Source organism: Macrotis lagotis, chromosome X (genome assembly GCF_037893015.1).
Source record: "Macrotis lagotis isolate mMagLag1 chromosome X, bilby.v1.9.chrom.fasta, whole genome shotgun sequence".
Lineage (NCBI taxonomy): Eukaryota > Metazoa > Chordata > Mammalia > Peramelemorphia > Peramelidae > Macrotis > Macrotis lagotis.
In genome coordinates, this window is record NC_133666.1 from 188,949,689 (window position 1) to 189,067,487 (window position 117,799).

General features: G+C 35.6%; 2 protein-coding genes across 3 annotated transcripts; one reads left to right on the forward strand and one right to left on the reverse strand.

Annotated features, from left to right (window-relative positions):
- Window positions 1–33,724: 33,724 nt before the first annotated feature.
- On the forward strand, window positions 33,725–39,189 carry ALDH1B1 (aldehyde dehydrogenase 1 family member B1). 2 transcript variants are annotated; one of them, XM_074203550.1, is made up of 2 exons: window positions 33,725–33,828; window positions 37,306–39,189. In XM_074203550.1, the coding sequence occupies exons 1-2, from the start codon at window positions 33,803–33,805 to the stop codon at window positions 38,864–38,866; spliced, it is 1,587 nt and encodes a 528-aa protein (XP_074059651.1). In that variant the 5' UTR covers window positions 33,725–33,802; the 3' UTR covers window positions 38,867–39,189. The 2 variants fall into 2 exon arrangements, with proteins under 2 accessions (XP_074059651.1, XP_074059652.1); XM_074203551.1 differs by having other exon boundaries at window positions 33,750–33,852.
- A 3,710-nt stretch (window positions 39,190–42,899) lies between these two features.
- On the reverse strand, window positions 42,900–104,036 carry IGFBPL1 (insulin like growth factor binding protein like 1). The gene is made up of 5 exons (XM_074199977.1): window positions 103,535–104,036; window positions 53,958–54,067; window positions 50,517–50,633; window positions 49,556–49,709; window positions 42,900–45,526 (listed from the first exon to the last, which is right to left on the reverse strand). The coding sequence occupies exons 1-4, from the start codon at window positions 104,034–104,036 to the stop codon at window positions 49,560–49,562; spliced, it is 879 nt and encodes a 292-aa protein (XP_074056078.1). The 3' UTR covers window positions 42,900–45,526; window positions 49,556–49,559.
- Between the last annotated feature and the right edge of the window lie 13,763 nt (window positions 104,037–117,799).

Sequence of the window (117,799 nt, forward strand, 5' to 3'; positions counted from 1 at the left end):
GCATATTTTAATTTTTATGTAATTAAATGTTCATTTTATCTTCTGTGACTCTTCCTATTTCTTGTTTGGTTTTGACTCTTTCCCTATTCATAGACCAGAAAGGTAATTCCTTCATTTTTTCCTTCTAATTGATTTTGTTGTTTGAACTTTTAAGTCTGTTATCATATGCTTTATGGAGTTTATCTTGGTGTGTGATGTGAGTGGTTAATCTAAATTTAATTTCTGCCATACTGAAGTTCAGTTCCCAGCAATTTTTTTTCAGTTGACAAAAAAGTAATTGTCAGTACAGTTTTTCCTCTCAAATATTCCTCTTTTGAGCTATTCATCAGTATGATACAATTGGCAACAACTTTAACTAGGACAGTGCCAACTTGCTCTGCTCTATTAGCACACTCCCCATTCCTCAGGCTCATCTGATACCACCAGAACCGCAATTCTTGCCAAGATATGGACTCCTTTTTCAGGTTGAGAGGGTCAGGGTTGGTGAATTCATTCCAGGGCATCCCTACCATTCACAAAGAAAAGAGTTTCTCCCAGATTGATAATGCTTTGTGGTGTTTTCCTGTCTCTGCCATTCTAGATCTGGGGATCTGAACCCTTTCAATCAGCCAAGGGCAATGGAAGCCATCTCCCTTCCCTTCAGAACAGCACTTAACTATCTCTCAGTACCAACTGGACTATTTTCAACAACTATTCACATGGAACCCTTCTCTACTTCAAGCCTTCAAAGTTCTTGTTTCAAATGAGAACTCTGTCTTGATACTCTCTGGTTAAAGTATTAAGACCATATTTATCTCATACAAGGAAAGTTGGTGCTATCATCACCATTGTGGGGGGTATTTTTTGTGAACACTGCGTAATATTAGAATTAATTGACTTTTGGCTATTTGCTAGAATTTACTTGTAAATTCATTTAGTCCTCCCCTCCTTCCCCCACCCCTCCATCCTCCCATGGACCCTTGGAATTATATGTGACTTGTTCAATTTCTTTTTTCTGAAACTGAGATGCTTAAATTCCCTATTTCTTGTTCTGTTATTCTAGGAGTTTTCTGGTTTTGTAAATATTTATTCATTCTATTTAAGTTCTCAGTTTTATTGACAGTTAAATAAATCATTTCTATTAATTACCTTTTCACTTTATGTTTACAACTTATTTTTCATCTTTTTAAAATCAGCTTTTCTAACACTTAACTATTTTGGTTTTTCTTGCTTTTTTATCAAGTTAGCTAATGGCTTATCTATTTTATTGGGGATTTCTTTAAGTATCTAATTTATTTATCAATTCAGTGAACTTTTGGCTATAAATTCTTTGAGTCACTTTTATGATTGTTAGGATTTCCAGTTTGATGCTTAATTGAGGTTTTTTAATTTAATGGTTTTCTAGGATTTTTTTTAAAGTTGCATACTCAGTTTAATAATCTGTTTCTTCTTTCTTTTGCTGTTGAAGATAAAAAAAAAAATTTCTCCTATAGGCAGTTTTGGTTGTGTCCTCAAATTTTTGATGTGTTGTTTCATTTTTGTAACTGTTTTCAATGAAATTATCTAACATTTATATTTATTCTTTAACTCATCAGTTCTTTAAGAAATACATTATTTAGCTTTCACTAAATTTTTAATCCTTTCTTCATCAGTTTTTTTAAAAAATATTTTATTTCATTGTGGTTGTTTAAAGGATGACTTTAGAGGCAACTAGGTGGTGAAGTGGATAGAACACTGGCCCTGGAGTCAGGAGTAGCTGAGCTCAATTCCTCAGGCACTTAATTACCTAGCTGTGTGGCATTGGGCAAGCCACTTAACCCCATTGCCTTGCAAAAAACTAAAAAAAACGATATCTTCAAAAATTTCTGTTTTTCCTGCACTTATTTATAAGAATATAGACATTTTTTAAAGTATCATGCATAGCTAAGAAAAAAATAAAATAGTTTATGTCTGTGTATAATGCATATATACTATGTAATTCCCATTCAATAATTGCCAGAAGTATAACTAAAATGTTCTAAAATTCTATTTAGTTTTTAACTGCCTTTTCTTTATTTTTGTTTAGATTTATATAATTCTAAAAAAAAGATGCATTGAGATTCCACCAGTGCTACAGTTTATTCTATTTCTCCCTAGAATTTGGTTAGTTTTTCTTTAGATTCTATGCTTTTTTGGTCCAAATCTATGAGGTAATAACAATTATTACCTGAAATGTCTTTCATAATAATGTAATTTCTATATTTATCTTTTTTTTAAATAAGGCATTTCTGCAATGCCTCATCAGAGATCATGAGTTGTGTTGGGTCTCATTAAAGCATAATAATAGATTTTACTTTGACCCTTTATTTTAACTCTGTGTTAATCTTTATGTTTCAAATGTGATTCTTGTAAATAATGTGTTGTTGGATTCTACTTTCTAACCCATTTTGATTTTCTCTTCCATTTTTATGGGTGAGCTCAGCTCATTCACATTCAATTATGATTCTTAATTGTATATTTCCTTATATTCAATTCTCTTATACTTTATTCTTCTCTTTGGTCGGTACCCTCTCCTTTTAAAAGATTATTATCATTTCATTTTAATTTCTCCTTTAATTTTTAGAATTTCTAATTTGATATTTAACTGGGGATTTTTAATTTGTTCTTTCTCTAATTTTTTAGTTGCATGTTTAGTTCATTGATTTCCTCTTCCTCTAATTTATTCATGTAAGCATTTAAAGATATATACCCTGAGAGGCTCTTTGAGTGAATCCCTATCCTTTTGTTTTAAACCCCTTTTCATGCTCTCCCTTTTGAGCTTAGAGTTTTTTATGCTTATGACTAATTCCCAAATCTATTCTTTTTTCTGCCTTTCTCTTGCCTCTGTTTTCTCCTGTCACTACATTCTTTGAGTATTGGCTGCTATATTCTTCGAGGACCACAAGAGTGGCTTTGGACAGAGAGTAATAAACTTTAAATGGACTGCATGTAATCTGACCAAGGACACATTCTGATAGCTTCCTTCCTGGGATCCATCTCTATACTCCCAACCTTAGTTTTGGTCTAGGCAAAAGAGTTGCGTATTTGGCCCTAGGCTGTCTTCTAGGAGTCAGTTGTAGAGTTCAACTTATTTGCAAGCAGCAGGTTCAGAGTGACAGAATTTCCTTCAAAGGCAGTTAGTTGGCACAGTAGCTAGCATGCTGGGTCTGGAGTTAGGAAGGCCTGAGTTCAAATCCAGCTGCCAAAACTCCCTAATTGCAGGACAGCTAGGTGGCACAGTGGATAGATCACCAGCCCTGGAGTCAGGAGGACCTGAGTTCAAATTTGGCCTCAAACACTTAATAATTGCCTAGCTGTGTGACCTTGGACAAGTCACTCTTAACTCCATTACCTTAAATAAATAAAATTTAAAAATAAAAAACTTCCTAGCATCATGATCCTGGTCAAGACAATGAACCTCTGTCTACCTCAAGTTTTCTCAACTGTTAAGTGGAGCTAATAATGAGACTTCACCAGGAAGATTAAATCAAATAATATTTATAAAGTGGTCCATAGGAAACACTTAATAAATGCATATTCCCTTCCCTTATCCCTGTCCTCTTTCTGGGTCAAAGGGGCACTATGACTTCTGCTCCCAGAGTCCAGCTCATAGATTCCTTTTCCTGGATTGGAGTCACACACTATGGCTCTGTTCTGTTCCTGGGGTTTGGTTCTGAGATCTACTCCTATGGGTTAATGAGATAGTACTACACCCCCAACTCCCCCACCACCACCCTGGGGATTTTGAGATCCACTTTCCTGGGGTAAACTTACCATGTCCCTGCACCCAGTGGTTAAACCTGAGATTAAATCCCCTTTCTGGAGATAGAAGTACAGAATGACAGCCATGTTCTACTCCTGGGAATTGGGTCCATGATTCCAAGTATGCTCCATGGCTCCTGCTCTGGTCACTTGCCTGTATATCAAAATTGTGATCTTGTTCTAGAAGTTCACCCACTCTGAATTCTTCTTAGATTTCAGAGAATTGCTTAGTCTGGTGCTTTTCTGAGATCTTCATGGGGGTAATTGTCAGAAGGACTGGGCTATAATGCTTCTTCTCACTAGTCATCTTGGCTTGTTCTACTAGTGGCTTTAGATTTTTTTTCAAATCTGTTACAATAATTACCTCTCTGTGCCAGTACAGTGGAACACATCACTAAATGTTATAGTTCCTGATATTGAGTCTATTTGTATTTCCCCTACCTGGCAAACTATAAAGGGAAAATTCTAGGTAATGTGTATAAAAAATTCAGATGTTATTACTAAGACTAACAGGGTCTGCCTTGGTATATAAGCAGCAGGAATGAAGAGATTTTTGATGATGATAATTAAGGAAGAATTGACGGACCTTGGCGATTCAATGAATATAATGATGAAGAAGAGAAATACAAAGAAGACAACATATAAGTTTGGATGATTGCAAGAATGGTGGTACCATTGACAAAGACAAGAAAATTAATAGGAAGAGATAGTTGTGTGGGAAATTTATGTTTTATTGGAATTTTTGAGCTCTGATGACAATGGAAAAACAAAGTGGAAATTTCAGTCAGAAGGCAGCTGAAGATGTAGAAGTCAAGTTCCAGTGAGAAATAACAACTGGGGATACTGATCTGGAAATAATAATCTTGGAAGTAATGATTGAAAACATCAGAATGCATAAGTGCTCTGAGACATGTCAGAGAATGAGATACATTGGCATAGAAAAAAAGAGATGAGAGTCAGAGAGAAGATGGAAGACAAGAAAAATGTCTAACTAACCCACTGATAATAGCTCAGTTTAGATAAACCAATAAATCTACTGATTTGCTATTGCACAACTCTACTTTAAGCTATTACCTCAAAGCCTACTCAAACTGACAGTTTTCCTGTCTCAAGAGTGGCTCAACAGCTGATGAATGATTTTCTAATATTAATGACATTCTTATTTCAAGAGAAATTCAATATGTCATTGATATCATCATTTCATTCATCTTCTACACTAGCTATTCTGAAATTGCCTCTTCCAGATTAATCATTTCATTTGACTGTCTTTAGAAAAGTAATGATATTCAACAAGGAGAACATTAATTTTCCAAGACTATGACATACAGCAAAAGGGAAATATAATACTGTAGAACTCACCTTGGCTCTAAAGATCATCACCATTATTTAGGAAATAGCTCCAATTTACCCCCTCCCTATTTCTCTATTATTTCATCCATAAAATGTTTTTTTAACATTTTATAAATGACAAGGAAAATTCATTGTTTCTTTAGTAATGAAATCAGGGTATGAGTCAAATATATTTGATTAATCTTTAATAACAGAATGAATTATATATTCATGCACATACACACACACACACACACACACACACACACACACACACACACACACATATATATATATATATATATATATACATATATACATACATATGTGCATGTATTTCCTACCTTGGGGTTCACTGACCCAACTTACCAATTGGATCACCAGATACTACTACTTTTATGATTCTATAGGTAGCTCAACTTCTAAAATGAGCTCATAGGTCACCTCCAGTGTGTTTCCCTCTAACAATCAGCTTTACATTTAAATATTTGTCTTTAACTATCCTTGACCTTCAAATTTTGTGGGTCTCCCTTTTATATGTATATCACAACAATCATCTAGATGAAAATTAAAAATTTAATCAATTGTTTAAATGTATCCAAATACCCTAATTTTGAGATCATATTAACCAAATGTACAGATATTTTAATATATTCTTGGTAAAGTGTGTCATTTGCCCCCATTTATTATGTATGTCTTTGCTTAGAGAGTGATTACTTTCATTGAGGCACTGTGCTAGATGGTCAAATACTTCAATTTATCCCAGGGATGGATAACAAATAAAATGAGAATGTAGCAAAGATTCAGAAAACCATATTTACTAGCTTTCCTCCTTTTTACAATCAAACTTATAGAAAGAATTATCTCTACTCACTATTTCCTTCCACTTCTGTTTTTTTGCATGGCAATGGGGTTAAGTGGCTTGCCCGAGGCCATTCAGCTAGGTAATTATTAAGTGTCCAAGCCAGATTTGAATTCAAGTGCTCCTGACTGCTCTATCCACTGCGCCACCTAGCCACCCCTTATCTTGTTGATTCTTAACAGTATCTCTTGCATCAATCCCTTCCTTCATCCACATTTCTGACATGCTAATTCAAGACTTCAACATCTCTCATTATTATAACCATAATAGATCTCCTTACTTCTAGTCTCTTCACTCTATAGGACCCTCTCTGTTCTATTCCCTCAATTTAGCACTCAAAGGTTTTCAGTTTGTATTCCTAAGGTGTTGACTACTCCCCTTGATTCTCAGATATAATCTATAGTGTACTTTACAACAATTGTCTGTTAAAAAATACAATTAGCCCTTTACAAAGAAATTTCCCAAGATGGGATAGTAGGAGCAGAAGCTACTAAACATTCCCACTCTAAACCTATGCATTCTTCCACAAATACATACAATAATATACGGAGGCAGTGAGACACATAAAAAAGGGAACAAATAGGAATCAGACTACTTAATCTTTCATTATGAATGAATCCTAAAGTATTTCATTCCTATGGAGTCCTCACAAAGCTTCCCTCTGGGTGTATCATCTCTGTTGAAAAGCAAGGTCTGCTCTTCTCTGAATTTCTGCTTCTGCTTATGAGGGCTAGCTTTCTCTCAAATTCTTAAACATTTATCTTTTTTTTTTTTTTTTTTTTTTTTTTTTTTTGCTGCTAGAAGCTATTTCCTGAAGTTGGTTTCTGTCCTTAAGTAACTATATTTTTGCATCTGGATCTAACTGAATTATATATATTTCTACTCCCTCAACAATGGCACAAATTCTCATGAGCTGACTGACTATCTAACTGCTGGCTATGGATTGTCTTCCTAATTGAGTAGTTTATATTGTTAAAGGCCCTAGTGGATTGGAAGAAAAGGGGATGGAGAGAGAAAACCATTCCAGCTTCAAGAAAGCTTCTCTCTCAGGAGTCATCTTCTTCCAAATGATTTCCAACATGGCCTCAAACTGGTGTATTTTTTAAGGATCATCTAGAAAAAAATTCTTTGCAAAGATAAAGGTCTGACTGATATCCAGGCTATTTAAATAATTGATAAACATTTAAGAATAAGATAATGGTAAACAATAAATAATGGTGAAAGGATATAAAGAGGCAAGGAAAAAATCTAAACTATCAATAATCATATAAAAATCCTCTGAATCATTAATAATAAGAAAAATGAAAATTAAAACAAATCTGAGATGCCAACTCACATCATTTAGTTTAACAAAGATAACAAATAAAGGAATAGCAATTATTGGAGAATCTGTGGGAAGAGAGGTTCATTAATCTACTATTAATAGAGTTGTGAATGAGACTAAACATTCTAGAAAGGATTCTGGGATTACTATATATATTCAGTCACTAATCCCAAACACATACTTTGATTCAGTGATAACACTATTAGACACCAAAAAAAAAATCAATGAAAGAAAGGATTCCTATAAATAAGAATGCTCCTAAGAACTTTTTCTTGCAGCAAAAAAATTAAAAACAAAGTAGATAGTCAACAATTGGGAAATGGCTGCACAAATTACAATCTGTGACTGTTGTTGTTGTTTGTCCTTCATTCTTGAAAAAGACCATGACATCAGGAAGGTGATGTCATGATATGAGCATGAATTGAATTTGAATAAGGGGGTGTAGTGCAAAGTCACCAGTGGTATTCAAAAAAAAACCTGTAAAGACTTTTATGAACTAATACAAAGTGAAGTGCGTAAAACCAGGAGCATTATTTATACAACCACAATATTATAAAGGGGAACAACTTTAAAAGACAAGAACCCTGAACAATGCAATGATCTATTATGACTCTAAAAGATTAATGATGAAACATGCTTCCCATCTCTTGGTGGAGTCATTTGATAGTAGGTATAGAATGAGAACATGACCATTCTGAGACAAATTCATTTTGCTTGATGTTAATTTTAAAGGAGTTTTATTTGAGAAGACAAAGTCAATGGGGAGAATTACAAACAGATTGTGATGGGAAACTAGGGAAGAGAAGGAAAAAAGAACATTAATGAAAAAAAATTAAAATACACAGAAAAATCAAGAGGGACAATTTCAGCAGGGGACACAAAGAAGCAGGGCAATACTAGTACTTTAATGCTAAATTTAATCAGTCAGTAAATACTTATTAAACACCTACAATAAGCAGGGTCATGGGAACCCTCTAAGAGCAGAAATTGCAAATAATTTGCACATTTACATGGATAAAGGATATTTCCTTATTTGTATATTTCCTATGACAATAAAAGCACATGCCTAATACATTGTTCTTAATAACAACTATTACAATACACATTTATATTAAACTTTAAGTTTCATAAAGCTACTAGACAGCAAGAAGGTGGAGTAAAAGGCTCTAACTAAATCTTTAAAAAATATGCCAAGTGAAGTAAAATAATGGTCTTCAAAATTTTAGAAATCAAATAAATTCCCACAAGGCAGGTTCTCTTATAATTTTTTTGAAAGTTTAAGTTGTACCATCAGCATCATTGTATGTCTGCCCTCCATCCAGGCCCCTCATTTCAGATTCATAATGAAGGTAAATCAAAGAAAAATTTTAATTATTTGAAGCTGGAGCAGACAACCACCAAGAGCCTCACTGCCCATACCAAAGTCTATCACAATTTTTGGTTTTCCAGTCCATATCCATGAGAAAAGCAAACACTGATTTTGTATTTAATTGAATTCTATAATTGATTTTGTCCTGTGACTGCCTAAGTCATGGTTCTTTCTCTCTGAACTGAGTTCAAAGCTTCGGCTGACCTATGTGGAGTTAAGTTTAGAAATCCATTTTTGCTAATCACTGCCCTAGTCTTGCAGCAAGGAAACCAGCTATCCTTGAGCAAAGTAGGTTAACACCAAGTATTGTATACCACTAATTGTGTTCTATAACCTGGTAGATAATCTCAAACAACGAACATTTCCTAGTCTCAGGAGGGTAGGAAGGAATTCTTGCTATCCCTTCAATCCCAACTTTCAACCACTCATATTGTTACCCAAGCCTCATCTATGTAACCAATCATGCTGTCCTCAACCCCATGACATAACCACCCTATATTCAATTATATTTTATCCTCACCTCCCCTGTTCTGTTTTTTGCTCTAATTCTATAAAAACAAAGGCTATACCTTGATCTAGATCTGAGACTGAGACAGATCCAACACTTATTTATTAAATTATTATCTTGCTTGGAGAAAATATGCCTCAGTCTACCTTTTAGAATTTCATTCACAGAACTAAAATTTTGGACTTCACTAAGCAGTAGCTGAGTCAAAAAAGTTTGAAATTACCTGAGACAATTAATAACACTCTAAATAAGTAACGTAAGGGTCTCCCCTCATCATCAATTCATCTGCCCCTCAACTGACAGAATACTCAAAGTTAATTCCCTAGCAGAGAGACTGATGGAAATGCCCAAGCAAAGATCTCCTAATACAATAAAGAACTGCTATGGGATAAGAAACTCCCAAAATAATTTTGAAATAACAATAACCAATAAAGTTGTTAGAAGACACAACCAAAAAACTGAAGAAAGCAACAAGAAAATTGAATTGATCCTCTAGAATAGAAGCTGGAAAACCTTGGCAAAGCAGGGGTTATTAAGTAAAATACATTAGCTTAAATGCTAAATTATCTAAATTCTGTTGAATTTTTATTTATTTTCTAAATATTTCATAATTAAATCTTAATCTGATTCTAACCCCAGGCAGAAGTGTTGCTGCTGCAAATGACACTCTATTGTAAGAAAAAAAAGCCAGAAAAGGTAAGAAAAGGCAAGGTTTTGAAGGGTTTTAAAAGTCAAATCTAATTTATTTTTTGGGGGGGGGTATTTGTTTTTATATTTGATCCTGAAAAGTACTAGGGAACTACTGGAGCTCAATCGAATAGGAACGGTCAGACCTAAACTTTAGGAAATGTCACTTTTAGTATCTGAGAGGAAGCTAAACTGGAATGAAGTTCAAGGAGTCAAACCAATAGGTAACTACAGGGTCTGCATTTCAGAGATAAGAGTCTGTATTGGGGTGATGGCTCTGTCAGATGGAGAAAAGGTGTGGAATACAATAGATGCTTCAAAAGAATGGCAACCATTTGGCTATATGAAGTGAGCAGGAGGAGTTGAGGATGTCACCTAGGTTGACTTAGACATTGCCCTAGACAGAAATAGGGGACTTGAGAAGAATGAAGAATTTAAGAGAATTTTTAAATCAAATGCAATTATTATCAAATTTTTTATCATAGATCTTTATCAGTAAAAATAATGTTTGAGGGTACATTTAAAATATGTATATATTTATTTGTAAATTATATATGTGCACTACTGAATTAGTAATGTATCATGCATGTGATAAAATATACAAAATTCAAGTTAAAAGGATGCAATGAATATAAAATAAACTTTCTTATTAATAGAACAAAAATCTGACATATGGACTGAGGAGGGATTTAAATGTCATCTACATATTAAATATTAGTAAATCTTAATTTATTACTTTTTTAAAAAAAGAAATAGAAATTGAAGTTCTAGTAGTCCACCCCCATCCCAATGGATCAATCTTATTTCACCCTACTCACAGTCCCCTCCACTTTGGAGATCACAGACCTAGGTGATACAAGCAATATTTTCTCAGTTTTACAAATGAGGAACCTGAGATCCAGAGAGTATCCATTTCTATTTTCATCCTCCCCTATTAAAATTCTGAGGCTGATATCAGTATTTTTTCCTTATTATCTGACTCTGAGACAGCTTTTTTGCCAAACCAATCTCTGAGGTAACTTAATAGGTGGCAAGAACCAAATGCCCACAGCTCTCTTAGCTATCTGTCACTACTGACCCCCAGCAACCCTTTTTCTGTGTAGGGACATCCTTACTGACAAAGATAAAATGAAGGTAGGAAAGCTTACTAGCATCTGGGTATGAATAATAAAATGATACTGTCACTTTAAATGTAAAGGTATGCATATTTAATTTTCAAGAAGTGTTCACAGTTTCAAAGAATTGAAACTGTAATTAGAGTAAAATGTCACCAGGTGGAGATGGCAGTTTCCTTGGAACAATAGGCTTAGCCTGAAATGAAATTTACTTGAAATGGCAATAAAAGCAAATTATTATTTTACAAAACCAGAATTCACTATTAAAGCAGATAAACCTCAACATTAAACAGTATTACCAAGCTTTAGATTTAAAATAGGATACTTAATAATACACTTTTAAAAATAAAATGAGCATTTACATGACAGTTACCTTTTTCATTAAGCCTTAAATGTTATCAGTTTATTTCAGCTGTTAATCTTATTCTCCAACCTTGGCTATTCAAGATCTTTTTTTAGTTTACCCCCTTTATCTTTATATGGAATGTAGTGTATGAGTTTCTTCATATCAGGGACTGTTAAATTTTTGCCTTTGTATACACAGCACTCAGCAAGATGTTTTGCCCATAATTGCTACTACATAAATAAATGTCATTTAAATTGAATTAGAGTGAAATCTTTTGTAGGATATGCATAACTCCAGTGCTTCTGTCCTCTCAACTGTTATCAAATTTTCTTCAACCTTTTTTTTTCTATAGAGAGAGGCTTTTAAACCTTTAGCAAGATATCAATTTTCTATCAGCTACTGACTTTCAAAGAAAGACCAATTTGCTTTTCTGACTTTCCAGTTCTTCATTCCAAATTTTTCTACTAATAGCAAAGTAAAATGTAATAGCTACCATTTATGTATCATCAACAGGTATTATCTAATTTAAATCTTACAAACAGCCTTTATTCCTTAATATTAGTATAAAATGAAGATGATGCCAGTACTACCTTACAAAGCTGATGTGAATATAAAAGATTATATTTTGAAAATGGTCAGGAAAATGCCTAGCATTTAATAGGTACTTTATAAATAATTTATTTTATTTCCTTCCCCTTTGCCTCTGAGACTATCTTCCATTTATTCTATCTAGATCTTTTTTGTTCATAATCGTTTGCATGCTGATTAGAACTCCTTTAGGGTAGAGACTATTTTTACATTTCTTTATATTCCCAGAGTTCAGCCCTTAGTAGGCACTTAATAAATGTCTATTGATTGATTCTTTGGGTCTATGACTCTAGATATCCCGACTTCCTAAGAATTTTGTTTCTAATACAAACGGTAGAAAAAAATCAATCATAGCTATTGATTTTCATCCCTGAAGTAAAAGCATTCTTAAAATCCCAGGGTAAGAACAAAAGTGAATTTTTGAACCTCTAGTTGGCTGAGAGAGGTTTTCAAAGGATTCTATGACTGTAGCCTGGGAACAAGAGCTTCTTGCTTTGACAATTTAGACTGTACTGTTCTGTTCAGCATCACACTTTCAACAAGTTGTTTCTCTATCTGAATCAGATGTGATGACTAGAGTTAGACTGGTAAAAAGTGGTCAACAGAACAGGAAGCAGCCTATGATTGGAATATTTTCAGAGCTTAAGAGAGGACCCCAATTCTTGCTCGCAAGTTTTCTGATGTGGCATGTTCCTAAAGTTTGAGTGATTTTTGTTAGTGTCTCTAAAGGTTGAGAAAGAATAGGGGTGGGACATCGAGAGGGAGAAAGGGTAACACTAAGAGGAAGTGTTTCATTTTGGTCAATTCTTAGATAATTTTAGTTAATAAAGATAATTAATATTGTCAATGTGATTTTTAGGAAAGGTAGCTCTGGTTGAAAAATTGTATCCATGATACCTATAGGGAAAGAATTGGAGAATAATAGGCACTAAAATCAGAAGAGATTGAGATTCAGATCATACCTCTATCATTTTCTAACTGGGGACTATGGTCAGATAATTTATAGTTTTCCTAGTGTTGAAATGTCCCTTATATTCACAACATAAATCCAACCTGGTCAATAAGGATTGATTTTTAAACATACTACTCTAGCGTCTTTCCAAATTTTTTTTTCAATAACCAATACTTAAATAAATAATACTCTATAAGTTAAATAACACTCTTTAATTTCTTTCTGACCATATTTGTCTTAAAGAATTTGGTGTTTTCTGTCTAATTTGCAAACAGTTTATAAAGAATAGGTATCATTTGTTCATCAAATTTTTATTAGGATTTACTTTTTTCTTTTTTTTTAGAGTGAGAGAAAATTGTATATTTTATTCATGAGCCTTGCAAGATATACCTTGCAAGATATGGATACCTCACCTTGGTGTGAGGCACAAAGTGGTCTTGGAACATCAAGTAATTTATAGTCTTCAGAAACTCTTTCCCCTCCCTCTTGGATTTTCATAGGCTCTCAGAGTTTGAGTTACAATGGGATTTATTTTTAAATCTATATAGACCAGGAATTTTATTTCAGTTTTCATTATATTTTATCCAATGTTTCTAGTGTCTTTAGAAATATTTTATAAAAGAATTGCAAAATATATCTAACTTTTTCAAAATAAATCATATTTTTATTATCATAAATATTTTATAAGAAAGGTTCCATAAGTATAGACATCTCTAGATAAATATATTGAAAAGAACTAAATGGTTTATAAATCTTTAAGTGCCTTTAACTTCTCATAACTTTTTTTCTCTAGTATGCTTCTTTACAAGTTTCCTTTTGTTCTCTCAGAGATCTAGTTATAATTTAACAAGAACAGCTTTTATAGGTCAGATCTCCCCAAGGAGCTCTCTATGTAAATGAGTTGTTGTTGCTTCTCTATGCTAAGCATGAAAATTATTCAGGCTATAGTGAGTGGAATGTTTCATTAGCTAATTATAAATCATTTATAAAATTATAATATCCTAACCTAATTTGAAAGAAAGCAACAAATTACTTCCCCATGTTCTTTCCTCCTAAAATAAAGCCAGACTCATTTAAAGTCCCTTGAGAGTATGTTCTACGTTTTATCTCACTTTGCATCCGTGGCACCTGCTACTAACACATGTTCAGTTGCATCTGATTCTCCATGATCCCATGCTGGGATTTTCTTGGCAATGTTAATGGAGTAGTTTACCATTTACTTCTCCAAATCATTTTACATTTGAGGAAACTGATTTAAACAGGATAAAGTGACTTGCCCATGTCCACACAATTAATAAATGTCTGGGGGTCAGATGTGATCTCACAAAGATGAGCCTTCTTGACTCCAGGCCTGGCCCTCTGTCTATTATAGCACTAGTAGACCTTTAATAAATATCTGTTGGAGTTCAGTGATCAAGGACATTCCTGAAAAACTTGTTATGAAAATGCCATTCACAATCAGAACAAAAACTATGGATTCTGAATGAAGAACAAAGCAGACTATATTCACTTTTTAAAAATAATTTTATATATTTAAGGCAATGGAGTCAAGTGATTTGCCTAAGGTCACAGAGTTACCATACTTCCCCATGTATAAGACATACCTTAGTTTTGGGGCCCCAAATTTGAAAAAAAAATATTAAATAAAGTTGTTTTTACAAAAAAATGTATTACATAAAGTTTATTCAGCATAAACTTCATACAACTCCACATCATTGTCAAAACACTCGTCCTCATTTGTCTTTGATGATGAATCCCTATCTTAGGAGAGGTTCTAATGCTCTCCTGCCTGTGCTCTGGTCTCTGGTTGACCACACGCACTCCCTGGGCAAGCCTGGGGTGTAGATGTATGCTCAGTCCATTCTGTTTCATGAACCCAAAGCACCAAGTGTGTCTTCCTTTGAAATCAGTCACTTCTTTTCCATCAGCAATTCTTCTGATCTCCTGATGAACCATGTTTGTGGACACAGGAATTCCAATTACCCTTTGTTCTTCAATCCATAGCTTCAATTTCCTCTCTCAGGCCATTCTGTTCTCTTGCTTCTCATGGTCTTCTTCTGCCAGGATGTTTTCAGTAGGGTTTCTTCTTCCAGTAGCCAGTCTGGGATTGTTTTTTCAGTTGGAGGAGGACCAAACTTACCTTCAGCAGCATGATTTCCATTCACTTTTGCAAACTGGATCACTTTGAACTTAAATTCAGGACTGTACAAAAATCTTTTCTGAGCCATTTCTGGGTAGAATGTGGCAAAATATAGCTTAATATACTGATAACAAATATGAAACAATGAGCTCAAAGACAAGTGCAAAAAAGTGGGAAATGCAAGTAAAAATATCTTTAACTACTGTATAAGGTGGTCCAAGTTTTTAGACCCAAAACATTTTGGAAAAAGGTGTTTGTTATACATGGGCAATTAGGGTAAACAATTATTAAGAGTCCTAGGTCTATTTGAACTCAGGTTCTCCTGACTCCAGGGCCCATGCTCTATCTACTGCAACATCTAGCTGCCCCTTATGATCACTTTTTAAAAATCCTTTTATGTTTTTCCTTTCTTTCTAATAATTGTTTTTCTCCTTAGTTCTAATTCCTCTTTCACAGTATACTAAAATGGAAACACATTAAACATGATTATTTAGGTATAACATATCATTTTACCCACTGTTCTGGGGAGGGGAATGGAAAAGGAGGGAAGTAGAAAAATGTGGAGCTCAAAAACTTGCAAAAGAATGAATGTTGAAAATTAACTTTGCATGCAGTTAGAAATAAGTAAATAAATATTTGCTGAATTGAAATAAAATTTTCAGTATTCACTTTGCCTACCTCATTACCTACCACTAAGCTTATCATGGGTTAATAAATTGGCAAAGATGCAGAGGGTGAGCTAGTGTTCACTCTGGCTTTTCAATATTAAGAATTCTAGGAATGAGTTGTTATAGATGCTAAACCAAGGGAGTAGCCAGAAACTGACTCGAAAACACTCAAGGAATGCCAAACCATACAGCAAGGAATGCCAAACCATACAGTAGACAAAATGAAGGCAATTAGGGATTAAAATGGAAAGAATTGTACTCTACTGCCATGGGAGTTTAGATAAGTCATTTCACATCTTTGGACCCCTGTCCTGGTCAGCTCTGATAACCTATGATTCTACAAATTCTCTTCTGCTTTCCATGGTATGCAGATCTTTTGAATTATATGAATAAACCCTCTTGCTTTGGGCATATGGAAGCCAAGATAGACTATTCATGACAAAGTACCATGACTTTTGTAGTTTCCTTTCCTTCTCTATGTGCTTAACTAAGTGAGAAGAACTATCTCAGGGGATGATCTTGAATATGTACTAGTCAGGTTTAGGAAAATTCTTATGAAAAGTGCATTTTCATATCAGTTCATCACATTTTACTCAGTAAGAGATGTAAGTTTGCTTACATTCTTGACAATTATTATTCTTAAGAATTTAGTTCATGGGGGGCAGCTAGGTGGCACAGGGGATCGAACATAGGCCTTGGAGTCAGGAGGACCTGAATTCAAATCCAGCCTCAGACACTGGATAATTACCTAGCTGTGTGACCTTGGGCATGTCACTTAACCCTATAGCCCTTCAAAAAAAATAAGAATTTAGCTCATGGGAGCAGCTAGGAGGTACTTTGATAGAGTACCAGCCATGGAGTCAGGAGGACCTGATTTTTCAGGGTTGAAAAAAGGATGCCCTATAATTATTCAATATTGCATTTTTTTTTGCTTTTTGCAAGGCATTAGGGTTACGTAATTTGCCCAAGGTCACACAGCTAGGCAATTATTAAGTATTTGATGCCAGGTAGGGGGTGCAGTGGATAGAGGACTGGTCTTGGAGTCAGGAAGGTGGAAGTTTGAATCCAGCCTCAGTCACTTACTAGCTGAGTGGCCTCAGACAAGTCACTTAACTCTGATTACTTCACATCCAGGGCCATCTCCAGTCATTCTGATTCATATCTGGCTACTGGACCCAGATGGATCTGTAGGAGAAAGTGAGACTGGTGATTTAGCAGTCCCCCCTCACTCAAATCCACTTCATGTGCTTGTCATGGCATCACCTCTCCTGATGCCATGGTCTTCTTCGAGAATGAATGTCAAGCATAATATTGCATTATAAATGTTAACTTTAGCAATAAGAGAAGAAAAAGAAATAAAAAGAATCTGAAAGGCAATGAGGAAACAAAACTATTCCTCTTTGTCGGTGATATAATAGTGTATTTAGAGAATCAACTAAATAACTACCTAAAATAATAACTTTAGCAAAGTTGCAGGCTATAAAACAAACCAATATAAATCATCAGCACTTCAATATATTTCCAACAAAACCCCAGCAGAAAGAAATCCTATTCAAAATGACTATAGACAATATAAAATATTTGGAAGTCTATGTATCAAGACAAACCCATAAACGACTAAATGAATACAATTACAAAACACTTTTCACACAAATAAGGCAGATCTCAATGATGTGGAAGGGATAACTGCATATAGGCATGATCATAGCCTTTACATAACCAGGACTAATTCAACTAACTTTTTAATGGCTCTAGAAAAGTCTCCAACAGATAAAATAATTTTAAACTTTTTTTTTTAATTTGTTACTCAACAGATTTATTCATTTGCATCATTTGCAAATTAGACATGACCATAAAGTCTTAGAAACCAAGCCTCAAAGTCAGTCCTTTGAAACCAATCTTATAGTGTGCAATAAAGAGTTGTAAAATGTACTTGAAAGGGATTCTGTTCATTGTTACAAAATAAATTCTGTTTCTCTTTTGGAGACACATAAAGGCAAAGTCCTTGGGAAGAGCTAACTGAATAATGTGATTTTGACCCAGTCAACTTTATGAATGGCATCAGGATTACAACCAGTTAAGCATTTGACATTCAGTGGAACCATTATAATTTGCAAGGCAGTTGCCCATATGCATTGATAGAAGAACTTTTTTCACCAGATACAATCCTGATATTAATGAACTCATCTAAACTTTTGATTGCATCAGGGGAGGGCGTTCTTGAAAAGGAACCATCTTCTACCAGTAAAGATCTTCATCTATTATTCAATGAGTTGCTTGGGACACTGAAAGGTTAAAGAGTTTTGCCTAAGGACACACAGCCAGTGCACATCAGAAACAGAACTTGACCCAGATAATTCTGGGACAGCTAGGTGAATAGAAAACCTGCCATGAAGTCAGGAGGTCCTGCATTCACCTCCAGCCTCAGACTGTTACTAGCTGTGTGACCTTGGGCAAGTCACTTAACCCATTGTCTTGCAAAATAAAAAATAAAATAAAATAAAATAAAATCTTAGCAAAGTGATTACAGCAAATTATCACTAGAATAATACACTATGACCTAGCAGGATTTATCCCAGAAATGCAGGATTGGTTCAATATTAGGAAAACTGTCAGTTTAACTGACTATATCAATAACAAATAACAGAAATCATATGATTAACTCAACAGATGCTGAAAATGCCTTTGACAAAATACAGTAACCATTTCTACTAAAAACATTAGCAAGAGTAGGAATTAATGGATTGTTCCCTAGAATAATAAGCATCATCTATCTGAAACCATCAACAAGCATTTTATGCAATGAGGATAAGCTAAAAGCATTCCCAATAATATCAGGGGTGAAACAATGATGCCTGTTATCACCATTGTTATTCAATATTGTATTTGAAATGTTAGCTTCAGGAATAACAAAAAGAAAAAGAAATTGAAGGAATTAGAATTGGGAAGGAAGTAACAAAACTCTCACTCTTTGCAGATGACATGATGGTATACCTAGAGAATCCTAAAAAATCATCTAAAAAACTACTAGAAACAATTAGCAACTTCAGCAAAGTCACAGGACATAAAATAAACCCACAGAAATCTTCAGCTTTTCTATATATTTCTAGCAAGATACAGCAGCAAGAGCTAGAAAGAAAAATCCCATTTAAAATGACTTCAGACAACTTAAAATACTTGGGAGTCTACCTGCCAAGGCAGACTCAGAAACTCTATGAAAATAACTATAAAACACAAATAAAATCAGATTTAAATAACTGGGCAAATATCAACTATTCATGAATAGGTCAAACAAACATAATTAAAATAACAATTCTACCTAAATTAAACCACTTATTTAGTGCCTTATCAATCATACTTCCAAAAAGTAATTTAATGAGATAGAAAAAACTAAATTCATATGAAGAAACAAAAAGTCAAAAATGTCAAAGGATTTAATGAAAAAAGTGCAAAAGAAGGTGGCTTAGCCTTACCAGATCTAAAATTATATTATAAAGCATCAGTCTTCAAAACTGTTTGGAACTGGCTAAGAAATAGAGTAATGGATCAGGGGAATAGACTAGGTGCAAAAGAGGCAGCAGGAAATGATTATAGTAATCTGCTGTTTGGTAAACCCAAAGAACTCAGCTTTTGGGATAAGAACTTTCTCTTCAATTAAAAACTGTTTGGGGGGGGCAGCTAGGTGGCATAATGGATAAAGCACCCACCTTGGAGTCAAGAGTACCTGGGTTCAAATCTGGTCTCAGACACTTAATAATTTCCTAGCTGTGTGGCCTTGGGCAAACCACTTAACCCCATTTGCCTTGCAAAAACCTAAAAAAAAACTGTGTGGAAAAATAAGAAGTTAGTATGGCAGAAACTTGGATTAGACCAACATTTCACACCCTATTCCAAGATAAGATCAAAATGGATGCAAGATTTAGACATAAAAGACAATATTATAAGCAAACTAGGAGAACAAGGAATAGTTTACCTGGCAGATCTATGGAAAGGGAAACAGTTTATGACCAAGGAAGAGATGGAGAACATCATTTAAAAACAAACTGGATAATTTTGATCACATTAAATTAAAAAGCTTTTGCACGGACAAAACCCCTGTATCCAAGATCAAAAGAAGTGTAGCAAATTGGGAAAAAATTTTTACAACTAGCATTTCTGACAAAGGACTCATTTCTAAAATATATAAAGAACTGAGTCAAATTTATTTTTAAAAAAAGCCATTCCCCAATTGACAAATTGTCAAAGGATATGCAAAGGCAATTTACAGATGAGGAAATCAAAGTGATCCATAGTCATTTGAAAAATTGCTCTAAATAATTGCTGATTAGAGAAATGCAAATTAAAGCATCTCTGAAGAACTACCTCACGCCTCTCAGATTGGCTAATATGTCCTGAAAGGACAATGATCAATGTTGAAAGGGATGTGGGAAATCTGGGACACTAAGGCATTGTTGGTGGAGCTGTGAATTGATTCAACATTTCTGGAGAGCAATTTGGAATTATGGCCAAAGGGCAATAAAAATGTGCATACCCTTTGATCCAGCAATACCACTACTTGGTCTATACCCTGAAGAGATCATAAAAAGGGTAAAAATATCACTTATACAAAAATATTCATAGCAGCTCTGTTTGTGGTGGCAAGGAATTGGAAATCAAGGGAATGTCCATCAATTGGGGAATGGCTGATCAAACTGTGGTATAAGGTTATGTTATGGAACACTATTGTTCTATTAGAATCAGGCAAGATGGGAATTGAGAGAAGACTGGAAAGACTTGCACATATTGATGTTGAGTGAAATGAGCAGAACCAGAAGAACATTATACACCCTAACAGCAAAAAGGGACAATTTTAGGGTATCTGTGATGGAGAATACCATCTGTATCCAGAGAAAAAACCGTGGAGTTTAAACAGACCAAAGACTATTACCTTCAATTTTTAAAAACATTATCTTACATATTACATAATTTTGTTATTGCTGATATTTTATTTTTTCCTCAAGGATATGTTTTTTCTCTCAACACATTCAATATTGATCAATGCATAACATGGAAACAATACAAAGATTATCAGATTGCCTTCTGTGGGGAAGGGGGGAGGGAAGGGAGGGGGAAGGGGAAAAAAAGTATAAAATTCAGCCCTTACCAAAAAATGATAGGTAGAAACTACTACTGTATATAATTGGAAAACAAAATATTTATATAATAAAAAAGGAAAGAAATATTCAAATGAAGAGAGGGGCTCAAAACTCTTTGACACTACCCCATGGAGAGAAACAAAGATCCTGGAACACAACATCCTACTTGGGGAGAGACTATACAGCATCATGTCATGTTGGGGAGACAGAAATATTGAGATGCCTTGCATAGAGAACTTTGGACATGTTCAGGTCACCTATTGGGGGGGGCAGAAACCTTATAGAACCATGTCATGTTGGGGAGACAGAAACACTGAGATGCCTTGCACAGAGAACTTTGGATATCTTCAGGTCAGAGCTAAAGCAGAATTATTAGGAAGAATAACTTTCTATTTTAACTAATTATTCTTACTAACTTGACATAAATTTCCATAGTTTCTATCCTCAAGAAACACTTTAAATGCTAGAAGTGTCCTCTAAATTTTGGGAACCCTAGTACAAAGGCTACATCACATCACCCTAGTTCCAGCTCTTTTACAAACATTCAGAAAGTAAAAAGAAAGTGATTTATCATTCCCAAATAGAAATTTATGTTTGTTTTCCATCAATCGCTTTGCTGAAAATGGGGCCTTGCTTTTTATTTCAATGTTTACCCTATCAGTGTCACATTCCCTAATAAACTCCTTCATAGATTAAGAGTATGAAAGAATATGAGAAAAGACAGAGAAGGTCTGAATTCAAATCTCACTTCCAAGTCTTATTGACTATTTTATCATGGGCAAAACACTTAACTTCTATGAGTCTCAAGCAATTAATAATAATAATAATATAAAGTTTCAAAATTTGCAAAATATTTTACTTACTTTATCTCATTTGATATTCACAACAATTCTGAGGGTTGCTATTACCATCCCCACTTTAGAGATGAGGAAACAGAAACCCAAAGTGATTGAGTGACTTGCCTAAGGTCACATACCTAACTCATGTCTGAGACTGGATTGTACAGATCTTTCTGACTCCAAGTACTATGACTTTGCACTGCACCATCCTTCTTTTCAGGGAATAATAACATCTAAAATTTTTATCTCACAGGATTATTATGGGGGGTGGGGAGAATCAAATGAAATATTAATAACTGTAGGGTATTCTATAAACCTCAAAACTGTCAATTATCATTATTAATTGAATTAAGATTTGATAAATTACATTTCCTAAATAACATATTTGCTCCCATTTTTTTAGGGTTTTTTTTTTGCAAGGGGTTAAGTGGCTTGCCCAAGGCCACAAGCTAGGTAATTATTAAGTGTCTGAAGCTGGATTTGAACCCAGGTACTCCTGACTCCAGGGCTGGTGCTTTATCCACTGCGCCACCTAGCTACCCCCCCCCGCTTCCATTTTTTAAGAAACATTTTATTCATTTTGAGTTTTACAATTTTTCCCCCACTCTTGCTTCCCTCCCCGCACCCCCCACAGAAGGCATTCTGTTAGTCTTTACTTCAGTTCAATGTTATACATTGATCTCAGTTGAATGTGATGACAGAGGAATCATATCCTTAAGGAAGAAAAATAAGGTATGAGATAGTAAAATTACATAATAATATAACTTTTTTTTCTAATTTGATGGTAATAGTCTTTGGTCTTTGTTCAAAGTCCATAATTCTTTCTCTGGATACAGATGGTATTCTCCATTTTAGATAGCCCAAAATTGTTCTTGTTTGTTGCACTGATGGAATGAGCAAGACCATCAAGGTTGATCATCACCCCCATGTTGCTGTTAGGGTGTATAATGTTTTTCTGGTTCTGCTCATCTTGCTCTTTTTCTGGTTCTGCTCATTTCGTTCGTTTGCTTCCTCTTTTAAACAAAAGATAAAATTGGTGGCATATAAGTTATTTTTTTTCATAGAGTGTACATCAAGGTTAGTGATAGAGAGACTTAACTGAGGGAAATTATCACATTTATCTTTTTCAAAAAAAATTCTTTATTAAAAAAACTAAGATGAATCCTTAATCAATATCATTGATCATTCTACTCAAAAACAAGGGACAAAATTAGATTAATACCTGATTACAAATATAAATTTTGGCACCTTAAGTATGTTTTTGTCAACCTTTATCTTTTGCCAATCATTGTTTGCTCTAACACTCCCTCTCCATGAATTTATTCCCATTCTCGAATAGAATTTGTTTCTCAACTGATCTTGACTTAGTAAAAAAGGAGTCAGAGATTTGAGTTCAAATCCCACCTGACATATATTATCAGTGTGACCTTGGGGGTCACACTTGACGGGCTTCAGTTTCTTATTTTGTAAAATGAGGAGTTTACATTAAATGATCTTCAAAATTCCTGCCCCTTCTAAATATATGTTCTACAATAGGGATTTTTCAACCCTTTTGTGACATGAATCCTTTTGACAGGAGGGTAAAGCCTATAGGACCCTTCTCAGAATAGCCTAAATATCTAGGATATCAAAGAAAACAAACAGTTTTTTTTAAGTTCAGAGACCCTATGTTAAGAACCCCCGATCCAGATTCATAAAGAAATGTGGCCCTATTCCTATATTCCACCATTCTGATAATTAAGACCCCTGACTTGGGTTTGCTTGAGAGAATTTTTTTTTAATTCAGTTTTATGTTTTTTGAACAACAGGAAGTCTTAGCCCTTTTTTGTGTCACAGATTCCTTTGGCAATCTGGTAAAACTATGGTCCCTTTCTCAGAGTAATGACTTAAATGAATAAAATAAAATAGACAGCATTACAAAGGAAATCAACCATTACCAAAACAAATGCTCAGTTAAGAACCTCTGATCCTAGATGCTAAGCCTAGCATTCAAAAATCCTTCCAGTTTCAAGAAAAATTCATTATTCAAAAAGATAATTAAAATTAAATTATCATTAACATTTTATCTATAAGATCATCTCCACCTCAAATCATAATGTAAATGATGGGAGAGGCATAGGAGTCACAAGCTAATCAGCAAATGTTCATTTATTATGATTCAGTCATAAAAGAACTCTTTCTTCAAATAGTCTATTACATGTAATTACATTTATCAGAAAGATTTTTTTTACCCAGAATATATAAAGTTAAACCCTTGTTAAAAATTAATCTGAAGTTATCTCAGTCTCATACAACATACAGAATTGTTTTCCCATTCCTCTCCCTTTGGGGCCTTTAGCTTGAAAACATAATTGAATCATGTACTAGGAAGAACAGGGGAGTGGTCTACAAGGTTAAAAGCATTTAGAAAACCTTTTTTTAAAAAAAGAAATGAATATGAAAATAAAAATCTGTTCCAAAGGAATCAACAATCACACTACTTGTTTCTATGGTGCACACTGAACCTTCTCCTTCTGTGGCACACAAGCCATGTAAGTGTACACAGCTCTGATGGCATTTTTCTCTTGTGCCTTCCATTTGTATTCAGGTTTACCCTAACTTACCCTCTATGCATGATTGGCTATCAAGGGAACATCATAGCAGAGTGAATGGAGAGCAGGATCTTGATGACACAAAGATCTAGGTTTAAATTCTACCTTAGATATTCACTGACTGGGTGACCATGGGCAAGTCACTCAACATTTCTAAGTCTCAGTTTCCTCATCCATAAATTAGGCTTTGTGGTATCTACTAAGGTTTTCTAAAGCACTCAAATGAGATGATATAAATAATTTGCTTTTCTTGTTTGAGTCATGCCTGACTCTTTATTAGTCCATTGTGGTTTTCTTGGCAAAGAAACTGGAGTGATTTACCATTTTCTTTTACATTTCATTGTACATTGAGGAAATTGAGGCAAACAGGGTTAAATACTTGCCCGGGGTCACACAACTAGTAAGTCAAATTTGCACTCAAGAAGAAAAGTCTTCCTGATCCCTGGCCCAGAACTCTATTCACTATGCCACCTACCTGCCTATTTTCATATTCATTTTCTCACTTTAGACCTTACAACAGCCCTGCAACAAATAGCAGATAATGAGAAGCTAGATGACTCTGTAAAGGGAGCACAAAACCTGGAGTCAAGAATAACTCAATTCAAACTCTGCTGCAGATATTTCCTAGCTGTGTGACCTGCTTCTTCCTCAGTTTCCTCATCTGTAAAATGGGAGTTAAAAAATCTATCCTCCAAGAGTTATAAGAATAAACTAATATAACATTTCTAAAATAATTTTTAAACCTTAGAATGCTATATACATTTGTGCAACTGGTAGTACTATCCTCATTTTTCCAGTTGATGAAATAGAGGTTAGATGACCTACTGAGATATAGTGATAAGAGATTGAACCAGAATTTGGAATGATGTATTCTAATTTCTAGTTATGTGATCTTTCTTCTATATCCCACTGCTTCTGTAGTTACTCAAGCATTATGAAACAAAATTGAGTAGCTTCTTCACGAATATAATAAGAAACATAAGAAAATCAGAATATTACCTTACAGAATGTATACTCAATATTATGTTTAATTTCAAAGATATCATCAGGCTTATTGAACATGTGAATTTGAGAAAGGAACCAAATAGAATGCATTGTTAGAAGGGACAAGTTTGAAAGGTTTTATTTCATTTGTACATAAGGAAGAATTTCACTAATGGGAGAATAATATGTTAAAATGGGTCACTAAGGAAAATTAATGAATCAACACCTCTATAAATCTTTAAGGAAAGGGGCAGCTAGGTGGCGCAGTGGATAGAGCACCAACCCTGGAGTCAGGAGTACCTGAGTTCAAATCTGACCTCAGACACTTAATGATTACCTAGTTGTGTGGCCTTGGGCAAGCCATTTAACCCCATTTGCCTTGCAAAAACCTCAAATAAATAAATAAATAAATCTTTAAGGAAAAAAAATGAAAAATCATCAGTTCTTGGAAGTCCTGATAACTTCATGAAGACTGTATGATATAATCTCGCAGGCTCTTCTTGAAGGCCTTATCCTCAAGGAAAGGTTTAAAAATCTTGAGATACAGTTTTTTCTGAGAATCTCAGATAAGTCCCAACATTCTCTTTTTAATGGAATTTAATCTAACTTTTGATGTTGCTCTAAATTACAAGTTGGCAATATCATCATCTCTGGTGAAATTAATTACCACCTCTGTGCAAATATCTCACAAATGCAGTCCTTCAACATCTAAATAGATTTTCCACAGATATCTAAATTCTACATTTCCAAATCTTTCCCCAAATCCATACTCTTCCTTTGAATTTCTCCCTGTAAAGGGCAGTACTAGTCATTTATTTATGTACCTTGGAGCTTCAACTATATACTCTCCTTGATCATACCCCCCCATATTCAATCATTTGACAAGTCTAATCAAGATCATCTTCAAAATATTTCTCATATTCATACCACCCTTTGCCTGGACTACCGATAGAATGTTCTAATTGGGTCTTACTGATTACAATTTCTACCCTCTTTGATCCATTTGAAACAGAATTTATGAAATAGTCTTCCTAAAATGCACATTCCACTGTTACATTTCAATTTAAGAGCCCTCAGTGACTCCCTATAACCTCTAAGCTAAAATGGAATCACTAGAACAAACTCTCCAGGATCATCCTAGTGCTTCATATTGCTGCTGTCTCATATCAGAGATGAAGCATTGCTGTCCAAAGATGTTTGGTGATTTTGTCTGTAATCACATAGGTAGTAAGAAGCAAATCACTTCCTAGCTGAGTGACCTTAAGGAAATTGTTTTCCTTATCTGTATCGCAATTTTGTTCCTAGTAAGATGTACATGATGATGATAATAATAATCTATAGTACTTACCTCATTGGGGTGGTGTAAAAAAAGATTTGAAAAATACTTTGCAAACTAAAAAGTCTTAGCCATTGTCACAAATACAAATATTCATTTTAATATTAAAAAAATCTTTGTTAATCAAAAAGTATTATCATTTCTAGGACATTCCAATGGATTATTCTCAGAAAAACAAGTTAGAAGTGATACATTTTCTGGTCTAGAAATTAAATATGTCCTCAGTCAATACTCTAACATCTAGTTTCATCACTGTCATTCAGCATATTAATTTTTCTAAATTTTTTAATCAGTATTTTCTTTTGTTTTTACATTGCCTATTTCCTAATGTTTCCCTACTCTTGTCCTCCCAGAGAATTATCCTTTATAACAAATGAGAGAGAGAGAGAGAGAGAGAGAGAGAGAGAGAGAGAGAGAGAGAGAGAGAGAGAGAGAAAGAGAGAGAGAGAAATGAAAGAGGGGAAGAGAAAAAATCCAAAAAAGTCAATCAATATATCAAAAAAAATCTGACACATGCAATGTTCTACACCTATGATCCTATCCACCTCCACCACCATTACCTCCTTCCCAGAAGTAGAGGAAATTGTCTTCTCATATCTCTTCTTTGGGGCCAAGTTCATTTTTATAATTTGTAACATTTATTTTACATTCTTTAGTGGTTTCTATCTTTCCATTTGGATTGTTGTAGTCATTATGTATATTGCTTTCCTGGTTCTATTCATTTCATTTTATAGCATTTTACAAGCTTCTCTGTATTCATTGTATTTGTTCATTCATAGAACACAGTAACATTCTATTGCAGTCATGTTTCACAAATTTTTTAGCCGAGAACTTTTTTATAGAAATACTTTAGAATTTTCCAAGAACTTTCATCTTCAATTCAATCCTTGAAAGATTTTTGAGATGACATTCTGTGATGTTATAATATATATATATATATATATCAGTATATATATATATATATATATATATATATATATATAGAGAGAGAGAGAGAGAGAGAGAGAGAGAGAGACTACCCTAGCCTCTCGATGTCTACAACCCAGAAATGTTACATTTCACTCTTCCTCCACACTTCTCCAGTACCTTTAAGAGAATTTGGGAGTTTTGATGGCTCAAATCCTCACTAATTGTGTTCCCCAGTTCTGAACACTGATTTCACTTAACCACTTAACAGATTGACTTTAACAAAGAAATACTTATTTCAAAGATATAGTGAGAATAAACATACAAAAAGGTCCCTCTCCAATACCTGGGAAAACATATTACCCACTTATACTACTTTGGTTCTATAGAGGGGAGGGGATATTAGATTCATAAGCTTAACTCAGTTTCTGTACAGCAAAAGTCTAACCAAATTCCAAGTCCAAAGTTTCCCTAGACCTGCATTCCCTAAGTTGGCAGCACATCAGGTCTGGAATTCTGACTTCAAGTTCTCCATGGCTCAAGTTCCAGGGTCCTAGGACTTTACCTGGATCTACAACTAAATAGAACCAACAAAACAGACCAAAACCTCAATCCTGTTCTCACAGGCCAATGTACTAGTACATGGTGTCCATGAGATGGGTGAACAAGCCAAGAGGAGAGCAGGGGCAAAGAGGGAAAAGATAAAGAAACAGAAGCAGAGAAAGTGAGGGACAGAGAGATAGGCAGAGACAGAGAGATACACACACACACACACACACACACACACACACGGACACAGACACAGAGAGACGAACACAGACACAGAGACACAGAGGCAGAAACAGAGAGACAGAGTCACAGAGGCAGAAACAGAGAGATAAAGAGGCAGAGACTGAGAAACAGAGAGACAGCCATACAGAGATAGAGACAGAAAGACAGTCAGAGAGACAAAGAGAGCAATAGAAATAGAGGGAGGCAGAGAGACAGAAAGACAGGCACAAAGGCAGAGAAACAAACAAAAAGAGAGAATTCCTATTTGGCAGTGTTAAAGAAGCAGCTCCCACTCGTGGTGATGGGGGTTGGGGAGACATAGTATGTTTTCTCCTACAAGAAGTAAATTCATCTCCCAGTCTTAACTAATTTGGGCCTGTGCAACAAAGTACCACAATTTTGAAAGAATGAGACTATCAGATGGGGATATCTGAAGGGGCATCATATAGAAAGTGACACTTGAAATGAGTTTTGGAAGAAACTAAAGATTTTAAGAGACAGAGTTGAGGAAGTGAGTTCATTCCATCACAGGGAGATAACCAGAGCAATGGCACAGAGATCAGAGGTAGAGTTCCAGATTTGAATAAAAGTAAGAAGGTCAATTTGGCTGAACCTGTAGTGTGCATAAAGGGGAATAGTATGTTAAACGCTTGAAAAGTTTGGAAAGGTAGCAAAGAGCTTTCAAGTCAAACAGTTTACATTTTATCCTAGTGACACTAGAGTTTATTGATTGATATGGTCAGATCTGTTCTTTAGGAAAATCATTTTGGCAACAGCATGAAATATGATTTGAAGAGGAAAGCCATCTGACATCATTTTGCTCCAAAGGTAGTGATGAGGTACTGAACTAGAGAGGTAACTGAGTGAAGTGAACATATAAAAGAAATATGGAGGGGCAGTTAGGTAGTGTTAGGGGATAGAGCATTGACCCTGGAGTCAGGAAGACATGAATTCAAATCTGACCTCAGACACTTAATACTTAGCCATATGACCCTGGTAAAGTCACAACCCCACTGCTTTGCAAAAATTAAAAAGAAAAAAGAAAAGAAAGAAATATGAAGGTTAAAATGAAATGTCAAGATTTGGCAAGTGAATGATTCACTGAGCTAAATGACAGAGAGGAGTACTCTAAATTGATGAAATCAGAAGTCGATAGCAAAAAAGAAATAAAAATACCTTGTTTCAGATCTATGAATGGGAAGTGATAAATTAAATTTCTGATCTTGAAAAACTGAGAATGAAATACTACTGTTAAGGTGGAAAAGCCAAGTAAAAGAGAAACCTAGTCTAAAGATACTACTAAAACTGTGATCTCACTGGCATTTGGAACTTTTAGACAAGGAAACCCAGTCTCTGAAACAGCCTTAAAGAATGACCTAGGGGGGCAGCTAGGTGGCACAGTGGATAGAACACCAGCCCTGGAGTCAGGAGTACCTGAGTTCAAATCCGGCCTCAGACACTTAATAATTACCTAGTGTGTGGCTTTGGGCAAGCCACTTAACCCCATTGTCTTGCAAAAAAAAAAAAAGAATGACCTAGAGTATGGGAGACTAAGTGATTTGACCAGGATTCAAGAGGCATGAACCAAGACCAGGTCTTCTTGGCTCTACAGAGAATTTCGTTTCTTCATTACCACATCATTGTTCTAAAATTGAACATGGTTCAACAGTTAACAATGGTTATGCTCTTTTCTTAGAAAAATCTTTGCAGTTGTGTTAACGGTGCAATGATTTAGATTTTTTTTTTTGAAAATGTGTTAAGTTAAATAATCTTCCTGCTCATTGATGACTGCTTTCATGAAGCAATCATCCATTGGCTGATAATGGTCTGGAAAAGTCAACTGATTTTGTTTGAAAAGAGCAGGCATCGAGAGGTCAAAACCCTATAGTTCCATGGTCTTTGCTAACCTTGCATGCTGTGAGCTTTGTTCCTATTTCCTTGGCAGTCATTCTCCTGTTTTCTTTAGATAAGGGACTGCTTCAAGGAAAATGATTAGGGTCATTAAAGAATATGACAGATAGTGACAAATAATAGACATTTGCTATTGGGAACTCTTAATAAAAGAGACTGCCCATTAGTTAAACAAAATCTATCTGAAAGAGAGACTATTTCAGAGTGTGACACCTTGAGCAAAGAAGATTCTGAGTTCTATAAGATAAAAGTCTTTTCTGGGGCTAATTCCAGTGTAGGAAAGGTATATGGTACAGTAGGTAGAGTATTGGGACTGGAATCAGGAAGAAGTGAGATCAAATCCAGTCAGCTGCAATTTGTGTGTTCTTAACCTCAGTTTTCTCATCAGTAAAATGGGAATAATAATAACACCTACCTCCCAGGGTTATTGTGAAAATCAAATGAGATAATATCTATAAAGCTTTTACCATGATGCTGAGAATATAATAAATGCTATTATTTTTTAGTTAGCTATTATTTTTTTCTGAGTAGACTGATACCTTTCCTACAACAGACTTCATTCTTTGAGATTCTTATGGCATAGGAGATCGTGATAAGTGTAATATGTGCTTTATCTGTAATTGTACAAGTCTAGTAATTTATCTATCAATTATTGTATGTCCTGAATTATTCTGATATTTGCTTTTATGTGTTTGTTTAAGTAACAGGGTCATGTAAGTACTGCAGCTATCATATTGCTATTCATTTACAAATATGTTCTTTATTTCACTGTCCATCAATGTCACATTGTGTTGATATCATCTTACTGTTATGCTTCTTTGCTGGTGGTTTATAGATATCCATGTAATGACATGTATATACATGTAATATGTACTTTAGATATGCAGCTACTGAAATAATCTGTCAAGTGACATTTTACATTGTGCTATGTTTTCTTGCTTTGATGCATACTTTCTGAGAATAGCATCCTGAGATGATTAACTTAGGAAACTCGGGAAATCATCATTATGTGGAAATGTCTAGCTTGCTGCTTCTGCTGTATATTTGTAAATGTTTACTCTGCCACTGCTGGTTTCAAAGGGACTGATAAATTTTCTAAAACAGGGAGAAATGAAAGGGCAGAGAAATTATTGAGAGGAAGTAGCCTTTATTTCCAAACAGGAGGAGGAGGTTAGATAATTGAGTAAAGGAGGAAGAGATCTGAGAGCCAAGATGGTAAAGAGCAGCTGCTGAGAGCTAAATTATGATAGAGTATAATAAGATCTAAACTAATACTGTTCTGTGATACTCCAGAGAAACAGAGGTATAACACCTGGGATCTGCAATCCTATAGTGATATGAGTCAACGCAAAGGGAAAGACAGACCCATATACCTTTTTTTCTTCCTGTGAATGGACTGGGTGTGGAAGCTCCTATATCTATTGATTTCAAATTAAATTTATTTTGCTTAAAATAAACCCTGCTGACCTAAAGAAATGCAAAGCTGTACTTATGTTTTATTTAAAGTTTTAAAATGGGGTGAGGGATGGAAAGCACATTCTTTATTCTAAGGAGCTGAAAGATTTGGTCAGCATTTGACATAAGAGTTAAGTAGCACAATGGATAGAGTGCCAGACCCGGAGTCAAGAAGACTCACCTTCTGGCCTCAATCACTTAGTAGCACTGTGACCCTGAGCAAGTCACTTAACCCTATTTGCCTCTGTTCCTCATCTGTAAAATGAGTTAGAGAAGAAAATGGCAAACCACTCCAATATTGCTCACAAGAAAACTCCAAATAGGATCATGGGAAGTGGAAGACGGAAAAATGCCTTAACAATAGCTGATATGAGAACTAGGAGCTATTGGTTATAGATAGTATAAACCTGGCATTTGAAAATGGAATTCAGATGTTCCTTGAAAGAAATCACAAATTAATCTGAGTAAGTTGTGTTTGTCATTTAAGAGAAACCATCCTTGGCAGTCTGAATGGGGGGGGGGGGAGTCACTCCTTTGAAGGAGAAAGAGATAAAAGAAAGACAAGGCTACTCAGAAAGATTTTTTTCATTCCCCAAGGGGCATCAGCGGCTAAACATCTTGCTCCAGACACCTTCTGCCTTCAATTGTGTTTTATCTTCCCAAAATGTTCTATCAAACATTTCATTCATTTAAACTGTCCTTTCTCCCAGTTTCTTCAAATTAACATTTGACAAAATATCAGCAAGATTCCAGAGGGACTATCCAGTTGAGAAAGGAAAAAAAAAAGATTTGTTCACAGATCACATGGAGGAAGATAAACTTTGAAGAATGAGAAATCAAATGAAAGTGAGGAATTATGGAATGCTAGGGATAGAAGTTTATTGAAAACTGTCTAGTCCAATCATCCCTTCCTTTTATGAAATTGAGGCAGGGAAAAGTTATACATCAAAAACTGAGACATGGAATTGCTAAGGAAGTTGCCTAAAGTCATTCAAAAAGCATAAGCATCAAGACCTAGAACAGCAGCTAGGTGATACAATGAACCCATTGTGTTTTCTGGCCCTGGAGTCAGGAAGACCTTGTTCAAAACCCACATCATACATTTATTAGCTTTTTACATATATATCTATATCTATATCTCTATATCGATATATTGATATATAGATATATATATATATATATATATATAACTGCCTTAGTTTTTTTCATCTGTAAAATGAGAATAAAAACCCCCTACCTCACAGAGCTGTGAGGGTTGAATGGGTTAATATAGATGAAGTGCTTTGCTAATATTAAAATACTATGTAAAGGGATGGCTAGGTGGCACAGTGGATAGAGCACTGGCCCTGGAGTCAGAAAGACCTTAGTTCAATTCCTGCCTCAGACACTTAATAATTACCTATCCTGGGCAAGTCACAACTTCAATGCCTTACAAAAAAACACACACAAAGATGCTACATAAATGATAGCTAGCATTAAAAAAAAATCCAAATGCTTCTGAAGCCCTCCAAAGTTAAGGTAACTTATCCAAGGTTATTCAGTTACACTGAATCAAAGGGAGAGATTGAATCCAACTTGTCCAGATTGAACCTCATTCCCCAACCTATCAAACCAGGGCCTCTATCCACTAAGCCATTCTATCTTAATAGTATATGATAGTAATTGTTAAATTGAATGGCTTTATAAGGAATTTGTTGTTTTATCTTAGAGAGAGTAGTAGTGGGAAAATGTTGAGACTAGAAAAAGTAGATTTGTTAAGAAATCATTCAACAGAATAAAGTTGAGAAATTAATTTTGCAAATTTTGCAAGTAATTAAATATAATTCATGAACAGGTTTCTAGAAGAATTTTTCAAAAGCAAACTCTTCCAAATTATGGAGTTCTCAAATGCAAGAATTGAGCTTATCAGTCGAAATTGGAATAAAAAGCAGACCAAAAATAGTAAAAGAGAAAGTCCATCCTCAACATCTTTTATCAGGAGCAAAATGCCAGGGAAGGGAGCAAAGGGCATGGATGTTTACGCTTTGGGCTCTCAGTTGCAGTTAGTAAAGTAACAACGCAACGCATCGTGGGGAAAGGTGAATAGGTCCTGCCTCCCAATAGAGTAGGAGGTTGGGGGTGTGCCAGATGGGGATCTCACCTAACACCAGGGCCAGAGGGTGGAGACGCCAAAGGCGCCTCTATAAATGAGCTGTGCTCCAGGAGGGGTTGAGCCTCGGAGCCCTGGATGTTGCTCACGAACTGGACCAGAAGGTAACGATCCAACCTGAACCCAAGGTAAAAACGCAGGCGCAATGCTGCTTGCTTCCCCACCCCACCCCCCACCGCCGGAGGTCTACAGTGGCACGATATCTAGGCTATTGCCCAAGAAGCCGAGGGGGCATTTGACAGGTTCTTTGGGTAACTTCCTGCTCATAAGGAAAGATTTGGATCTGCTCGAGGCTGGTGCGCTACAGACAGTTGTCTCCAAGTCTCAGGTGGTGGGGCAAGCATCTTCTAAGTCCTTCAGTGGGACCCCGCTCCATCAGTGCCCAGCTCTCTGGTCGCTAGCGTCCCAAAACATTGGATTGGGGATGGGGGTTCTATTTTAGGAGTTCACTTCAGATTCCAGATGGGCTTTGCCGCTTGACTGTGATTAGCAACTGCGATAGGCTCTCTGCTCCTAGCCCTGTGGGAGCATAGCTCCCTAGACCCAACAGCTGCTGCCTCCCAAGCTACTGAAGGCCCCTACAAGGAAGAGGCTTAGTTATAGATTCTTTTTTTTAAATAAATTTACTGGGGTGGCTAGGTGGCACAGTGGATAGAGCATCGGCCCTGAAGTCAGGAGAACCTGAGTTCAAATCTGCCCTCAGACACTTAATAATTACCTAGCTGTGTGGCCTTGGGCAAGCCACTTAACCCCATTTGCCTTGCAAAAACCTAAAAAAAAAATTAAGAGTTCCACCACTCTTATGCTCCTGAAATTTCCTTGCTACTCACAGTTTAAGGAGTGTTTTACACTAAATTACCCCATAGTGAAAGCTCCTTGAGAGAAAAGCTAATGAAACTCAAATATTGAACTCTTAGACGCTAGGGCATTCTAATTATTAAGCAGTCACTCTCTTTACTTTCCATAAAAATTTAATTAAGAATCAACTTAAATCTGAATAATCACAGGAGAAAGACTTTTCATAGTGTCCACTAAGTTAAATTGTAAATAATAGCATATCTACTGGGAGAAAGAGCAGTTCAAGAGATAGCAGTTAGGCTTTGCTGTCAAGAATTGATCAAGGGGTGGCTAGGTGGTGCAGTGGATAGAGCACCGGCCCTGGAGTCAGGAGTACCTGAGTTCACATTTGACTTCAGACACTTAATAATTACCTAGCTGTGTGGACTTGGCAAGCCACTTAACCCTCTAGCAAAAACCTAAAAAAAAATTGTTGCTCAGTCATGTCCAAGTTCTTTGTGACCACATTTGGAGTTTTCTTGACAAAGATACTGGAGTAGTTTGCCTCCTTCTCATTTCATAGGTGAGGAAACTGAGGCAAACAGGGTTAGTCCAGTGTCACACAGCTATCAAGTGCCTGAGGCTAGATTTGAACTAGGAAAGATGAGTCTTTCTGACTTCAGTTACATGTGCCACTTAACTGCCCGTGGGGGTCAGGAACCTAGGTTTAAATCCTTCAGAAACATAAAAATTCTGTGACAGTGGATAAATCACTTACTTCCGCAGAGTTGGAGTCAGATATTTCAAACTAGAAATTACAGATTAGTGGTTGTAGATTTGTGTCTAAGCACCCCTGAAATTTCCACTCCGATGAAATTATATATCAAAACTTTCCTATCCCCAAGATAGCTCTATTGAGTTCTTTAGAAGAAGATAAAGGGTACAAGGTGGGAATGTGATGGCATGTTTAACAACCATCTCTTTAAAAAAAGTGTATATATTACCCTTTTAAGTTTAATCTATATTGTTAAATATCTATATTCTTCTAATCAAGTTTTTCCTTTCTTATTCCTCTATATTCTGGGAATAAATGTCACTGACCATTTACTGTTCCTCTCATAAGAGGGCAAAGTTTGCCCTCCAGTGTCTTAAATTCTCATCTCCTGCTGGTTTCCTTCAAGTCACAACTAAAATCTGACCTTCTACTAGAAACTTTTTAAAATCTCTTTTAATATTATGCTCTTCCCTCTGATTATCTTCAATTATCCTGTATGTATTTTCTTTTTACTGTTGACTCACATTGTTTGTAGTCCCAAAAGTTCTCCCCCCTTTTTTGAAAACCATAGTCTCACCATACCTTCCCCATCTTGTATTTCTGAAGTTGTTTTTGTTTTGTTTTCTACAATCCAACTATAACACTTTGTATTTACCTTTCAATCAGATGAAGCCCAATGTGTTAGCTGTCAGGATTGTTTGAGATCTCAATTCAGCTATCTAATATCTCAACTTTGTGTCATTCATGTATTTGATAGTCATTCCATCTATGTTTATTCTTATTATCATTTAAAAGCATTAAAAGCATTATTCTGTTTGTGACTTATTGAGTTTTGGACACCTATGGGACATGCAGGTAGAGATGGCAATGAAGGCTGGAACTGGGAATTATCTAGCTTGAAATGATACTTAAACTCACAGGGTCAAGCAGAACCAGGACTTATGGATCTGTAAAGTCCCTTCCAGCTTTGAGATTCTTTGATTCTGTAAGTGATGATACTGAGCTTAATCCAGAATACCCTCAAATTCTGCCTTTTCTGAGAATCCTTTCCTATTCTATCTTAATGCTGCTGCCTTCCCTTTGTTGATTATTTCTAATTTATCCTATTTAAATAGTATTTCTACATATATTTCTACATGCTTGCTTGTTGTCTCCCCCCACTAAATTGTGAGTTCCTTGGAATTAGGGAAATTTTTGTCTTTCTCTGTATCTCCAAGGTTTAACATAGTTCTTGCAACACTTAATAAATGTTTGTTGACATAATTTGATTCCGCATTGAAAGGGACCACAGAATCTACCCAACATGAATCCTTTATAATATCCCCAATATGTGGTCATCCAATCCATGCTTAAGAGAAGAGAAATGCAATATGTCCACCAGACCAACTATTCTTCTCTTGAGTATCTTCAATTATCAGGAAGTTTTTCCTTACATTAAGCTTAATTTTGTCTCTTCACATCTTCCCTTATTTGTCTAGTTCTGTCCTATTCATCCAAACAAAAGGAAGTGACTCCTGTTTCCCTGTAACACTTCTTCCAATTCTTGATAACTGTCATAATCTCCCTGAATCATCTCCTCTTCCATCTATCCATTCCTCAGATCCTAAAAAAAAATCCTATATCATGATCTCTAGTCCCTTCACTATCTTGGCCTGGCTTCTCTGGATACAATCCATGGAGACTAGTTCCCTTGGTTCATACACTAGTTCACACACATTTCCCAGCTAGCCATCATGCAACAAGTTTAAGCTTTTAGTCATAAGAGTTATCAGAGAAAGAGTGCATCCTTCCAAAATTAGCATAGCGTTAAATTATGAATCAAAATGCATATTTTTGTGCTTTGATAGAGACAGGAACTCCCTCTTACAAAGTCATGTACTTTTTTTATAAGCAAGATCCAGCAGAGTTTATTATTATCAGAAACACTCTCAGAATTCCAAGTAATAAGATTTAAAATATAGATCTTTCTGTCAAGAGGGGTGTATTTAATCATAATGACTCAAGGCAACTTTTGTTGTTCCTCTTCTAGAAGAAGCATGCTACGTCTCTTGGCCCCCAGGTTATCTGGTCTTTGTAGAAGGGTGGCTCCCTACTCCTCTGCTGCATCTCTCCCAAACCCAGTGCTACAGCCAGATGTTCACTATGCTAAACTGTTCATCAATAACGAGTGGAGGGATGCAGTCAGCAAGAAGACATTCCCAACAGTCAATCCCTCAACAGGAGAGGTCATCACTCATGTGGCTGAGGGTGATAAAGCAGATGTAGACTTGGCTGTAAAAGCTGCCCGGGAGGCCTTTCGCCTGGGGTCACCATGGCGACAGATGGATGCTTCTGAGAGGGGCCGTTTGCTTTACCGCCTAGCTGACCTGGTCGAGAGAGATCGAACCTACCTGGCCTCATTAGAGACCTTGGACAACGGCAAGCCTTTCCAAGAATCATATGTCCTGGACCTTGATGAAGTCATTAAGGTGTATCGGTACTTTGCAGGCTGGGCAGACAAAAACCATGGGAAGACTATCCCTATGGATGGAGAGCACTTCTGCTTCACAAGACATGAGCCTGTTGGGGTGTGCGGCCAGATTATTCCTTGGAACTTCCCCTTGGTCATGCAAGGCTGGAAACTTGCCCCAGCCCTTGCTGCTGGCAACACCGTTGTCATGAAAGTGGCTGAACAGACCCCACTCTCTGCCTTGTATCTTGCCTCCTTGATCAAAGAAGCTGGTTTTCCTCCTGGGGTTGTAAACATCATCACAGGTTATGGACCCACTGCAGGGGCTGCTGTGGCCCAACATATGGACATTGATAAAGTGGCCTTTACAGGCTCTACAGAGGTTGGGCATCTGATCCAGAAGGCAGCAGGAGACTCTAACCTGAAGAGGGTCACCCTAGAGCTGGGTGGGAAAAGCCCCAGTATTGTCCTGGCAGATGCAGACATGAATCATGCTGTGGAGCAATGTCATGAAGCACTCTTCTTCAACATGGGCCAGTGCTGTTGTGCAGGTTCTCGGACCTTTGTGGAAGACTCCATCTATGATGAATTCCTTGAAAGGACTGTAGAAAAAGCCAAACAGAGAAAAGTTGGAAATCCCTTTGAGCTTGACACACAGCAAGGGCCCCAAGTAGATAAGGAGCAGTTTGAAAAAATTTTGAGTTACATCCAAGTAGGCCAGAAAGAAGGTGCGAAGTTGATGTGTGGAGGAGAGCGCTTTGGGGAGAAGGGCTTCTTCATCAAGCCCACTGTTTTTGGTAATGTACAAGATAGCATGAGGATTGCTAAAGAGGAAATCTTTGGGCCCGTGCAGCCCGTGTTCAAGTTCAAAAAGATCAGTGAGGTTATTGAGAGAGCCAACGATACCAAATATGGTTTGGCAGCAGCAGTCTTTACCAAGGACCTGGACAAGGCTATGTATTTGACCCAAGGTCTGCAAGCTGGAACAGTGTGGGTCAACACCTATAATATTGTAACATGCCACACTCCTTTTGGAGGCTTCAAGGAGTCTGGAAATGGAAGAGAACTAGGGGAAGATGGTCTTAAAGAATATGTGGAAGTAAAGACTGTAACAATCAAAATTCCTCAGAAAAATTCATGAAAAGTAAGCATCAGGGGTCAGACTCCAGTGGATCCTATAGCAAACTGGGTTTTAGTGATCCCTCTTTTGTTCAATATGATTTCTTTCAAAAAGATAATGATTCTGAATTCAAGGTGAAGTTTAGCATAATTTAATTATACCAAAAGTTTTTAAACTGATAGATTCTTCCAATCTTGATTCTTCTTAACTTTGATTTATTGGATTCTTTGGTTTAAATTTTTGTTAGCTTGTCATTATGTTCCTAACTTGCAACCTGAATCTCTTTTCCCTTTGCTACTAATTTGTATGTAATTTTACCTCCTTAAAATATATAATTAATAAACTCTGGATTTCTATAAATACTGTGAAACAGTTCTTGTCTCCAAATATACCACAATGGTGTATTTCAAATTGGCATCTTGATAATATGGCATAATTAACAAATACACTATGAAAGTAAGAGATAGGAATAACCTTAAAAGTGAAACAGATTTTATTTGATCCTGGAGATAATAGGGAAACATTGGATTTAGTTGAATGAGAAAAGAGATAGGGAAGGAGAGGCCTCAAAGGAGGGGAAAATGACAAAAACATTTGACAATTGAATAGAAGATGTACAGTAGGGGAAAACTTGAGATAGAGAAACCAACTATTGAAGCCATTACAATAGTCCAGGTGTGATGGGGACCTGTGCCAATATTGTAGTTCTGGTTTGTGTCTATTTCATTTGCCACTATAAGCAACAGGTTCTTAGTTCAAAAAGAACATCTGCAGGAAAAAGTAAATTAGAGCACCCTTGATGATTCATTCTATTGTTTGAAGATTAATTGGAGAGACCCTTATGGGAAGCTGGTGTTATATAAATTTGAATCAGATACTGGCTCTGAAACCATGGTCAAGTCACTAAGGCTTTTGGAAACTCAGTTTCCTCATCTCTAAATTGAGCATAATAATATTTGTTCTAATTGTGAAGAACAATTAATTACTTAAAATGATAAAAAATGATAAGATACTAAATAATAGCATCTGAAGGCAGCCTGTGGATTAAACTATTTCTCCCACTGCTTTGAAGTAGTGTGTTCCTCAAGTAGTGTATTCATCTGGGCATCCTCACTTTTTCATATCTTTGTTCATGTTGTTCCCTGTACCCAGAGTGTCTTCCCTTGCTATTCCTATCCACATTCTCTTGTTCCTTGAAAGCAGAAGATCAGGGCAGCCAGGTGGTATAGAGGATAGAGCACCAGTCCTGGAGTCAGGATGACCTAAATTCAAATCTAGCCTCAGACACTTAAAAATTACCTAGCTATGTGGCCTTGGGCAACATTGCCTTAAGTAAAAATTTTTAAAAAGCAGAAGACCAATTTTATAGCTTCACTATGAAACCATCCCTTAATTCCAGTTTCTAATACTTTCAACCCTCCTCAGATCATAGCATTTATTGTATTATGCTTGCTATTTGTGTGATCATAGGAAGGTCATCCAACCCTTCTGATCATCAGTTTCCTCATCATCTATACAATGGGCACAGCAATTATACCACCTAATTCTTAGAGTTGTTTTGAAAAAATAATTTTATGAGTCTTAGAGCATATAAGAGCATATAACTATATAAATGAGTTATTGTTATCCCTTGTTTGGCTTTCAATCACACATATTTCCCTGTTACATTTTGCTAGTCTGCCTTTGGTTTCAAAGGAATAGAGTCAACATCCTCCAAATATCCACAAAGATGAATCTTCCTTTACAGCAAAAAGCCTGCCAAGGAATGAAATAATATTGCCCTCCAAGAACGAATAAAGTAATGATATGCAAGTGTGGGAAATACAAATAGAAAAAGCAAGACAGACCCCACTCTCAAGGCATTCCCATTTTAATGGAGAAGATAACACATATGGAAGGTCTTATCTTTAAATCAAATAGAAGAGTCTCATGATTCTTTGGGTGCAACAGCACAGCAATAGCAATGCATCTTCTTTAATGAAATTTCCATTGAGAAATCTTATCAGTTTCTAATGCTGAAACATTTGACAGTGCCAGATTCTGGTGGCAAGAATGTTTCATCACTAGAGCCAGAATGGCCACATGGCCAGAGCTACCATCATCAATTAAATTGGTGTCACTAAAGCTCTTCATATTGACTAGGGAAGAGGAATAATTACTCAGAGTCTATGATGTCATGTGAAACTGTTAAATGCATTTATAAAGATTCTCTCATCTAATCTTCAGAACAGTCTTATGGTAGAAGTTTTATTATGAACCCCATTTTAGAGTTGAGGAACCTGAGTGAAAGAGAAATTAAGTGACTTGCCTGCGGTCACATAATTAGTAAATATCTGAAGTTGAATTTGTACTTAAATCCTCCTGACTCTAGGCATAGCTCTTTAGCCACTATATCACCTAGTTTTATAATACACTACCATCCCACCTAGCGATATGCCACTTTATTCACTGTATCACCAAGCTGTATACAGTAAAGATGTTGATATTGTTCCTTCCCAACCCCTCAGTCCCCATCAAATAGAGAATTGGAAGTTCTTGGTTTATTCTGTAACACTATCAAGCCTTCATTTACACCATTAAAGTGGGAGTTAGGTGAAAAATCCTGACTCCAGAAGAGAGATGAGGAACTAACCTCCCTTCACCTCAGAGTCAAGGTGATGAACCACAATGCTTTATCCACCCTCACCTAACTATAGAATACTCTCTATCCACTGTACCACCTATCTGTATGATAAGCACTCTATCAACCACCTGCCAATATTTATTGTCTCCTTCCTTGATTATTCTTTCTCCCCTGCCCTTTTCCCCCCCTTAGTATATTTGTAGTTGCCTATTCTTCAATTTGCATAGTCTAGTTAAGGGACTCCCCAAATCCTGAATTCATTGCTGGTCTTTAGATGCCAGAAAAGTGTAGTATTACTTAATAAATATCATACAATGAGCATTTTCTGAATATTGAGAAGCTATTAACCAAGGAGAATGACTGATATAGAGGAAAAGTCTCTATTCTAAGAATCAGAAGGCAAGGGTTTGAGTTAAATTTTTGACATTTCTAAGCAGTGTGACAATGAGGTCAACAATTTTGGACTTTGGGCTCTAGTTTATCTATGAATAAAATGAGTTAAGCATAATCCCCAAGATTAATTCTAGTTCTTAGTATTCAGTGATTTTTCTTATTGAATACATTTCAACTATTCATTTGCAAAATGATTTACACATATATATGTATATACATTTGTATATATAATGTGTATATGTGTATATACATATACATATATGTATATATGATTTTTTTTAAATTCAGGCATCTAGGTCACACAATGAATACAGTACCAGGCCTGAAGTCAGGAAGGCTCATCTTCATGAGTTCACATCTAGCCTCAGACACTAGCTGTATGACCCTGGGTAAGTCACTTAACACTGTTTGCCTCAGTTCCTCAACTACAAAATGAATTAGAGAAAGAAATGGCTAACCACTCCAGTATCTGTGCCAAGAAAACCCCAAATAGACTCATGAAGAGTTAGACACAACTCAACACAATATTTTTCTTCTATCCTTCAAAATATTTTCTCAGGATCAATTTGTTTAAAAATACATGGGACTACATTTATAAAGGATCTTATGTGACCTTCATGAAATAGTTTTATTCTTAAGTTGGAGAATAAATGCCTTTGGAATTGATGAGTCCTGGGGAAAAGAATCACAGAAGAAAGAAATATTGAAATAAATAAGCATAGATAAGTATGTTCAAAAGCAAATAGCCAAAGTACTATGAAGATTAGTCAGCCTTCATGTTTCAAGGGTAAAATAGAAAGGTAACATTGGGAAGTAAACAGACACTAGCTAGATAGTATATTAATTGATAATTATTAACATAATATAAAATACTAATTAATGTGTAGTATCAATACATCTGATATAAGGTAAAGAAGGATCAGAGAAAGATGCTGTGAATGAGGATGGGAAATTTGAAATTATAATAAAGTAGGTATTACAAAGGAATAAATACAAATCTATTTGTCTAATTTCAAACAAAGAGAATGAATAGACAACTTCAAAATAGTTTATTTTCAATGTACATAACTATGTGACATCACAGTATCTTATGAAAATAAACTAGCAAAAATTTAGATTTAAAAAGAGCTTTTTCCCCCCAAAATCACAACAGCAACACATCACAAAATTCCCTTGGTCTCTAGTCTTCCCAGTTGAGAAATTCTTTAGGATGTTACAGTGTAAATACCAGGGAAGAAGGACTAGGATATCTAAAATAATTATTACACTTTTTGGGGTGTGAAAATTCCAGAAATGGTTACAAATAGGTTTCAGAAAGATGAAAAGCAGCTAGAATTTCGGTATCATCAAAATGACTAAAAAATATTTTTGATCCTGAAGACTAGAATTTTATAGCATTAACTGAATTTTTACAAACAATAAAGATGCTGATATTGTTCCTTCCCAGCCCTCAATCCCTAACAAATTGAGGATTGAAAGATCCTGTGGACTACTCCATGTCTTCAATCAAGGATTCATTTGTACTGTTAAAGATGGAGTTAGGTGACCAATCCTGTCTCCAGAAGAGTGATGAGGAACTAGTCACCCTTCCTTTCATGGTCAAGGTGGTGGACCACAATGCTGTCAGATGCTGCTCTGTTGATGCTTTGTTTTGCTTAGCTATTATTTGTTATAAGGAAGGGTATTGTGAGTGAAGGTTATTAGAAGTGACAGTAATGTATTTTTTTAAAAAGCATTACCAAAACACATTTAAAAGGTAAAGCTATCCTGTTCTTTAAAACTTCAAAAGAAAGGAGATCTCAAAATCTCTTCTAGACCGATATTTAGTTCAGATATTCCTTATTTAATTATATATTAGATTAGTCACATTGATTTTAGTGTACTTAGTTATTGGTGGACTTGAAATTGTACTGTTAAGCCATTTCATCAAATTCTGAGTATTATTTAATTGTTCAGTGGTTATGGATATTAGTTCATTCTTATGACCAGGATGTGTGATTAAATTCTACATTAGCGGTATAAAACATGCATTTGTCCTTCGAAGTATTAATGCCTAATAGTCATGCATTTCAGCTGTGTTCAATCAACCTTCTCAAACTACTACATTTTCCCAAGTACAGGAGTCACCTAAAAATGCACTAGTAACATTTTCTGCAGAAAGCCCAAAATCAGAATGTACTCATAAAATTCATTGCAAAGAAAGGTAATGTCCATGGTCTTAGTCTATGATGATTTGTTTTAAGAAGAGCAGAATTTTGGGTTAAAGTTTCATTAGTCTTAAAAAGAATCTCTAAAGTTTGAAATGTAGTTCACTATTTTTAACCCAAGGAGTGAACTCTCTTCTTTCAGAGTAGTATAATGGAAAGGAGTCAAGAGACCAAGATTTAAATCCAAGCTCTAAGGACTATTAGCTGCCATCCACTTTCCCCTAATGAGCCTGTTTTTTCATCTATAAAATGGGAATAAAAATATTTTTACTGTCTACATCACAATACAACAAAACTATCCACTAATTGATTCTTTTCCATTTTGTTATCACCTTCCTGAATGTGAAAAAAATGTGGTGAGTTATTGTTATTCTGAGTCTAGAGTTTTAGAGGGGCAGGCAGCAAGTTGGCAAAGTGGATAGAGTTCTAGGCTTGAAATCAGGAAGATAAGTTCAAATCCAGCCTCAAACACATACTAGCTATGTGATCCTTATTTGCCTCAATTTCTCAAGTTTAAAATGGGATCACATTGGAATAGGAAATGACAACCACTGTAGTGTCTTAGCCAACAAAACTCCATAGGCAACACCATGGGGTCACAGAAAGTTGGACATGACCAAAAAATGAGAATTTTTAGACATCCAGAATCATGTTTTATAGCTCTGTTCTACAATGATCTTTTAAAAATTATCCCATTATATTCATTGACAGGGTAGAAGCATCTAAAAGTAAATCTATACTACTTCAACATTTCTATTTTCATATCCCACTAGATACAGTTAGCATCTGACACAATAATTCTAACACAATGTACACCAAACAATGTATAGGTTTGCTCCCCAGATAGAAACCCATGTCAAAAAATTAGCATCTTGATTGCCTAATGTGAGCCTGTAACAAGTACCTTTTAAGTTTCATTAGCCATCAGTTGATAGAATATTAAATGTTTAAGAACAGAATGCAAGACAATAAGGGAATCTTTTAATACTCAATAGTTTCTATCATGCCCTGAAACAGTATAATTTTGTAGAAGAACTTTTCATATTTTCCATCTTTTACGTCTTACAAGGTCACCTGAGAGGCAAGGACACATCATCTAAACAATCATTATGCAGTTGGAATAAATTAAGAAACAGGAGTGAGAACACTTCCACTTCAAAGTGTAAATGTACACTAGGGAGAGATTTCCCTTGGGAGACATCAGCTTAAGAAAAAAAAACAAGTTATATACAGAAAGTCAGTTCTCAAAATCTGCCTGTGATTTTGTCTTGATTTGTTTTCCTTGTTAATTATTTCTCAGCTAAAAATGACATTTCAATCTTTTTTTGTTCTAGTTTTTCATCTAAATTGAAAAGCACATAAAAATGGGGCAGTGTTTTCTAGCTTATGCTACACAATAAAGCAAAACAATCCACTTAATTGATTCTTCTCCATTTTGTAATCAGCTTCCCTGGCACCCTAGAAGGAAAAAAGAAAAAAAAAAAGAAAAATTGGTTTAGAGAAAAAGTATCCAGAGCAGTGTGACAAATCCTAATTTGATTTATATTTGAAAAACAAATTTGTTTTTACATCTAAATTAGATCTCAAATTAATTGTTTAAAGTCAAGGGACAAAAAAGACATTCTAAGTCAAAAAATGCATCAAGGACCTACTATGTGCTAAGGTATAGGAATATGAAAAGGCAATTTTAAAAAAAAGAAAAAAATTATCCCTCAAAAACTATCCTCAAGGAACTCACAATCTAATGTGTGAGATAACAAGTAGATAAATATATACAAACAACCATATATATATATATATATATATATATATATATATATATATATATGATAAATAGAAAGAAAATGAGAGGAAAGGCACTAGAATTAAGAGAGGTTCCTATAAAAATAATGAGATCTTAGTTGGAACTTAAAGGAAACAAGGGAAACCAGGAGGAGAAATAATAAGGTAGTACATTTCCAGAAGTGGGAAACACCCAGAAGAAATAGTTAAGGCCAAGAAATAGAGTGTCTTGTCTATAGACTTGCCAATCATACAAAAGATGCTTTGTGCCAACAATATTTAGACCAAGACATAAGTCTAGTGGCACAAGAAACAAACACAGTGAGAGAAATAATTATTAATAACAAATATTTTAGGGAGATCCCAAGTTGTTCTTCTTTTCTGAAGTCCTGATATTAAAAAAATTCAGTCTCTTGAAGGACTGCTGATGAGATTGGACTAACTTTCTTGTTGAGACTTCACCCATCTAGAGTAGCCAAAGGCTTGGGTAAACCATAAATTCTTTGAACAGATTGCTCATGGCTAGGAGTGATCTATGTATAGTGATAGTCTCTCTTTCCAAGGGTGACATGACATGATCAGTCTTTTGTTGCAATGCAATATTTGTTCTCTCATTAACTGTTAATCAATTAGAATTTATTAGCACTCTTCTTCCAAAAGAACATAGAAGCCCTGAGCCTGACACCATGGTTATCTTTGGTGTAAAAGGGACAATCAAATGACCATCCTTTTATTAATAAATGTACTAACCTTATTAATGATGAAATGATGAAATTACCCAGAAATGATGTCTCTCAAATCTTTCTAATAGCTATAAAAGTTATGAAAGTCTCCTTACATTCTTTAGGTCTCACACATCAATTTGTCCTACAAGCTACATGTGGACAAAATGTGACAAAAAAATATGAAACACATTTCCATACCCCAGAACCTCCTCACTTAAGAAACAGAGGGGATGAGACAGGTATGGTATTTCTCTGGGCTGTAGCTTTCAAGTAAGATTCAGATCCCAAAGAAAGAAATAGTTCCAAGGCAAAGTCACAAGATGACAGTGTGTACTGACAGCCACTCCTTGGTGTCTCCAGGAGAAAAATAATTTGGTCCAGGAATTGCCAAAAAAAAATCCCTTAAAATTCCCATAGAGAGAGATAACAATTCCCAAAAAGAGGTGATGAAACTATGACATCACTGCTCATCAGCCAAGAGCACTGCCAACTAGAAAGCAACTTCAGTTGAGACTGATGATCAAGGATGCATTCTTGGATACTCATTGACTTGACTCCAAGTTTCTCCCTTCAGAGGTACACTGTCATCTTCAGTGTATCTATGTAATAGCCCAAACAAACCAAATTGATAATTGCCAGAACCAAGTCATCAAATAGCAATATTGATTTCATTATTGATGTGTTACCTTTTAATAGCTAATTCACTCTGCTGTGGTGAGCTATTTATTTCCAGCAGCAATATTTGGATCAGATGTTTTTCATCTGAAGAAACAATTCCTGCTCCTCTCTAAGACTTCAAGTTAAGGAAGTTAATATTACTCAGCACTTTTTGGAAATGAACAACATTTTAGATCAAACCTCCCTGGTCTCTAGATACAATGAAGGTCACTGATAGTTTTGGAAAGAAGCCCAAGTTGGATGAACAGCAAGATTTGAGATTATATGAGAAATTCAGTTGAAAGAAATGGAGAATATTTATAAAAGACATGATAAGTTTTTTCAAGTATTTTCAAGTCTCTCATTCTTTCATTGATTCTTTTTTAAATTTTATTTGTTTAAGGCTATGGAGTTAAGTGACTTGCCCAAAGTCATACAACTAGGTAATTACTACGTGTCTGAGGCTGCATTTGAACTCAGGTCCTCCTGACTCCTGGGCTGGTGCTCTATCCACTGCACCACCTAGCTATCCCAATTCTTTCTCTCATTGATTCTTATACAGAAAAGAAATTAGCTGTAGTCAATTAATCATTAAGTGTCATTCAGTGCTTGTGACGTAACAAACACTGTGCTGAAGCACTGGGCATTATTGTTTGTTCTTTTCTCCGGAAGAGGACCATGATGTCAGGGAGCTGATGTCTTGACATGCAAGGGAAATGGGTTTAAGTGAGGGAAAACTGCAAAGTTGCCAGCCTCACTTTCTCCTCCAGAATCATCTGGGTCCAGCAGCCAGATAGCAATCAAGATGACTGGAGATGGTCCTGGATACAGTGAAGGACTTTGGCCTTTTTAAAGCATTTGGGGATAGTAGGAAAGACAAAGCACAAGACACAAGGTTTCCAAGAGCTCACAGTGTAATAGAGAAGATAAGAGGTAAGCAACTATGTATTAAACAAGTAACCTCCAGACTAAAGTGAGAATAATCACCAGAGGGAAGATACTAATATTAAGGGAGACTGGGAAAGTTTTTTTTTTTGTTGTTGTTTTTTTACAGAAGACAGGACATAAGTTGAGATCTAAAGGAAGTCAGAAAGTGGGTGGAGAGGAGGGAGAGGCATGAGAAATAACAAAGGAAAAGACTTGGGTAAGGAGATGGAGGAACAGTCAAGAGGCAGAATCAAAAAGGATGTGGTGGGGAAGAAGAGAGAAGAAAACTGGAAAGGAGGAAGAGGCCCTGGTGATGAAGGCCTTTGGAAGACAGAGAATTTTATTGATTCTGAAGATAAGAGGGAGCAATTGGAGTTTACTGAGTGGGAGAGTAGCAGAAGGTGATCTCTGGAAAATCACTTGCACAACAGGGTGGAATATGGACTGGCAGGAGGAGACATGAGACCCCAAGGGCTGAACTGGGAAAAATGGGTGAAAGTTGCAAAGAACAAATTTAGAAATTATGTAAGGAAACCTTCCTAACAAATGGAGATAAATGGTCAAAGAATAAAAAACCATTCTCATAGGAAGAAACCCAAGCAGTCTATGGCATGTCAAAAAAAATTGTTTCAAATCACTAATAAATAGAAAAATATAAATTAAATAAACTCTGAGGTTCCCTTTCACCCTCATATTGGCAAAGTTGACCAAAAAATTAAGAAAACAGAAAATGTTAAAATAGCATAAGGATGAAATGATGGGGGAGATGTAAACTGGTCCAGTCATTCTGGAAAGCAAGCAGGAACCATGCCCCAGTCATCTCATTTCTGTCTCTGTCTCTCTGTCTCTCTCTCCCTCCCTCCCTCCCCCTCCCTCTCTATCTCTGTCCCTCTTTGCCTGTCTCTATCTCTGTCTCTCTTTCCATCTGTCTCTGTCTTTGTCGCTGACTGTCTCTCTCTTTCTCTCTGTCTCTGTCTGTCTGTCTGTCTCTCATTGGTAGATATAAGCTCCTGCATGCTCTTATGTCTACAAAATCCCAAGGGGTTCCCCCCAAAATCTAATTCCATCCTATCCACAGAAATGCTTAAGTGTTTTATATCTCAAAGATTATGCTTAAGAAATATATTCTCATTTTCTTGAAGTCATTTTATATAGATTCTCATGTTTGTACTGAACTAGAAATTCCCCTAAATGGATTTCTTTGTCCACTCATATATCTATTCTTTGGACATCATTGTTCTCATATTTCCTATATTCCATTAAATGTATAGATTCAAAGTTAATGAAAGGGATACTCTCAAATTTCTTTCCAGAGCAGCAGCTAAATAGGTGATATTAACACCAATGAAATTATAGATTCATTGAAATATCTAAGTCCTAATAATATTCACAGTACCTCATTACATGTCATCATCTGGTGCTATGAAGCTCATTTTGTTGTATTTACTCAGATCTGTAACCTTTATTGTACCATAGGATTGTGTTTCTCCCACCATGTTAGTGGCATGGCACTGGTATACCCCTTCATCCTCCTTTGTCAGGGGGTTTATCTAGAAAGAAAGATAAGAGAAAGCATAATGGTAAACAAATGCATAGCCCTTAATAAATAAAACACCAATAAATTATTATTTTATAAAATAATTTAGTGAATTATCATTAACAAAATAAAATAAATTATTAATATTTGAGAAATAGAACTTAATAAATAGTTTTACTTTAATTTGATTGAATAATGCCAATTCATTGACTTTATTCAATCAAATTAGACTTCTCAGAAGAAATGAAAATCTGTTGAAATACTCAATAAAAATGAAATCAGGGGTTTTTTTACAGTTGATCGGGCTCTACAAACAAGATTCCCTCCAATGAATCTTTCTTCTAAAAATAAACAAACAAATATTTATCTTTTATTTTGTTCATCTTAGATCTTATCTGCCAAATCTTATGTATTGAACATACTAAGGACTTAAATAAAAGCCCTTAATAAATATTTGTTTGCATGAAAACTTCAAGGTTTTAGACTTCAAGTGTAAATTATGTAAAAGTAATGTGGAAAATCTTCACAGGCCTATTGACAATCTTTTTAGTGTGAATGAGTAAATTCAGCTACCCAGGTAAGTTCCCACGCACTTTTCTTTTCAGCAAGCTTTTACTATCATCCAAACTTTATTCTTTGTCCCTTAATTTCCCATACTGTACTTTATACTCAAAGTATAATAACATGAATGAATAGATGAATGAACTAATGAATGGCTAAAAAAAATTCATTAAATGCTTACTAGGGTTGGGAATGCAAATGCAAAAGTGAAATTGGGGGGGGGTGACTGAGGGAGGGTGTAAGCAAAAGTGATACTCACCAAAACCCAACCTGTACTTTCATGTTTGGATGGACCACCACGAACCTGGACAGCCATATTAACTCTATCTCCTGGCAACTCCTCTAGCAACTTGACACCCTTGGGAGACTCTGTGATCTGTAAAAATCATAATAATCAGACAAGATTTGCATTAAGAGGTGCAGAAGCCAAAATGCCACCAACCTCTTCCTCAGCATGTCCAAACCCTAATTCATTACTATGCACACTATAGGAGTGCAAAAATATTTCATGGATTTCATAATGGTTTCAATATCCATCAACTGCTTGTAGTTCTATTAGTTTTTATGCGAGTTTGAAGTTTTATTCTTATAAAACTTCTTGTAAAAACTTTTTTGATCAGACTAAATGCTACATTGAAAACCAAATTCTACATCTAGATTGAAAAAAAGAAAAAATTGTTGAAGCCATTATCTTACAAGTTTGCAAAAGCTTGAGATTTTAAAGGATATATTTTAATCTGTGCCAATCACATGAAATAATTCATACTTCTGAGACAAAAGGAGAGTTCCTAAGATGTAGGTAGAATCATGGATTTAAATTCAGAAGAGTCATTATATAAAATCTTACCAATCATTTTATAAACAAAAAATAGAGGTGAGAGAGATCAATGCCATGCTGATTTGTAAGGTTACATGGGGCCAAGAAAGTTATGGATGGAAAAGTTATGTATATAGATAAAAACTGAGTCCCACTCTGATTTTGAATTTGTCTGTCAAAATCAACACAATACTGGTCAGACAGAAGGACAAAATTTCTCCATCAGAGTCAAGAGTTCTGATTACAAACATTTTCTATGTAGTATATACAGCATGTCCTAAAAGGACATGCTGTATATGCTACATTTTTACTGCATTTATTTTATTTACTACATTTACTGCATTTATTTATTTACTACATTTATACTGCAATTTTAAGCTTCAGCAGTGTAAGTGATTTAAGTATAAATAGCTAAAAATTAGACTTTAAGGGGCAGCTGGGTGGCACAATGAATAGAGAACTAACCCTCAAGTCAAGAGGACCCAGTTCAAATATGATCTCAGATATTTACTAGTTGTGGGGTCCTCGGCAAGTCACTGGCCCCCAATGTTCTCCCCTTCTCTATCCCACAAAAAGTTAAGCTTTAATAGTATAGTAAGACTTTTGAGATGTCCTAGATAGAAAAATAGATATTTTAAATTTTTTTTGTAAGGTAGTAGAATTAAGTAACTTGCCCTAGGTCACACAGCTAGGTAATTATTAAGTGTCTCAGGCCGAATTTGAACTCAGGTCCTCCTGACTCCAGCTGCAACATGCAGCTGTCCCTAGATATTTTTAATTAAGGGCACTTAGACTTAATGAAACATTTCTACTAAATGCAAGAAAAATAATATTCCATTCAAGAAGAGTAGATAGTAGGCAATTATTAGAATGTGCATATCAGTAATAAGGGAAATTGAGGTAATGACAAGTTCAGTTGGTCAGCAGTTTGGTTTTACAGGGCACTCAGTATATGTTCCCTCCCTTTTTAAAATGGTAATGAATTTTAAAAACAAATGTACTTGAACCAGACAGCTAAGTATATTTGCATGTTACATTATGTAAATATATGTGTACAGACATCTTTGATCAATAGATTTGGGACCTCTAAATTTTAGCCCAACGATCCCACAATGTAAATATTTGTGAAAGCCTATTTCTGCAAAAATTTTTAGAGGCTAAAGTCCTTTCTTTAAAATATCTCCTATAATGATGAACCTTGGAAACAAGCAAAAGTGACTCAGAGAAAAAGTAGATCTAACACATGCTTCTTCAAATTTGTATTTATAATATCAAATTTTAACCTCAATTATGTAGATGTACAAAGGATAAACTAGGGATACTCTTAGAAGAAAAGTAGTGGGGGAATAAGCAGAGACCTTTTGTAGGATTTCAGTGAAGACTTGATGGAAGCCAAGAAGTATAAGTAAGAAGGGGGAGAATTCTAGGGATATTAACTAAGGGAAAGTCATGGAATTGGGAGATGGAGTAATATATACAAGGAAAAGCAAGGAAAATACTTCCACTAGCCATTTTTCTTTAGGATGTAGAGGGGAGAAAGTTGTCAGAAGACTGGAAATGTAGAAATGAGTCAGATTATGAGGGGATATAAAACTCAAATAAAAGATGTTATATTTGGCCGTGGAAATCACAGGGAACTACTGAAATTTGTCTAACAGGGCACGATGTGGTCAGAACTAAACTTTAACAAAATATTCTTGGCAATGGAGTGAAGGATGGAGTATAGTATAGAGACTTAAATCAAAGAGACAAATCAGAAGGCTACTGAAATAGACCAGGCATGAGGAGATAAGGGCATGCACCACAATAGTGGCACTGCCAGAGAGAGATTGTAAAGGCAGCATCAACAAATTGGTAATAAATTGAATATGGGGGGATAAGAGTGATCTTGAGTGACTGGGAGGACAATGGTAGACAATATAAAGGGAGGTTATCAGGAAAAGACAATGAGTTCAGTTTTGGATACATTTAGTTTAAGATGTCACCTAGGGGCAGCTAGATGGCAGTAGATAGAGCACCAGCCCTGGAGTCAGGAGCACTTGAGTTCAAATCCGGCCTCAGACACTTAATAATTACCTAGCTGTGTGGCCTTGGGCAAGGCACTTAACCCCATTTGCCTTGCAAAAAAAAAAGAAAATAAAAAAAAAAAAGATGTCACCTGAACATCCATTTCAAGATGGTCAACAGGCAGTTGGAGATGAAAAACTGGCAGTCAAGGGAAAGATTACAGTTAAATAAATAGATCTGAAAATATCAACAGAGATAATAACTGGAGTTGGAAGCTGACATGATCTCCAAGTAAAATAATATAGAAGGGGAAAATAGCCCCCACTCCTCAGGGGATAGAAATGGATAGAAATGGATAGAAAACCTAGTCCTGAAGAAGAGGTGGGGCACCATAGATAAGGGATGCTAATGTTGGATTCAGCTGATTCTGTCAGTATAGTTTGTTAGAAGGGGAAAAAAAGGAAAGGAAAAAAAGAAGGCAGGGAGGGAGGAAGAGAAGAGAGAAGGAAGAAAAGGAGAGGAGGGGGGAGGAAGGAGGGAAGAAACAGGAAAGGAGAGAAAATAAGGAAACAAAAATATTTTAAAGTGCCCATGATATCCAAAGAGATTACATTACTTGCCCACTAAATAATCTTAAGACTTGATCTTGGACCTTTCCTGACTTTATGCCTAATTCTTTTACCACTGAGTCACCTAGCTAGCTCTATATACCTTATTGTCTTCTTTCATTTATATCCTTTGTTAAGAGGAATGGCATACACCACAGTGGTGTTCTTTTGCTATCACAGCACCCCATATAACACCAATGATACCCACCAAGTAAACACATTGCAAATACTTGCATGACACTGGCCTAGTCAATGTACTCTGACATACCTTCCTCCAGGTGATGATGGGGGTTGGAACAGCCTTCACTTCACAGGACAAGTAGACTTGGGCCCCAGTTACATTATGAATTTTTTTAGGTGGCATAACAATCACAGGAGCTGGAAAAAAAATAAAAGAATAAAACTATCAATACGCAAATTTTTTTGTATTCTGTGCCTGTCTTAAACTATCAAATAATCCTTCCTTCTCTTCCCAGTCTGTTTGCTCAGAATCTCTATATCAGATAGAATACAATGAGATACAATGAGAATAAGAAACGTAAGAGCACTTTAAGGTTTTATATCTCTGAATCAGACTAGAACATGGAATAGGTTTATTTTTCATTTGTTTTGTTTGCTATTTTAAAGCATTCCTCCTTAGAACCAAAATGTATATGTATAGATAAACTCCCCAAATAGTAATTTACTATACAGAAGGATTGTGAAGAGTTTCTCTTGGGAGAGACAGGAAACAAACGTTTATTAAGCACCTAGGGAAGCAAGCATTTATTAAGCATCTGGGGAAGAAAGCATTTATTAATCACATAGGGAAACAAACATTTTTTAAGCACCTACCATATGTCATAAGCACTTTACAAATAAAATCTTATTTGATCTTCACATTGACCTTTAGAGGTCGGAACTAGTATGAACCCCATTTTACAATTTTACAATTAAGAAAACTAAAGTAAACAGATTCAAGTGACTTGCCTACAGTTGCACAACTAGTAAGTGTCTGACATCAGATTTGAATGCAGTTAATGAATGTGTTACCTAGATGCCTTAGCCATACAAACAGAAGACAATCTATATGTAAGACAAATAAATTGACAACTAAAATGAATGTATTAAAGGAGCAGTGTTTTGCAAGAAATATTTTAGTACTGAAGATATTAAAATAATTTCAGTAAATGTTATTAAACAATTCATGGTTAAACCAGGAGTTTAAGATACACAGTAAATCCAGTAATATGCATGTGGGTCCTGATTCATATGAATAATTAATCCCATGAAGTGCTTACATATATTTGAATTACCAAATAAACAAAACTACTAGAAGTTATATTTATGAAAAATATGGTCATTGGTTCCACCCTAATGGAAACAAGTAGTTTGAATTTGAAATAAAGAGCACTAATCACAACCTAACTAAAACATCAGAATTCATATTATATACTATGTCTAATTTCTGTTCTAGGGAGCTGATAATGAGACATCATCTTCCTCTTGGTAGAGAAAAGGTGGACTTTGGGTATTGATGATAACATATATTGGCAAATGCAAATACAGCATCTGTTTTTCTTTGTTCTATGGGATCAGGCAAGACTATTGGGAATTGTCTTCAATGTAAAAAAAGGTGGTAAATAAAATGTGTGATTCTGAGTGGATGCAAAGTAACTTGTACTAGAATAACCAAATATGGAATAAAGGGAAGATGTCTCCAGGTGTTTAAAAAACAATAATGTAAGTGGAGCCAAGATGACAGCATGAGGACAGGATTTCCCAGAAGCTCACTTCCAAAATACTCCAAAAACCTTAAAATTATGACTCTAACAAAATTTTAGAGAGGCAAAACCAGAGAAAGACCCTTTGAAACAATTCTCCAGTCCAGGGTAAGTTGGAAGATTCATGGGAAGGGTCTGTCCCACCAGGTCAGAAGATGCAGCAGTGCAACAGCTGTACAACCAGGGTTGTGCAGCACCGGAGTGAATGAGCTTTAGTCTTTCAGGAACAGCCTGCCCTCAGAGTACCCATGGACCTCAAGTGCAGCCTCAGGAGTCCTAGGAAACAAAAGCCACCCAGCAGGGAGCCACCTGGTAGCTTTTTCCAGAATGTTTGGTCCACAGAAGGTAATGGGGGTTGGGGAGACTGTTGAGGTCTCTCTGCTATCCCTGGGACAGGACTCTTGTGCTTTGATCAAATGCAGACCCTGGTTCCAGTCTGAGACCCCCATTGCCATAGCAGAGTAGCTCCAAGGGGGAGTACTTACGATCATCTCACAGACCAGAGCATAGGTCAGAGCCTCTCCTAAAACATTGAAGGAGCTTCCAGCCAAGATGGCGGAGAGAAGACAGGCACAGTTCTAAAGTCTCCTGATCTTTCCCCATCTAACATATGAAACAAACCTCTTAACAGAAATCCAACCCACAAAACCCAGAAAGAAAAGCCAGGAGAAAGAATATCTACCTCAGGATTTGTCTTCTTTAGCTTTGGGTGAGTTCGGGCAGCAACAGAGGGCCGATCAGCCAAGAATCAGCCAAATTAGTGGCTGAATTGGAGCTGGGGAGCCTGAGGGCCCAAGAGCCAGACCTGCTTGATCAGCTGTGTGGCTAGACCAGGGGGCTTGAGTCAACTAGGGAGCAGAAGCGCACTGACCCTCTGGAGCTTGCCAACAGGGCTGGGGGGGGGGGAGTTCCGGTGCAGGAGAGCTGTGGACACCATCCCTGGGCTCCTCTGGAGTCCAGCCTCCATTTCTGCTGAGGCCTCTTCCCAGAACAAACACAATTACAGACTACTTCTGCCTCAGGAACAGGTGTGTGAACAGAAGAACCAGCCCAGCTGACAATAGGGAGAGGGATGACCTCACCACAGGGTATAATCCACCATTGATTGAAGACAAAAGGATTTAATAGCTTCAATCTTTCCCTTCAAGCTAAGGGAGAAGGCCTCAATCAAGGTCACAGACACTTCAGAGAAAGCAACCAACACCTCCTACTGGCCAGCCAGAGAAATTGCACTCAGTGAGTAAAGCCTCTAGGGATCCCAACACCAAACCCCTGTGAACCAGCCCCTCCCCAACCCCAAGGTTTTAGCAAAATGAAGAAAGGTCAGTGGAAAGGTGGATCCATAGAAAAATTCTTGGAAGGAAAAGACCCTAACACAGAGAGACCTAGAACCTCTGAGGAGAATATGTTCTGGTCTCCAGGACAGAAATACTTCCTTGAAGAAATAAGGAAGGAGTTTAAATATCAACTGAAAAATTTGGGAGAGACAATTGATACCTAAAACACTGAAGGAGCCAAGGTTCTTGTGAGGATGTCCTAATAATACTCTAAAGTTTGGTAAGTACCTCAAAACTAGAACATAAACTGGGGAACTGAGTAAATAGAAAAAAAGAATCTGACCATAGATAATTATTTGGTCCCATGGAAGATCAAAATACATACTCAGAAGATTACAAAGTCCAAGCTTCTGTATCCAAAGCCTCCAAAAAAAAATAGGAATTGGTCTCAGACTGCGGAAGAGCTCAAAAAAGATTCTGAAAAATCAAGTAAGGGAGATAGAGGAAATATTGGGAAGAGAAATAGGAGTGATACAGGAAAACATGAAAACTAAGTCAGCAGTTTGATCAAGGAGATTTAAAAAATGCCAAAAAAAACCCACAATGTTAAAAACCAGTTCAAGTCAAATGGAAAAAGCAGTCCAAAAAGTTAATGAGAATACCTTACAAATTGACCAGATGGAAAAGGAAAGAAGAAAGCCCTCTGAAGAAAATAACTCCTTCAACTGTAGAATGGAGCTAAGGTAAGCTGATGACTTTGTGAGGAATTGGGAAACAATAAAAAAACCCAAAAGAGTGAAAAACTAGAAGAAAACATGAAATATCTCATCAGAAAAACAATTGACCTGTAAAACAGATCCAGTAGAGACAATTTAAAAATTATTGAACTACCTGAAAATCATCATCAGGAAAAGTGCCTTTACTTCATTTTTAAAGAATTTCTAGGGGCAACTAGGTGGCACAGTGGATAGAGCACCAGCCCTGGAGTCAGGTGTACCTGAGTTCAAATCCAGCCTCAGACACTTAATAATTACTTAGCTGTGTGGCCTTGGGCAAGCCACTTAACCCCATTTGCCTTGCAAAAACCAGGGGAAAAAAGAATTTCTACAGGAAAATTGCCCTGATATCCTAGAAGCAGAGGGTAAAATAAAAATTGAGGGAATTCACCAATCTCCTCCTGAAAAAGATCCAAGAAAATAACTCCCAGGAATATTTTAACCAAATTCCAGAACACCCAAGTCAAAGAGAAAATATTACAAGCAATCAGAATGAAACAAATCAAATATCATGGCACTACAGTCAGGATTGCATAGGACCTAGCAGCATCTACATTAATGGTTCATAAGGATTGGAATATAATATTCCAGAATGCAAAAGAGCTTGGAATACAACTGAGAATCAACTACCCAGCAAAACTGAGCACCTTCTTCCAAGAGAGAAAAGGACATTCAATGAAATCAGGAATTTCAAATTTTCTTGTTGAAATGACCAGAGCTGAATAGAAAGTTTGATCTCCAAGTATAGGACTCAGTTGAAGCACAGAGAGGGTGGACAAGAAGGGTAAATGATGGGGAATTTAATGATGTTGAACTGCTTGTATTCCTGCATGGGAAGATGAGTCTGATAATTCATATGAACCATCCCATGTAACATATTTAGATAAGGCACAGGAAAGAGCTGAATATGAAGGCATAATATAAATGAATAAATAAAGATAGAGTCAATAAGTGAAAAAAAGGAATGTACTGGGAGAAAGGGAAAGGAGAGGTAGAATAGGCTAAGATTTCATAAAAAAGTCAAGAAAAAACTTTTGCAATAGACTGGAAAGGGGGAAGGTGAGGAAATGAGTGAGCCTTCATTCTCATCGGAAATGGCTCAGAGAGGAAACAATATATATATACGTGTGTGTGTGTGTGTGTGTGTGTGTGCGTGTATACACTTAATAGGGTATAAAAATTTATCTTGCCCTAGAGGGAAAAGGAGAGGAAAGGGATGGGAGAAAAGGGACGAGGGAGAGGTGGAGGAAGGGTGCAAGTGATAGAGGAGAGGGTAGATCATGGGAGAAGATAATCAGATACACCAACTGTTTTTATCTTTTGCAAGCCGGTGGGATTGAGTAGCCTGCCTGGGACCACATGGCTGGGTGGTTTTGGGGTGTCTGGGGTGGAATTTGGGCTCTGGTCCTTTGTGCCTCATTACATACTTTTGAGGAGGGACAAAGTAAAAGGAGAGAGAGAGAGAGAGAGAGAGAGAGAGAGAGAGAGAGAATAGAAAAAAGGGAGTGGGGAGGAATGAATGGAGGGAAATACAATCAGCAATAGTATCTGTGAGAAAAAATATGGAAGCAACTTCTCTGATGGATTTATGATAAAGAATGAGATCCACCCCTGAGACAGAGTCAGTGGTATCTGAACATAGACTGAAGTACATTCTTTTCTTTCTCTCACTTTGTTTTTCATGAGGATTTTCTATTTTTGTGGGGGGAAGGAGGATTGTTTAATCTTCCAACAAGATTATTTTAGTAATGAATAAATGTTTAAAAATCATTTTCCAATTTTGAAATAAAAAAGTAAAAAAATAAAAAAATAATGTAGTCCTAGTTCAAATTTGTAAATCAAAGTAGAGGAGGGGAAAGTAGTCTAACATTTTTCACCTGAAGAAAAGTGCACCTCTGGTCAGAACTATCAAATTTGTGTTTACTTAATCTAGTAATGCCAATATAATAGCTCAGAACTATTCTCAGATTAGATTAAGCTCAGATTTTGTTTCTAGTCCTTGTACCCATGATGAACACGTGCTATTTGCTAAATAAGACACTGTGGGCAGGGGATACCATTGGAAGCATTCATGATTGCTCCTGATTTACTGAATCATCCCAGACCCTGATAAAGATAAGAGAGTCTGAGGAGGAGAGGGAATATGGCTGGAAAACAAAGAGGATCTCATTAATATTTTCTTTGATAAAAATTTATTGTTTTATGCTTTGTTCTTTGATCCATTCATTCTTTAGGATTATATCACTGTATATAGATTATCTCATTTGATTCTCACAATCCTGAATGATAGATACTTTATTATCCCCATTTTACAGAGGAGGAAACAGAGGCTGAAAGATGTTAAATGATTTGCCCAAAGTCACACAATGAGTCTGAGGGAGGATTTTCTATTGGATTGAGGTCAGTAAAAGATACATTTACTATTTCTGCTTATCTGTATTTGTTATTTTCATATTCATTGTGGGTTACATTGTAAGCATACATAAATATTAAATTTTATATGTGGCCCTTGACAAGATTTTGTTGGGTTATGTGATCCAGAAGAGTTAAAAGGTTAGACACCCATGCTCTAGAATATGATCAATTTTTGTAAAGGAGGCATGAAAAGAAGATAAATTTCTCTGTTCTTTTTCATTCTCAATCCCATTTCTACAGATTACCAGAAGTATGTCATATTGCATTTTTTAAAAATTCTAATAGGTCTGGCATTTTTCCTATTAATTTTTTCTTATACTTGTATACATTTGAAAGGAGCATGTTGGTGTCCCCAATGATAATTATTTATTTTTACCTGTCAAGTCAGCAATTAAATGCTTACTATGTGCCTGCAGTAGGAAAGGAGAGAAGAGAAGAGGGGAGGGGTGGGGAAGGGAAAGAAAAAGGGTGGTTAGGTGGCACAGTGGATGGAGCACTGGTCTTGGAGTCAAGAGGACCTGAGTTCAAATGTGGCCTCAGACACTTAATAATTGCCTAGCTGTGTGACCTTGGGCAAGTTACTAACCCCATTGCCATAAATAAAATTTTTAAAAAGGAAAGGAAAGAAAATTAATGGTGTTTTCCTCTCCAGGAGTCTTAGTCTAAAGACACTAAAATAGAAATACTGGTCCTACTCATGATGAAGTATATTATCCACTTCCAGAGGAAGAATTTATCTGTCTGAATACACACTGAAACATACCTTTTTCTCTTCCTTCCTTCCTCCATTTCCAACTTGAGTCTTCTTGTACAAAATTACTAATAATGAAATGTTTAAATGATTGCATATGTATAATCTATAAAATTTGGAACTCAATTATTTAATGTTTAAAAAATTTTCATATGTAATTGGAAGAAAATTTATATAGATAGATATAGATGTAAAAGTCTAACCATGAAAAAAGAAATATATACTCATCATAGATAGGATGGTTGAGTCTGAGATCTCATTCTCCCTGTGTGTTCTTTCCCTTCCTACTACCCTAGATAGAATAAGCAAGCTGGGATCCCTTTTGATGATCAGGTTGCCTATGATTCCATAATTCTATACTGGATTTCTACCCTTTCCCATAATGGGAGTGAAGGAATGAAAAGGTGAATAGGCTCAACCTCACTCCCAGTCCCAACTCTGAAGTTTGATATCAGGTTCAAACACTTCTCCCCTCCCTAACTAAAGCCAGACACTGTATCCTGCCCCATCCTCCTTCTCCCTTCTCCTAACAGAGATAAAATCTGCTGTCTTTCACAGTAGTAATTTGTCCTAGAAACCAGCCTGTCCTGCCACAATTTCTAACAGGGAAACTAAGACAAGTCTAGACCATAGTCCTAGTCTAGGATCTAGAGCCAGGATCAAGCCATGTCCCTGCCATAATCCTTAACTAGGAGGTTGGGCCATGTCTAGGCCCTGCTCTCTGCAAAAATTCCAGGTAGGTTGAAGAATCTGGAGACTGAGCTCTATGGTCCTGAAATAAGGATTCTGTATCCTGCCTCCTCTTCACAATTCTGAATGAGACAGTGTAGGTAGGGGAAGGAAACAGAGCTCCCTTAGTAATGACTCATTTATGCAGTTTGTAGAAATGTTGCTGGACTTTTTGGGGGGAGAGGTCTGGGCATGGAAAATGGTAAAAATTAGGTTACCTTCACACTTATTTGTTTCAATGAAGAGGAGACAATTTTTATGGCACTTAAGATCAGTTGTGACAAACTCAACTAGATACACATGGGATCTGCTTGGGGTCTTAAAAAAGTACAAATGACCATTATGTATTTTTCATTATATTTTTATTTATTTTGAAAACATTTCCTAATTACATTTTAATTTCATTCATGTCATCAGTTTGCCATGACTGCTTAAGGTGGTTTTTGAAGGAACAGGGCTTGGTTGAAACATTTCATCTTGGCCAGAAGTATTATTTCTGTTATTTCTGTTTTTCCCTTCCCAACAAACACCCTTTATTGTATCTTCCTCGCTTTTCCATCTGCTTCCTAAGCTCTCTTTGTTCTCAGTTTTCATTATGAGCTACTGTCAAATGGGGGTCTGAGGGGAACACTTTTCCCTCCCTTTTCCTTCCCTCTCCCTCTCAGTCCTGGAGAGCCACCATCAGGTACCACAAAGGCTGGTTAAGAGATAAATATTGCTGCAGTTGGTTCTTTATGATTGGAGACTGTGTATGTGAACTTTTGATTTCAGTGTAACAAATGAGGATGACATGAAAAGATTCAGAATGTAATGATATTTGGTAGCCTGGAAATGCATTTGTGTTAAACCTTTATCAAAAAAATACTTGAAATGTCTCCCCTCCACCTAAAAAAGATGGCATTTTCAAACCTGTTATGGTATTTAATATCCTCTGAATTTCTTGGATTCTCAAATATTTGTGCATTTTATTGCTAGTCCCCCCTCCTTCACACACACACACACACACACACACGTCTTTGTTCATACAAACCAAAAGAATGGACTTCTGAAAATAGGTACTTAGAATTTCAAGAACTCGTAAAAACATAGCAATATGAACCAAAATATCTATAGCACCACAATGCACTTTTTGATATACTATCTCTGAAATATGACTTTGGCAAATGACCAAGTTACCCAAAATGCACACACACACACATCTATAGAAGACAATGGGGACCTGATTCTGGGAGGATGCATTCTGTGGTCACTTACAGAGTGAGTGGGACAACAACCACTTTCCATTGACTGTGTGGCAGAAAAAAGGCTTTGTTTTTAAAACTTTCAGATTGGAACAGTTTCTCTCTCTCCCTCTCTCAAAAATCAAATCTAATCTTCTCCTCTCCTCTTACCAGTAAGAAGCCCTCAGTCCCTCACAACAAGAAACTGGCTGGCCTGTGGATTCTATTCCTCTCTCCTTCAATCCTGTGGTGTCAGGGCCTCAACAAATTGACTTTAGTCTAATTTTATTTATCTTTTTCAGTTCAAGACACAGAGAATGGAATTCTCAAATTGAAGAGTGGAGCCAGGATTCCAGTCTGGATGTTGTATAGCCTTGCAAAGAAGTCCTGAGAAATCAGAAACCAAGAACTTGGTGGGACTAATACTATAGAGAAACAGAGTTTAGATATGAACCTAATTCACCTTCCTTTACAGGGGTTGAGGGAAAGTATAGAGGGGGTTTATGTACCCAGATTTTAGGTTGAAATACATATACATATACATATATATTTGTATATGTAAATATTTATTCTTGGCCATACCTTTGAAATAAATATTCCTTTTTAAGGTTAACATGATTGTTAAGTGGTGAAATGGAATCTGGATGGCTTGAACTCCTAAAACTGGGGAAACTTTATTCATAGAGTCATGAACCAATGGCAGAGACTAAATAACCTCCATTCTCCTAAAATCAAACTCTGTGGAGAAATGGAAAAGTCAGTGTCAATGGCTAAACAATTTGTGGTATAGGATTGTGATGGTATACTAATGTGCTATAAGAAATGATGAGCCATGATACTTTCAGAAAAACCTGAAATGACTTGTATGAACTGATACAAAGTGAAATGAGCAGAACCAGAACAGCAATATTTTCTCCTTGACCTGGAGTTCTGAAATTTGTCTATAATGAAGTTTGTCTAAGGAGGGGACTAGCAATAAAATGTACAAATATTAATTTTAGGATCTCTTTCAGAGAATGAATTCTTTCCATTTTTATTTTACCCCCTAGTTCCAGAATATCAGGTCAGTTTTCCTCAACAATTTCTTGAAAGATGATGTCTAGGCTCTTTTGTTTTTGATCACGATTTTTAGTAGTCCAAAATTTTTTAAATTATCTCTCTGGATCTATTTTCCAGGTCAGTTGTTTTTCCAGTGAGATATTTCACATTCTTTTAATTTTGTTTAATTGATTTCTTATAAAGTCATTAGCTTACATTTGTTCAATTTATAATTTTTAAGGAATTATTTTCTTGTTTTCACTTTTTTATTTTAAGGCAATGGGGTTAAGTGACTTTCTCAAGGTCACACAGCTAGGCAATTATTAAGTGTCTGAGGCTGGATTTGAGCTCAGGTACTCCTGACTCCAGGGCCAGTGCTCTATCCACTGCGCCACCTAGCTGTTCCTGGGAATTATTTTCTTTAGTGAGTTTTTGTACCTCCTTTTCCATTCAGCCAATTCTACTTTTTAAGGAGTTTTTTTTTAATTCAGTGAATTTTTGTATTTATTTTGCCATTTGCCATTCTGCTTTTCAAGGCATTCTTCTCATTGTTTGTTGTGTCTCTTTTACTGTTTGCCCAATATATATTTTTTAAAGTGTTATTTTCTTCAATATTTTTCTGTGTCTTCTGACTCAGTTTTCATGATTTTTTTTGTATAAATCTCATTTTTCTTCCAAATTTTCTTCTGCCTTTCTTCCTTGATTTTCACACTCCTTTTTGAACTCTTCTATGACCTGAGATTAATTCATATTTTTCTTGTAGCCTTTGGATGTAGGAGCTTGAACTTTGTTATTTTCTTCTGAATGTGTGGTTTTGTCCCCATAGTAATTTTCTATGGTCATATTTTTTTGTTGTTGCTCATTTTTTCCAGTCTATTTCTTGATTTTTAACTCTATACTAAATTGGGACTCTGCTTCCAGGATGGAGGGTACAGTATTCCAAGTTTCATGGATTTTGTGCAGTTGTTTTCAGAGATACTTGAAGGGACTTTTAAGTTTTCAGTTCTTTTAAAGTAATATGATCTAAGGAGAGGTATACTTAATCCTCTCCTGGCCAATGCTCTGGTCTGTAAGTGACTGCAAGCACTCTTTTCTAACCCAGAACTGAGTCTTCATTTCAATAAGACTGCAAGCTCTGCTATGGTAGTGCCCTTCCTCCCTCTGGGACAGCTACACAGAACTCTGACCCAGTTCTAAATAAGGGCAAAGCAACCTCAATACTAGCAAAGAGTCCCTGGTAATCTCCTTCTGACCAGTTGTTCAACCCCTGCCCACTCCAGGTTTACTGGATTTGGATCTACACTGGAGTGGTTCACCCTTTTGTGGATTCTGCTGCTCTAGGAGTTGTTTTATGGTATTATTTAAAAGTGTTCAGAGAGATTGGAGGGAGAGCTAAAGCAATGTGCTTCCTTTTTTCTATCATCTTGATTGCACCCCTCCATATACAGTACCTTTAAACTGATTGACCATATCAGAAGCATGCCCCTTCTCATCATGATTCAGGGACCACAAATGTTATATTATATCATAGTTTTTGTATCCTTCATTATATGCCCTATCCCAAAATATCTCATCTCCTTGACTTCCCAGGGCAATATATTATCCTTCTAATACATGAGAGGGGCTCTACCCATGAAGTAAATACTAGCAGTAAACACTAAAACACTAGATTGTATACCATGATGAAAGCTCCTTTAATTAAGTATTTGGGAAATCCCTGGAGAGTCATTAAATTGTTCATAAATAAATTGAATTGAGTCAGAAAGGGATATGTTCTACCTAACTAGTTTAAGAACCTAGAACTTCAAGGTTCTATCTGGGTCCCCTAACCAAGAATCTGTGAATTTTCAGATTTCAAATCCTCCTGTATTTTCTTAACAGTTTTATTGTTAGGTCAGAGAGAAGTGCTATCTTCTCTTTGCAGTCTCTGGAGCCCCCATGTGGCAGATCTATGGATGGCATCCTGCCCAGACCAACATAAACTATAGTGACATTTTTTTCCTAGCCCCCAGCCCATTGGCTTAAGCATAATAAATGCTTAATGATGTTGACTGAAGTAAATTAAATAACAGGCATTTCAACTGTACAAAGAAGGTGAAACTACTCAGGGAGACAGGGTGCATGCTGATAATCAGACAATGGAGAGAAGGGGATAGAGTACACCATTCTTGGGGCTGGAAGATTTGAAAAAAATTCAACTATAACTCCCTTCAGGAAGGAAGATTTTGATTTATTTCTTTTGTTTGACATGAGAAAAGGAAGAGAATTATTTTCAGTGCTCATTTTTGTCTGTTTAAATTATTAATTTCATGTGTCAATTTTAGTAATATATATATTTTTGTGCATAGGGCTTATTGTCATAGAAGCAGCTAGATTGATCAGTGAATAGAGTATTGGACCTGTAATCAAGAAGATCTGAGTTCAAATCTGACCTCAGAGATTTACCAGATATGTGACCCTGAACAAGTCACTTAGCCTCTCATTGCCTTAATTCATTGAAGAAATTAAATGACAAAACTACTGCAGTATTTTTACCAAGAAAAGTCCCAAAGAGTCGGACGTGACTGCACAACTGAATAGCAATAGCATAGGTGTTATCCCAATCTTCGCATTTATAAGATCAGTGCCCAAAATAACGCTTGTCAGTAAGGTATTTATTGATCATTTCTTTCTTTTATATATTCTGATGTGTTAGAACTGTGTCATTTCCTTACTGCTATTAAGTTTCTTTTTTATGTATAATAGGGTTTAGGCACATATATAGACCACCTAAAATGTAGGAAACCACATAAGAGACACCAGGGACTTGTATTTTTAAAGACTGACAACTTTTAAGTTTCCAGAAAGAGGTACAATTGTTCTGTCTTCTGCATCATTAAAATATGGAGGATACATTCACTAAACTGCAAGTATCTGTAGTAAGCTTCTTCTTCATAGAAGGGCTACCTTCCCCTTCCATTTATGCCACACAGCCCCAAGAAAAGGGCTTGAGGTTTTTAATCTTTTTTTAATACATCTTTTTCATTTCTAAATTCAAGGAACAAAATCCTGACTTGGGAGACCAAAACTTGGGGAACTTGAAACACAAGATTCTAGGCTAGAAAGTACAGTCAGTTCAGTAAAGAATCCTAAGATTCCAGAGAGTCCGAGGATACCCCTTCCCAACTTTGATGGGACCAATGCTTATGAGCTGAGTTAAGATGTTAACCTTATTTTCCTTCCTTCCTTCCTTCCTTCCTTCCTTCCTTCCTTCCTTCCTTCCTTCCTTCCTTCCTTCCTTCCTTCCTTCCTCAGAAACTGAGGTGAAGTAGGAAGACTAATTACCCCCAAGGTGAAATGTTATGTTTGATCTTTTTTTCTTTGAAATAAATTTTTCTTTGTAAAAGAAAATGTGACTTTTAAATGTACCTGGGGGCTTATTGTTACTGTTGAGCCATGTCAGACTCTCCATGACTCAACGGACCATACTGTCAATGGGATTTTCTTGACAAAGATGCAGGAGGGATTTGTCATTTCCTTCTTCAATGGATTAAGGTCAGTAAATCCCTGAGACTGAACTTGAATTCAGAACTTCCTAATTCCAGGCCCAGTGCTCTACCCACTTAGCCATCTAACTAATTCTAAATTAATACAAATAAGTCACCTAATGTGACTTACCAGAGTGGTTGGCCATTTCTTTCTCCAATTTATTTAGCAGATGAGGAAACTGAGGCAAATAGGGTTAAGGGATTTGCTCAGAGTCACACAGCTAGCTTGTATCTGAGACCCAATTTGAACTCAGGAGATGAATTTTCCTAACTCCAGGCCTATCACTCTATCCACCTAACTGTCCCCTGGGATGCTTAGACACCTAAAATTTATGAGAACACAACTGATGAGATTTGAGTCAAGGACAAAGGTGAGAGATATTCCCCCTTTTGCCCCCCCCTAAGTCCATAAGAATACCAGAGAAACCTGGGATAGAAATGGAAATGTAACTGAACTGGCTTTTGATCAGAATAATATTCATTTTATATGGATTTTCTGTGATTTCTCACTTATCATTTATGATTTTACTGAATTGATATTTTTCTCTTTTTTAATTAAATATGATAATGGTCTACCAGTTTTATTGATATTTTCAAAAAATACCTTCCAGTTTTATCATTATTATAACCTTATAATTCAGAGTGAAGATAAAAACATTTATTTTGGGTGTGACCAATTTGGGAATTTGTGTTTTTTTGGTCAAACATGTTTGTAAGAGGTGTTTTATTTTCCTTGCTTTCTCAGTGGGGCTGGAGATGGTGGAATGAGAGAAGGGAGAGAGAGAGAGAGAAAGATCTTTATTTGAAAAGGAAATTTAACTTAAAAGCAATAGTATACCCTTCTTTTTCTCTGTGTTGTCTCCCCAATAGAATACAGGTTTCCTGAGAACAGAAAATCTTTGTTTTTCTATTACCAAACCCTAGTCCAGTGCCTGGCACCTAAGAAATGATTATTGATTAAGCTATCATTTTTATTTTGTTTATTTCTTCTCCAAATACTATAATTTTTTTTAAAACTTTCATTTGGACTATTACTTCCCTCCCCCATTTTCTAAGTTTAATCCATTTATTTTATTTGTTCTTTCTTAATAATAGACTCAAAGATATAAATTTGTCTCTAAGAAAATCTTTGGCTACATTCAATAGACTTTAATATGTGTTATTTTTGTCAGTCTTTTAAGTATTCCATTATCGCTAATTGAATTTCCTCTCTAACTCAAGCATTATTAAATAGAATATTTTCTGTTTCTATGGAGTGTTATAACTTTTGTTCATATTATTGTTCATTCTAATTTTATTACATAGTTTTTTGATAATATAGAAAGTAAATGAAATTCAGCAGTTAAAAATGGAAAAATTGAGATCACTAACAGAAAGTTTACTATTATTAGAAAATATAACTGCATTCTAATAAATCAGAAAACTTGAAGGAGGTGATCTCTATTACTACACACTAGTGAAAACCTATAGCCACTGGTAGGAAAGAATTCTCTATTATCTTTTTATTGAGTCCTGAAGGACTTAACTTATCCTATTCCCTAAATGAGGGTGAGGAGCTGGCAATACAAAAGAGCAAGGGAATCAGACAGGTTTAAGTATATTGAATCCCAGAGGGCAACTGAGGATAATGCAGGCTCTCTAGGTGGAGATCCAAGAGTTTCAGGTGGAGCTTTTGCTGAGGCAGGAAGAAACAAAGCCATGATCACCAAAACATGAAAACATACACTAATGTGGGGGAGTGAGGAAATTCTGTGACACTGAGATAGAAAATGAGCAGCCAGGACTGAGCAGCTGTTCTACAAAGAGAATGCTGAATAATATACTGATTGTGTTGTTAGGATAGGACCTACTCTCTCATCCTCTGCTTTTGGTAGACTCCCTCATTCTCTAGAGGAAGAGATTAAGAGTACATTTTGCTTTATAGTTCATCATTGGTTTTAGAAGAAAATAGTTTCTATAAGATATTGCCATCATTCATTGAAAATTAATTTGGACAATTAAATGCAGCCAATAAGGGTACAATTAGATGGTTAAAAATATACAAGGAAAAAGATGTAGAAGATTTTTTATACTATAGTATACAGGGAACGAGAGTATAATTGCCGGAACCTTCCCAGCTAAGATATTGAAGAGATTTTGATTCACATCACAGCAGAGGACAAGTTAAATATAGACCAATGCCTAGACCCCATGAGCCTAGCAGATTTGTGAATGTATTGTTAGATGAATTGAAGTTGGCATTGGAGGTGATCACTTAGGTATTGTTTCCCATTGTTATTTCTCTAGGCAGGGCTGAAAGAAAATTCATTCCTTCCACTCCCACACCACTATCACCCTTTTCCTCATCCCCCCAATAAGAGCAGTGACTAAAGAGAAAGCTGAAAGCAGTATCTGTTGGGCAGTTTTAGTAATGACTGGCGTCACTCAAGAGAGAGGGTAAGGTTGGCACCAAAAAGAAGTAACTAAACCTGCTCATTAACTCTTGCCTTCAACTCCACACGCTGCTTGGAAGCACTTTTCTTTCTACCCTCTTTACTCCCCCTCCCCCAATTACTGGATTTATAAATATGTTACTCATACCAATAAGAGTAAATTAACAATTTAAATAAACAAGTCTCTAAGGATTAAATAAGTAAAGTTATCAAAGAATTACACACACACACACACACACACACACACACACACTGTTTGTCACTCAACCAATCCAGATAAAGAGAAATAGAGAGCTATTTTTCCTTAATAGGATAAAAAAATATCTATCTTAGTTCATGAAAGAATTTACTAATGTAACATTCCCACTAAAAGTTTCAAAATGAGGATGTATACTCCTATTACTTTTGTTCAAAACTGAAAATTATGGCTTTTACAATAAGTCAAGAAAAATTATTGAAGGGATTAAAATAGAAATAATATTATCAAAATATCATTGTTTATGGATAATATAACTAAGTAAAATCTAACTCAAATGAAAACCTAATAGAGATGATAAATTAGCTTAGCTGGTTTATAAATAAACTCACAAAATAATATCTATAGCTAAAAATAAGAATATAAATCAAAAACCCTATTTGTAACAAGATTCCAAAATATCTAAGAACTGACCTACCTAGAAATACAATGGCCTGTATAAAATCTAGCACAATAATTAAGTTTAGAATAATAGATCTAAATAATTGGAAGAATATTCAATGTGCATGAATGGGTTGGATTAACATGATAAAATTATAAAATTCCTCAAATTAGCAAAATTTAACATATTATCAATGAAAATACCAAGGATTACTTTCACACAGCTAGGTAAAATTATGATTAAAATATGGGGGAAAATAAAATAGGCAAGAATATGAAGAGACAGTAAAAATATTTTTAAATAAAACTTGGTCTTATATTCCCAGATTTTAAAATATATTATCAATATTGTTGATATCAAAACTAGCTAGTACTTCAGCAAAAAACAACATCCCCAAAACAAAAAAAAATGGAAAAATGGAATAGAGATACCAAAAAATCCAACCAAATAGAACCTTAGAATTAGTGCTTGGTTAGTTTATAAAAAACAAACATTGAGTAAAGGATTCATTATTTAAGAATAGTTTTAGGGGAAATTGTTTAGCAATTTGTCAATAAGGAGCAAAATAATATGACAAGAACATTGGCTTTGGAGATGGAGCAACTAACTGGTTTTAAATTCCCACCTCTGACACTGCTACCTAAGTAACCTTGGGCAAGTTGTTCTTTACTTTTAAACTCCCTGGGGCTCAGTTCCCTCATCTGTAAAAAGAGAGGGTTTGAATATAAGATTTCTTCAAGTCTAGATTTATAATTCTACATTCTAGACGAACATTTAATACCACATATCTCAACAGTTTATAGCTGGATAAAATCTTTTGAATAAAAAAGAACCACAAAAAAGAAGGTAAAATACATTGCTTTGTTTATAAATTGTAGAGATGAAATGACTTATTAAACAGAAGGACTTACTATCAATAAGATAGATATCCTTAATTACAATAAAATAAAAAAATGTACAAAGATATGATTAAAAAAGAAAAAACATGGGGAAAACATTCACAAAAATATAAAAATTTGACACTGAAAATACAGAAGGGCTTTCTAAAAATTTACAAAGATAGTTATTAAGAGACAATTTTCAAAAGAAATACAAAATTATTAATATCTTTTAAAACATTCAAGTTCCTAAATAATCAAAAGGATGCAAATTAAACCAATTCTGACATACCTCCAGACACCTATAAAACTGGCAAACACTAATTAAAATTTTAAAAATTGCTGGCACAGTTATGGGGAAAAGGACAAGACAAGCATTTGTTAAATGTGTTACCCTACATTAAGTGCTTTACAATATTTTCTCATTATCATCTAGTATCAATCCTGGGTGGGGGGGACGAGGATAGGTGCTATTACTAGTCGGAGGCAAAGAGAGGGTTAAGTGTCTTGCTCAGGTTCCTAAATCTACTGTGTCAGAAGCTATATTTGACTTGAGGTTCTTTCTATCTACTATATCACCTAGCTGCATTCCTTGTTGGTGGAATTGTAAACCTGAAAAATTATTTTTGAGAATAATCTGACAGTTTGCAGTGAAAGTTATTGAAATAATTATGCATTTTGACCCAATAATTCTGTTGTTTTGTACATACTCTGAAAATTAAAAAGAAAGCAAAAAGACGAACCATTTCTTCATAGATTTTCATATAAGTACCATCTTTATTGAAAAAATAATTAAACAAGATTAGGAAAATAAGCAAACATATTGTATATTCATGTAATAAAATACTATAATATTATTGATAAGAACAAATATGATGTCTATGAAGAAATCTAGAATTATATTTATGAAATATTTCAAATTTTTTTTAAAAAAAAACAAAATCAGACAAATATAAGAACACATAGTAATGGTAACCTTAAAAGAAGACAAAAAATTGGGAACAAATGGACAAATACTTCTTATAGAGAAAGCAGGCAACTTAAAAGTTATGCTATTTAATTTACTGACATTTAGTTATTTAAGTGTAAATAGTTACAAATCAAGTATAACTTCTTTTATTTGTGCTTACTAAACATATTCTATTTAACACCAGAGGGCACCAGAGGGTTTCATCCTCCAAACTCATTTCTTTCTTAGACTGAACAACTAACCATCACTCATGCTTTGGCTCCCCACATTCTTAAATTAAATTAGGGATTGTGTCTGCTTCATCCAAATAAATCTTATGGCTCAGTACTCCATCCTATTGAATTCTCCCATTCATCTCTTACTTGCTATATTTCAATTTAATGGCACTTACAGGTTATACTGTATAAAGGTTTTTATCAGAAGGGCAGAATCATAGCAGGATTCATATCAATGTATCTAAAGTGATTGTTATCCACTTGAGAGTCTTTCCATTCCCAGCTTATAGCAAATGTTGAACCCAGGGTGACTGAAGTGATTTTTGTTTCCCTCTCAAATAAAGGGATCCTCTCAACTCTAGACACACAATCTAAAGTTTAATGCTGGGGAAGTTCCTTTCAAAAATTTTTGTTTATTTGTTTTATGGACTATTTTGACAGTCTGATGAATCCCATGAATTATCTCCTTTCAGTCATTTATTAAGTGCCTTTTAAATGCATAAAATAAAATATTCAAGATGGCAACAGAAATCAATTATATTGAAATGTAGTGGTAGGAATAATAAAAATAAAAGTCTTGAAATGCCAATTAGAATTGGTTACTTCGGGGCGGCTAGGTGGCACAGTGGATAAAGCACCTGCCCTGGAGTCAGGAGTACCTGAGTTCAAATCCGGTCTCAGACACTTAATAATTACCTAGCTGTGTGGCCTTAGGCAAGCCACTTAACCCCATTTGCCTCTCCAAAAAAAAAAACCTAAAAAAAAAAAAGAATTGGTTACTTCTAGAAAGAAGGATTGGGGTGGCACAGTGGATAAAGCACCAGCCCTGGAGTCAGGAGGATCTGAATTCAAATCCAGCCTCAGACATTTAATAATTGCCTAGCTGTGTGACCTTAAGCAAGTCACTTAGTCCCATTGCCTTAAATAATTTTTTTTTTAAAAGAGGGACCAGGACTTTTTCTCAAATATTTTAAATCTTCACACATATGTCCAATTCTGGCACTTTATACTGAAAGTCTAAGTTTGGCTAATGTCAAAAAGGGAAAGAGAAAGGAATTTAATGTAAAATGTAAATCAGCAAAAGTACAACTATTTATTAAATTCATCCAAAAGAAATGCTTAACATAGGGCGGCTAGGTGGCACAGTGAATAGAGCAACGGCCTTGGAGTCAGGAGTACTTGGGTTCAAATCCGCCCTCAGACACTTAATAATTACCTAGCTGTGTGGCCTTAGGCAAGCCACTTAACCCCGTTTGCCTTGAAAAATCTAAAAGAAAAAAAAAAAGAAATGCTTAACACAAAAGTCTCACAAGCGTATGTTAAATTTAAAAAAAAAAACAGCAATATGGGGCAGCTAGGTAGTACAGTGGATAGAGCACCAACCCTAGAGTCAGGAGGACCTGAGTTCAAATCCAGCCCCAGACACATAATACTTACCTAGTTATGTGATCTTAGGCAAGTCACTTAACCCCATTGCCTTGCAAAAACAAATAAAAACAGTAATACTTCATCCATATTGTCATATTCTTCTGGGAGATCGATACTTAACGCTTCAAATTAGAAAGCATTTTGTGAGTCTGCTGAATTAGCATTTGATTTTCACCTTTGGTTCTTTACTATCCCAATAATTTCCTCAAGGTGTGTATCTTTTGGCAAGCCAGGCCATACGTTACATCTCAGTTTGTAATCTTCTCCAAGAGTTGCCATGGTATTTGCTAAGGGTTTCTTATGAAGAAAAACCCCCATTGACTGAGGACCCAATAGATCCCAAACCTTTCAAATTGAACAGATTATCTATTCCAGCATGGCTGCTCTGTCATATAAGTTCTTCCTGGATCAGGAAAGGAACATAAAGAAAAGATAGGGCTTTTGAGTTCCAATCTGAGACTTGCTTAGGTCAACATGTGCTTTGCCTGTCAAGTGCTCCCTGCCATTGAGTTTCTGGGGTGTGAATGAGGGTGTGCCCTTCCATCATCCTTAATGAGAAGTCAAGGGAAATACTTGAAGAGTTCTGACTAAAACAGAGAAAGGTCTAGAGTGTGGGGTCACTCCATTTAAGGTCAATTAAGTAAATAGCTTTTCTAGACTTTATTGGCCAATTCTCTATGACTCAGTCTTTAGAGTCTCCCCCCCTTTCAGGTTTTGCTAAGAGGGTAACAAAGGGGCTACCTAAAGTTTACTGTATCATGACTTTATAACTATGACATAGTTTTCCCCATAAGTCAATGAGAAAATTAGCAAATTCTCTATATTCTTTATACAGTATAACCTGTAAGTGCCATAAGCTATACTCCAATCCAAACCAACCACATACACAAAAAAGAATAAATATAAAGAAAAATGATACTAGAATTGTTAAAAAATACAATAAGTCATCTTATATAGTAGCCAGTTACTGGAAGTGGTTCAAATTGAACTACATGGCCTCTGAGATTCCTTTCAAATTCTCAAATTCTATCATTCTAAAAGTACAGTATTTCTGATTAAATTTAATCTGTTATTCAGTTTCCTTAATCTGTAAAATGAGAGCTTGGACAATATGTGATGTAAATTAATCCATAAGCATTTATTAATTTAAGGCTTCAGTGGTTATATCATATATAAGATTTAATTCCTATCTACCCCCCATGTACCCAGCTTTAGAAGAGAAGATATTGCATCTACACACACAAAAAGATACTCTATACTATCTCAGTGTGTTGCTTAAATGTGTAAAAATTAGTAAAAATAATAGTAAGTCAATGAGTATTTATTAAATGCTTTTTTGGGCTAGGAATTTTAATCACTTAATAGTTCTTTAGAAGGTGAGAGGAGGGTAAAGGCTTGACTGAGCAGCTGAGACATAAATTAAACACTGAACGAAGTTAGAACTAGCAGGGGAATATGAAAATTCTGAAAAAATATAGATAATAATTCTGCAGTACCCACCTCACAGAGTAGTTGTGAGGTCAAATATGATAATCCATGTAATTTGCTTTGAAAATCTTGAAAATTTAATTTAAAATATCAATTATTATCACCATCATCATCATACTTATTTAAAAAAACAAAATGGCTGAATTGGCATTCAGAAATGCCAAGTTAAAAACTGAATGAATCAACAAATTAAAATGTGTGATAGACATTGTACTGGGTGAGTACAATACAAGTACAAAGAATGAAACCATTTCTACATAGAAGAGGTTAACATTCCTATGTGGAACAGTCATTAGGTTGAATGAACCAATGAATCAATATAAGTTGGTATTCCAATAAATGCTATGGTACTGACATTATCAAACTTAACTGATTGGAAGACTAAAAGGATTCAATGAAAAATACAATTCCTGGTGGATCCTGGTGCCTGACTGATTGCCTTCTACCGAACAGTCTTTGGTATGAACAACTACGTCTGTAATTATGGCAACAGTCATTAACAGATGCTGACATAGCTGCCTGAACAATGCTCAATTAAGGAAATAAATGTGTTATCACTAGGTCCCTCAGATTTCATTTGGTAATGTTTCCCCTGGATCTCCTTCCTTCCTTTCATTTTTATTGTCCTCATCTTTTCAGAAAAAGGGAATACCAGTGATGATGTCAGCAGAAAAATTTTCCAGAAACAAAGCTTCCATTTCTAACATTGCTTTCTATATTAAACAGCTCTTCAGAGAATACTGGAGGAAAATCCAGTGTATAGATGCCACAGATACAAGCAGAATCCCAAATAAACTGCGAATGAGTGGGGGAAGGGACATCTTTTTTTGCTAGAGTAGGGGGAAAAAAAACACTTCATTTAGTGAGGACAGCTGTCCTAAGTGACATCATTCTTTGATAACAAGGATAAGGAAAATGCCATCTGTTACAAGATTTTTTGATTGGCAAAAAAATCACTACTGTGACAATGTGCTTTACCATTACTATCTGTGACAAAATTCTTTTAACTGAGTCCTTAAATAAATCAGTATATGCTAGAGGATCCCAAATCCCTTTGGTTATAAGGATAAATCTATACCAAGCCCCCTCAGCTAATTTGCCATTTTGATAATTAGGGAACCTAAAGGATTGAATACTGACAAACAGTAATCTAAAATGTTAATATTAGTTTGAAAAACATGTAGGTGACTTCATAGCTATTAACAGACTTCATAATTATTAAGAGACTTTAGAAGAAGAAAAAAGATTGAAATTATAAGGACTACGTACCATTGAAAGATCAAAGAATTTCACAGCTGCAAAATTATAGAAATTATTGTGAGATCAAAGACTTTTGGACTTGGTATGTGAAATGATCTCATTTTACAGATGATCAAGGAGATATGACATGAACAAATTGGTCAGGTGAAGACTTGGGACAGAACTCTGATCATCTTGTCTTTAAGAGCAATGCTCATTTCATTGTATCTCAATCATTATCTAAATGTGAGAGAGTGATGATGATGATGTTTGCCTTCATTCTTGAAGAAGATTATGACATCAGGCGGGTGATAGTAGGCAAGTGAATTGGATTTGAATGAGTGCTCACTTTCTCCTCAGAGCCATCTGGGTCCAGTGACCAGATATGAAACAGGGCAATTGGAGATGGCCCTAGATGTGGGCAATCAGTGTTAAGTTACTTGGCCATGGTCAAACAGTAAGTGGCAAGTGTCTGGGGCCACATTTGAACTCAGATCCTCCAGACTTCAGGGCTCTATCCATTGTGCCACCAAGTCACTGACAGTAAATACCAGATAGCCACACATCTGGATTATTGGTGTGTTAAAAATAATTTGTAAAAGATTACCAATAGGGGTGGCTAGGTGGCGCAGTGGATAGAGCACCAGCCCTGGAGTCAGGAGTCCCTGAGTTCAAATCTGGCCTCAGACACTTAATAATTACCTAGTTGTGTGGCCTTGGGCAAGCCACTTAACCCCATTGCCTTGCAAAAACCTTAAAAAAAGATTGCCAATAAAATGACTATATGACTTCTTAAAGGCTAGATCTAGACCAACAGTCTCTGAAATGTAGGAGAAGAGGGAGGAGACTGGTTTGATTCAAAGGAGGACATGGTCTGAGTGCAAAAAATATGTGAACAACCAATAGTCAATTTTGGATCTGCCACTAACACAACCAGGAGCAAGGTGGCACAGAAGATAGAACACTGGACTTGGAATCAGAAAGACTCTTTTTCCTGAGTTCAAATCCAGTTTCACTTACAAGCTGTGTGACACTGAGTAAGTCAATTAATGCTCAATTCTTCATCTGTAAATTGAGCTGGAGAAGAAAATGGTAAACTAGTATCTTTGCCAAAAAAATGGAAAACTACTTTGGTATCTTTGCCAAGAAAACCCCAATGGGATCACAAAATTGGAAGTAACTGAAAAATTACTGAACAACAACAAATGATATACATATATCTCATATATGTGAATATATTTTGTATATATATATGCATGAAATAATATATTATATATAATTTATATTATATATTAAATATATTTTAGCTATATTTATTTATTTATTGTTATACACAATTGTTGACCTTCATGAGATTGAGGTTGTGGATGGCAAAGTATGTTTTTGTCTTTCTTTTGTATCACTGGCTCTTAGAACAGTTTGTTTAAATATTTATTGGTATCCAACTATTAAAAAAGCTCAGGTAGAAATTAATCAGTGACATTTTCTTCTTCTGAGTCAATTTGATTTTTCTTCAGCTTATCCTGATGCCTGTGGCTTCTTCTGATGCTTTAATATCAATAATCAATTCTAGTGTACTTGAATTTCCTCTCAAAATAAACAATTCTCTGCTCCCACTCCTACTAACTATATGGTGTATCACTCTTTTCACTGACCCTTCAATGTCTATCATTTGCTTCTTTTCCCCTTGGAGTCTACTGCCCAGAAGTTTCATAGACCTGTTGCTACCCCCAAGGAATCCAAGATTCCTCTTTCTGTCTCTCTGTGTTAGATAAAACTTATATGATCACTTTAAATTGACTAGATGCATTATCTTACACACAGAATGTAAATTCCATGAGTGCGGAGACTTTCAATTTTGTCTTCATCTCTCCAGTGCTTAGCACATAGTAGATGCTTAATAGATGCTTCCTGATTAAGGGATTGATGGATAACCTTTCCATTTTAACCATGGACCAAAATGCTTTAACTTGAGTAATATTAGGAATACTGTGGGAATTATAGTTACCATGAAAGAATAAATGAGGGGATTATTTGTTTTTTGCAAGGTACCTCTGCTTTAATTCACATCCCAATGACAATAGCCTATTACTGATCCATGATGCCAATCTTGATTTCTATACACTCTCTAGCTGGAGGGGAAGAGGGGAGTGAAGAGTTGGAGAACTCATTTTGGACCAATTTGTGTCTGCCCAAAGCATGAAAAACTTAAGTATCAGAAATAAGGGTCATAGGTTATTTTATATCTGCTTCAAAAGTTTCAGGTGAGGGAATAAACATTTTAAATCTCTGAAAGCAGAGGTGGACTCCATTTCCCCTGAGTACAGACATCTCTGGTTCTATAATATGTTTCCAAAACCAGTCTCACTTTAATGTACTATAGTACTTGAGCAAAGCACTCATGAAAAGAGACATCCTTGGCATAAATTATCTATGAAGAGGTCCCTTTGAAGAAGCTTCATAATTTATTAGACACAGAATTCATAACCATAGCACGTAGGTCTTTGGTTTAGCTAAATGTATATTTTAATGGATTCCATATACCAATGCTCTCAATTTTAAAGTGACATTTTTCTGATGCAAACAATCCCCTGGCTTCTATAACCCATGTTTCCATGTAACAAAAGAGCTAGACAGCAGCCTAAGCCAAGACTCAATTGGCTACATACCCCTGTCTCACGCTGATAATGAATTATACTGCATAATATATTCATACCCTTGCTCCTAGAGCCTCATTAGGGATTCACAAACTCGGAAAGGTTTGGGGTTCAAAGCAATATCCCAAACTGTTTATCAAATGCTTCAGTTGGAAGCAAAACCACAATCATAATGTACAGAGAATTTTTAGACAAGTACATGGTGGGGGGGGGAAGAGAGAGAGAGAGAGAGAGAGAGAGAGAGAGAGAGAGAGAGAGAGAGAGAGAGAGAGAGAATGACTATATCCATATGTTTCAGGTTCCACATTTTTATTTTATAAAATTTTTCAATAGTTGATGGTCAACAATCCTTTGTAAGATTAATGATTATTCACATTTCTCTTCTCCCTGGTTCTCTATAATTGAGTAACATCTTAGGGGAAAACCTGTCACTGATTTTTTTGTCACTGGAGAAAGATTTCATGTATTATCTAAAGTTAAATCTTTGTTTTCAATTTCCAGTTTGAATCAGAACCATCATCTAAGGAAGCAAAAGAATGAAAAATTCCCAAGTTTCATCTGGAAATGATATTTATTAAGACACCACAAGTATGCCCCGCACTATAATAAAGGTACTTAGGTTCATAGATCCAAGAGCAGGAAAGACCTCAGAGATCATCTAATCCAACCACCTCATTTAGAGATGAGGAAATTGGGACAGAGAAAGGTTAAGGGATTTCTCCAAGATCACAGTGAGCATTAGAGGCAGGACATGAATCCTGTCCCTCTCACTCTAAAACCTTATGCAGATGCCATTTCTGCCTTCTGCAAATTTACATTCCAAGATGGAGTCAAGTTAGCATAACAATAAAAGCCAAAGATAAAAGATTCCATCTGCTATAACATCAGGAATACCTGAGAGACACCCCAAAACCTACTCATAGCTCTCATCACTTGCATGAAATCCTGACAAGAAGTCACTAAGTATAATTCCTGTAGGATGATACTCATCCATCAGTGTACCTGAGGACAGATATGGAGTGCCTAGAATCATACTCAATAGTAGAGAAGTAGTCCTGGGTCCTTTATCTCAACCAAGATATCAAGGTGTTAATATGTCTCCAAACATATGTAGAAGTGAAATGTTGAGATTGTCTATGATCAGTTAGTAGACTTTCAGACTGGTTCCTTTGCCCCCATTCTCAAACAATGTGTGTGTGTGTATGTGTGTGTGTGTGTATTTACATATTTAAATTTAGATATCTATTTCTCTTCCTTTTGTTATCCTTTACTTTTACCATATAATTAGAGTATTTCAAAATCACCCCTTCCTTCCTCTCACCAATCTGTTATTTATGATAGCTTTCTTTTACTGCACCTTTGTTTCTTTTTTCAATTTTTAAACAAATTTCCATATTAGTCATTTTGTGAAAACAGAAAAACAAAAGGGGGAAATAAAACAAATTTTAAAAAGTGAAAATAGTATGCTTTGGTTTGCATTCAGACTTCATGGTTCTTTCTCTAACTGTGGATGATATTTTCTCATCACACGTCTTTTAGAATTGTGTTTTATCATTTACTGCTGAGATGAAACATTTATCATAGTTGATTATCACAGTGTTATTGTTCATGTGCGTGATATTCTCCTGGTTCTGCTCACTTCACTCAGCATCAGTTCTTGTAAGTCTTTCCAGGTCTTTCTGAAATCCATTTCCTCATGATTTCTTTTTTTTTTACTTTTCCATTGAAGCAGGGCACAGGGAAATGCTACATTGGACTTGAAGATCACACCCTTAAGGACAGGAAAGACTAGTAAGTACAATACTGCCCATGTGCAAACAGTACTATCTTAGTCTCCTTGGGTGGTGGGGGAGGAGAATCTCTGTTACATAACCATTGCAGAACTTTTGGAGCCAACGCTAAACCACTCCCCAAGCCCACCCTCATCCCATGCACCATGGAAATGCATTTAAGCAAGGTCCTGGAGAGTGGAGGGCTCTTTTTCTCTTTTCTTCTTCTTTGCATTTTCCTGGCAGGATGACCACTTTGTCTCTCCAAGCAAGAACCTCCTATCCTGTTCTATACTGCTAGAGCAATATGGCTCCGGCTCCATGTGACTAGATATATGTTGCTAAGCTTTTCTTCTCTCCTCTCCCAAGCTTCCTGTCATTTCCTTCTTCCTTCTTTCCTCTAAGTTCTTTCCTATGTTCTTTCCAGGTTTATATCTAAATTCTTTCCTAGGTCTATATTGTTTCTATTAATTGCTTATGCTTTGTGGGCCTGTGATGAACTTTACAAGTATATCTGAGGGGTTTTTTTGTAACCCACTTCAGGTACAGTGATGAATTTTTCACTTCCAAAAAACTCTGATCTTTCTTTGCATAGGTACCACCCATTTCCCCAACATCATCTTTGTAGTTTAAATATATTTTTTTCATAACGGTCTTTTTGTACAACACCTTTTCTCTAACTTTTCTTTTACTTTGTCCTTCTCATCAGTTCTTTTCTCTTCCAGCAAAAGAATTGTTCTGGGAAAGTTATTATAGCACAGATTCAGGATTTATGTAGTAAAGACATATTAAGCAATTCTTTTTATATCCATCCCAATTATTTTGAAAATTAGAGCAAGAAGGGACCATAGAAATTCCATCTTAGCTAACCACTTACTTTACAGAAGCAGAAACTGGAAACCGAAGTGATTTAGTGACTTACAGTCACACAGGTATAAATGGCAGAGACTAGAAATCATATCTTTTTGGTGGAGAAGCTCCATTTCAGGTTGCCATATCAGTGTCTCAGAAAAACAGTCAAGTTAGTGATTTTTCATGAAGATTTCGTGAGTAGTTCTCAAAAACTCCAACTTGATCCCAATATTAAGCTAATAACATCCATTTAGCATTTGCCTATTTACAAAGCTTATCTCTTCTTAGAAAGAATAATACAAATCTAAATCCCTTTCTTTTTTTCAGTAAAGGATGAGACTCATAGTATTGCATCCCATAAATGCTTAGCAAGACAACAAACTTGCTGGAAAAGCACAAAAAGCTTTTTGGTGAGTTGTTACTTTTTTGTTTTATTTTGTTTTGTTTTTTAATATTCTAGATTTGATGAGGATCTTCACCAGGAAAAGAAAGACATCTGGTTTTCTAAAAGATAGGATAAAGTCCTCCATTGTTGCTTACAATCTAGATGACTATTTGGAATGTTTCATTGCAATTCAACAATTTTCTTATCCATCTGCACCTGCAGCCACAGAAAATGGAGACAAATTGATGTGAGTCGACATGTGAACCTCCCTAAGATACATCGATTCTTATTTAATTATTTACACTTTTCTTTAAAAACAAAAGAACATGATCCTATCTGGAGAAAGCCATATTCACCAAGCCTACTATTCCTGTTCTTTTTTTAATTTGCAGTATAACCCATACCAAAATGAGACACAGCTTGCTAGAGAGAGGTTGGTCCATTAATTTTGTTTAGAGTTAATCATCCATGGAAGTGTTAGTGCACCTCAATGGGAAAGTTTGCCACTCTCCCAGCTTTGTTCCAGAATTAACATTGCTGTTTCAATGTACCACTACATACTTTTTTTTTGCATTCAATAAACTGAAGAAAACTAAAACAGACTCTTAGTTAAGGAATTGTCTAAGAATGGAAGGAATATCCACCCTCTCTTCCACTATTAAGCACTTTTCATTAAATGGCTAGGCACAGACCAGTTCATTTTTTTGTGATTAATTATACCCAAGATGGTTGCTCATTTTCAAAGACCACTCACTTGTCATTAATAAGTGAGATTTCATTCTGTTGTGCTGAATTCCAAATTGGTTTAATTCTTGTATTTTAAAAATGTATCTTGGTATCAAATATCCTCTCTTTTCTCATCCCTCTTACTCTCAAATGGTGATTTCTTGTTAACTCTTCCATAAAGTGGGATTCCTGTTAATTGTAACAATCCTTTAATAAACCAAAGAAGTTCTGAACTGTTCTTCAATGCTAAAAAGAGTAAAGGAACTTTTCAGATGGAATATCTTCTGGTTCTCAAAGTTTGGGGAGACTTCCTTCCAGAAAGAAAGGGAAGGGACTTGGTTCTCTAGGATTACTGGGGAAGAGGGGTAGCCTAGGCTTAGGAGCAATTGATGTTTTGGCCTTCATAGCTCACCAGGGTAATCTGTTGGTTATATAAGAATATGAGTTCACAACATTTAGTCATATACTAAAGGACATCAACCTGAATATCCATCAACTGGGGGTAGAGAAAGATGTAAAACATGGGTAAAAGAATTAAATTAGGAAAAAGAAGTACAGAATCTTTTTTTCAGTTCTTCCTTTCAAGTAATGGAATTTTCCTAGCTCTTGACAATATTGAAAGAGCTGCAACCCTCTTCCTTTGAAAAACAAAAATCTACCAAGTAATTCCTCAAATCAGGAATATGCTGAACATCAGAGAGCCAATTGTTAAATTTTCACTGTAAGTTTATACACTTTAGAAATCAGCAAATGACACATATTAGGACTTGGTTTACTTTTTTTTTATTTTCTAGACTTAAGAAAGTGAAGGAGAAAATCCTAATAATACAGATTAAATTTAAAAGTGGGGCAAACCATTCTCCCTCTCCCTAAAGGCTGGTTGTTAAACATTCACCAGCTTACCCCCTTACTGAAATTTCCAAGTCTACATTAATTCCTTTTTGTTAAAATCTTGCTTCTGATAATGCTGCAATTAAGCTTCAACTACCATACATATTAACTCACATCTATTTGGCAAAAATATGAAATAATAAACTCTTATTGGTTTTCTTCAATGGGGAAAGTTAAATTCATCCAAACTGGGTACAAGAAAAGACTATTGGAACTAAAATTATGGGAAACCAGGATTTGTATCTTGTTTCTGACAGTAGATGTGTGATTTGAGAAAAGCCATGCCTCCTTTCTGAACTTCAGTTTCTTCATCAGTAAAATGGGGATGATAATACCTTGCAGAGTTAATGAGGAAAGCACTTAGCAAATTTTAAATTACTGAACATACATATGCACACACTCAGAGATGAGTTAATACATAATAAGGGATACAAAATCTGAAATCCTGAAAAAATATTATATAAGATTTTAAAAAGAAAAAAAACCTACATAAACATGTTTTAATGGTATTATATGTCATAACAGAGAAATGGAAACAAACTCATTACCTAAAATGTGGGGAATGGCTATGGTACAGTAATGTGATGAACATGAAAATCAAAAGACATGTAGTATACAGAAATATGGAAATATTTATGGAAAATCTTGAAAAATTTAAAAAGCAGAACTTTGTTTCTATATGAAAATTGATTTTATAATTCTACAAAATATATAGATGTTTAAAAAGTATATTTGTGTGCATATATACAGATATTACTGAATGTGCAAACTTAAGGACCAGAGGTCAAAAAAGAATATGAAGTGAGTTATTGACAAGCTATCATGAATACATGCACGAGTTCAGAGGTTCTTAACCAAGAGTCCTTGAACTTTTAAAAAACTATCTTGATAACTGTATTTCAATTTAATTGATATCCTTTGTAATCCTATGTATTTTTACATTATAAATTTAAAAGCATTATTGTAAGAAAGTGTTCATTGGCTTTGTCAGACCACCAAAAAGGTTTACGATGTAAGAAAATGTAAAGAAAGTCCAGAGTAAATAGAATTATTTTTATTATAAAACAACTAATCAATGGAGGAGAATCAGATATCATTGTTACCTACCATGGTTGCCACTAGTCATAGTATCAGTTTACTGAGTTGCTGCTTCCATGAAAACTAGCTAGGATAAAATGGAATATAGGTCAGTTCTGAAGAGATAGAAGGGAAAGATCCTCAGCGTGACTCATTGCGGGGGGAGGGGAAGAAAAGGAAGAAGAGGAGGAAAATAGAAATAGAACAGTATGATAGCTAACACACCAGTGAGCAAATATATCCATAAAGTTACTAGAGAGAAAATTATTTAGGATAACTAAGTCTTGGGGGGATAAAAAGCCAAAACCTATTTTAGAGACCTTGTAAAGTCCTTTTTTTTTGCAAACAACTGATACCATTCATGGAATTGATTAATTTTTTAAGTCCAGTTACATAAATTTGCACAAAATCACACATCCAAGTTAGTCATAATGAGTAAGCAGGGCATCTAACAAAAATTGAAAATGTATGTGTGTAGTTAGTGGACATGCCAAATGGGCACTTTGAGAGCTGGAATGAAAACTAATCCTCAAATTCCTCTGAGGCTGCTTTGAGGTTATTGGAAAAGAAATTAACAAAGAAATAATGGCAAAATGCATCTGCATACTCTTTCTTTCCATATTATAACACTGTAACCAAATAACTGAATAACCAATGAGCCACACAACATTAATTTATGCTAATCACTGCTGAAGTTACATTTCTGAGGCAGAACATGAAATGGCTTCATCCACAGCATGGAATTTGAAATCTCAGCATGAAAGGTTTCATGCATGAGACTGCTATTTCTTTGTTCCTTTGACAAAGTGGCATTCACAGGCTGTCCCAGTTACTTAGTAACATGCTACAAAAGCAAATCTTGACTTGTCAGTAGAGTTGGAGTTTCCATTGGTATGAAAATACAAAATCTTCAGTATTTACAGCAAGGCGGCCTTCAGGTTTTTAATTCATCAAGCATTCAAAACATTAGTTCAATTTACTGTTTTCCTGATTCTACCCACTGATACTGGACAAGGCTTAAGGCAGGAGGAATAGCACACTAAACAAGTGAGCCTTTAAAAAAATTGTATGAGACGTCTTACAGAAGATGCACTGAACAGATTGGAAAAGGGGAAAAAATAATGAATCCTTTGTGTTTTTCTTTCCAGTTCACTCCATTTCCACATCAAAAAATAAGAACCCTTTATTTTGTGTGGACTTCGGCATATTAAAGGGGAAGGAGATAGAACATGAAAGGGGAAGTTATGATAGGTTCTTTAACCTATACATAATATCTTTAAAATAATTCCTAAAATAGTCATTTCATTACAAGTTTTCTTCTTGAAATAGGAAACAAAACTATAGGAAATTCTTAAATTTACATACATGACATAAGTGAATGGCTTGATGACCATTCATGCCTAAATGTTCACCACTTCCAATCCTAAATTCTCATAAGTCATATATTTCTACTATTATTTTTTAGGAGAGGCCAATGTCAAAATTTTCTTTAAAAAAACAGTTAAGGAGAGTACAGTGTACAAACTTTAGACTAGTGAACTTGCTTTGTTTTCTGCTAACTAGCCCCTAATCCTTAAAATTTTCTTCCCAATCATAAAAGAAGACATCCCTATTCTTCACCAAATCTAATCCCAGTTGTTTAATCCTTAATAACCCTGAATCTCAAAGCAGAAAAGGATATAGGAGCCATTCCATTTGATCCATATTCAAATAAGAATCTCATCTATAATGTATTTATCTATGGGGTCATGTAATCTCTAGCTGAAAATTTACAGTGAGGAGTATCCCATTACCTTCTGGAGTAACCCATACCACTTTTGAAGGTTTTTAGGTGCTAATGATTTTTTTTATTTCTCTCCAAATTTTACCATTGCTCCTATTTCTGCCTTCTAGTGGTTGTACACAGCCCTTCAAAAGTTGAAGTAAGCTATCATGTTCCCCTTAACTATTCTCTTCTCCAAACTAAGCATCCCCAATTACTTCAATTAATCCATATATGTCATAACCTCAAACCTTTCATCATACTGAATGGACATTCTCCAACTTATCAAAGTACTTCTTAAAACATGGTCTCACATACAAAACATGATACTCCAGATATGGTCTATCCAGGACAGTGTACAGCAATGCTATTACCTCACTAGTCTCAGACACTATGTCTCTCTTGATGTAATCTAAGACTGTATTAGCTTTTTGGTACACCATATCATACTACTGACTTATGTGGATCTTGTAATCTACCAAACACCCCAGCTGCTTTTCAAATTACTGTCTAGATACATATTTCCCTACAATTGTGAAGTTTATTTGTTGAATTCAATTATGAGATTATATTATACTAGGCGAGACAGTGGTAGTAATAGTAGAATTGTAGGTTCAGAATCAGGAAGACCTGAGTTCCAATCTGACCTCTAGCCGAGTATCCAAAACAGAACATGTTATATAACCTCTCATGCCTCAGTTTCTTCATCTGTTAAAAAGGGCAGAGGAGGGGGAAATAGAATCAAATGAGTTAATAGTGCCAAATAAATAACCCTATTAAATTTAATTCTATTAGATTTGATCCAGTGTTATAGCCTTGAAATATCTATATCATTCAAAGTATCAACTAACCCCCCAGCTACATATTATTGTCAAAGCATTTACCAACTCATTGATAAAAATGTTAAATCACATAGGGTCAAGCAAGAACCCTAGGGCACTCTACATTCCTCCTTCAAAGCTGATCTTGAACCATTAAGGACTAATCCTTGACTCTAGTCATTGGACTAACCAATTTCCAATCCACTTAACTCTACTATTATTAACCTTACATATTTCCATTTTTTTCTAAAGAAACATTGTCAAATACTTTACAAAAATCTAAGTATCTATACCATTCCTCTTATGAACTATTTTATTTATACCTTCCCCAGCTTCCTTGGAAAAAATATAAATCAGATTAGTCTGGCTTCTTGATGAAAACTTGCTAGGTCTTTATGATTCCTGCTTTCTTTTGTAAAAATTTTTATATTTTGTCAAGAATTGAAACAAAGATTATTATCCTAGAGTTTGTACACTATACTCTCCTTACTTTTTTTCCTACAAATTGTATGTCAAATTAGAGAAAATACTATAATGTAGATTTTTAAAGAATAATCGGGATGACTAGGTGGCACAGTGGATAGAGCACCAGCCCTGGAGTTAAGAATGCTTAAGTTCAAATCCGACCTCAGACATTTAATAATTATCTAGCTGTGTGGCCCTGGGCAAGCCACTTAACCCCATTTGCCTTGCAAAATCCTAAAAAAAAATTAAATAAATAAAATAAGATATAATCTTTAGAACCAGTGATCACCAAGCCTTCCATTTTTGACAAGGTAGACAAATAGGTTACAAGAATACTATCAATATAGTTTATCCAGATTTCACCAAAATATCTAACAAATTCAAATGGAAAAGATGGCAATATGCAGGTTATTTCATATGTCATCTTGATTCAGAATTTAGCAAGTACAAATAAAAGCAATAACTAGAATTGTGACAATCAGAAAAATGGTTTGTAGTAAAACCCCCAGGGATCTGTCCTTGGTCTTATTTTGTATAATAATTTATCCATTGTGTGTTTCAAATGAATTGCATGCATATCAACTTTTTACAAGACTAGAATTTAGGAGGTGTGGTTAACACATAGGATCCAAAAAGATATATCAACCTGCTAGAATGTTGTATCGATTCTAAGAAAATTAAAATGTAAAGGAATAAACCTAAAGTCTTAGGTTAAAAAAATAAATTGCATAAGAACAGATTTGGGAGGTGGGTTTAGCTGCACAAAAATTCATGTGAAAAAAGCACAATTTTAGGGTACTCCCTATTCAGTGAGAGTGAAAAGTATAATACAGAATGCAAAAAAGCTAATATAAACTGTGTGTGTTTTGATAACTGTCTTTCATTCCAGGGGAAAAAAAGGGTCTGACAAGTTCCATTGTATTCTGCCTAAACTCAGTTCTCTGTACTATGATGACTATGTAGAGTATATCCAAAGCAGGGCAGACTTATATGGCAAGGGATTATGAGATATGAAGATCAATGTAATAAAATGAGGGTGCTTCTCCTAGAGAACTTCTGATCTTGAGAGTGACCTAATATCTGTCTTCAAGGATTTAAATGAATCCACTAAAAATGAAAAGGCAGAAATAGGAGTCATGGATGATCATTGTAAAGAGAAAGATAGAGGTTAAATATAAAGTAGAACTTCTTAACAATTTACCTTCTTCTAAAAATGGAATGGGGGTATCTCAAGGGTTAATAATAATAATAATAATAATAATAATGAAATAATAATCAAAACATTAATGTATATAGCAATTTAAAGTTTACAAAATATTTTCCTCATAACAATCTTTTAAAATTTGGAATTCAAAAAATTAAAGAATGTTAAAGATTAAATCAAAAGAATGTAAAAATAAAATATAATTATTAAATAAACATGTGTATACACACATATATGGGGCAGGAAGGTGGTGTGTTGGATAGAATACTGATCTTGAAGTCAAGAGAACCTAACTAGATATGTGACCCTGAGCAAATCACTTAACCCCAATTGCCTCAAATTTTTTTTTAAAAAAAGGACTAAGGATTGCTGGCTAGAAGATAACTTTTGAGATTGTCTTGTTCACTCCCTCATTTTGATGATACAACTGAGGCTCAGAGAAATAAATGATATATTCCACATTACATAGGTGCTAAGTCACTGCTAAGTCAATTCCTATCCTCTGACTTTAAATCCAACATAGCAGCATGACAACCTCCCCCCACCCAGGTGGGTATCACATGTTTTTAATTTTGTTTTTTAGAGAGGGAGAGGAAAGACCTGTTTTTTTCATCCATGAAGGGAATTCCCAGTGTGCAAGGCCTCTCCACCAGTGTGGATCTATTAATTCCTACATAAATGAGTCTTAGAGAATGTCCTGAGCAGGTAAGTGTCTTGTCTTTGAGCACAAAAGCTTGTTGATGGATTATGGAAGCATAACTCCTGTCATAGAATCATCTCTTGGAACCAAAACTCCCTCATTTTAGACATACAGAAAGGAAAACTGACTTGTCTACTCCAATGTCTTTCTTCAATCCACTTCTCCCTGCTGCCTCTCGTTATATTATTCCATTTTGCAGATGAGAAAACTGAAACTCAAAAAAGTTAAAAGACTTATACAAGTTCATATAATCAGTAAGTGTTGGTATTTGAATTTAGGTCTCTCCAGACTCCAAGATCAGAGTTCTTTCAGTACACACTATGCTTCCCATTCTTGAAAATCTTTAAGCAGAGGCCAGGTCACCACCTCTCGTGAATAGTGTATTAAAGAAACTTATTCATGTACAGCTTGGACTATATGCCATCTGGTCCCTTCTAACTAGGAGATTCTGTTATTTCTATCCAGTTAATAGGAATTTGGCTTTAGTATCTCCTCTTATAATCAAGTCAAAATGGATTAAGACCTAGCAGTCTCAAATATATTAAATACTTCTATTGCCTCTCTATCCACTGGGGTTAATTTTATATCTCAGATTCTGGCCACTGTCTCTGAAACATCTCAGGACATCCCAGATATTCTGCATGTGGTTTCAAATTATTATAAAACTTCTTTGATTTAGAATCTATTAATTCAGAATGTGACTATTCCAAATCAGTCTTTTTCTCACATTTGCCTTTATACTATAAAATTAATAAAGTAATAATCTGTGACCAACAACAAAAAATTCCAAAGAACTAGAAATTACAGGAATTCCTATCAATTGGGGAAGGGTTGGACAAATTGCCACATATGATTGTGATGGCATATAACTGTTCCATAAAAAAAACTGATAAACGCAATGATCTTAGAAAAACAAGGAAAGACTTAGACAAAATAACAAAGAGTGAAAGCAGCAGAACCAAGAGAACATTATATACAATAAGAGCAATATTGTTATAAGAACAACTTGGAGTACCTATCATTTTTGACTATTATAAATATCCAAATACAGAACATATGAAGAAAGACTATCAGCATTCAGAGAAACAACTGATAAACAGAAGTATGTATAGGATAACTTTACAGTTATATGTATATATATATATATATATATATATATATGTACATATATATACACACATACATATACAAATATATATTTAAAATATGTATGTGTGCCTACTTGTGTCTAATAGTAGCCATCTCTGGGGTAAGTTTGAAGGGAAAGGAAAAGAAAATATATACAATAACTTTATTATATGTTTAAAAGAAAAAAGTTATACATAAAAGTTTATAATTTCAAGTGTAATCATCTTTTTTATTTTACATGTTATGGAAATGCTTGTTTTATTCCATAAGTTAAAAATAAAATAGAACAATTGAAAAAGTATCTATTATTAATGACTCATACATTAAACCCTTGAAATAGAAGATTCTCTATTTTTATTCCTTCTTAATGCTACTGTAAGTAATTAGAGCTCATAAAATTGTTTCTTTTTTTAAAATTGTATAATTTAAACTTTACACTATCATAGTGGTCTTCATAATTAAAGGAAATCAACGAAGTTTTATGTCTGTTTTTCAGGATAACTGGAATCACATAGGAGACTAGACCTATAGGTCTGGCCTAGAGGTCAGACTTCTATAGAAAGCCAATGTATCTCTCCAAAATATTTCATTTACTCAGTTTACTAACTCTTTCTTTAAGCTTTTCCTCCTGTTCTTTTGTTATGTGAACTGTCTGATACTGCTTATATAGCTACTCAATTGTCATCACTCAGATATTTACTAAATGACCACTGAAAGCATGGCACCAGGTTTAAGTTAAATACAGAACTTACCTTTCAGGAACAGAGATATGATATGAGACCAAAGGTGGATAAAAATATAAATAAATAACCTTTAATGACTCTATTCTTTCCCTCTCCAATCTATCTGAATCAATTATCTTCATGTTAAGATAATAAATAGGAATTTCTTTTTAATACTGGTGGAAATAAGAGGATGAACAAAGGATGATACCACTTTTTGAAATGAGAGAAAGGAGGATTATTTTTCTATTTTTTTCTGTTGAAGAAAATTACCTTTAGACTGAAATAGACAGAACAAAAACATCTAATAAGAAGTTGAAACCAAAAATAAAAAAAAACAAATAGTAAGAGGACACACAGCTGCCTTTGATAATGAGTTTAAGTTACTGGGCACAGATGAAAAAATTCTCAATTTTCTGAAGGGTTCAAGGTGTGTAACCTTTGAAAGATTATAGAGAGCAGGAGGATTGGAGAATGACAGGTGTTGTCCTTATTGTTTTTTAAATGGAATAAAATGTACTTAAAACAACAGACCCATTGAATTTTGGTTCCTAATGAAAAAAAATCCTAAAACATGTTATAAAAAAGGGATATCTAATAAAGGAAATAGTCTAACATAGTTGTGACAAGAAGTAACATAAGGGACCTGATGAACAATAATTAATTGCCCAATGTCAACTTATAGGCAAGTTCTCCAGTGAAATGTCTCAGAGATCTGGCCCCAATCCTGTTGTTTAAAGAAATACACATTAAATTGTTAGATAACACAAAGCTGGAAGGAACAGTTAAAATGTTAGATATTTTGTCTTAGGTTCTTGGAATTCTTGTATGATTCAGAGTGAGATGAGCAGAACAATTTATAAGATAATAGCAGCGTATCCTCAGCTGCATATCCTCAGGCTGGGCCAATGGGGGAATTATTTTTGCTTCATCAAAAAAATTTGTTACAAGAGCTTCATCTTCTTTATTTTTTTTTCAAGTGGAGGTAAATAGGGGAAGGGGCAGAAAAGGAAAAAAATAAGACAAGGGAAGGAAGAAGAGAGGGAAAAAGGAAGGAAGGAAGGAAGAAAAAAGGAAGAAGAGAAGGGGGAGTTTCAGGCACAATTCTCTTTTGCTGTTCTATTTGTACATCTTAATTTTATTTCATGTTTTTCAAAATAAAAATAAATCAAAATTTGTGTTATGCAAAAATAGAACAGATTAGCTGAGCACTAATAAATAATGCCCCACTAGATATCCTTAAGCAAACTCTGGATGATTGTCTGTTGGGAATATTTTATAGGCTGAAAGCTGATGGTCTCTGAGGTCTTTTTCTATTTATGAAATTTTGTGATTTTATGAAATGTCAAAATAAGTAGTATAGACAACAGATATGTGCACAGGAATAGCAATCACTACAAGAAAGTAATTGTGCCAAATTATGTAGTACAAATTTAAGGTTCTATAGGAGGTTCAGAAAGCAACAAGAAATCACCTAAATTCAGGTTGAAAGGGACCTTGGATTTTTTTTTAATCTAATGTTTCATAATTTTCTAAATGACATAATTGAAACACAGAGAAAACACCTGATTTGTCAAGATCTCACAGTACTTGGTGGCAGAACCAGGAAGATTCCGTTCCCCTTAAGTTCTAGCTTTGTGCTTTTTTCCTACCATGCTTGACTACCCAAATGTGGCTGAATGGTGCTTTTCACACTGAAGTTCGCTCAACAGATGTTAATGACTTAAGGTTCATTAAAATCATTAGATAAATATTTACCGATCATATTTATGATCAGTAAATGCAACTAGAGCAAGATCTCATTGTAATCATTCTCAATACTTAGTCTCAAGACTAGTTTCCCTACCAATTTTAAGTAGAATTCCTTCTGAATCTTTAACTTTACAGCTAGAAGTTTTTCCTGCAAAAAACTCCTCCACTTTGCTTTTGGGTTTCAAGGTAGCTTGGCATTAAAAATTAATGGTCTGCCAGCTGTTTCCATTTAGTCTAATTAAAAAGATGATCTAACCATTCCCTCCAGCTCCTCTGCTCTCACCTACTGGATGTGGGAGCTGTCAAGCTTGTCCTCAGCTCAGTCCTAGTTTCACTGAAAGTTCAAAGACAGTTCTTCATAGCCTTGGGCAGAGACTTAACTACCACAGTTTTCTCAGCTTCTCCCTTATTTCTACTAAAGTAATTCCTCCTCTCCCTTCTGACTTCTATTTTCCTCTTCTGTATAGAACGGCCAAAACCAAAAGAGACAAACATCAAAGTCTCTTCTTGTGTGTCTGGACATGAACAGAATAAATGCTCATCTTTGTCTTTGGAAAGAGTTACCTCCTTCCAAAACAATGAACCTCCCTCAGTCCTCTGACCCACTTCCCTCCTTCCCTTATGGCTCCCTCCTCTATCTTCCTCTATCCTCTATCCAGCTTCCAGACATCTATTAGCTTATGGCACATTAGACTGCATTGACTATAGATTGTCTTCTTTTACAAGAACCAAGTTTCTTCCCAAAATATAATATTCAAATAAGCTTACAATGAAGTTTTGGTTTTTTAATAAAGCAATAAAACAACTTTTTCACAAGTATAAAAACAAAAGTTGAAGTCATGGCAACAGAAATGTCAGCATGTAGCTCAAAGAGAACAAAGGAAATAAATGCAGTTTGATAGCAAAAGAAAATGAAAAGTTATTAATAAAAATTGAGAAGGAATAACTTGGGAGAAGACAGAGCAACATCAGGAACATGGATTATTTCAGAAAACAAAGGAAGAAATCAGGTCCAAAAGAAGGTATCTCTGAGTAGTTTAAGGTACAAAGAGTTCAGAATGCCATATCAATTGCCAGACTCAGTCACAGTATTGGTGGATTTTGCTTAACTGTTTTGTTGGTTGTGGTGGTGGTGGTGTTTTAGGGAGAATTTATCTGGAAATTATTATTATTCAGAAACAAAATAAATTAAGAAAACATTTTTAAAATAAAAGTAAATGAATGGTGAATGGTCCCAAGTACCTGAGAGTGTGTAAAAAAAAAATGAAGATGAAAGGAAAAGGCAATGGAACAGCAATAAGGAAGTTGATACTTTTGTAAGGACAATTGTAGGAGAGTTGTGGGGAACAAAAAGCTTTCAGGAAAACAAACAACTTAAAGGAGAATTGGATATGACCCTGTTTTGCTTGGCAAGCTTACTAAAAATATTCATTACAATCAAAACTGATATTTTTAAGGTTCTCTTTTCTCTATAGAAACTGTATTACCTTAAAAAAAACTGCATCTTTAAAGGACGGGCAATTTGCAACTATTCACATGCAAAATGATTTGTTATTTTTGGACTACAAAAAGGGCTATCTAATACCAAACCCCAGAACCAAGAAATAAGGTATCAGGATGCCACAAATCATTCCAACAGGCCTCTTTCCAGGTTTTTTCCTCCTCAGGATTTCAGAGGCCAAGAAACTCATCTGCTCAAGTGTTCTTCTGTATCTGATACTGCATTTAAACTTAGTCCAAACCAGAAACATCAACCTATAAATAGAATAGGAAACAATTACCAGTTCTTAAAATTTTTTAAAAAGCTATATAATCTGACAATATTTTTTGGAAATGCTAATAGTATAATTTTATATTCAAGCAATAAATCAAGCAGATGATTTCGATGCTACCTTTCTTCCTAGGTTTATATAGAATTAATGCAAATTCTGAAAAAGTCCTTATTTTTACTTTGTGACTGAGGATAAAAAAAATTAAAAATGAACTAATATTATTAAATTGAGCTACCACACTGCCTTTCATATGCTTTGAAATTTGGAAAATTCAGAGTGAAGCACTTGCTTCCCACCACAATAGTATTAGGTAGCCAATAAAGGTAGGGAAAAAAAACAACTTTTAGTTCATTCACTAACTAGAGCACTGGACCTGGAGTCAGACCTTGCTGTGTGACCCTGGGCAAATCACTTAACCTCTATTTGTTTGTTCATCTATAAAATGAAGAAAACAATAACACCTGCTTCCTAGAGTTGTAAAAGTCAAATGAAATAATTGTAAATGCTTAGCACAATGCCTGGCAAATTATAGGTGTAACGTAAGTGTTATCTAGTAGTTGTAGTAGTAATAGTGGTAGTGGTAGTCGTAGTGGTAGTGGTAATGGCAATGGTAGTGACAATGATAGTGGTGGTAGTAGTAGTAGTAATGGTGGTGGTAGTAGTAGTAGTAGTAGTAGTAGTAGTAGTAGTAGTAGTAGTAGTAGTAGAAGCAGCAGAAGCAGCAGCAGCAGTAGTAAAACTTTTTACTTTTTATATTATACCAAATAACTTGGCTTACTCATCCCCATGCACTAGAAATGAACTATCTCAGCAAAGCACTAGCTGCTCTAACTTCTCTTTAGCTTTCCAAGAACGTTGGCACACTTCTGCAGAGACCTTCTACCATTTGTTACTGCTGTAATCATGATCTAAGACAAACCCCAGTGAGGGACTTGAAAGAGGTTTGGGGAGTAATATCTTATAACAATAATATTAAGTCAATTTTTTTTTTGTCGTGCTCTCCTAGTCAATAATGATCCCGTTTCCTTTGATGGTCTTAGTAAAGGTATAATTAGCAATATTGTAGTCTGAGAGTATTCATTCTGAGCTGAATCTGGAACCTGAGGCCCTCAGGGCAAATTCATTAGATATTCCTGAAAAAGAAAATTCCAATTTCCTTTTTATAATGAGGGATTTGGAAAAGAATGATAGGAAGACCTTTGTTTTCCTTCCATTAAAAAGTGCTCTCCTCTTATCCCCAAGAGACCTCACAATTTAGATTATGAGAAAAATCATGAATGGGAGAAATTGTAGCAGACAAATGCAAATGAGTTTTAAATGTCTTTTAAGGTTATTGTTTTGATCACAATTATAACCTCATTCAAGCTACATGAAAATATACATGCATGAAAACTTTCATAAATCATAAATACCTTAATATTTTGCATCACTGGAGTTTTTCACATAATTAAAATTTCCAGATAATTTCTTTTTAATTTTTAAGCTACTATCAATAAATTATCTTGTTGGAAATTTTTTTTAACATATTCATTCTGACAAACTCAAATTAACTGTAATGACCAGTACTTGTTTTAGAAAACAGAGGGTGAAGCAAAATATTCCCCTTTCAATAGAAATATTGAAGACTAAAGAGACAGAATACTGCTCATATTTTCAAATATTACTGCTTTGTCACTCCACATAACAGTTTTATACCATGAATAAGTAAGACCCTAGGTTCAGATCTTCTATACCTGAAGATCAATTCTATGGGAAGAATCAAGTCTCCTTGATACACTTTGTCTGCCAGTATAGGTCCTAAAATTCTAGATAAAAAACTATACTGAGTTGAGGATGGGGGTAGACATTACAGGATCTAGACACATGTTAGATATTTACTATTTTTTTTTACTATTTTTACTATTTACTATAATGTATTATCTATTGTTTACTAGATAAAGGTTTATTTTCTGATCTGCTATGCTAAAAATAAAAATATTTCATCATTTCTATGGAAATTTGATACCATTATAACAAAGTTACATTTCTAGCACTTTTTGGACTACAACGTGGTGGGGGCTCAGAACTAAGATATAGTTGGTAGTACTACAAGTCCTCACAGTCTTTGAAAATGAATTAGCACTGTCCAAAGCGAAGCAGATCTGAGGGACAGAAGGTCTCACACACTTCATAACCATAGAAATCATAACATCCAGTCAGTGCTGCTACTGAAGTAGACCACATAAAAACCACTATAATGATCTAATACTTTTAGATCCTGTCCCTCAAGGCCATTATCTCTTCTTTCAGGTACCCTAAAAGAACTTCTCTCACCCTAATGAGGGGAAGGGAGGTCACCAGGTACGGTGTGTAAGGATATTTTACAATCATTATCTCATTATGATGCTCACAATAAGTAGGTGCTGTTTTTTGCAATTAAAGAAACTGAAGTTAACAGTAAAGCATTGCCTGGAGTATATTTGTCCTACCCCTCAACCCCCACCCCAAAAAATAAAACATTCACAAATAGAGACCAAAATCTATACATTTGGAGTTATAGATCTTAAGTGACTTTCCCAGGGTCACATAACTAATGTCTGAGTCCAAATATTAAATCAAGTTTTCTTGATTTCAGGGACAGAGCTCTTTCCACTAGATCAGCCACTACCTGTAACTTTAACTAGCTCTTCTAGTTCTATTTAATCGGCAAGAATAACTAGGTGAACTGGTCTTAGGTTCAGGAGAGTGAATTTGACCTTTCTCAATTAACTTGTTCAAGGTTAACTGCTTATAAGTAGCAATCCAAGGACTTATTCTCATGTCTTTTAGTTCCAAAAACACAAAGCTTATAAAATTTAATACTAAGAAGTAACAGAAATGTACTTTAGAATGGCAATGGAAAACCTATTCTATGATATGTGAAATTAAAGGATGCTCCTTCTTAGACTATGTGAAAATTCAAATGAAATTAAATAGCATACCTCAATAAACTTAATAAATATTCAATTTTTGACCATTAAAGTTAATTATATTGTTAGATATTTAAATTTAAAACAAAAAAAATCTCCTTTAGAACAGAGATAAACATTCAATAAAATGTATGAGCACTATATTTACCACAAAAAGTGAGATTCAAATCAACATTATCTTGTTTAATTTGTATTAATTAGAAAAGGACAATTTAAAAAACTGAATGAAATGGTGGTGTTACTAGTCAAAAAAAAGATATCTTTTCTGTCTCTTAAAGACCTTCATAGTCATCATGATACAGTGAAAAGACACTAACTTTATATTTAGAGAATCTGACTTCAAATCATGATACCTATTACCGAAATGACCTTAATACAGTCACTAAACTATCCTGCACTTCCATTTTCTCATCTGATCAGAGCAAAACCCCTCAGTTAATTTCACCACAACAATGCTTTGTTTCTAGCTTTCATTTAGAGTTTTATCTTTATCTTTTGACAGCATATGAAAGGGTTGAACAGATGGTCTCTGGGGTCTCTTCCAGAAAAATTTATCTGAGAGCTAGTGACCTTTTACTTCCAACCTTCCAGAAAGTCCATTGGGGCACACTTTCCCTGCCTATTGTAGACCTTTCAATAGGTATTTCCTTTCCCATCCTATTCAGAATATCTTTCTTTTATACCTACCAGTTTCCAGGATCTGCTAAGTCTGTTGAGCATTCATACTTATTTCTCTTTGGATAAATAGAATATTCACAATTGTCACCATTCACATAGTCTCCAATTGAGTTTATTATGAACTATAGTGCTCAATTAGATTTCTAGACATCTTAGTTTTTTCAGCTCAGGTCTAGCTCCAAAGTCTATTTTTAACTCTTTCTCTTCATATTCTTATTTGATCATGAGATTCTCTGACATTCAGTTTGCTTCTTCACCTACCACTCCCCATCAACTCTAGACATTTCCACAGGTAATTTCACCTATTCTAGACCTATTCCTTATCAGATACTCTCAAAAAAGTCAGATTTTTTTTCTAGGTGTTGGCAAAGATGATCTTTTCAAAACAATGACTTAATAGCAAAGCACTTAAATTTGTTAATATTTAAAATTTAGAAAGTTCAACACACCAATGCCTTCCCATTCACCCTGCAAATTGCTCCTATTTGGGGAAGAAAGTTAAGTTCAGGGAGGCAAAAAGTATAGCAGGAAGAATACTACAATTGGAATCAAAAGACTTTGATTTGAATACTAGCCCTGACATTGTTGGATGCTGAAAACATACAAATCACTTAGTTTCTATGAACAACCTCAGCTTCTCTGTACTGACTTACAGGGCTTTGTAAGCAAAGTACTATAAAAGCAATTAAAGCATTACCATTGTCATCATCATCATTATCACTAATGTAAACTAAGGATTTAGATTATATAACTATTTTCAAGCTGTGTTTCAGAGAAATGTGAAGGAAAAAATAGATCAACCATTTTATTTCAAATGTAGATCAACTGAAGAGGACACTGATTCAGTGTTTGATGTTTTCTTATACATTTCAAGAAGTTTTAGAATACAGAAAGGGTTATTCCATGAGCGTGAAAAAATGGATTTTTTCATGTCAGTCTCTCATGAATGAAATAGCCCTGTGTAATGGTGCTTACTCAATAAATAAAAAAATCAATGTTTCCTAAAATCGTTTTCCCTTATAGAAAAACTGATGTCCTCATTTCAAAAACTTTAATTTGCAAATGAGAAGGGACAGTTTTATTAAAGATATTGGAAGCAGAACAGCTGCTACTCAGGCTTAGGTCTTCTTCACTCAACCCTCCTCCCAAAGGGAGCTGTTAAAATACTGTTCCTGTTCTTTATGACTGAGTAAATGGTTGCTCTGGGTCAGCATATAATTAGGTACTTACTGGTCTATAAAATGACCCCTCTGGCTGCATTTTTTATCTCATTCCTCTCAAAAAACTGTCATGAAATATAACAAAATATGTGTCAGTATAAAAGAAATTATGACAAATTCTACAGAGAAATACGCAGTTTTGAAAAGGAACATATCAAATCCTTAGTTGACATTTGATCCTGATATTATTAATATTATATTTTTAAAAATAGCTTCTCTACTTTCCTCAATTTGGTGATATGTAGAACTGCATTCCCATAACTGACATTTATGGAGCATTTAATGGTTTACAGAGCACTTTCTTTACAACAGTCCTATTAGGAAAGTGTTATTTTCATCTCCGTTTTACAGATACTAATAACAATTCACATTTATAGAAGCACTAAAAAATTTACAAAGCTTTTACATACATTATCTCATCTGATAATGAGAAGTATAATCTGTCACAGAGAAGCTATTAAATCCTATTCCATAGGATAGGGAGACAAGCTCAGAGAGATTCAGTCATTTGTCTGTGCTCACACAGATATTAAGCCTCTGAAGTAGAATTTAAAGCTAGATCTTCTTGCCTCTGAGTGAATTACTCTAGTCCCTATAGCATACAAAGAAAAAAGAAAATCAGAATGATTATTTGCTGTACTTTACTCAGCTAATGAGAATGAGGTCTATGATTAGAAATTATATCTTAACTATTTCAACAATTCAGTTCACTTATATTAAGCTTGTCAACTGTTTGTTCTAGGAACTGAGAATACAAAGGAACAATGCCTTCCTTCAGGAAGCTTATATACTATGATGAGAAAAAGAACATATAATTATGTGTAAATACAAAATCTGAGAAGAAAGAATACACTAAAAACTAGGTGGAGTGGGAAAGGGGCCCAATAAGAGAAGATATCTGGGTTGACCCTTGAAGAAAGCTAAGATGAGGAGGGAGTGGATTCTGCAAGGGGGAGAGAAGTCTATGCAGAGGCATGGAAGGGAAAGACAGAATTTTGTTATTGTTGTTGTTGTTTAGTTGTGCCTATTTCTGTGATTTCATTTGGAGTTTTCTTGGCAAAGATACTTGAATGGTTTATCTTTTCCTTCTCTAGCTCATTTTATAGGTGAGAAAACCAAGGTATACAACACTGTCACTTGCCCAGAGTCACATAAGTGTGTGAGGCCAGATCAAAACTCAGGTTCTAAAAAAAAATAATAATAAAAAACAAAAAATAAAATAAAGGAAACTCAGGTCCTCATAGCACAGTAGTCACTAGCTGTGTCACCTATCTGATAGGTCAAATGGATGGAATGTACAGTGAGAGTGCATAATGAAATAATAGTCTGAAAAGGGAAGCTAGAGCCAAATTGTGAAGTAGTTTAAGTGTTAAGTGTTCTTCCAATATGTCAAGCTACCACTTAAGAGGATACTAACTTTTCCTACAAATTTGAAATTCATTTCAGTGCTAAGCATGAGAAGGGTCAAGTTAGTTTCAAAGAACTTCACTGAAATTCTGCTTATCATAGGGATCATAAATATAGAATTAAAAGGGACTCTAAGGGTCACATATCCAACCCCTTCATTTTACATAATAGTAGAACTCAGATGTTCCTGACTACAAGTCCAGCACTCTAGCCACTATACCTCCCTTTCTCATTCATTAGGAGGTTTATTCCATACTTAAATTTTTTTGAGACTAAAACCATTTTGCTTCCAGAAAGTATTAGTCTTAGGTTACTAATGTGCTTTAATTCTAGGTCTTAAAGAAAAGATCAAAAGTGTTTTTTTTAATCTAATGAGCAGAGTCCTGAAAAAGGTTACTTGTTTCTCCATTGAGATAAATGGTTGTGGATTAATTGTTGGGAAATGCTGCTGGTGAGAAGTAAAAGAGAATTGAAACCAAAAGAGCATTTAAAAAGTTTTTCCTAGGTACAACTAGGACTATCTTTATAAATTTAATCGTTTTAGATACTGACTTGAGTGAAGAAAATAAGTAACTGTCCTATCACTGTTCTACTCTGTAAATTGAGCTCCCTTTTTTTAAGGGTCTTTGTTAATCTTAGGGGGAACCTAAATAAGGTACTTTTGAAGCTTGATTTGGAGATTTTCCCCTGTATGTTGAGGCATAATGAGCCAGTGTGAGAAAAAAGCTCCTTTTCTTTGAGGTTAGATTCTCCAAAGATCGAACCCCATCTTTCTGAGCATGGAGCTGAGCCCCTGAGTGGAAAAAGGTTTATCCGTCTAAGAGACAATGCCACAGAACTATAGGGTTTCATTCATAGCTCCCTAAGTATCTCTTTTGTCTCAGCTCTAGTTCTTTTGATTTCTTAAATCCCTTTCAATTCATCCAAGCATTCTTTGTTTATCCAACACATCTTCCTAATCCATCACTCTTATCTTCACAGTAATACAAAAGAAACTTAGGAGTGCACATTTTTGAACTTGTTATATTTCATATATATATATATATATGCACGTTTTTGAAGTTGTTTTATATATGGGTGCACATTTTTTAAGTTGCTATATCTATATGCATGTGTTTGGAGTTGTTATATTGTATCTATACACATGTTTGAAGTTGTTATATTGTATCTATACACATATATATATATGCACATTTTGAAGTTGTTCTATTGTATCGATATACATATATATATATTTTTGAAGTTGTTCTATTGTATCTATATACATATACATGCACATTTTGAAGTTGTTCTATTGTATCTATATACATATATGTATATGTATATTTTAAGTTGTTATATTGTATCTATATACATGTATGCACATTTTTGAAGTTGTTACATTGTATCTATATACATATATGTCCGTGTTTGAAGTTGTTCTATTGTATCTATACATATATATGTACATTTTGAAGTTGTATTGTATCTATACACATATACGCACATTTTTGAAGTTGTTATATTATATATATATATGTATATGTGTGTGTGTGTGTGTGTATACTTGTTTCGTCTAGAGAGGAAACCCCCCAATTTTCATCCCAAACAAGACCTTTCAGCTGTGCCCAGGACAGAGGCAGGCAAGGGAGGAGGACAGCAATTACAGAAGTCTCTGCTTCCCAGAAAAGACCTAGACTTCAGGCTGGCGGGTGCACCTGCCCTAGAGGGAGGGGTTGAAAGGGAGGCTGAACCACGCCGAGAATGAGCCCCTCTTTCCCGACAGGAAGCATTCGGGATTTCGGCGAGGCTGGGTCCCTCCAGAATCCAAACACAGTAAGGAGTGCTCTCATCGTTTCAAAAAACAAAAAAGAAAAACGACAATGAAATTTGTGGAGACCGCGTCAGTCTGGCATTCCCAGCCCCTGGCAAGTGGTCAGTAGACTTTCGGGAGCGGGGAGGAGCAGAGAGAGATGGAGGGCAGGATTTGGATCTTTCTCTGCGCGCTCTGAACGGACTGTGGCTGGGGGCCGGGCGAGGGGCCTGCCCCTCCTTCTCCTCTCGCAGCCCCGCGCTTTGCAAGTTCGGGGGGCAGCACGTCGGGGTGGGGGCATCGCGCGGCAGGGTCGGAGAGGGGCTCACTCACCCAGCTTGCACTCGCCGTCGTGAGCCTTGTGCAGGCGCGCGTGGCCGGCCCTCGCCGAGCTCCAGCTGTGCAGGCGCAGGGCGCACACGCTGCGGTAGGAACGCCCGTCCGAGCCGCAGACCGCGCCGTCCTCCTTGCAGACGCAGCGCCCCGTGCCCTCCAGCTCCTCGGGGAGCTGCTCCGCGGCCGCCGCGGCCCCCAGCCCCTCGCGGGACTGGCTCACGCAGACCAGTCCGGGGCCGCAGCGGGCCTGGCGCCGCCCGCCCGCGCCGCCCCTGCCCCCGCACAGCTCGCCCTCGGTGCCCAGGCACTGCTCGCAACAGCCGCAATCGTCCCGCACCGACAGCTCGGGAGCCGGGCAGCGCGCCGGCGCGCAGCTCTCCGGGACGCAGCGGCCGCACTCTCCGGGGCTCCCGCCGACGTCGGCCCCCGTCGAGCCCAGGGCCCAGGGGCCCAGCAGCAGCCAAGGCAGCAGGAGCCGGGGCAGGGCGAAGCGGCGCATGGCGGGGCCCAGTCTGCGCGGACTGCTTCACCGCCGGCAGGAGCAGCTGGGGCGGGAGGGTGGAGACACACCCAGGCGGGGGGCGGGGGCGCGGGCGGGGGAGGGGCTGGCAGCCCCCGATGAGCCCCGACTCTCCAGAGCCCGAGCCAGAGTGCCCCGAGCAAAGTCGGCAGAGGCGCTGCTGGACTCGCTTACCCTTAGCCTCGCCCTCACTTGTGAGACGTGGGTCACAGAACACTTTAGAGGCGAGAGGAACTTTAGACTGTTCCAACCGTCTCGTTTTACAAATGGGGACATTAAGGGTAGGGGCTTGGTCCCAGTCACATAGCTAGGAGGATGAAGAACTGGAAATGGACGGTTCCTTACTCCGCACCATGCTGACGCCGGAAGGCTCCTGTCACAACCTGAGCCCCCTGGCACCGCCATCCTTCTGTTCCAGTTGTTGCAAGAGAAGTGAAGGAACTCTTCCCATAGTGTGGTTAAAACCGTCTTTTTAAAATAATGTTGAAGCGATAACTAAATACTGTGAGAAGAAAGTTGAACTAATATGCGTGTGTGTGTGTGTGTGTATGGTCCTTGTGGTCATGGAACACAAGACAAACAAAAATGAAGATCATACAAAATATTACAGAAAAATGCAAAGTAAAGAGTCAATGTGAAGTTTCGAGCAGGAAAGGGATTATACGATGTTTGTGCATTACACAACAGTTAATGGAAATGAAGGGGGAGAGGTAGAAAATACCATTTTGTGCTGTTTTGGTTTCAAACGTGTCAAACTCTTCCTGACCCTATTTAGGGTCAGTATCTTGGCAGAGATGCGGTCTGCCATTTCCTTCTACATCTTATTTTACCAAAAAGGAAACTGAGGCAAATAGGGTTAACTAGGATCACACAGCTAGTGTGTGTGTGTCTAAAACTGGATTTGAACTCAGGTCTTCCTGATTCAAGATCCAGCGTTCTGTCCACTGCACCACCTAGCGGCCTCAAAGAGTGTCACAGTCCAGCAAAAAAAAAATAGCAACATAGAAACACCCAAAACTTCAGGGTAAAACAAAATCTAACAAAGGAGCCAGAAACAAAAGTGATGACTTCACAGGACCATAAAATTAACTGCAACATAAACTAGAACTCCTAAAGCAAAAAATATCAAGAAGATTTGATGGAGTGAGACCAATTGTGGAATAAGGCATTGAAAAGATAAAACTTATTCAAACAGAACACATTAGGTAAAAGTGGGGAACACATACAAATAGAATCATACCTTAACACACACACACACACACACACACACACACACAAACACGGGGCAGCTAGGTGGCACAGTGAATAGAGTACCAGGCCTAGAGTCAGGAGGACCTGAATTCAAATTTGACCTCAGACACTTAATTACCTGGCTGTGTGACCTTGGGCAAGTCACTTAACCCCATTGCCTTGCCAAAAAAAACCCCTAAAACACACACACACACACACACACACACACACACACACACACACACACGTATGCATGCATGCACAGAGTTAATGTGAGTAAATCCAAAAGTCAGAGCAGGAAAGCCCAATGATTTGAATCAATGTAGGCAGAAAGGGAAATGATAGTCATCAGAATAAACTATGGACCATATAGGCACAAGGAGGAAATTCTGGAAGTAGATCACAAGTCAAGTAGCTAAGTGGATAATGATAGAAGACACTGCCTAGAGTCAGGAGGACTTATCTCATCTTCCTGAGTTCATATCTGGTCTGTCACTTATTAAATGTGTGAACCCGGCTAAGTCATTTAACCTAGTTTGCCTTAATTTTCTCATCTGCAAAATGGAGATGATAATAGTAATATCTATCCCGCAAGCAAGTTGTGAAGGGTTGTTGCGAGGATCAAATGAGATAATATTCATAAAGTGCTTAATAAACATTTGTTCCCTTCCCTACTCCACTTTAGATGCAGGATAAATGTCATTTCTCAAACTCTTTTCTTTATCTTTCCAAGGAGAACCTGTTTGGCTAAAATGTCATTTTTTTTTCTGGCTCCATGAATATGTCAGTACTGATATGATTCTTGTTGACTTGGTGATCATTGGATAAGAAATTCATGTAGATGCCAACAGCTAATTTCATATCCATATGTGGTCTAAGAGATAAATCATGCCTAACAACCCCTGTATTCTTTTCAACCACTCTACCCCTGTCATCACAGAAGCAAAAGGGGGTTCTCAAGACCAAGGGTCATTTTGTATTTTTCATTTTTTCATGGGTTGCCATAGTCAAAGAATTCACACCAAGTATCCCGTTACAGAGGTGATGAACTTCACCATACTTAGAGAGATTGATCCTCAGAAAGAAGACATAATTTGCATAATAATTGATCATAACTCTACAAAAGGGAGGGATCTTAGAAGAAATCTCCATCCCATCATTTTATAGGTAAAGAAACTGAGGGACAGCTAGGTAACATAGTGGATAGTGCACAGGCCCAGGAGTCAAGAGGACCTGAGTTCAAATGTGACTTCAGATATTTAGTACCTTGCTGTGTGACCTTGGGCAAGTCACTTAATTCCATTGCCTTGCAAAAAACAAAATAAAATAAAGAATTGCAGGGAAGGAAGATTAAGTGAATTGATCAAGGCTAGATAAGTAGTAAGTGGTAGTATAGAGATTTGATGAGTCCTCTCATTTGTTTTCTTACTAAAGGTATTGGAGTGATTTGCCATTTCCTTCTCCAGTCTATTTTACAGATAAGGAAACTGAGGCAAACAGAATTTAGTGACTTGCCTAAGGTCACACAGGTAGTAAGTGTCTGAGGCTAGATATGAAATTTTCCTGAGCCACCTAGTTTGCTTCTTATAATGATAATTGATAACCACTTTAAAAATAACAATATATAATAATGACCATATATCACACTTTAAGATTTTCAAAGTACTTTGATGTACATTTTCTCAGTTGATCATGAAACTGATGACTGAGGTCACCACCAATTTACAGTCTCTATTCTCCACTGAAGATGGCAGAATTTAATTGAAAAAGGAGTCTACCACAGACTCTGGAAGACCAAGATTTACATCCCATTTCTCACACACAATGGCAATGTGACTTCAGGCAAGTCACTTTCCCTCTCTTTGCTCTAGGCAACACAATTAAGGTTGTATATTGCAGTTTTGCTTCCTTTGTCAATAAAATCCCAGGTCTATTAACATTTCTCCAAAAAAAGAAATCTCAATATTGCCCACATTGTTCTGGGGCAATCTCCCTTATTTTTCCCTAAGTTACCATCAATCATGCTCACCAAAACGTTTTTCTTCTAAATTCCACAATTCCACCTACTTTTATTCTCCTTATCAACAAAGGAGCTCAATTCCAACTTAACTAAGAAAATAGAGACCATTTTAAATTTTGGTACTTTATGGGTTGCTCTAGGCAAAGAATTGCATCACACTACTAGAGATTGGCCTTTCTGTACTTAGGCCGTTTTTCAGAAAGTGAACCCACTAACTATCATATCCAGAATACTTCCAGAAACCTTCAAAAAGCTAGGATCACTTGTTCACAGTAATGAGACTGTGGGGCAGGGGATGCTATGCCACAATATACATCTTATTTCATCAAAACTGTAACATACAACAATACAAACATATTTATAGTTCCTGTCTTGATCAAAGAAAAATACTAATAATGACTTTAACATAAAATTCATGTTATTGTTCAATTGTTTTTCAGTCATGTCCAACATTTTATGATCCCATTTGGGGTTTTCTTGTTAAAGATACTAGAGGGGCTTGCCATTTCTTTCTCTAGCTCATTTTACAGATGAGGAAACTGAGGCAAAAAGCATTAAGTGACAAACTCAGGGACACACAACACACAACTAGTGTGTATCTCAAGTCAGATGGATGAGTCTTTCTGATACCAGGCACAGCACTCTATCCACAGAGCTGCCTAGCTTTTTAATTATTTCATAGACTAAAATGTATGCCAATTTGCAAAGTACAATTGGGATTAGAAGGAAACAAAAGAAAATGTATAAATTATATGTCACCTCTCTTTTTGTACAAATAATGAAAGTATTGATTCAAGGTATAATTATCTAGAATGAACTGTGTTCATCACAAGTGTGAAGCATATTAAGAGCAGACGCATATCTGTACACAATCTGCAGCATTTTTAATTGGTATAGCATGAATTATATATGTGCAACAAACCTTTGCTTAAATTAAAACAAAATCCATTTCCCAGCCTAGAGTATTTGGTATAAAGCAGGCTGTCTGAGCAGAAGAAGGCATCCCAAGTGTCAAAGGAGATCATCAATATTCATTGAAAATTTCAAAAGCATGTAACCCAATGGGCATCATTCTTTCTTTGTTATGTTCTCAGAGCTCCAATTAACACTTATCTTCAATGCACATGTACAAAGTAGGGTAATAGGTAAATATATGCAGTGAATTTATCAAGCTGGAGAAAAAACATTTTCATTTCTTTCTATATTAGACTACAGAGGCTGCATGATGCAGTGAAGCAAAAGCTGACCTAGTTCTTTCATAGATGATGACTGGATGACCCTGGACAGGCCCCTAACCTCTTAGTCCCCCAGGCAGTTCTCTAAGAACCCATGTTCCTATGTGATATTCTCTTTGGTTGAGAAATCTCCTCCCTGGGAATTCCCTACACCAATCAAATGGTAGGTTTGGATTCTCCTCAATAAAGATAAATTGCTAATTTACCCACCAAATGGTACCTTCTTCCTTTTCAATTAAGGAACAAGAATATTTTTGGCTTTAACTTTTATATTCATTTTGTCTTCATTTTATATTGAATATTAACAAATGGACAATGAAAATCCTGAATAGAATAAGAGAATGAGAACTGATTTAATTGCTTTTGGGAATGTACAATGTGCTTTTCATTAAAATCAGTTTTACCCAGAAACAAAAAACTCAATATTCTTCTGGTGATGTTTTTGGCTTCGTATTTCCTAAAGCAAGAATGTGCTGGAGTCAACTCCAACCAGCCTCTAAGGGCCAATTGTTAAATTTCCCATGTGAGCATTTACACCTTGGATATTGGCAAATGCTACAAATGAGACCTTGATTTATTGTTTTGTGGGTTTCCCAGACTTAAGAAAGTAATGGAGAAAATGTTAATATTTCAGAATAAACTGTGTGACCATGAATAGCTAATTTAACTTACTGAGTCTTACTTTCCTTATTGTAAAATACTAAGTTCTTCTGGTACTTGATGGCACAGGATAATTATGTGGGTCAAGGAGATAATTTATGCAGGTCTAGCATATGATAATGTATGAAAGGTAGCCCAGCAAATGACAACTTGAGGGTTGGTCTAGAATAATGAATGAATTGATCTGGTATCAGGAAGACCTGGGTTCAAATCCCACCTCTAAAATTTGCTACTTTTTAGCCAAAAACAAGTCACTTAACCTTTTTACAAGGTCTCAGGCAACTCTTTGTTTTCAATAAGCTATGGACAAACTGTGATCTATATCTCTAAAGAGCTATATCTCTCTATCTCTAAGCCAACAATAGAAAATTATTATATATCATACTCTGAAAAGATTTGGTCTTCAAAAGATTTGTTGGTAAGTTAGACCACATTCAAAGGAAGGTGATTAGAATATTTTGCTGGACTTGTGAAACCCTGACACAGAACTAATATTTTGAGAGACAACATAGTACAGAACAACACTGACTTTGGATTCAGAGGACACAGGCTCAGACTCAACCTCAGTTACTGCTAAGTCATCTTTTCATTATCCATGGATGGTTGTAATGCTTCTGAGGTATGACTATCTACTTAAATAAATGAGATTAATGATAAATCAAGTTCCTACATTTATTATTTATTGTAGAATAAAACAGCAAACAAATATTTGTCAAATACTTTACTGTGTACAAAGATTTATGCCAAGAAAAACAAAAAAATAGACAAAAATATGGTCCCTGCTCTTAAGAAGCATACATTCTAATTGGGGAGACAATATATTTTAAAATGTATAAAATAAAACACATAGGATAAAACAGAAATCAATTAATATTGAAAGAATTTAAGAATTCCTGATTTAGTGATAAGGAAAGAGAAACTAATTTGAGTTTTGACAACTTGTTCTACTGAAGTGAACAGGAGACCTAGTTAACAATCTAGTTACCTAGTGGTAATATATAGTTTCTCCAGTCGTGCTTCCAATATCCAATTTTTGTAAGTCCATCATCAATAAAAATATTCTAGTGACACTTACTGTAAGGTAATGCATATCTACTTTGTACTTTTAATTTCCTAACAATAATATTTCACCTCTTTGCATAAAAATAGATTCTTCTTATTGCTTGAAACTTTTTGAACAAAATTGCTATAATCTTGACTACATACTTAAGTTATGTACATGATTTATTTGTATGTAGCTCATAGTGATAATGGCTTTTGACACTAGGTTTCTAAGGATTTGCATGAATCCCACATCTACAGTAAGTCTCTAGCATAGTACTTGGTGAAATATCAGTAAATAACTCTATTCTGTTTCAATTACTCATTTCTAACAATAATATTTCATCCCTTTACTTAGACCTGGTATGCTATTTTGAGCAATATAAAACAATTTGAGGAAATAATTGGGATGTATGATAACCCCACATCAATAGGAACTCAACATCAATAGGAACTCAATAACGAGACTTGGTTCAATGGCATTGTAAAAGTAATTTCTATTTCAATAGCATTTTCCAATACTAATATCTCAATCCATTAGCTAAAAATAGGTCATTTGTTGCATTTTGTTGTTTAATCATGTCCAACTATCCATAATCTCATTGGGAAAATTCTTGGCAAACAAACATATAAATATATTTATGTAAAACCATGTTATGCATACTTTTATTTATCAGATCTTTCTCTGGAAATGGATAGCAGTTTCCTTCATAGATCCTTTGTAGTCGATTGGAATTTTTATGATACTCAGGGGCAGTTAGGTGGTGCAATGGATAGAGCAATGGCCCCGAAGTCAAGAGGACCTGAATTCAAATTCAGCCTCAGACATTTGATAATTGCCTGTGTGACCCTGGGCAAATCACTTAATCCCTTGCCTTAAATAAAGAAATTTTTTAAAAAAATTTACAATACTCAAAATAGTCTAGTAATTCACAACTTTTCTTTGAACAATATTGTGGTTACTATATGCAATGTTCTCTTTCTTTTGTCCATTTCACTTTTCATTATTTCATTCAAGACTTTCCATGTTTTTTCTCAAATCAATCTGCTCATAATTTCCTTTCTTTTTATTTCTTGTAAAGCAATGGAGTTAAGTGACTTGCCTAAGGTCATGAAGCTAATTTAGTATTAAGTATCTAAGACAGAATTTGAACTCAAATCCTCCTGACTCCAAGGCCAGTGCTCTATTTACTGTGCCACCTAGCTAATCACCTGTTCATAATTTCTTAAGAATATAGTAATATTCCATCTGGGTCATATACACAGCTTGTTTAGCCATTCCCCAATTGATAGGCATCCCCTCTATTTCTATTAAACCTAAGTTTTAAGCCATTACTAACTTAGGACATCAGGATACAGATATAAAAAGTTAGATCATATGAGAAAGAACCTGCTCCCTTTCCGTAGAGGGCCAAGATCCTTCTGGACTTGTTAGGATCCATCCAGAAGTAATGACCTCATATGGATAGAGGGAGAAAACTGGCTCCTAGCCTTTCTAGGTCTAGCTACCTAGACATGCTATCAATATAGTAGCAAAAAAAGATTTTTTTTACCAAATTATGTATTTTTCTTACCAAATTTACCAAAATATGTATTTACTGTAGACAAGTTAGATTTCTATCAGAGATGCAAGAAGGGTTCAACATTAGAAAAACTATTTAACACAATTAATATTTTTAAAAGAACAATGAAAGTCAGATAACAATAAATACAGAAAAAGTCTTAAGTGAAATCTAATGCTCATCTATGCTGAAAATCTTTTAAAAATAAAAGATAGAAGACTTCTGAGGTTAAAGTCAAGATGGTGATGTGAAATTAGCATGCTTTGGAAGCTATTCCCTACACAACATTAAATGAAACCTCTACACAGACATTAAAGCTACAGATCCCACCAAAAAAAAAAGACTGAAACATCATGGAGGATCTTCAGTGAAGGTCTGTCTCTTCAGGGAAAAAGGGGAAGTAAAGCCCAGCTAGGCAGGAGAGTGGGAAAGCCAGTGGGAGACTTTTAGCCACAGTAAAATCCAGGTCACAGCAGCTAGACAGTAGCCTTGGTCCCAGCATCAAGACAGCAGGCCAGTGGGAAGGGTCCCAACCCCAAACAAAGTCTGAACTCTGGAAACACTGGGACAATAGGCAGCACTAGATTGGGAACAAACTACTACATAGGCAGAACCTGGACACAAAGGAGGAAACAAATTTCTGTATAGCCAACACCTGAGCAGCATAAGCAGTATCTTGGCAAGCAATAAGTCAGGGATCAGATGCCAGATCCAGCACAAAAAGTTTAGGAATATACTCCCCAGGAGCAGAGTTCAACAGTCAAAATGAGCCAAACACCCCTCAAAAACATTAACCATAGAAAATCACTATGCAGATAGAAATAATAAAAATGCTATCTCAGAAGAAGAAAGCAGTGACAAATTACCTACTGGGAAGTCTCAAAGATATTTATGAATTAGACTCAAACTCAAAATCCAATGAACAGTTTAAAAAAGACTTGAAAAAGCAAAGAAGAAAAGAAGAAAAATGGAAAGAAGAAATGAGAGACACACAGGAAAATTATGAAAAATTGACCAAAGAAATCAGCTCTTTTATAAGTAAAAATAATCAATTGGAAAAAATGAATCAAACTCATCAAAAATAAAACAAAACTGGAAAAGAATACAACTCATCTAAAAGTCAAATCAACCAACTAGAGAAGGATTGCAACTCATTTAAAAGTCAAACTGACTAACTGTAAAGGGAATATAACTCATTGAAAAGTAAAATTAACCAACTAAAAAAGGAAAAGCAAAAATTAAATGAAGAAAATAAAACCCTAAAAATTAGATTTGGACAATTAAAAACTTTTTAAAAATTTTTTTAGGTTTTTTTTTGCAAGGCAAATGGGTTAAGTGGCTTGCCCAAGGCCACACAGCTAGGTAATTATTAAGTGTCTGAGGCTGGATTTGAACTCAGGTCCTCCTGACTCCAGGACTGGTGCTCTATCCACTGTGCAACCTAGCCACTCCAAGAATTAAAAACTTATGAATCTATGAGATAACAAAATTCCACCAAACAAAATTAAAAAGCAAAAAAAAAAAAAAAAGTAACAATCCAGGAAATGTAAGTTACAAATTATTGGGCCACTAAAATGTCTAGATAAAAAAAAAGAATCTGGAAAATATCTTTCAAGAAATTATCATGGGGGCAGCTAGGTGGTGCAGTAGATAAAGCACCAGCCCTGGAGTCAGGAGTACCTGGTTTCAAATCCAGCCTCAGACACTTAATAATTACCTAGCTGTGTGACCTTGGGCAAGCCACTTAACCCCATTTCCCTTACAAAAACCTAAAAAATTTAAAAAAAAAGAAATTATCATGGAAAAACTGTCCTAATATACTGGATCAAGGAGACAAAATAGTCCTTGAAAGACTACACAGAACACCTCCAGAAAGAGATCCTAGAATAAAAAGTCCAAGGACTATCATAGCCAAATTAATTCTCAAAGAAGGGAGAAAATATTGCAAGTAGCCAAAAAGAAGCAATTTAAAAATAAAGAAAACAATCAGAATTACATAGTGCTCATCAGCTTCCACATTAAAGGATCAGAGGACCTGAAATATGAAATTTCAGAGGGCAAAGGACCTCAGGTTACAACCAAGAATTGACTACCCTGAAAAACTCAGCATATTTTGTCAGGGGAAAAGATGAATTTTCAATGAAATAGAGGACTTCCAAAATTTTCTGGTAAAAAGACCAGAATTGAATAGAGAATCTGATTTTCAAATACAAGACTCAAGAGATGCAACAAAAAAAAAAAAAAAGGTAAATGGAAAGGGGTGTTGAGTCCCTTTCCTGGACTCATATGTTGAATGCCAGTTCTGGGGACTCCATCAATCTTCCCTAGATGAGTGGGTGGGAGACAAGGAAGACGAAAGAGGAAGTACTCCATCAAGATCTCCAAATGTTCCAAGTGCTCTGCTTATTCATCAAAATACCAGTGCCTAAATACCTTTCCAGTCTCTAATCCACTCCCACTCCCATGGCACTTAGCAAGACAAGACTCTGGTATTCAAAGACACCAGGTGAAAATAATTCACAATACTCCCATATACAACGGTTCCCAACATATCCCCCTTCTTGTTTTTGAAACAAAATTATTGCATAATGAATGTCACATAAATTGCAAACAAAAGTTCAGTAATACACACTATAAGTATATACACAGTATAAAGTATACACAAATGTCAATTTAACAAAGCCAATATTCCCAAATTCCTTGAAATACATTTTTCCCCAACTTAGATTACAAAGTTTCTCTTTTGCCAACAAAAACCTTTCAAAACAATCAAATTCAAAATCCAAACCTAAAAGGAGTAACATTTAATTTTACCTATTTCAGATCTGAATTACACACACATAGGAGTTTAAACACTAACACAAACACAGAAAACAATCCTCTTGTGGCAGTATAAGTCAATTATAATTTGATGTGATTTATGACTTTTGAGAACTGTGTTTCAAATGGGACAGAAGAGGGGAGTATTCGTAGTGAATATGAGGCAATGCTGCTTACCAATCAATTAAGCAATCAATCATTCAACCTTTGAGAATCAGAAATAAGGAGTATATTTTGACAAAGGAGTTGTAGGTACAAGATAGGGTTAAAACAATAAAGACAAAAAAGGCTATATTAAGAAAGGCTAGGCATTAGTGGTTAAATAACATCAGGTGAAGAAGCACAAAGGCCTACTAATAGTTGTGGGGAAAGTAGGGAGGGTGCGAACACTGAGTGTATCCTACTCTCAAAAGATTTCTCCAAGAGAAACCCAACTGGATTTAAAAATATATCCAACCTACAGGAAAGTAGGGGGTGGGGGGGAAGGGAAAGAAAGGGGAAGAAGCAACTGATAAAATGGAAGGCAAAGGTAAAAGTGAAAGTAAAGTTAAATTTAAATTTTAAAAGAAAAATTAAAGGAGAAAGAAAACATTAGTGAGGAGGAATAAGAGGAAAGGAAATAAAAAAGTATAAACAGGGAAAGAGAGCATGTAGGGAAATACAGAATTAGTAATCTTAACTGTAAATGTGAATGGGATGAACTCTCATATACAACAGAAGCAGATAACAGCATGGATTAAAAAACAATATGTTGTTTGTAAGAAACACATCTGAAGCAGAGAGATACACATAGGGTAAAGGCAAAAGACTAGAGTAAAATATATTATGCCTTAGCAAAAGTGAAAAAAATCAGGGGTAGCAATCCTGATCTCAGACAAAGCAAAAGCAAAAATAGATCTCAGTAAAAGGAGTAAGGAAGGAAATTGCATCTTCTTTAAAAGGTACCATAGGCAATGAAGTTAAATCATTAATCAACACATACACCAAGTGGTATAGCTTCCAAATTCTTAGAGAAAAAGCTGGCAAAAGGAGACATAAGCAGCAAACTATGATAGTGGAGAACTTCAACCTCCCTCTCTCAGAACTAGATAAATCTAACCACAAAATAAACAAGAAGAAAGTTAAGAAAGTAAATAAGATCTTAGAAAATTTAAATATGATAGATCTCTGGAGAAAACTGAATGAGAATAGAAAAAAAAATATACCTTTTTCTCTGAAGTACATGACATCTATACCAAACTAACCTTTTACGAGGACATAAAAACCTTACAATCAAATGCAGAAAGGCAGAAATACTAAATGTATGCTTTTCAGATCATGATGCAATAAAAATTATGTGGGTCATGGAAAGATAAACCAAGAATTAATTGGAAACTAAATAACTTAACTTTAAAGAATAACATCTTTAGAAATAATCATCATAGAAATAATCAATCATTTCATCTAAGAAAGTGACAACAATGAGACATCATTCCAAAATGTATAGAATGCAGGCAAAACAGTATTTAGGGGAGATTTTATAACTCTAAATGCATTATATGAATAAAATAAAGAGGAGGTCAATGGATTGTATATGCAACTAAAAAAGTTAGAAAGGAACATATTAAAGATCCTCAATTATGTACCAAATTAGAAATTCTGAAAATCAATAAAATTGAAAGCAAGAAAACCATTGATCTAATAAATAAAACTAAGAATTGGTTTTATGAAAAAACCCATTAAAATAGATAAAGCTTTGGTTAATCTGATTTTAAAAAAAAGAAAAAAGAATACCAAATTACTTGTATCAGAAATAAAAATGGTGAACTCACTACCAACGAGAAGGAAATTAAAGAGATAATACATACATTACAATTTTTACCCAACTGTATGATAATAAATTTGATAACCTGAGTGAAATGGATGAATATTTACAAAAATACAAACTACCCAGATTAACAGAAAAGGAAAAAAAATACGTAAATAATCCCATTTGAGAAAAAGAAATTGAAAAAATCATCAATAAACTCCCTAAGAAAAAGACTTCAGATCCAAATGCATTTATAAGTGAATTCTACCTAATAGTTAAAGGCAAATTAATAACAAACTCTACATAAACTATTTTTTAAAAAATAGGAGATAAAGGAGTTCTGCCAAATTTCTTTTATGACCCAATATGTTGCTGATGTCTAAGCCAGGAAAAGTCAAAATAGACAAAGAAAATTATAGATCAATCTCCCTAATAAACATTGATGCAAAAATCTTAAATAAAATTTTAGCAAAGAGATTACAGCAAGTTATTACTACAATAATATACCATGCTCAGGTAGGATTCATACCAGATAGGTAGGAATAGTTCAAAATTAGGAAATCACTCAATATACTTGAACTTTCCAACAACAAAACCAACAAAAATCATGATTATCTCAATAGATGCTGAAAGAGTCTTTGACAAAATACAGCATTCATCCCTATTAAAAAGACTAGAAAATATAGGAATAAATGGAGTTTTCCTTAAAATAATGAGCAGTATCAGGGCAGCTAGGTGTCCCAGTGGATAGAGCACCAGCCCTGGAGTCAGGAGTACCTGAGTTCAAATTCAGCCTCAGACACTTAATAATTACCTAGCTGTGTGGCCTTGAGCAAGCCATTTAACATCATTTGCCTTGCAAAAACCTAAAAAAAAAAAGGTTTTACATGAGACAGCTAGGTGGTGTAGTAGAGCACTGGCCCTGGAGTCAAGAGGACCTGAGTTCAAATTTGACCATAGCTACTTAACAATTATCTAGCTGTACGATCTTGGGCAAGTCACTTAACCCCATTGTCTTGCCAAAAAAAATTGCAAAAGCAAGTTTTTGCACTAATAAAGCCAATGCAGCCAAGATTAGAAACAACTGTGGGTATCCCCAAACCTGGATCGTCTTCCAATTCCCCTCTATATTATTTCTCATGCTGATCTCATCAGCCCCATCTCTGATTTAATTATCATTTAATGTCTCTTTTGACTTCTCCAACTATCCATACAACATTTTGAACTGTATTTTTCTCTAATCAAATCTTCCCCCGGCTTATCTTTCCTATTGCTGGGGAAGGTACCCCATCCTTCCAGTCATTCAGACTTATAACTACTTTCTCTTACACCCTCTCATAATCAGTCAGCAAGACCTGTCATTTTTATTCTCTCAGCATCTCTTG

Bases quoted from the DNA above. Each gene is read 5' to 3' on its own strand.
- ALDH1B1 (XM_074203550.1), top strand. From the start codon at position 33,803: ATGTTGCTCACGAACTGGACCAGAAG. The intron at 33,829-37,305 runs GTAACGATCCAA...TTCCTCTTCTAG, and splicing joins CTCACGAACTGGACCAGAAG to AAGAAGCATGCTACGTCTCT.
- IGFBPL1 (XM_074199977.1), bottom strand. From the start codon at position 104,036: ATGCGCCGCTTCGCCCTGCCCCGGCTCCTGCTGCCTTGGCTGCTGCTG. The intron at 54,068-103,534 runs GTGAGTGAGCCC...TTTTTTTTCCAG, and splicing joins CGACGGCGAGTGCAAGCTGG to CTCCTGTGATTGTTATGCCA. The intron at 49,710-50,516 runs GTGAGTATCACT...CTTTCTTTCTAG, and splicing joins AAAGTACAGGTTGGGTTTTG to ATAAACCCCCTGACAAAGGA.